Source organism: Oncorhynchus keta, chromosome 17 (assembly GCF_023373465.1).
Source record: "Oncorhynchus keta strain PuntledgeMale-10-30-2019 chromosome 17, Oket_V2, whole genome shotgun sequence".
Classification (NCBI taxonomy): Eukaryota; Metazoa; Chordata; class Actinopteri; order Salmoniformes; family Salmonidae; genus Oncorhynchus; species Oncorhynchus keta.
Window position 1 is genome coordinate 20,043,002 of NC_068437.1, and position 103,293 is coordinate 20,146,294.

General features: G+C 44.3%; 6 protein-coding genes across 13 annotated transcripts; 4 read left to right on the forward strand and 2 right to left on the reverse strand.

Annotated features, from left to right (window-relative positions):
- Positions 1-9,381: 9,381 nt before the first annotated feature.
- si:ch211-194m7.8 (olfactomedin-4) lies at positions 9,382-12,549 on the forward strand. Its single transcript, XM_035790848.2, has 5 exons — positions 9,382-9,569; positions 10,290-10,448; positions 10,609-10,821; positions 11,038-11,170; positions 11,328-12,549. The coding sequence occupies exons 1-5, from the start codon at positions 9,537-9,539 to the stop codon at positions 12,164-12,166; spliced, it is 1,377 nt and encodes a 458-aa protein (XP_035646741.1). The 5' UTR covers positions 9,382-9,536; the 3' UTR covers positions 12,167-12,549.
- On the reverse strand, positions 12,403-25,772 carry si:dkeyp-50b9.1 (uncharacterized). Of its 2 annotated transcripts, XM_035790849.2 has the most exons (14): positions 25,700-25,772; positions 25,429-25,594; positions 24,049-24,184; positions 19,405-19,597; positions 16,178-16,342; positions 14,726-14,813; positions 14,049-14,173; positions 13,906-13,967; positions 13,754-13,820; positions 13,446-13,530; positions 13,127-13,202; positions 12,920-12,991; positions 12,610-12,741; positions 12,403-12,523 (listed from the first exon to the last, which is right to left on the reverse strand). In XM_035790849.2, the coding sequence occupies exons 2-13, from the start codon at positions 25,570-25,572 to the stop codon at positions 12,650-12,652; spliced, it is 1,305 nt and encodes a 434-aa protein (XP_035646742.1). In that variant the 5' UTR covers positions 25,573-25,594; positions 25,700-25,772; the 3' UTR covers positions 12,403-12,523; positions 12,610-12,649. The 2 variants fall into 2 exon arrangements, with proteins under 2 accessions (XP_035646742.1, XP_035646743.1); XM_035790850.2 differs by lacking the exon at positions 12,403-12,523 and having other exon boundaries at positions 12,612-12,741; positions 13,131-13,202.
- Positions 25,773-26,058: 286 nt separating this feature from the next.
- Positions 26,059-60,720, forward strand: smpd3 (sphingomyelin phosphodiesterase 3). 3 transcript variants are annotated; one of them, XM_035790845.2, is made up of 8 exons: positions 26,059-26,225; positions 42,191-43,917; positions 52,783-52,858; positions 56,450-56,608; positions 56,771-56,860; positions 57,855-57,918; positions 59,104-59,263; positions 59,760-60,720. In XM_035790845.2, the coding sequence occupies exons 2-8, from the start codon at positions 42,520-42,522 to the stop codon at positions 59,859-59,861; spliced, it is 2,049 nt and encodes a 682-aa protein (XP_035646738.1). In that variant the 5' UTR covers positions 26,059-26,225; positions 42,191-42,519; the 3' UTR covers positions 59,862-60,720. The 3 variants fall into 3 exon arrangements, with proteins under 3 accessions (XP_035646738.1, XP_035646739.1, XP_035646740.1); XM_035790846.2 differs by lacking the exon at positions 26,059-26,225 and adding an exon at positions 32,158-32,315; XM_035790847.2 differs by lacking the exon at positions 26,059-26,225 and adding an exon at positions 37,802-37,997.
- A 4,633-nt stretch (positions 60,721-65,353) lies between these two features.
- On the forward strand, positions 65,354-67,243 carry LOC118396124 (C-C motif chemokine 4-like). The gene is made up of 3 exons (XM_035790246.2): positions 65,354-65,519; positions 65,763-65,883; positions 66,638-67,243. Exons 1-3 carry the CDS (start codon positions 65,450-65,452, stop codon positions 66,750-66,752), a joined length of 306 nt encoding a protein of 101 aa, XP_035646139.1. The 5' UTR covers positions 65,354-65,449; the 3' UTR covers positions 66,753-67,243.
- A 1,065-nt stretch (positions 67,244-68,308) lies between these two features.
- Positions 68,309-97,347, forward strand: LOC118396568 (septin-7-like). 5 transcript variants are annotated; one of them, XM_052465668.1, is made up of 13 exons: positions 68,309-68,615; positions 78,893-78,992; positions 86,270-86,376; positions 87,690-87,790; positions 87,965-88,099; positions 89,985-90,102; positions 90,177-90,269; positions 90,436-90,532; positions 93,161-93,212; positions 93,332-93,460; positions 93,703-93,838; positions 95,228-95,373; positions 95,510-97,347. In XM_052465668.1, exons 1-13 carry the CDS (start codon positions 68,577-68,579, stop codon positions 95,547-95,549), a joined length of 1,293 nt encoding a protein of 430 aa, XP_052321628.1. In that variant the 5' UTR covers positions 68,309-68,576; the 3' UTR covers positions 95,550-97,347. The 5 variants fall into 5 exon arrangements, with proteins under 5 accessions (XP_052321628.1, XP_052321630.1, XP_052321631.1 ...); XM_052465670.1 differs by having other exon boundaries at positions 78,896-78,992; XM_052465671.1 differs by lacking the exon at positions 68,309-68,615 and adding an exon at positions 68,916-68,951 and having other exon boundaries at positions 78,896-78,992.
- A 1-nt stretch (position 97,348) lies between these two features.
- Positions 97,349-98,650, reverse strand: LOC118396569 (C-C motif chemokine 4 homolog). The gene is made up of 3 exons (XM_035790844.2): positions 98,346-98,650; positions 98,010-98,130; positions 97,349-97,821 (listed from the first exon to the last, which is right to left on the reverse strand). Exons 1-3 carry the CDS (start codon positions 98,407-98,409, stop codon positions 97,740-97,742), a joined length of 267 nt encoding a protein of 88 aa, XP_035646737.1. The 5' UTR covers positions 98,410-98,650; the 3' UTR covers positions 97,349-97,739.
- Positions 98,651-103,293: the final 4,643 nt, after the last annotated feature.

The following is a 103,293-nucleotide window of genomic DNA, read 5'->3' on the forward strand; positions in this document are numbered from 1 at the left end:
ACCCTCTGTAATGCCTTGCGGTGAGATGCCAAGCAGTTGCCATACCAAGCAGTGATGCAACCAGTCAAGATGTGCTCAATGGGGAAGCTGTCAAACTTTTTGAGGATCTGAGGGCCCATGCCAAATCTTTTCAGCCTCCTGAGGTGGAAGAGGCTTTGTCGTGCCCTCTTCACGACTCTGTTGATGTGTGTGGACCATGATAGATCCTTCGGAATGTGGATACCGAGGAACTTGAAACTCTCGACCCGCTCCACTACAGCTCCTTTCTTCGTCGATCTGAATGGGGGTGTGCTCGGACCTCCGTTTCCTGTAGTCCACAATCAGCTCCTTTGTCTTGCTGACATTGAGGAAGAGGTTGTTGTTCCGGGGCCACACTGCCAGGTCTCTGACCTCCTCCCTATAGGCTGTATCATCATCGTTGGTGATCAGGCCTACCAACGTCATGGTGTTGGACAGTGGTAGGTCGGATCACCAATGACGATGAGACCCACAACCGAGGCTACGCAGTTGTGGGTGAACAGAGAGTACAGGACTAAGCACACACCACACAGGGACTACGGTGGTCTGCTTGTAACGTGTAGGTATTACAGATTGGGTCAGGGAGAGGTTGAAAATGTCAGTGAAGACACTTGCCATCTGGTCAGCGCAGACTCTGAGTACACGTCCTGGTAATCCATCTGGCCTTGTGAATTTAACCTGTTTAAAAGGTCTTACATCAGCTACAGAGAACTTGATCACACAGTCATCCGGAACATGCTCTCATTAGGGAAGGGGCGCTCAGGTCACACACACACACAATCATTCAGCGACAACCAGGCCTGCGAAGAACAGTGGGAGAAATGTGCAGAGAAAGCATACAATATTATAATACACACCTGCAGGACCTTTTTTAACATTGAATTGTCAAAGATTCATGTAGACAAAATGTGTTATCAGCTGAGCAGGACAGTGGTGAGGATGGAGACCGTCCCAGTGATCATCAATGTAAACACCAGAGAGGACTTCATGTTTGGCCAGAGTACAGAATGGATGTTAGACCAATTGCTCTAAGACCCATGTAAATATGAGAGGGATATGCGACTCCCTCTTGTGAAAAAAGACATAAGGCATTAATGCTGATAAGAATAACACTAAGAAAGAAAAATGTGAAAGAAAAAAGATGGGAAGTTAATTTTTATAGTTTGTGGGTTTGCAAATGAAATATGACCAAATCTGTGTGGTAGGGAAAAAAATATTAGGAACAGAAACATGTTCTACTTCTGTTCACAAGGCAACACGATAGATGAGAAAAGATATCGGATTGTGCAAGAGCTTATTCTAACTCGCTCTCAGTTCCACTCTTTGTCACGCTTGGTTTGTGCAATTAAATTATATTGAAAAGTTGCCCCCGTAAAAGAATGTCTGTTCTTCGTCAAGCATGTCTGATCTATGGCAATGCCAGACTTTAGCTATACACTTTAGTGAGCAGCTTCAAGTCTACTGTACGTTCAGTAGAGATGTAGGGCCATACAAGCCACACCGAGATGGATCTTCATTTTCTAACATTTTAGAGCTAGTGTGGTGTTTAAAGGAGTTCAAATTTAAACATATCAAGTAGTAGTGGGGTTAGCTTATCTGATTTTAAAGAGGTCCTCTAGAAAACCATCTGGGGCTATAGGCATTTCACATGGCAATGCTTGTGTGCTTGTCTTACTTAAGAATGGTGACTCAAACTATACCTCCAGCTCAGAATGAATGTACAAAACATTAAGAGCATCGGCTCTTTCCATGACATAGACTGACCAAGTGAATCCAGGGGAAAGCTATGATCCTTTATTGATGCGACTTGTTAAATCCACTTCAATCAGTGTAGATGAAGGGGAGGAGACAGGTTAAGGAAGGATTTTGAAGCCTTGAGACAAGCCAACATTGGACAAGACAAAAAATGTAAGTGCCTTTGAACGGGGTACAGTAGTAGGTGCCAGGGGCACCTGTCAAGAACTGCAACCCTGCTGGGTTTTTCACGCAGAACACCTCGTCCAATTCTCCCTTGTAGGGTGGACTGGTGATTCAGCTGCCAGCCTGTATGCTCTTTAAAATAAAATAAAAAACAGTTAGTCTGATACCAAAACTAAATCACAATGTATTTATTATGAGCACACCCCACTATTGGTTAGAATGAGATTTCAGAAATCATGATGCTGTCTGCAATTCAACAGATGGTGAATGCGTTACCATCGCGCCAAACAGCACTTGTGATAAACATCGTTACAGGCAATTTAAGCAATTATTTAACTGGCTGCTGACTGGTTGAGTATCTATTCTTCCCGAAAGTCCTTCATAAGGACAAGTGACATGTCAAAAACATCACCATCCAGACAGACTGAGAGGAACCTCTGACTGGATGTAATATAGCCATCATCCGCTGGGATTTTGTGCTGTATTGCTACCATCTCGCTACAACACACACACTCGTACTCTCTAGCCATTATCTGGCAGCATCCGCACTCACCCAATTGTGGCACAGCTACACCGAACCTCTAGCTGAGGTGTTTCAGGCGGCGTATCTGTGTCACTGCTACGAGAACAAACTCTTTGATCTGGGGCATCGATCAGCTCAAACATGAACGGCTTCAGTAGGTTGATTGGCTCCCCAACTGACTTTATTTCATCCTGTTATTAACTCATTCTCATACTCGGAGCTACTCTTGGTAAATTGTTGGATCCTGTGTTTTACATTATAGCCATTACCATATATATGATTGAATATTATCTGCTGTTGGCTTGTGTGGATGTATGTATGTGTTATGCAACATAGCTGACTTGAAACATTGTTAAAAGTATCAGGGCCATGGGACTTTCTCATGATGGAAAAATACAGAGAAGCATGAAGACGGGAACTGTTCAAATTAGTTGGGAGGGGGGCACATTCAGAGCGGGGTGTTGCGAGAACAAGCAGTCTTTTGTTAGATAACAGGAGCCAGGTGAGAGATAACGGTATTGAGCATGAGAGCCTGGATGTTCTTCACAAGCAACAGTTACATCTATCAACAGAAGCGCCAAGAGGCGGGGACCCGCCTGAGCGCCTGCAATAGGCTGAGCAAGTTTAAACCACGCCGTCTCTACTGTGATAGGCCAACAGACGGGTTGGAACTGTCTATCACAGTATAAAGAATACTGTTGTCAGTTCTCTGTTCTGCCCTGCGTGGTAATTACAGTGAGCCGTATATACGAAAGTTGCCTTTGCCATTTATTACTTAGCTAATATATGACTCATTGTTATTTTTATCCTGATACCAGATTCGAATTTACGCAACTCTAGCAAAATTCAGACATTTTTGTGAGTTCCAACATGTTCTCTCCTGCCAGTGACGCAACAATGCCAATATGGCTACTAACAACTGGCCGGCGTTCTAAATCCTAGTTCCCCTTTAAGGATTGGTCCGAGCGTTCTGACCTCACAACCACAGGCAAGATAACTGGCTAACGTTGGCTACTGTAGTTTACTAGCTACTTCCAAACACAAATGAGAGAACAGCATTGACCATTTAACTCGCCCTAACAGCGCTGGTTAGGCTGTTATGTTATCCAGTGCGTTGGTTACTGCAACTGTGCTGCAGGCAACAATTTACGCTTTTTGCCAACGTTTACTGACACCGGCCAAAATCAACAGGTGTTGGGCGTTCATAAAGTAATCAGTTATTCTGCGCTCTGGCACTCAGACGAGAGTGCTCTGATATCGGAGCAGATAGCCAGAGCGAATTTACCAGCTACGTCTATCAACAGTTGTCGCAGTGACATTCTATTGAAACGGTTACTTGCATAGTGGAGTCTTTTGTTCAGACAAATAGCTAGCTATGTAAACAATGAACCATTATCCCCTCTCATGACGTTCGTGCCCTGCATAAATCTGCAGGTAGCTAACCAACCAGATTCACTGTTAGGTAGCTGAGTCTTTCTACAATTGGAGGACATTTTCTGTCCCACCCTAGAAATGTCTAATAATCCAGGCCCAAAATGGTAAAACATGTACTTGTGTAAATGATACTTGTCATGAGACAAAATGTATATATAGTTGTAGAAAAGTGGTGCCAAAATTATTTAAAATACCAAATAGCTCTCGAGCACCCCCCAAAATGGCATTTCTCACCTTCTTGATGACCAAATTGCACATCAAATATAACAGTTAAAATAAGTTTTAAATCTACTGGTTTTGGTATGATTTTGTTATATGTCTCTTGTAATTGTTTAAAAAATTGTTTAATCATCACATTTTAAATGACATCAATTATGCACTGAAGTTGTGTCCCACAACATGCATGCAGCCCTGTTACCAGAAACCTATTTATGTCACACCCTGATCTGTTCACCTGTCCTCATTATTGTCTCCACCCCCTCCAGATGTCGCTTGTTTTCCCCAGTGTATTTATCTCTGTGTTTCCTGTCTCTCTGTGCCAGTTCATCTTGTATGTTCCAAGTCAACCAGTGGGTTTCCCGTACTCATGCCTTTCCTTTTCTCCTTTTTTCTAGTCCTCATGGTTTTGACCCTTGCCTGTTCTGGACTCTGTACCCACCTTCCTGACCATTCTGCCTGCCTTGACCACGAGCCTTTCTGCTACTCTATACCTCCTGAACTCTGATCTGGTTTGGACCTTTTCCTGTCCACGACTATTCTCTTGCCTCCTCCTTTTGGATTATTAAACATTGTAAGACTCCAACCATCTGCCTCCTGTGTCTGCATCTGGGTCTCGCCCTTGTGTCATGATAATTTAGCCTGGCAGAGGACCTAAAAAAAACACATGAGTCACATGACAGAGGAAATATCATCAAACCATCTGCTAACACCATGGGTAGACCAAAGGTATGTCCTCTCTTTTATATTCCTCCAATCTTTTCAGCCTTGATTGAGTGTCACTCTAACCAACACAACCCTGTTACTCATTATCAGAATAAGACAAATTCATTTCAAAGTTCTGTTTTTATTTATGTAAAACTAAGTTTGTCCTTGACCTTGACAGTAACGCTACATTCCACAGCTAGCATCTATTCCTGAGAAAAAGCTTACATTAGCATAGATTGCACTACAGTATTAGGGTTGAATCTGCTTCAGTTCACTCTGCAGGTGAAATAGTGAGGTGACAATATATTTGTTTCTTTTAGGCTACGTGATCTTCGGATAAGAAAAAGGAGGGCTGCCAAAGAAATTCAACGTGAGCTGCAGAAACTACAAGATCAGTTGAGGAGCGAGCAGAAAAATACAGAAAGCGGCTCCAACAATCGAAATGGGACCACCCGTCTCCAAGATCCAAAGTCAACAAGTTGGTTCCGCAAATCTCGGGCACATCCTTAAGGAGAACCCTGTTGTTTCATACAGCAGTAGCTGAGGAAGTATGTAACAAGTACGCACATTCAAAGAGGGAGCGTGACAGACAAGTCATTGCAGGAATAGTCACCAGCAGAATCCTGAAAAAGTACAGGTTGCAGAGATTGGGCAGAGGAGGTTTTTGGATTTTCAAGGAGGTGGACAAAACTGGCAAATGAAAATGTCTATAGGTACCAGAGGAAGAAGCCCGAGGGTATTGCTGCCACGATGAGATCAAAGGTGATATTATTATTTTTACTTGACGATGTCAGCAGGATCACAACTGGGGGGAAAGCTAATGGTGATAAGAAACTACAGAAAAGATTACTGGTGGATTCAATGAAGAACCTCAATTTGAAGTTCCTGGATGAGCATACCAACCTCCGTCTATCATATTCACCGCTCTGCACACTTCGCCCCTACCCCGTCCAACATTGGCAGATCGTGACACATGCATGTCCAAACAACATGAAAATCTAGGCTTTATTGCCAAAAAGCTTCACCAGATGCACATCATCGACTCATCCGATGTGGAGAGCCTGACACATGACATCACGTGACCCCACAAGCAATGTATGTATGGGGAATGTGAGCAATGCAGCGATTAATATCTATCCCCACAAAAGGCATTACAGAGCATCTCCTACCTTCAGTAGGCCACTGTGGACAAAGAGCACAAAAATGATCCAGACAGAAGGGACCACCTGCCATATAGCAACACCTGGAGCCCATCATGAGGGAAATCCAAGAGAGATGCCCGGATGTGACAACCGTCTATTTAAAAAATATATATATTTTTATCAATGATCCCTGCACACAGTACAAGCCGTGTGGTAATTTGTACCTCTTTTGTACTGACACTTTTCAAGAAGGGGTTTACAAGAGGAACCTGGAACTACTTCGAACCCAATCGTGGCAAAGGTGCCCCAGGTGGTGTGGGTGGCACATTGAAGAGGATATCCCCACAGAGTTGATATCCCCACGGCATTATCCCTGTACCAAGCTCTGAGTGAGGGACAATCAAAGGTGAAATTGTTTTACATCCAGGAGCAAACTGTGGAGGATGCAGTGAAAGAAATGCCAGCTGACCTTCCAGCCGTACCGTCCACAATGAGGCTCCACCAGGTGGTCACTCTTTCACCTGGGAAAATTCTCTACCGCGACGTCCGCTGCCTGTGTTCTGCAACAGGGAATCTGGAGTGTGATTGCCAAAAAACAAAGTGCTTCAGCTTTAATCTCACAGATGACCACACAGAAGACCCCATACACAGCACACCAGAAGAAGTGCAGTGGCACAGTCCAGAGGTTGTGGGGAAATGGTGTGCCACCACACCATCTACCCAGGGATCATCCAAAAGGTGAATAAGACCCACTGCCAGGTGAAATGTATGCAGAGAGTGGGGGTAAACTGTCCCGCAATGGCCATAAAAAAAACTTTGGTATCCCTTTGAGGATGTGCTGGCCCTCATTCCTCCCCCAGAGAACATTACCTCACACCACATGGCCATCGCAAGTGAGGTATGGGATACTCCGGCCAGCCACTAAATTGATCTGAAGAGAACATCAGCTTTCTAAAATATTGATCAGTGCATGACTATTTTTGATATGCTCATTTAATGTCACCCTACTGTAATATGACTATTTTTTATATTTGTCCATTTTAATATTTGATCAGATCCAGTTTGTGGTCTTGTTGACATGTTTATTTTTTATCATTCATACTCATCCTGTTGATCCTCATTTTAAAACATATATTAATTATTATTAAACAACGTTCCTGTGGTCCTGGGTATTTATTTGTCACATTTGTCATGATTTATGTCATGTTACTTTGTGCAACCCTGTAACTCTCATTTCAACCCGGTTACCATATCAGTTTTATTAAAATAATCTTAAATAATTTTCTAAACTCACAAGGGTTTAACCTATTGTCCTTCTAATAGTTTGAATGATTATATGCATAACATATTTGAAAATACTGAAATTAGTTTTAAAAAGTGACTATTGAATGGTTGGGCAAGCTAGATTTCATAAGTCAAGTCTTATCTGAAATTGAATGTGACTTTCTTTACATAATTGTAAAGGATTTATTAGACATTCATTTAAAATATACTTTTTTCAGGTTCCTGAGTATTTGTATCAGGTTTGCGCCAAGCATAGCACACAAAACATCATAAAAAGTGTACTTTTGATGCCTGAGCTGGAGGAATCAAATAATTTGACAGTTTATTACCAGTTTCTTTTTCATAACAGAAAATGATAAAATAAAGGGTTCATTTTTCAAAAGTGACTAATTTGTCCTCCAATTATGGAATGACCCAGCTAACATTTGGACCGGCTCTCTTCTATCTCCTCCTCTGACGAAGAGGTGGAACAAGGATCGGACCAAAATGCAGCGTGATGATGATTCATGATATATTTTAATGAAGGAAAAACTATACACGCAGAAACTACAAAAATAATTAAATGAAATAATGAAAACCGAAACAGCCCTATCTGGTGCAAACACAAAGACAGGAACAATCACCCACGACACACTCAAAGAATATGGCTCTCTAAATATGGTTCCCAATCAGAGACAACGAAATCACCTGCCTCTGATTAAGAACCGCCTCAAGGCAACCATAGACTTTCCTAGACAACCCGACTCAACCACAATCCCAATACCTACTAAAACCCCAATACAAAAACACACCACAAAATAAACCCATGTCACACCCTGGCCTGACCAAATAAAGAAAGAAAACACAAAATACTAAGACCAAGACGTGACAACATTAGGTTATCACTAGCAAAGCAAATGGTTCTGCAATACGAATAATAAGATCATACACATATCGTTAACTAGCTAACAGTACACTTTAACTTAAAGTGAAAACGACTTTGTCAAAATTAGAATTGTGTAACATCTGAAAATGTGGCTAGCTGGACTCTTACCCGTGTTCTGATATCGGAGCAGATAGCCAGAGCGAATTTACCAGCTACGTCTATCAACAGTTGTCGCAGTGACATTCTATTGAAATGGTTACTTGCATAGTGGAGGAGTATTTTGTTAATAAGACATGTAGCTAGCTAGGTACACAATAAACCATAATCCAAACAAATGACATCACTACCCTGCATGAATATGCAGGTAGCTAACCAACCAGGTTCAATGTTAGCAAGCTTACATTAGACGAACTAGCCAAGCAAATGGCTCTGAGATAGGAATAATAAGATCATATACACGTATCGTTAGCTAGTGAGACAGCCAGCTAACATTAGCTCGTATACATCATGTCACGGATGCCATGGTTTCACTTAGTTTGGAGATGTAATCTGGAGACAGGTGTTTTCTCTATCTCTTTAGCAATCATGCTCTAATTCAATTCCACTGATTTCAAAACTGGTCCTCCAGAATGTGGAGAGCAACATGTATACAGTTCTACTACAATGCATTTTTAAAAAGCCACGATAGACAGGATTACCTACACATTCTGACCAGCTCAAATTGACAGAAGCGTGCTATATGGCAGACCAATCCGAACTCATCTCTCGGTGTGTCCAGCCCACTCATTATCTCAGCCAATTATGCCTTAATGGAAGGTTGCTTTCTTTTTATGTGGCTAAACCAGCTAGACTTGTAATTTAACACATATATTTGTATTTACAGATGGCATACAAGTCTGTTATTAAGGCACATGAAAGTTCAAATGTTCCAGAAGGTATTTCTCCCCAAAAATGCATTTAGATTAAAATGGCTCTGCTGTGAAGTAGTGACCCGCAACATACACCTATTTTCCTGAAACAAGTCACTATTAGGAAGGTGTTCTTGTTGTTTTGTACACTCAGCGTAGATATGCAGGTATGTAAATGTGTCCACAGTGCACACGTTTCATAACATATTTTTTAGTGAAATGTGAAGACCTCAGCAAAGTGGGTTGCGCAGTAAGGGAATCATGAGGTAGGAATATGGAACACACTTCCTGTCACTGATTCCGCCACAACCACAGTACATGTCCATATTTTGGTTTAATGGTTTCACATCCTAATGATGAGCTAGATCTTTCTCAACCTCTGCATTTACATAGAAAAACCTGCCTTCTACAGCAAAAGTAGTAACATCTGTGGCTGTGTACATCTGTGTGTCTGTGTGCTTAAAAGCCAAAGTCGTTCCTTTTCGTTTCAGTGTGCTGTGGGTACTCTAACACTGACCATGCTGTTGCTCCTGTTGCTCCTGACATCCACTGTGAGTGCTACTTTTTGTCCACACTGCCTGTGTACTATTTTACATTTACATTTACATTTTAGTCATTTAGCAGACGCTCTTATCCAGAGCGACTTACAAATTGGTGCATTCACCTTATGACATCCAGTGGAACAGCCACTTTACAATAGTGCATCTAAATCTTTTAAGGGGGGGGGGGGTGAGAAGGATTACTTATCCTATCCTAGGCATTCCTTAAAGAGGTGGGGTTTCAGGTGTCTCCGGAAGGTGGTGATTGACTCCGCTGTCCTGGCGTCATGAGGGAGTTTGTTCCACCATTGGGGGGCCAGAGCAGCGAACAGTTTTGACTGGGCTGAGCGGGAACTGTACTTCCTCAGTGGTAGGGAGGCGAGCAGGCCAGAGGTGGATGAACGCAGTGCACTTGTTTGGGTGTAGGGCCTGATCAGAGCCTGGAGGTACTGAGGTGCCGTTCCCCTCACAGCTCCGTAGGCAAGCACCATGGTCTTGTAGCGGATGCGAGCTTCAACTGGAAGCCAGTGGAGAGAGCGGAGGAGCTATACATGACCTATATCATACATCTAATGTCTTTTTTAAACCTCCACAGGTTTATGTTCATTGTAATTACAGCACACCTGAATTTTTTTCAAGGATTGATAGCATATTTCTGTTCAAGTAGATGTTTTTATTTTGGTGTGTGTGAACAATTTAACATGCTTTTCTCTGCATGCTGTGCATACACAGAGTAATGGTGATGCCCAGCGTATTCCTGGCTTGAAGAAGGATGACTCATGTTCATGTCAGGTCAACAGTAGTGTCTGGGCATTCCCTGCCAGGAAGTTTGAGGGGGCGCTGCAGCTGGTGCAGGACTGTGGCGACAACCTGCAAAGCCTCCAGGCACAGGTAAGGCGTGTTACACTGGGCTATGATTATGTTCTGAAATGTTTTCCTGTTCCACAGTCAACATGACCCTGGATATGGGATATTTAAAAAATGATCTCTTAGGGTAATAAGATTTTGTTTTAAGTTGATTGATAGCTGATATTCTCAACTGATTGTTTAGGTGAAGCTGTCCAACGAGAGGCTACCTGAGATCCAGGCCACCATTAAGAATGTGACAGCTCGCCTGGAGCCGTACCAATACCTGAACGACCAGGGTCTGTACACCGCCCTGCACCTGCGTCAGCTAGCTAAGGAACTGAGGGAGCTGGAGGAAGACATCAGTTCCATACACCAAGACAAGCCAAGTGATCAGACTCAGAAACTGACCCAAGAGGTACATACATTATCTTTTTGGACAATCTTACATGCTATCACAACAACAACCCTCTCAACCTATAGATATATAGATGAATTACAACATGCTATACAATCTGGCCAAGGTGGTTATACATGCATCTCAAATAGGGAAGGAATGAGAGCTTGCCAAGGTCTTTTTCTGGGTAGTCTAATGTGTAATATGCTAATTTTGTCACTTCACTGTGTCTCCCAGATAGGTAAGGTACGTAAGGAGGTAGATAAAATGCATTTGTCAAACACCTTTAACATGAAGACGGTGAAGGAAAAACTCCGCTCGCTGAAGAATGGCGTGGAGTCCTGCAGGACAATCCCAGAGGAGTTCATAAGTGAGTGTTGTGTTTATGTATGTTTCTCTGAGCTAAAATATGTTATGGATTTTTTGTTGTTGATTAATTGCCATCATTTGGACTTTTATTGATGTAGAAAATCAATCCTGCCCTGACTGTATGACCATCTGATTGACTCCATTGTCTCTTTTCCCAGGCAAGCAAGGTGTTTGCTCTCAACGCATCATGTCCAACATCAGCACCCCTGTGATCACAAAGATCAGCCCGTATGGCAAAAGCTATACATCTGGGGCCTGGGGTCGCCAGGCCAAGCAGGTCATGGAAGACCAGGAGGGCAGTGGGGTGTTCTACTGGATTCAGCCCCTCGTGAACAGCCACAGACTGGGGAACATCGTTCGACGCTACCGCTCCTACGACGACTTCATGGCCTCCAAGAACCACGAGGATGTGTCCGTGGCACCGTCCTACAGCCATGCTAATGCCATCCAGGGCTCCGGCACGGTGGTGTATGGTGAGGCAGTGTTTTATAACTGCTACTACTCCCCTGAGCTGTGCCGCTATGACCTACAAACCAAGGTCACAACTCGTCTGAAGATCCCAGACATCGGTACCAACAACGAGTTTCCCTACTGCTACTACAACTGTAAAGACTGGACAGACACCGACTTTGCTGCTGATGAGACTGGCCTGTGGGTGATCTACAGCACACGGGGTAACCATGGGAACCTGATGCTGAGCCGGCTAGACAGCGAGGCGTTCAACGTGACACACACTTGGACCACGCGCCTCTTCAAGAAGTCAGTGACTAACGCCTTCATGGTGTGCGGAATACTGTATGCCACCCGTTACATTGACCGGTTCCATGAGGAGGTGTTCTATGCGTTTGACACAGCGACAGGTAAAGACGACAACACCCTGGCTCTTCCCCTGGAGAAGATTGAGAACGGTGTGGCCAGTCTGAGCTACAACCCCATTGACAGGCAGCTCTACATGTACAATGATGGTTACCTTCTGTCTTACCAAGCTATCTTTTAAAGTCAACCTTGTACATGAGGTAGAAACAGTGTATACTGTGTGACAAATCCCACATTTTGCTGTTTTTCTGCTTGTCTTTCTAAACTTGACTTCTTCCTAAAAAATAAAACCACAGCAATGAGCCTCAATTATTTTGATTTTAATAAGAGTGGGTTTTAACTGTGTTGAGGCGCTATAAAACACAATTAACAGACTGAACTGAGCTCTAAATTACTTTATTCAGTCAATCTTTTTTCTCAATGGGGGCATTTCACTTTCCTTTCCCCAAAGCTACTAAGGTAGACATGTAACACACACACACAGATGATATGATCTCTCAGTGTAGTCTTGTTGTATCCATAATAGTGCTCTTGTGCCCTGAAAATAAATACGTAGAAATATGAGTTATGAGCCCTTTTTTTCCAAAATAGAAAGTATTGTTTCTCTTGTCCTGCAAATTGTACCGGAATCTTTTTCAGCTTGATTTCATTTTCAGCCTCTCTCCTACATCTCTGCATCTAGCGACAGGTCCAAAGGACTGGGAGGTGAGCTGATGGGTTCACTGGGAGATTCCGGGTCATTCTGATTGGGATCATCTGAAAAGCAGAACATCCTTAAAGCAAATGAATACTGTTTAATGTTTACATTCAAACATAGATATAAATATAAAAACAAAGCTTCATGGAGATATCAGTAACTTGGTATGGCCAGTGCAGGGTGCTAGAAGGACTAGCAATGCAATCAGAACATGTTGGCAAAGCTAGCCACACTGACCTGAGTCGTAAATCACCTGTCTCTCTAGGAGCTGTCGTGTCTTCCTTAGTTTGTACTCCAAGAACTGCTGCTCTGTACACACAAACAACGCACAACAAGGCTTCATAATCTAAATTCTGTACAGCATTGTGGATATGTCTGATCAAAACGGAGTAGGGCCAATGTCTGAGTATATTATATGAGTATATAAACCCATGTGAAACGGACCTACTCTGTGCCGTCGCTCTCTCTCCTTGTCCAGCTCATTGTTCAGGTTGTCCACATCTCTCCTCTGTAACTCCAGCTGAATGTGTTAAAAATACATGATGTATATTTTATTGTGTACCTATTTTTAATTTGTTAATTTTCTGACTTTTTAACTCTGGCTGGTTGGGAAAGGAACCGTAAGAAAATATTTCACAGTAAAGTCTACACCTGTTGTATTCGGCGCATGTGACAAATACAATTTGATTTGATGTACAGTTATCTATCCAGGCTATATATTCCATAGGATATCCTCAAAGGAGGAGTGGCTGATTAGTCTCACCTGTTCTCTAAGGGTCTTGACCTCTCTGACTAGCCTTGTCACACACACGGCCTGCTGCTGATAGGCTGCCAGGGCCTTTGTCCTCCTGACAGAGTTACAGGAGACAACAGTTACCTTCTGACAGGGCACAACAATCATAGTGTGTGATCTCACTTTCTATGTATTATGTTCCACCATGTAATAACACTGAGACATTGCTGTGCAACCTATGTGCTACTTTATATAGTCTCTGCTCTAATAAACAATGTTAGGGGTGGTCTCTATGGCCACAGCTGGGGAGTGTCACGTTGTGTGCTTAATTAACTCACGCCATCTCCACCTCCAGCTTGAGCTCCGGCAGCATCAAGGAAAACCCAGGGTTACGGCTCTCTGACTCTAGAGGAAGAGAGGATGGTAAAGGCTGGATTTATTGATATGACCAGTATTGAGCTCCCTATGTGGTAAATGTCAGGTGGCTCACCTGTGGTGAAGGGAGGTAGATAACTCATTAGGGTGGTGTTGGTCCACTCATCCCTCACTTCTCTGATGAAAGAAAGACAGAGGCAAGATGTAAACAACATGTTGAACATGCAGACTGCTGCCGGTGACGACGTGTTTCAGTACCTGAACTTGTCGTTGAGCAGGGCGTCGTCAGTGAGGCCACAGCGTGAAAAGAAGTCCACCGCGTCTGTGTCAGCGTGAGCGAGGAATGCATCGTAGGTCCCACACACTGATTGGGTCTTCAGCAGCTGACCACCACAGAGGAATAACGAAAACAAAGCTAAGCTTTTATAATAGTATATCATCATCAAACACAGATGCTGGTAGATTTGGAACTGACAGGTACTGCAGAACCATACAGTAGTAGTTCACTGTAAAGATCTGCAAATCCTCTCATGGCCAGCAGGGGGCCCTCTAACCGCACAGAGACAGAGAGAGGATCAGAGATGCTGTATGACTGCGCAGCAGACAGAGAAGAGCGCTGCCTTGATTTGACTGACACACCCAAACTCCTGACATAATAACAGACTGGTTCATAGTTAAAGAAAATGTACATTCTGTATAGTTAACGCTCTGTGGTTACAGCATTTTGACCTTTCATCATGTACAACTTTTAGTTAGTAATATTAGTTTTAACTGGATTTGCCAGTTACTATTTTTCAAACCAGTATAGCCCAACATTACAGAGGGAATTTCTTCTGATTTCAGGTTCTCACTAAAGCACGGTTCACATAGCTACTGGGAACCTCTACTGTATATTCCCACTGAGCTGACAAACACATGCCCCAGCCCCACCCTACCTCTATAATGTAGCGACCCACTCCACAGTTCCGATACCGCTTCCTGGTAGCCATCAGAGATAACTGTAGCACCTTCTCTCCTGTTGACCTGGTAGGGTGAAAGAGAGGTCAGACCTTTGCGTCTCCCAGTAGTGTTGTTGTTTGCTTTCGCTCAATGTCATGTCCATATTTCCGCCAATAGCCATTACTATAGCGGTAATGCACATGATGGCCACACTACTATCATCCCCATTACCAGTGATGCTCTTATACTCCTGCATTGCATGCATTAGTGATGATCCCACCAGTTATGACGATTAGCTAGCAAGCATCTATGCCTGAGTTGATCCCTCTCCTTATGACCATTACCATCTCTGTTAATACAGCTTGTTATGTCCATAAGTAACCACTAGGGGTAATACTTCCAAATGTGATTAATATTACAGTTCCTATTTTAAGGACCACGTTCAATGGACTGGTGTGCCTCTAAAGCAGAAGATCTGAAACACTGTTGAGCTGCAGACTCTAAGCACAGTTTCTCACTCTGCCACCACCATCCACTTCACTGGACAAACTGTGAAAGCGTGGAGGCTCGGGTTGGCAGAGGGGAGAGGTGGAAGCCATTGGCAGGGAGAGGAGAGGGGAGGGTGGGGGCAGCAGTGGAAAGGGAAGCAGTACGCTGCTGCTGCTCTCTCATTGGGAGGTAATTACACACTACCTCTCTCACAGCTCAGCGCAGTGTTCAGTCCAGCCATCTTCTGGAAATAGAGGCAGGCAAGCCGAGAGGGTGTGGGAGGGATGCAGGCCACAAAGGGTGGGACCCAGACTTGACTTCCAGAAGGGGACTTATAATGACAAGGCCTCTTTCAGCTTGAAGATATACATTTTTTTAAACTCTTTAAAAAACCTGGAAGGGATCCACCCAGTCCAAGAGGAGAGGATGGATGGAAATGGTAATGCCTGCTCGACACTGTACCCAGTCTATTCCCTATACTGACTGGGTCATTGTGTTTAAGGGCACTTCCCGGACGGCCTTGGGGCTAAAACATTCCATTTTAATATGTCCTACCAGATACATAAAAATGTGGGTTCAAATAGAATGTTGAAAACATGGTTCCACACCCTGATGTAAATGCATTTTCTTCTGTGCAAAAACAGAGACAGGTGCTCAGGAATTCCTATGCTGTTGACAGAGGACTGAAAAAGGATAAATAACAGGAAACCGATTTTGGGAGAGAAATGTAGATGAAGACAGACAAGGAAATGATGTTCCTGTGGCAAAACCTGGGCTAGAGCTCAGCAAAAAGTATAGTAACTCTTTCAGGGTGTAACCTGTTCACCGAAAGCCCCATCACCTCACCTAGGATCATTTTCCTGTGTTACATTTTGACTGTAATCTTTGTTCATTTTACCACAGTACCACATATCCCTGTGTACCTGATGTCTTACGCCTGCCCTCATACTGCTACTCACAATGTCTTTAACTCGTACGCTGCAGCCCCTACGATGAGTGACTCAGCTCCCACAGCTGTGGGCAGGAGTGGCTGGTCGTCTCCTGGAGTGTCTCTCTGTGCCCTCCGCTCCCGTGCCCTGGCCAGGAACTCCTCCAGCCCCGTACAGAAGGTCTCCCACACAGACCTGTAAGGGATGGATCCCTGCACAGTTAGACACACAGTGATAGACTGACTGGGCCAAACAGTCCTCCTACTATAAGACGACTAGAGGTATGGCTACGTAATAAGACGCTCTTAGAAGCCAGGCCTAAAGAACGGACACAATGAAGACAACTGTCACTATGAATTACAGACTGCTACACAAGCTAATGAGGCACACCGAGGCACACAAGCTAGTAAACAAACACTACAAGGTTTTTCACTACAAATCACAAGAAGATATTTAGCCATGCCTCTGCTGTCTGATAATCAATCTGCAAAACGGTGTCGGCACACAAGTTACATATCATAATGTTTCCATGCTCTAAAAGCTCTGAGCTCTCTACCACATCGCCTTGTACTTCGGGGTGCTTCAGTGCTCTGTAATAGAGTAACCTCATACTGTTCGGTATAGGTTTGTTTCTTTCCCTGTGATAAAGCTGTACTGCAGGCAGGAACTGAGTAGTGGGTGTTTCCCTTCCAGGAAATGTCATCTTCAGAGCATCAGTGCTAATGTTAGTTGGGCCTGCTCTGCTCTGCTCTGCTGCAGGGAAGCTAAGCTCTAGTTGGACAAGTGAGAGCACTTGGCTGACAGCAGTGTTAGCCTTGGGAGTGGATATATCCTCATAGTCCCGTAATCTCATTATCTTTAATAGAGTCGCTCTTGTTAGCCGGGTCTCGCCTTGGGTTTACTTTGCCCTCATTTGTCATTCATGTCCATTAGCATCACATCAAAATGCAGAGACACAACCTTACAGCTATCAACACACTTACGCTCACACATGCACTCTCACACGCACACCCGCATACGTGTGCACATGAACACACACACCTGGAGGATATTGACACAACAAGCGGACAACTCACAGTCCTGAGACCACGCCACAACATATGTAATACACTCAAACACAGTCGGACACTACTCACTGGGCACAGAAGTCAGTCCAACATTTAGTTTTGATTTACGTTGGATTGATTTGAAATCAAATCAAAATCAAATCAAACGAGCCGACTGTAGACTTTACCGTGAAATGCTGACTTACAAGACCTTAAGCATTATTTGGACAGTATGTACTGCAGGAAGTAGTATATTGCTAGCATAATGGTGAGGGGGAGCAATTAACAAAGGAAGACAGACAGACCACTATAACCCTTAAAAGTGTTGTTCTTTCCTTTAGAGAAATTGCAAAGAAAGCCAAGGTGTCAGTGAGTACAGTTTCCTACACCATCAAAAGGCACTTGGAGACTCTGACGGGAAGAGGTCTGGCAGACCCAAAGCCACAACAGAATCGGGCGTTTCTGAGAGTCAACAGCTTGCGTGACAGGTGGCTCACAGGACAACCGCTTCAAACACAGCTTGACACTGGTCAACGTAAGCAAGTCTGTTCCAACTGTGAAGAGAAGACTTCGAGCTGTAGGTTTGAGTGGTCGAGTGGCAGTAAGAAAGCCATTGCTAAGATGATAAAATAAGAAAGAGGCTTGCCTGGGCCATGAAGCACTGCCAGCGGACAACTGAAGACCTCAAGGAGGTCTTCTGGACCGATAAATGAAAATGTGAACTCTTCGGTTCATCGTGCAGGGTTCATCGTGCAGGGTTCATCGTGCAGGGTTTTTGTACGCCATCAAGTTGGCGGAAGGATGGTTCCTCAGTGTGTGACAGCAACTGTCAAACATGGAGGAGGCAGCGTGATGGTCTGGTGCACTTTGCTGGATCCAGAGTTGGCGACTTGAACAGAGTGAGTGACACCCTGAACCAAAACGGCTATCACAGCCTTTTGCAGAGGTTCATCGTACAGCAAGATAATGACCCAAAACATACCTTCAGGCTATGTCAGAACTACTTTAGAAGAAAAGAACAAGACAGTAGGCTTCAAATCGTGTGAATGGCCTTAAACCCCATGGAGCTGGTTTGAGATGAACTGGGCGGAAAGGGTGAACGCAAAGCAACCTACAAGTGCAACACATTTGTGAGAACTTCTGCAACAACTTGATTTCCATCGTAGAAAGAATGCCACAAGTGTGTTTGGCTGCAAAAGGTTATGTTAACCAACAGTGCCGTTCAAGAAGAAGAAAATATTTACCAAGTAGGCTAAAATAAAAATAAATTGTAAGAATAACGAGGCTATATACAGGGGGCATCGGTACCGAGTCAGTGTGCGGGGGTACAAGCTAGTTGAGGTAATCTGTACATGTAGGTGGGTGCGAAGCGACCATGAATAGATAACAAACAAACAGCAAGTAGCAGTGTGCAGGGGGGGTCAATGTAAATTGTCCGGTGGCGATATTTATGAATTGTTCAGCAGTCTAATGGCTTGGGGGTAGAAGCTGTTAAGGAGCCTTTTGGTACTAGACTTGGCCCTCCGGTATGCTTGCCGTGAGGTAGCAGAGAAAACAGTCTCTAACTTGGCTGACTGGAGTCTCTGACTATTTTCTGGGCTTTCCTCTGACACCGCCTAGTATATAGGTCCTGGATGGCAGGAAGCTTGTCAACTAACGTGAATTCAAAGTAAAATCAACAACAACAAAAACCCAATCTCATTGTATTTAGGGTCAAAGTTGGATCTGCCCTGTTATTCCAGAGCAGTTATTCTGGTAGCCCCTCTTCTGTTCGTGTCTTTCAGCCCATCCTATTTAAGCACCAAACAATCCTATCAGCTTTATGGTTCCCCTGAGGATCTACCTTTATATTCATCTTCAACCCAGTATTCAGGCCAATAAATATCATTTCCATGGCACTCACTACAGCAATGCATTTGGAAATGACTTCAATGTGCATAAATCCCTTATTTCATTCATTCATTCGTTTGTTTGTTCTATCATTTGTTTGTCTTAAATGCTTGAATTGTTTAGGGATTAGTGAGACTGATGTTGGCATTCTAAGTCAGTGCTATATAGATCCATCATGTATTAGTGTGAGCTCATGGATCAACACACCTGCCAATACCAAGAAGAGCTTTTTGAAATCATGAGTGTTACAGTACTATGAGCCAATGTAACAGTGGGTCAGAGGCAGTAAAATGTGATGCATGAGTTACTGTAGCACTGTACCTGGGCTCTGTGCCCTCCTCGCCATCTTCATGCTCATCAGAGCTGTCATCTGAACTGTCTTCTGATTCGCTGAACACTTGGAGGTATCGTCCCTCTGATTCTCTATCCCCATTTACCACTGCAGGTACAGGGGACCTCACCGGTTCCCGTCGAGGAATGGGCAGTGGTCTGCTTCTGTACTCTTCTAAAACATCTGGAGAGAGAAAGGAACGGGGGGAAAGCGAGAGAGGAGCAGTGGGGAAAGAGAGAGAGGAGCAGTGGGGAAAGAGAGAGAGGAGCAGTGGGGAAAGAGAGAGAGGTGCAGAGGGGGAGAAAGAGAGAGAAGAGCAGAGGGGGAGAAAGAGAGAGAAGAGCAGGGGGAAAGAGAGCGAGGCGAAGGGGGAAAGAGAGAGGTGCAGAGGGGGAGAAAGAGAGAGAAGAGCAGGGGGAAAGAGAGCGAGGAGCAGGAGGAAAGAGAGAGAGGTGCAGAGGGGGAGAAAGAGAGAGAAGAGCAGAGGGGGAGAAAGAGAGAGAAGAGCAGGGGGAAAGTGAGAGAGGAGCAGGGGGAAAGAAAGAGAGGTGAGGGGGTGAGAGAAGGGCAGAGGGGGAGAAAGAGAGAGAAGAGCAGGGGGAAAGCGAGAGAGGAGCAGTGGGGAAAGAGAGAGAGGAGCAGAGGGGGAGAAAGAGAGAGAAGAGCAGGGGGAAAGAGAGTGAGGAGCAGGGGGAAAGAGAGAGAGGAGCAGAGGGGGGAGAAAGAGAGAGAAGAGCAGGGGGAAAGCGAGAGAGGAGCAGTGGGGAAAGAGAGAGAGGAGCAGAGGGGGAGAAAGAGGGAGAAGAGCAGGGGGAAAGCGAGAGAGGAGTAGGGGGAAAGAAAGAGAGGTGAGGGGGTGAGAGGAGGAAAGAGAGAGAAGGGCAGGGGGAAAGAGAGATAGGAGGGGGAAAGGTGAGAGAGGAGCAGGGGGAAAGAGAGAGAAAGGAGCAGGGGAAAAGAGAGATAGGATTAGGGAGGATAGAGTAGCAGGGGGAAAGAGAGTGAGGAGCAGGGGGAAAGAGAGAGAGGAGCAGGGGGAAGAGAGAGAGGAGCAGGGGAAGAGAGGGTAGCAGGGGGAGGGAGAGTGGAGCAGGGGGAAAGAGAGAGGAGCGGGGGAGAGAGGAGCAGGGGGAAAGAGAGAGGAGTGGGGGAGATAGGAGCAGGGGGAAAGAGAGAGGGGCATGGAGAAAGAGAGAGAGAGAGGAGCAGAGGAAAGAGAGAGGAGCAGGAAGGAGAGAGGGGAGCAGGGGGGAAGAGAGAGGAGCAGGAGGGGAAGAGAGAGGAGCAGAGAGGAGAGAGAGAGGAGCAGGGGGGAGAAAGAGAAAGAAGAGCAGGGGGAAAGAGAGCGAGGAGCAGCGGGGAGAGAGAAAGGAGCATGGGGAAAGAGAGCGTGGAGCAGTAGTGAGAGAGAAAGGAGCAGTGGAGAGAAAGAGAGAGAAGAACAGGGGGAAAGAGAGCGAGGAGCAGGGGAGAGAGAGTAGTGGGAAGAGAGAAGAGCCGGGGGAAGAGAGAGAGGAGCAGGAGAAGAGAGGGTAGCAGGGGGGGAAGAGAGAAGAGCAGAGAGGAGAGAGATAGGAGCAGGGGGGAGAAAGAGAGAGAAGAGCAGGGGGGAAGAGAGCGAGGAGCAGTGGGGAGAGAGAAAGGAGCAGGGGGAAAGAGAGAGTGGAACTGAGGGAAATAGAGAGAGGAGCGGGGGGTGAGAGGAGGAAAGAGAGAGAAGGGCAGGGAGAAAGAAAGAGAGAGAGGAGCAGGGGGAAAGAGAGAGATAGGAGCAGTGGGGAGAGAGAGGGGAGCAGGGGAAAAGAGAGCAAGGAGCAGGGAGAAAGAGAGAGAGGCGCAGGGGCAAAGAGAGAGAGGAGCAGGGGAAAAGAGAGCAAGGAGCAGGGGGAAAGAGAGAGAGGAGCAGGGGGAAAGAGAGCGAGGAGCAGGGGGAGAGAGAGTGGGGAGAGAGGAGCAGGGGTAAAGAGAGAGAGATGCAGGGGGAGAAAGAGAGAGAGGAGCGGGGGGAGAGGAGCAGGAGGAACGAGAGAGAGAGGGGCATGGAGATAGAAAGAGAGAGAGGAGCAGGGGGGAGAAAGAGAGAGAGGAGCAGGGGGAGAGAAAGAGTAGCAGTGGGGAGAGAGAGGGGAGCAGTGGTAAAGAGAGAGAGGAGCAGCGGGAGAGAGAGGAACAGGAGGGGAAGAGAGTGGAGAAGAGGGAAAGAGAGAGGAGTGGGGGAGAGAGGAGCAGGAGGAAAGAGAGAGAGGAGCGGGGGAGAGAGGAGCAGGAGGAAAGAGAGAGAGGGACAGGGGGGAAAGAGAGGAACAGGGGGGAAGAGAGAGGAGCAGGGGGAAAGAGATAGAAGAGCAGGGGGAAAGAGAGAGAGGAGCAGGGGGAAGAGAGAGAGGAACAGCGGTAAAGAGAGAGATGCAGGGGGAGAAAGAGAGAGAGGAGGAGGGGAGAGAGAGAGGAGCAGGGGGAGAAAGAGAGAGAAGAGCAGGGGAAAGAGAGAGGAGCAGTGGGGAGAGAGAGGAGCAGGGGGAGAGAAACAGGGGGAAGAGAGAGGAGCAGTGGGGAGAAACAGAGAGATGAGTGGGGGGAAAGAGAGAGAGGAGCAGGGGGAGAGAGGTGCAGGGGGAAAGAGAGAGAGGAGCAGGGGGAAAGAGAGAGAGGAGCAGGGAGAAAGAGAGAGAGGCGCAGGGGGAAAGAGAGCCAGGAGCAGGGGAAAAAAGAGAGGAGCAAGGGGGAGAGAGAGTGGAGCAGGGGGAAAGAGAGAGAGGAGCGGGGAGAGAGGAGCAGGGGGAAAGAGAGAGAGAGGAGCAGGGGGGAGAAAGAGAGAGAGGAGCAGGGAGAGAGAGAGAGAGAGGAGCAGGGGGAAAGAGAGAGGAGCAGTGGGGAGAGAGGAGCAGGGGTAAAGAGAGAGAGATGCAGGGGGAGAAAGAGAGAGAGGAGCAGGGGGAGAAAGAGAGAGAGGAGCAGGGAGAAAGAGAGAGAGGCGCAGGGGGAAAGAGAGCCAGGAGCAGGGGGAAAAAGAGAGGAGCAAGGGGGAGAGAGAGTGGAGCAGGGGGAAAGAGAGAGAGGAGCGGGGAGAGAGGAGCAGGGGGAAAGAGAGAGAGAGGAGCAGGGGGGAGAAAGAGAGAGAGGGGCAGGGAGAGAGAGAGAGAGAGGAGCAGGGGGAAAGAGAGAGGAGCAGTGGGGAGAGAGGAGCAGGGGTAAAGAGAGAGAGATGCAGGGGGAGAAAGACAGAGAGGAGCAGGGGGAAAGAGAGAGGTGCAGGGGGAAAGAGAGAGAGATGCAGGTGGAGAGAGAGGAGCAGGGGAAAGAGAGAGAGTAGCAGGGGGAAAGAGAGATGGGCAGTGGGGAGAGAGAGAGGAGCAGGGGTAAAGAGAGAGAGGAGCAGGGGAGAGAGAGGAACAGGAGGGGAAGAGAGATGAGCAGTGGGGAGAAAGAGAGATGAGCATGGGGTAGAGGTAGAGGAGCAGGCGGAAAGAGAGAGAAGAGCAGCGGTAAAGAGAGAGAGATGCAGGGGGAGAAAGAGAGAGAGGAGCAGGGCGAGAAAGAGAGAGAGAGGAGCAGGGGAAAAAGAGAGAGAGGAGCAGGGCGAGAAAGAGAAAGAGGAGCAGGGCGAGAAAGAGAGAGAGAGGAGCAGGGGGAGAAAGAGAGAGAGAGGAGCAGGGGGAAAGAGAGTGAGATGCAGGGGGAGAAAGAGAGAGAGGAGCAGGGGGAGAAAGAGAGAGAGAGGAGCAGGGCGAGAAAGAGAAAGAGGAGCAGGGCGAGAGAGAGGAGCAGGGGGAGAAAGAGAGAGAGAGGAGCAGGGGGAAAGAGAGTGAGATGCAGGGGGAGAAAGAGAGAGAGGAGCAGGGGGAGAAAGACAGAGAGGAGCAGGGGGAAAGAGAGAGAGGAGAAGGGGGAAAGAGAGAGAGGAGCAGGGGGAAAGAGAGAGAGGAGCAGCGGTAAAGAGAGAGATGCAGGTGGAGAAAGAGAGAGGAGCAGGGGAAAGAGAGAGGAGCAGGGGAAAGAGAGAGGAGCAGGGGAAAGAGAGAGGAGCAGTGGGGAGAGAGAGGAGCAGGGGGAGAGAAACAGGGGGAAGAGAGAGGAGCAGTGGGGAGAAAGAGAGAGATGAGCATGGGGTAGTGAGAGAGGAGCAGGGGGAAAGAGATAGAAGAGCGGGGGAAAGAGAGAGAGGAGCAGCGGTAAAGAGATAGAGGAGCAGGGGGAAGAGAGAGAGGAGCGGGGGAAGAGAGAGGAGCAGGGGAAAGAGAGAGAGGAGCGGGGGGGGAGAGGAGCAGGGGGAAAGAGAGAGATGAGCATGGGGTAAAGAGAGAGGAGCAGGGGGAAAGAGAGAGAGGAGCAGGGGGGGGGGAGCAGGGGGAAAGAGAGATATGAACATGGGGTAAAGAGAGAGGAGCAGGGGGAAAGAGAGAGAGGAGCAGGGGGAAAGAAAGAGATGAGCATGGGGTAAAGAGAGAGGAGCAGGGGGAAAGAGAGAGAGGAGCGGGTGGAAAGAGAGAGAGGAGCAGGGGTGGAGAGAGAGAGTTGCTGAGACAAAGATGGAGCAGGACATTACAGAACATGTTTGATGTCTGATGTCTATCTCCAAAAAGGCCCACTCTGACTGTGTGAATAATAACCATACTTTAGAAAGTGAAGTATACCTGAGGGTTGCCTGAGCAGGATAATAGTGTGCGTTCCATGGCTGTGTACCGTGTCATGGACATCTCGAGGGCCAACATCAGGGAGAGACACATCAAACAGAGCAACCACTGAACTCAGGATATCCTTATTTTCTACCTGTGGAAAACACACACACTCATAAACACACACACACAACCCTTCCATATCCTACTCTTCCAAGACACTGGGATTTAGCAGGATTTGAAAGTGTAATCAATTAATAATTAGAGTTATGGGACAATTAAAGGCCTGCGGCAGGAGGAATACTATTGATGATAATATGACCTATATGCATAAAATACGCATCTGTACAGACAGGCTCGTGGGAGGCAGAGAGCCAGGAAATGGGAGGCCGAGAGCCAGGAAATGGGAGGCAGAGAAGTCGAAGGGGTGGAAAGAATATCATAATGAAAGTATGAACGAGAGGAAATGAGATGGGTGACGAGAAAGAGATAATGGGAGAAGGTGTGTGTTTTGTGTGTGTGTACAGTTGTAAGATCTTAATTTGAACACTCTTGTTGCTTAGAATTAAATGCAGACGAGATTCATGATTCACATAAATTTACTGATGACCTGAACTAACACTTGGTTATATTAACAGTATTGCACTTTTCATATATCCTCATTTTGTCCAGCTAATAGCCTAACCACCAGTCAGTCAAGCAACATTATGGACTAAGCATTCAAATCCTGTTGCTTCAGGATTATTTTGCTGCGACAATACTGGTCAAATTAAGATCCAACACCTGTATGTGTGCACTTGCTATTTTTCTCTCCCTTTCTCTCTCTCTCTCTCTACCCTCTCTCTCTCTCTCCTATTCTACTGTAGCTATTGCAATAATTTGTTTAGTCATCTACAGTGGTTTCGCAACAAATGAACTTCACAACCGAAGCTAGGTTCAGTGTGTGTCTATGAATAGGATGAGGGTAAACCGCAATCAGCAACACATGCACACAACCCACACAAATGCGCATGAGAATACAGACTTGGCTGCAATACTATACAGTATCTTCTAATGATCAAACATAAGGGCATTTGTTCTATATGTTGCATCTTGTCTTCACAGCAACACTCCCTAACCCCTTTGGCAGAGCCAGGCATTACTGTCGTTTATTTTTAGTGGTTCCAGAAGAGTGGATGCATTTGGACTGCACCCTATAATTAATCTGATTGCCTGTGAGAGGAATTCATCATAGAGTCGGTGGGTATGAGGACACTTGTGCTGTTTCCAGCGGAAAAGGGGTGCTACGGTAGGGAGGGGATGGACAGATGCACACAAGTTATTAAATGTGAGCGAGGTAGTATGTCTAGATAAGAAGACAAACGGATGCAGGGGGGGAGTGGCAGGAGTTGCGAGTACCTGTGGAACGAGCTCATTGGCATCACTGATTCCCAGCAGCTCGTAGAAGTGAACTTTGATGGGCTGTGCAGTAAAGTCACCTCTGCTGCCATCTATTTTGGGCTTGAATTTCACTGTGTGGAGACGGACCACACAACCATCCATATTCACAGGCGCTTTATTTACCCTGCAGTAATGACAACAACAACACAAATACTTGTCATGTTATCATTCAAGTCGAAGCTAACAGCTAATTAGCTAACTAGTGTCTGATACGAGCTATGCCACTTACTTGCCTGCTGCTGGTAACCTACAAAAACTCCAACGTTTTGTTATGGTAACTATGGAAACACTGTGGCGGACTGTGCATTCTGGGAATTGAAGTCTAAGAAATGTTACAGCGCAGAAGAAGCGAACTGGAACCTCACTGAGAATTGACCAGTGGTTTCAGGACGCGTGTGTGAGTGGGCCATGCAATCTCACGTTTGCATTTCTACTTAATTCAAATAGTGCATTTAATGGAGTTAAAACCAACCCAACTGCCAGAGGCTTCAGGGATTGTCTCTGCCTTTCGATTGGCGGTGGTCGTTATGAAAAGGGAGTGGCATCGTAGCCGGTGAGCTATGACGTCAATGGAGCTGTTCAAAGTGTGGTGGTGCTGGAAGGAATCTCACGCAGTTCATCAGCACAGGCTCCGCGGCCATAAAGTGGACTGGATTTGAGAGCATCAAAAGGCTATTATCACGGTTCAGAGGGGGAGAATACCGAAGAGAAATAGTGCTCCACCTGTTTGAATAAAACAGCGAGATCTGAAAGAAGTGAGTAGCTATTCTGAGTCGCATGATTTGCGAGGGAAAAAGGGTTGGGTTCATGAAGAAATGTGGCTTTTAGAACATCTTGAGCACGTTGCGATAGTATACATTTTTCTTTGCCCTTGTGAATTTTCAACCATACACAAACGGTCCTGATTGGTTACTTCGGGTTACCTCTTGCCTATAATAGCTTTATTGGTGCGTCTTTGTCATCCGCTCCTTTCACCTCAATGGCTATTGCATACACAATGGGATGATTTGACTGGTATTTGCATAAGTCCCAAGGATCGAATGTTCAAGGCACATCGAGTGTGTGTTTGTGTGTAAAAGACGAGGGAGAGCGAGAAAGGGAGACGTTGTTCGTTTCACAGTCTAGTAAATCAAACCCATGGAATTAAAAAAAACATTATGCCCCCACATTTCATGTAGCCTACTCCTCGTAATTAATTGTCTCTCTACATATTATAGTATTCTTCAACGGGCGGCTAGGTGAAGTTACTTGGACATGGTGGCTAGGAGAAGTCACTTGGACATAGTTTGAAAAATATACCCTTTTATGAGAAGTCGTAATAACAGTTTGCATGAAATCAGTAGGCCTAGATATCAACACTGTCTAGAGAGAATTGTAGCCTACAGTCTTTCCAAAAGGGTTCTTTGCGGAGATCGGGTTCTACAAAGAAGCGTTTTTATCTGAAGAGCCCTTTTTGGAAGCCGTGGATTCTTTGAAAGGCAAAGGGTTCTATCGAGAACCATTTTCATCCCAATATCCGTTTTTAGAAGAAAGGGTTATTTTATGATTATTTTGAAGGAAATAAGGATTCTTTGGAAAGTAAGAAAGATTCCACATATATTGAACACTTTGAATATGAATTATTTTTATTTGTATTTTACCTCAGTGTTTAAACATCAGGAGTTTGAGTAATCTTAAAAAGATAGATGTGAGCATGTTTTAAACTGTACCAATAAAGGAATATTTGTAGGCTAAATTTATCTGGTATTCTCTTATTCATTTTATATATACTGTACTGACATAGTTGATATCTTTGCCATGGTTTCTATTGTAGGATAATAGAAGGGAGTATGTGTGGTACACAGTAAATTGGCCAGTTTGACTGACCTCATGTTGATTATTCAGTGTAACATTTCTAATGTTGATTCAGGAGTTAAGTTAACTTAACACTCAGTGGCATGAAATAACCTACAACCAGAGTTGAGTGTAGAGTAAAAGACTCAAAACCACACCCATCATTATGATATTTCCCAGCATGGTCTATTGCAGGTTGATTTTCAGAATTGTTTGTTTCAATATTTGTGTTTTTGCATGTAGATTGATTAGTTCATTAATCTTATGCTATACACAGATAAATAATATACATTTTTCTAAATTAAACCAAACTGTTAGTTGTTGGACTTATTGCACCCATTACTGAGATTGATGTTCCAGTTTAGATCATTTACGTACTCTCATTAATTAATCTTCCCTACCCTGACATGTGTTCTGTATGCATGTTGTGGGTGATTAAAAGTACCAATTGTTGGATATCCTCACTCTGGCTGGATTCCAATAGGAATTACACATCACTTTGCAAGCCAGCATAATGTGACGTGAAGACCTGATGTGGTCTGTAAACCAGGAGTTTCAGAGCACTGTTTTAATGTATAACTAAGCTCTCAACAAAAGGCCTAATGATATATGTAATGTATTGTAATAAATCATTTTTTTAAAGGCTATTACGACTGGTGGAACCGTTCATAGAGGGTTCTAGGAATAACTTTTAGATGATAAATGGGTTCATGGTGGAGCCATTTATAGAGGATTTTATAAGAAGAACCCGTCATAGAGGGTTCTAGGTAGAACAATTTACCCTCTGGAAAGGGTCCTCCCTAGAACCAAAAATTATTCCCCTAGGAGACAAGCTGAAGAACCCTATATGGTTATACTAAGCACCTTTTTTTTCTAAGAGTGTATTGAAATAGGCTAGTGTTATTGACTGAACATGACTATTGATTTAGCCCCCATGTTGCTGTAGATTCAGTGGAAACTAAATCTTTGATTTCGGATGGTGATGATATTCCAATGATAGGTGTGGCACAGCCGGTGTGCACAGGCTGCTCTCTCAGTCGGTGTCCATCTCTGATCCGCTTTTTGGCTGACGTGGTGAGAAAGAGTCAGGTGCTATAAAACTCCTCCCTTCTCGTGGATAGACGCTGAAAGCTGAGGTGACAATGGAGGGAGCATGAGGATGCTGGTAGCTGATAGGCCTAAGTGTGTCCCATTAATTAAAACACAACCTGTAACTCGTGGCCAAGTGTGATAGGCTATCTTCAAAATGTGGGTAAATAAAATATAGGCATTCAATCTTCAAAGTAGCCTATAATTGGATAGAATTGAGTGGGTCTACTTTCACTTCATCACAGACCTGCCCGGTGTATGTCTGGCTTGCCTATCAAACACCCATCTAACCACTGTTCAATAATGAACCAGGTGGTCGGGCCAGATGGGGGTTGATGGGCCTTGCACAGGTGATACAGGATACTTCAGGATTCGGTTTCTTTTATGTGTAACCTACATTACAGTCTCATGAGTAAGTGACAGCCAAATGTAAATAAGAGGCCAGTGACAGTGGTGACAGAAAAACATTCATGTTCAGTGTCACTGTCATTATAGTCTTCAATACATAAGCCTGTGTTTTTGTTCATGCAGTTCCAGCTGGAGTAGGGCCCATAAAGGAAAAATCCACCCAAACAATACATTTTGATATTTTTTTTCATTAGTGTTAGCAATCAAGTTTTCAAGATATAGGACTTATAAGCAAATTGTCACCTCCTACGTCATCATGTATCATGTATCAACAGTGGACAAATGGGCTCCTTTAAGTGTTATCAAGTGAGGCTGAATACACAACTCGGTACATGGAAATGCTCTGTTGTGTATCCTGCAAGCAGGCAATTTTCTCAGCGAGAGGATGCAATCACTAATCAAATGCATTGTTGAATGCTTTTTAGCAAAATAGCTGTGAACATCTACAGTCTTGGTGCCAAAAAGTAGTTCCTGAGCTTCAAGAGGAGATGGGGCCCTCTGCCATTCTAGGCCTACACTGCTTTCACTCTTTTTTATTTTACCTTTATTTAACCAGGCAAGTCAGTTAAGAACACATTCTTATTTTCAATGACGGCCTGGGAACAGTGGGTTCGACAGATTGTGTACCTTGTCAGCTCGGGGGGTTTGAACTCACAATCTTCCGGTTACTAGTCCAACGCTCTAACCACTAGGCTACGCTGCCGCCCCTGAGCAAGTTGACAAGGCTCTCTCTCCATTTAGGCCCATACACTTAGAAAAAAGGCGCTATCTAGGACCAAAAAGGGTTCTTTGGCTGTCTCGAAAGGAGAACACTTTGAAGAACCCTATTTGGTTCCAGGTTGAACCCTTTTTAGTTCCATGTAGAACCCTTTCCACAGAGGGTTTCACGTGGAACCCAAGAGAGTTCTACCTCAAAACAAAAAGGGTTTTACCTGGAGCCAAAAAGTGTTCTCCTATGGGGACAGCTGAAGAACCCTTTTGGAACCCTTTTGGAACCCTTTTTTCTTAAGACTGTGCCTTCTTCCTTCTTTCTGACCATCTGCCTTTTTTTCAACATACATCATATTTCCATCCAAGTCTACTTGTCGTTCACTCTCTCCTCTCTCACACAACCCTGTCCCTCTCTGTCTGTCTCTGCCATCTCCCTTTCCTCTCCATCTGTTTGTTTCCAGCCTGATGTTTCCGCGGATGTATTATTATACAAAGCGGAATGGTCCAAAACTCAGCGAAGCTGGCTCAATTTAGTCTAACCCACGTCACAGTATTGACACAGCAAACTGAATCACATAAATACATCCCGTACGATTGCCGGAAAAGACTTCTCTCAATGCCTCCACTTTTCAGCATAAGACACGTTGGCTCGGGACAACAAACAATCATGCAAAAAATATATTTCAGTAAGATTTATTTTAACACTGATATAATGATTCTTCATACATCCGAATAGTTACACAAACTATGAACTCCACTTTAAACACTCAAGCCTAAGGACAGATGATTTACTGCAGGTTTATTAGCTGCACATGACCCCTCTGATTCTATGGCATTTAGAAAAGATTACCGACATCTCAGACGTCATTCAGAGTGAGCACTCAAAGAACACACAAGGAAGGAACAATATAACAAGGTTCAATTGATGATCCCAAACGGTACAGCAGATTTGATTTGTGTGCTCTAAAATCGGATTTAATTCAGATGAAAGTCACTGTACAGTGTTTACAGATTTCTCTGAAATATGACCTATAATGAATTACAATATGAGTGAAATAGTTGCTAATTAAGTATGTTAAAGTGCAGCTTATCTGTGTTGGAATATATATATATATATATGCCATTTAGCAGACGCTTTTATCCAAAGCGACTTACAGTCATGTGTGCATACATTCTACGTATGGGTGGTCCCGGGAATCGAACCCACTACCCTGGCGTTACAAGCGCCATGCTCTACCAACTGAGCTACAGAAGGACCACGAATGATGTGGGTGTATACCTGTCATTACAAATATTAATGCGAGTACACCGCTGATTGGCCAGCTCATCCTACTCAGGATGACATCATCCTCTGTGATGAAATAGCAAGCATTTTTTTCATGTCTGTTTGAGATACAAGTTTAAGGTGGGGTTTTTGAAGTGTTTTTTTCTCCAATGTATGCTTATGCCACAAATACAAGTATAGGATGAGTAAACAACATTATTTGGGAATGAGCTAATAGAATATGAACTTTTAAAAGTGAGATTTTCATTGGACGGTTTAGGAAAAAAAACATTTGCTGGTGGATTTTCATATGCTAAAAATATCACTCAAAGTATAGGACAGAGCAGCCTACAATTAGTCTAGTAGAGTGCCATGGTGGGATTTACTCAGCAGGGATATGCTAAGTTTTATTTAATGACCTCTCACTGATCATGTGTTTAAGCCAGTTCATAGTATGTGTGTTCATAGAATGTGGTAGGGAAGGAGGGAGGGGGAGACCTGGGGGATATTGGCGGTGTTGTGTGAACAGACTTTGTGAACATGGAGAGATGATGTGTTCTCCGCCGGTAGAGGGGAAAATATGACTGACACAAGAGGGGGAGGATTTGGGTTTTGTTCATTAAGCCAGGGTTTTGTTTTAGCCTATGTATGTGCACATGTGCGTGTTTGTGTGACCACCAGCCCTCAACTTGTCCTGTCTGTCTTTGCCATCCACTCATCAATGCACTCAGCCACCCACACTGCCAGGCTTGACCCATGCCATCTCTCTCCTACAAAGCCAGAGCAGAGCTGTGTCATTAGGTACAGTATGCTGCCGGTTGCTGGTCTGGGTGAGTGTGTAATTATGGTGCTGTATGGGTGCTCAGGGTGGTGCTATAGTCTTGCCCCAGACGGTGGATCATGTGGAGACAGGCGCTTCCAACTCTGGGTCTGGAGAGGTTTCCTCTTCAAGGTCTTGGCTACAGGCTGATCACAGGGAGAGAAGTCAGTGTGGGACTTGGGTCTGGGTGGGGTTCACTCCCCCATACCAACACACCCTGCCTATCCTTCTGGTCTTTCATTACCTAGAGGCCATGTTCTGACCTCAAAAAGTGTGTGTGTGTGTGTGTGTGTGTGTGTGTGTGTGTGTGTGTGTGTGTGTGTGTGTGTGTGTGTGTGTGTGTGTGTGTGTGTGTGTGTGTGTGTGTGTGTGTGTGTGTGTGTGTGTGTGTGTGTGTGTGTGTGTGTGTGTGTGTGTGGTTTTGTGTGTGTGTGTGTTCATTTCTGTTGTGTTGTGCATTTGGTTTGCGTGTCCTGTACATGCGTGTGTGAGCGTGTGGAGCAATGCTTCTGTGTCATTAGCCTACTACACTCTGTTGGCTTGTATACTGTGATTGGAGATGGGATGGACTGGCGCGGTGGAACATTTAGCAGACTGCTTGCTGCCTCAGCTACACACAGACCTGGAGAGCAGCTATAGGAGGGCTGCTGTACAACATGTAGGATGTGGTGCGTTCTTCAGAACCTGTTCACGCAGTGGTGCTTGTTGTGACGGGCAAAGGTACGGACACTCGTTTTCTCTCTCTCTCTCCATCTCTCTCCCTCTTCTCTCCTGTCTCTCTCTCTCCGCTCCTAGATGGCCTTGTACTCACCTGTGTTTGCCGTTGCCTGAACTTTGAGTGGTTTCCGTGGCAACCTTCACCTCACACTTCAGGGAATACCTGTGATCTCTCTCTTTGTCTGTTCATTCTCAATCTGCCTTGTTTTTCACATTTTGTTACTCCTGTTATGAGTAGCTATGTGTGTTGTTACCATTACATCATTTTACGTGCTGATATTGCGTTATCCCACTGCTAAAGGGATTGCCATGTTTATTATGCCAGGCCTTTGCTTTGAAGCTAAGCAGCTTATTCAAAAAGTGGCAGTTCCTTCAAGTGGCAGTTGGTTTAGTTTCTAAAGACCATATAAATGGAAATATGGTCTCTCAGTGTGCAGCTCTTTGTGGAGCTTCTTTAAACTTACTTATATCTACTATTACCTGGTTGAAGAACCCTAGAAAATATCACACTCTCAAGTTCCACACCTAAATGACGAGGGGCATTTTAACTGTATGGCCTTCAACCTTGCAGGAAGGGTGCAACGTAACAGTTCATGCCAGAGATTTTCAGTCCAAGGCTGGTTTCCGTTCCAAGGCTGGCTTTCAATTCAAGGCATGGCTGGCTTTTAGTCCAATGCTGGCTTATACAAGTTTTCTCTATCTGTATTTTGAAAATGAATCTATTTGTTTTCACTGTCTGCAAGTTATCAGACTGAAACGAACAGTTTAGACATTTCAGATCAGTGTTGCCGTAGCCTTTAACATGACAAATGTGGAACAAATCAATGGAACAACCAATCCATATCTGTCTGTAGAAAACCAGGGCAGGGTTCGAGCTAGTGATGGATCACTTACTGTTTGTCTGTGCGTGTATGTACACTACATGACCAAATGTATGTGGACACCTGCTCATCGAACATCTCATTCCAAAATCATGGAGTAGGTTCCGCCTTTGCTGCTATAACAGCCTCCACTCTTTTGGGAAGGCTTTCCACTAGATGTTGGAACATTTCTGCGGGGACTTGCTTCCAGTCAGCCACAAGAGCATTACTGATGTTGGGCAATTAGGCCTGGCTCACAGTCGGTGTTCCAATTCACCACAAAGGTGTTCAATGGGCTTGAGGTCAGGGCTGTGGGGAGGCCAGTCAAGTTCTTCCACACTTACCTCGACAAACCATTTCTGTATGGACCTTGCTGTGTGCACTGGGAAATTGGCATAGGGAAACATGAACGGGCCTTCCCCAAACTATTGCCACAAAGTTGGAAGTATAAAATTCCATTGAATGCTGTTGTGTTAAGATGTCCCTTCACTGGAACTAAGGGGCCTAGCCCGAACCATGAAAAACATCCCCAAACCATTATTCGTCCTCCATGGCACTATGCATCTGGGCAGGTAGCGTTCTCCTGGCGTCCGCCAAACCCAGATTGGTCCGTCAGCTTGCCAGATGGTACAGCGTGATTCATCACTCCAGAGAACGCATTTCCACTGCTCCAGAGTCCAATGGCGGCGAGCTTCACACCACTCCAGCCGACGCTTGGAATTGCGCATGGTGATCTTAGGCTTGTGTGCGCGGCTGCTTGGCCATGGAAACCCATTTCATGAAGCTCCCGACGAACAGTTCTTGTGCTGACGTTCCTCCCAGAGTCAGTTTGGAACTCGGAAGTCACTGAGCTCTTGAGTAAGGCCATTCTACTGCCAATGTGTGTCTATTGGCTGTGTGCTCAATTTTATGCACACAGGTGTGGCTGAAATAGCCAAATCCACTAATTTGAAGGGCTGTCCACATACTTTTATACATATAGTCTATGTGAGCACACATGCATGCAGGATTTGCTATGTTACTGTAACGAATGTGAGAAGGCATGATGTCAGCCCATATGTCTGTCTGTGAATGTTTTTCAAGGGCAGGGGAGTAGGCTCCACGTTTACAGAAAGAGGAAGCTGGAGTATTTTTAGTGGTCATGGGTGTTACAGCACCCATGACCGGGGGTGAGGAGGGAGGTGGGGTCCAGATGTGTGACTGAGGGAAGGTTGGAGTCAGAGTTCATAAGTCGGGGACAGAGAAACAGGGGACAGGCATGGTGCAGAGGTTAGTGTATAGTCGAGGCACGTTGGGGGGAGGGGCACAGTACATTGCATGAATTGTATGATGGCACATCAGCTCATTCTTATTGATCCAGCATGATCTAGATTTGAAAGTATATTTAGTGCAGCTGCCCAATGGCAGTGTGAGCCCATATAGGCCACAGCCCAGAGGCATGCTGGGTAATTCTGAATCATCATCGTAATCCCCCATGTCAGCAGACGCCAAGCCAAGGAGGTCTCTGTATACATAGCCCAGCAGTAATACTCCACAGCACTACTGTATACTATTCCAGTTCTCACTTTCTCTTTCTCTTTCTCTCACACATCTGTTTTCTTCTTGGTACCCCTTTAAAGTACAGTAAACTTCTCTTATACAGGGTCGGGTAGGTTACATTCTAAATGTAATCCTGTCTAAAATTGTAATCAGTAATCTAACTTTTGCTTACCCAAACTCAGTAACGTAATCTGATTACTTTCAGTTAGTTTTGGATGACTTTCCCCTTAAGAGGCATTAGTAGAAGACAAAAATAATCCAGCAAATGCATGGTGTGTCATAATAGTGGTCTCTGTCTCGCTCAGGTGGAGCAAACTTAAACGTGCGCCTTTTTTCATTGAGAAAACAGGAAGGTTTTCACAAAAAGGGTTTTCCAGGCCTAATCAAAAAAGGTTTTCCAGGCCTAATCATCTAGTTTTTCGAAAGTATCTGTAATCTGATTACAATATTTTAGCTGGTAATGTATCTGATTACAGTTATAGTATTTTATAATCAGATTACATGTAATCGGTTACACCCCAAACCTGCTCTTATACCTGTGCACAGTAATAACTCTTTAGTTACTCACCAACAACCTTAATTAACAAGTTGTTACATAATAAATTAGTACATCTGTTTAATCACTAAATAACACAAACATACACAAACAGAGACCAATTTCCCTGTGCAAAAGCCCTTAGAGGGAAGCTTGAGGAATGATTGTTCCTTACTAAGAAGCAGGTGGCAGGAGGGGCTGATTGAGTTATAGTGATGATTGCATTGTGGTAATAGTGATGGCATTATCCATTTCCTCTAACAGTATTACATTCCCAATTACACCCAGCCCAGAGCACAATGTGGCTCCCACATGGGCTTCCGTCTCAGTGCAAGAGGCATCACTGCAGTACCTGGTTCGAATCCAGGCTGCATCACATCCAGCCGTGATTGGGAGTCCCATAGGGCGATGCACAATTGGCTGGGTAGGCTGTCATTGTAAATAAGAAATTATTCTTAACTGACTTGCCTAGTTAAATAAAGGTTTAAAAAAAATAAAAATAAAATGTCCTGTCCGGCAAAGAAAGGGTGAGGAAAAAGAGAGAATCTAATAAAATGATCCAATGAGCTGTTCTAACCCAGTCTTCTACCAGCATACCAAAAACAACCAGTGCTGCTGAGCAAAACCCTTGAGACTGTTTGTCCGGACACAGCCAATCCAACAGCGACAAAACAATAATAGACTGACCCTGATACCATAGAATATTCAGAGCATTTGGCAAAGATGCTAATCTGGCCAATATGCTTTCTGGGTTTGGAAAGGCGTAATGATGATGGATTGATTGTCTAATGAGGCTTTGGGAGGTATTGTTTTCAGCCTGCCTTTCTCATAGGGACTTAGTCAATAGTAGAAGCCAATCTTATGACATTTAAGAATGACAAATGCTTATTTATACCCCACGTGGACAGACTAGACAGGGCCAGGGGTCTGTTACAGACACCTGAGTTAGTGCGTCAGGGTGTCGATCTGCCTGTTGAAGTGTGGATCTGAATTACACCTGAATGCTCTACCTGTGTCTCAGGCTCACTGTTATTAGATTGCTTGTTCAAATTTTAAAAGGTACCTGTATCCTTGACCAGGCGTGTGTGTTTGCCAGAGTGTGTGCATTTGATCCAAAGTGCAGTTGTGTAGAGTGTAGTGTAGAGTTACGGTTAGACACAAACATGTGTGTGGCAGGGGAGTTGGAGGTGGGCAGCATTCACCACCACACACCAACAGGCCTCGCTAGTACCTGAGTGCATGTGACTAGGTCACCATGACAACCAAAATCCCTTAAGCATACTCGGAGTAGCGTCACCGCTGGCTCTGGAAGTGGAGGAAGAGCGGGAGGCAACTTTCAAAGCTTACGGGGAAGAGAAAGAGATCCAGAGAAGGACCATCCTTAGGGGAGGGGGAAACAGCAGTGGGTCTGCTCCAACTCTGTTCTGATCGTTTTGGATCCTACTGGTCTGTTTTAGTGCTATGCCCTGAACACAGACATCTGCCGGTGTCTCTGGTCGTCATCACTCACGATGTAGCAGCATCGTACACTTATAAACGCTCCACAATTCTGCACCATTAATAATGAAACAGAAGGAAACCACCACAGCCGGCTAGATGGGCTACATCGATCTCTGTGGTCACCGGATACTTAGCAGTACATCACTCATTTGCCCACTCTAAAACATATTGACACAAACAGAGCCTCCACACACAAGCACACACACAACATACACACACACACACACACACACACGCACACCCGCACACGCACATGCACACGTATTTACCCAGGATTCAGCAGGAGCTTTCTCCCTTTGCCATTATCAGTATTGATCCAATGGAGGAGGACATTTCGTAAAACAAATCCATGGGGGAGCGGTTGAGGCACCCGGACCCCATTCATTTGTCATGCTCGTCCCCATTGAAGCTTGCTGATGAGTCTCTCTGGGTTGGTTATGCTTCAGTTGAGTGTGAATTTTTCAGGCAAGAAGACCCCTTGGGTAACTTATGAAAGATGCCAAAACATTGCTTGGAGATATACGTCACAATTATTATCCAAGTCATTTTAATTCCAAAACAAACACATGGTTGGCTAGCTAGATGAAACAGACACCACCCCTCTCAGCGGGGATATATTCCTAGATTCCTTCCAGCAAACAGATAACAGTTGTTAGTCATGTAAACACAGTAGCTACTCAGGCAGTCAGACAGCAAGGCTCTCTCAATATCAGTACTAGATGGAGGTCAGGACACTGCTGTGCACTCTGTGTGTGTGTGTGTGTGTGTGTGTGTGTGTGTGTGTGTGTGTGTGTGTGTGTGTGTGTGTGTGTGTGTGTGTGTGTGTGTGTGTGTGTGTGTGTGTGTGTGTGTGTGTGTGTGTGTGTGTGTGTGTGTGTGTGTGTGTGTGTGTGTGTGTGTCTGTGTGTGAATGTGCGCGGGTGTGTGTGGGCGTTTGTGTGTGCGTGTAGTCTTGTGTGGCTACAGACTGCAGAAGCATTAGAAGCTGTCGAGATTTCTATCTCTTCCTGTGCTCAAACCCTGACTACAGCATTATTTCACTTTTTATGTTCTGCCCGAGCACAAGTAGTGTGTTCAGGCAGAGATCGTCACATTCAGGCCTGGTCATCCTGTAGGTTCAGCATCCTGCTGTCTAGCACCACCAGGGGTGGGCTACAGTGATGCACTGGCCTGTCTTCAGCAGGAGTGGACCCAGCAGAGCAAACACTGCAACAAAATAGCAGATTGTTTCTGACAGCAAACACCCTCTCTGTAAGTGTTCCTCTGTGTTTGGTTGTGTCACTGTGCTTCTGTGTCTCTGAGAGAACTGCTGTTTGTGTATGAATGTTTTATATGTGGGTATGTGCAATTATATGTCTATGAAACTGAAAGTAGATAGGATACTATTCATACCATTTTTGCAATGTGGCACTATGGTAGCGTGTCTGTGTGTCCTTTTTATGTGTGGGTTAGAGACAGAGAGAGACAGAAATGATGTGTCGGCTCTTACACAACCCAGTGATATTTTCTCTATCCTCACTGTGGAGAAGTATGGTTAGTTGAGTCTGGATAAGACATATGGTGACTGTTTGATAAAACAACTGGTGTTTTTCTCTCCATTTCCCCATTTGATCCAGCCATCCGTCACCAGGGTTGGGGAATAACGTATTACATGCAATCAGTTACATGTAATCTGATTACAACAAAACTGTAACTAATCGGTTACGTTACCAGCAAAAAATGTTGTTAATCAGATTACAGATACTTTTGAAAAACTAGATGGTTACTTCTTGGATTACTGTGAAATTCAGGAAAGGATGTTTGAGAGAAAAACAACACATTATGACACCTCTATGTGCATTTGATGGATCCTTTTTGTCTTCTTCTAATGCCTCTTAAGGGGAAAGTAATTGTGGTGGAATATTCTAATCAAATGAGAGACTGTCATTTCTTCAAACAATCATCTTTATTCAATATCGATTAATTATTGCTAAAATGAGGCTGGTCGATCCCCCACCCTTGAATGTTGGACCGAATAACCTAACCTTTACACAAATGCAGAGTACTATATATAGCTGACACTAAAAAATGCTTAGTCATGGTTGGTTCCACCCATCCCATGCAGATTGGAGCATCATAAGCCACTCTGGGTTCCTCTGATCGTTTTCTGCACGGGGTTGTTGTCTTAAACCCACCCTGGCTTAGTTTCCCAGATGCAAGGATGATTTTGAGACCATGAGGGATTGTTCTACTCCCAAACTATCCCAAGTAAAACACATTTTTGTCTATGTAATGCCGTCTTTAACTCATTTGTCAGCTCAAGCCATCTCTAATGACCATACGCCCAGATTAGCTGCAGGGAACTAGAGTGGAGACCATACAAACACAGACACTAGTAGGACAGAAATGTCTTACTATAAGTTAAATATTTATTGTTAAACCATTCATATCAAATAAATCAGGTAAATATGTCATTTGTCTCTCACTTTATCCAAAGTAACCAGATTACGTTACAGATCCAAAGTGACATTACAGGTAACAGTTTTGGACAGGTAACTAGTAACTGTAACGGATAACATTTCAAATGTAATCTACTCAACCCTGTCTGTCACCCCTATGATGCAGAAGTGCAAAGGGAGATAGATGATGATGAGGGCAGGAACCGGCTCTGCACCTGCTCTTTCTCTCCTTCCCATCTCTCCTCACTTCTTCTCTCCTCCGCTCTTCTCTTCACTATATCTCTCCATCTCTATCTCTCCTCTGCTTTCTCTCCTTCCCATCTCTCCTCACTTCTTCTCTCCTCCGCTCTTCTCTTCACTATATCTCTCCATCTCTATCTCTCCTCTGCTTTCTCTCCTTCCCATCTCTCCTCACTTCTTCTCTCCTCCGCTCTTCTCTTCACTATATCTCTCCATCTCTATCTCTCCTCTGCTTTCTCTCCTTCCCATCTCTCCTCACTTCTTCTCTCCTCCGCTCTTCTCTTCACTATATCTCTCCATCTCTATCTCTCCTCTGCTTTCTCTCCTTCCCATCTCTCCTCACTTCTTCTCTCCTCCGCTCTTCTCTTCACTATATCTCTCCATCTCTATCTCTCCTCTGCTTTCTCTCCTTCCCATCTCTCCTCACTTCTTCTCTCCTCCGCTCTTCTCTTCACTATATCTCTCCATCTCTATCTCTCCTCTGCTTTCTCTCCATCTCTATCTCTCCTCGACATCTCTGTCTCTCCGCCTCTTTTCTCTCTCCTCCTCCTCTTTTCTCATCTCTCATGCTCCGAAACAGTAGGTGCATAGTGCCTCCGCTCGTGCACGCAGATTTGCTTAGTCTAATTCCATAAAAGGGTCCAGTGTTGTTGTACTCTGTGTTAATCACCATGACACCGCTTTAACCTGGCACCCTGAACAGCGAGATGCATTAAGAATATTGCATATGATTTTTGGAAGCCAAGGAAGCCAAGTCCGAGGCCTCAATATGAATAGTAGTAATTACAGTTGTGATGGTGCATTATATTACAGACATACGGTGTAGCATTGTAGCTGTCTTGCTGTCATCCGGACATCAAGATACCAAGATGATCTATCTAGCCAACAAAACCTGTACAGTTTTACAAAATACAGTATCTTCCGGATAGAAATTGCTCATATTGTTGTATAGCTTTGCATACACATCATTATCTTGTTAAATGAAGTGGCACATACTCTACATTGAAGATAGAATAGAATCCCGCTATTATGGCTTCATTCCAACAAATACTGACAGTTTCACATTGGAAAGGAAATGAGCGTGTCAAGACAGCTAAGAAGAGTTCACATTGAAATGGCTTATCATCGGAGCAAAACCTACTCACAGTTGTCCCCACTGCCATTTCAGCCCAGAGGAGAAGGTCACAAACAGCCCCGGGTGCTGCCTGAACTCCAATTCAACATAGCCATGGTCAGAGGTCCAGAGACAGATGCAGTTAGTGTGCAGCCAGCCTCATCCCAGGGCATACTCCTCATTTAGCATATAGACAGACACAGGGTCTGCATCCCAAATGGCACCCTTTCCCCTATATAGTGCACCACGTCATGCTGTATGTCATCAGGGACAGATAAGGGCCTTGGTCAAAAGTAGTGCACTATATAGGTTGTGATTTGAGACACAGACAGGGCCTGCTCTGGGCACTATCTGTCCCTGATGACATAGAGCATGACGTTCCACAACATGATAGAAGGTTTGACATTAATCATAGTGGTGACAAACAGTGGCGTTACACATGAGGAGACACTATGTAACCAGAGATGGTCTATAATATTGTAACAGGCTTTGATGTACGAGATGGATGATGAGGTGATCTTATTAAGAGAGCTAGTAGCATCAATATATTTCTGATCCATTGAAAGTTTTTTTGGCATCAGTCCTAAAAGGATTCACTAACTGCTTTGTTATTCTAAAAAGTCCATTGACAGGGACTGCAAAGTCCATTGACAGGGACTGCATAGTCCATTGACAGGGACTGCAAAGTCCATTGACAGGGACTGCAAAGTCCATTGACAGGGACTGCATAGTCCATTGACAGGGACTGCATAGTCCATTGACAGGGACTGCAAAGTCCATTGACAGGGACTGCATAGTCCATTGACAGGGACTGCATAGTTCATTGACAGGGACTGCATAGTCCATTGACAGGGACTGCATAGTCCATTGACAGGGACTGCATAGTCCATTGACAGGGACTGCATAGTCCATTGACAGGGACTGCATAGTCCATTGACAGGGACTGCATAGTCCATTGACAGGGACTGCATAATTCATTGACAGCAGCTGCACTATTCGTTCTGTTTCGTAAAACAATGACATTTTCATAGGATCCTGATCGATTCAGAGCAGCATACATAATGGTCGTTTATACAGTGTTTGTGACACGGTCCTGCCCCAGGGTCGCGGTGGCACACTGTCCAGAGTCATATTGCTGTTGCTGTGCTGAATATGGTTTGGTGGCTCTGGGGTTAGGGTAAGGCCAGTGGCCCTTCAGTGTTTCAATTCATGAATTAACAATTCATGATTTATTTATATTGTGTGGATTGCTTCACTTTCCAGTCAACCCTATATTTATATAAGGTTACCCCACTGAGTGCGTCCTATGTCTGATCATCGTTTACAGCAGTGTTATTTGCTAGGAATTCTGCCAATTTATAAACCATGCTTGGGCACTAAAACCCTTTGGTGTTTTGTTGTGTTATGTTAAAAACAAGTCTGATTTTGACTGTTTAAACACACGGAGAAACGAACAGGAACTGTGTATCACCTGTGATGCAGTATTTCTAACCATTGGGGGACATTAGGGAAATGAACAAGGCCCATTTAGCTGACCACACATTTTCATCACAGTGAGTCATTGCACAGCTGATGCCCCTTCCCTTTTTTCTCCCTGTCTCCCTTCCACTCTCTCTCCCTCTATCCTTCTGTCCTCCCTCTCCTCTCGGCAGGTTCTGAAGCTGAGATGGTACTGAGATTCACTTCTTCATAGATCCGCCTTCCTGGTGTCCATGGGTTCCTTCTGACTACAGCAGCTAGTTCTACATCATCAAGATGACCTCCACCCAGAGACTCTAGTTCCTCATTCCTCCATTGGAGGACCACTGTGGTGAGGGGAGGGTGAAGGAGCCTCCTGCCATCAGGCAAATAGCTGCAGAGCCCGCTGGTGAAAGCGAAGGGAACCATGTAGTGTTCATTTCTCCACCCAGGGGGAGGGTAGATTTGAGTCAAGTTTGTTTTCCATTGATTTTAGTGTGAGAGTGTTTTATGTGAGCCAGAGATGGTCCTCCACACCTCTCCCTACTCCAGTGCCTTCCTGCGGTGCCTCACTAGCCTGTCATGGGGCTTTATCTTCCCCTGCTACTGGCTGCTGGACCGCCTGCTAGCCTCCTGTGTGGCCACCTCTCTGGAGAAGCGCCGGCGCTCCCAGGACCCCTGCTCCTTTGTGACGCTGTATGTGCTGGTGTCCACTCCGCTCTACCTGCTGCTCCTCCTAGCCTCGCTGCCCTTCGCTCTAATGGGCTTCCTGCTGTGGGCTCCCCTGCAGGCGGCTCGCCATCCCTATCTCTACACCCACCGCAGCCCGAACAAGCACCAGGCTGAGCAGGGGGGCGCGGCATCATTGGCCGACTGGAGGCCGCAAGGCCGCAGCTTCTGCTTCGGCAGTGCCAACGTGTGCCTACTGCCAGACTCCCTGGCACGCTTCAACAACCTGTCTGAGACCCAGCGCCGTGCCCGCGAGGTGGGAAAGCGCATCCGTAACGGGGCCAGCCGGCCGCAGATCAAGATATACATCGACTCCCCCACCAACACCTCCATCAGCGCCGTCTCCTTCAGCAGCCTGGTCACGGGGTTCCCACGCACCTCCTCACTGGACCAGCGGCCTGACAACACAGCCGAGGCCGAACCCCTCACTGGGTGCCCAGTACACAATTCTAGTGCAGACTGCCCAATACACACTGCCGGTGCAGACTGCCCCATACCCACCACTGGTGATGACTGCCCCATACCCACCACTGGTGATGACTGCCCCATACACCCAACAGGGAACCAGAGCTCCTCAGATTGTCCCGTCCATGTAGCTGGTGGAGGGAACACACCAGAGTGCCCGCTTCACACTGCTGGTGCCCATAACAGCTCTGACTGCCCTGTTCACACCACAGGGGCCCAGAACTCCGCAGACTGCCCCATGCACGCCTCTGGGGTCCAGATCAGTATCAGTGCCCCAGAGCCAGACCCCCCAGAGGCCGAGACAGGAAACCACCAAGGCGAGGGTGACGCGGAGAGCCTGACAGGGGGGGTGCCTTCTAACAACACCCTGTCCCACCGCACCTCCATGTTCAAGAAGCACAGCGCCCGCAAGCGGCGCCAAGGCGACGACGGCATCGACCACGAGATCTCTGCCTTCTTCCCTGCCAACCTGGACTTCCTGTGTCTGCAGGAAGTGTTTGACCACCGGGCCACGTCCAGGCTGAGGCGGCAGCTGCAACACTACTTCCCCTACATCCTGAGTGATGTGGGCCGCTACGCCTGGAAGGGCTGCTGCTCCCGCTTCAAGTTCCTCAACAGTGGCGTTATGCTGGTCAGCCGCTACCCCATCCTGGACGCCCACTATGAGTGCTACCCTAACGGGCGAGGGGAAGATGCCCTAGCAGCCAAAGGAGCTCTCTTTGTCAAGGTTAGGTGTTTTTTCTCTCTCTCCTAATGATAGCATAGGCAAGTGCTGTAAATGTGTAAAAGGCTGAAGGAATCATAATTAGGGTAACACTTTGAGTGTTAAGAATAAGTTACTGCCTCTTGTTAACCAGAACTTTGGTAAAGGAGCTAAATTTCCTCCAGGCTGCATCCTCACATCTGGCTGCTTTTTGGGGTTGGATGTGTTTCCACTGTTGTTAGACAGATATATTCAATCTTACTGTTGCAGAAACTTTGTGAACACAACAAAGTTGAATTATTTAGGCATAGTTCCCTGTACCCTTGGCTTGGGGGTAAATGAAAGTTGAAAATCTCTCTAGCAATTTTTTTGCAGAGACCAGGAAAAAATAAATGCCCTTTTTTATTCAGTCTCAAATTAAATAATACATAACTGTAGACCTTATTTTTCATTTGAGGGTTGCAAATACAACACCAGTCAAAAGTTTGGACACACCCACTCAAAGGGTTTTTCTTTATTCTTACTATTTTCTACATTGTAGAATAATAGTGAAGACATCAAAACTAGGAAATAACACATATGGAATCATGTAGTAACCAAAAGTGTTAAACAAATCAAAATATATTTTATATTTGAGATTCTTCAAAGTAGCCACCCTTTGCCTTGATGACAGCTTTGCACACTCTTGGCATTCTCTCAACCAGCTTCATGGGGTAGCCACCTGGAATGCATTTCGATTAACAGTTGTACCTTGTTAAAAGTTAATTTGTGGAATATCTTTCCTTCTTAATGCGTTTAAGCCAATCCGTTGTGTTGTGACAAGGTAGGGGTGGTATACAGAAGATTTGGCATATTATGGCAAGAACAGTTAAAATGAGCAAAGAGAAACGACAGTCCATCATTACTTTAAGACATGAAGGTCAGTCAATGCGGGACAATTTAAAGAACTTTGAAAGTTTCTTCAAGTGCAGTTGCAAAATCCATCAAGCCCTCTGAGGAAACTGGCTCTGATGAGGACCGCCACAGGAAAGGAAGACCCAGAGTTACCTCTGCTGCAGAGGATAAGTTCATTAGAGTTACCAGCCTCAGAAATTGCAGACCATATAAATGCTTCACAGAGTTAAAGTAACAGACACATCTCAACACCAACTCACCAGAGAAGACTGAGTGAATAATTGCCTTCATGGTCAAATTGCTGCAAAGAAACCAGTGCGAAAGGACACCAATAAGAAGAAGAGACTTGCTTGGGCCAACCGCTGTGTCTTTGTGAGACGCAGAGTAGGTGAACGGATTATCTCTGCATGTGTTGTTCCCACCGTGAGGCATGGAGGAGGAGGGGTGATGGTGTGGGGGTGCTTTACTGGTGACACTGTCAGTGATTTATTTAGAATTCAAGGCACACTTAACCAGCATGGCTACCACAGCATTCTGCAGCGATACGCCATCCCATCTGGTTTGGGCTTAGTGGGACTACAGTATCATTTGTTTTTCAACAGGACAATGACCCAAAACACACCTCCAGGCTGTGTAATTGCTATTTGACCAAGAAGGAGAGTGATGGAGTGCTGCATCAGATGACCTGGCCTCCACAATCACCCGATCTCAACCAAATTGAGATGGTTTGGATTGAGTTGGCCTGCAGAGTGAAGGAAAAGCAGCCAGCAAGTGCTTAGCATATGTGGGAACTCCTTCAAGACTGTTGAAAAAACATTCCAGGTGAAGCTAGTTTAGAGAATGCCAAAAGTGTGCAAAGCTGTCATCAAGGCAAAGGGTGGCTACTTTGAAGAATCTCAAATATAAAATATATATATTTTGGTTACTACATAATTCCATGTGTTATTTCATAGTTTTGATGTCTTCACTATTATTCTACAATGCTATTCCCATATCTAGCCTACAGCATGTCTTTGATTATAATTTTGTGGGCTATTTATACTGTGACCGTATTTATTAAGTACTAAAACAAGGGGTTCAAATGTGAATTAGCACAGGGCAACAGGAACAAATTGTAGAATATTTCATATTTTTAAGGATAATCTTCTGTTATAGCTGTTTTCGGGCTTTCGAGTTGCTCCAGAACTACAGACCTCTGCTATTTCAGAACATGAATTAAGTCATATTTAGCTAGTCTAACCCATTTTCATCAGTGAGCTTCAGTCGTTTTCTAGTGTGGCAGCGCCATGCCGTGAGCTGCAGGTGACTGACGAGGCTCCATTGGGGAGACTGATGACAAGCAGAGCAAAGCAGAGTTTGGGTTCATTGATCACTAACCTGCGAGGTTAGGGCTACAAGGCTGGGGCTAGGGCTGTGTGGCTGGAGCTAGGGCTGGGGCTGGGGCTAGGGCTATGTGGCTGGGGATAGGGCTGGGGCTGTGGCTGGGGCTGGGGCTAGGGCTGGGACTAGGACTAGGGCTGGGACTAGGTCTGTGTGGCTGGGGATGTGGCTGGGGCTGGGGCTGGGGCTAGGGCTAGGGCTATGTGGCTGGGGATGTGGTTGGGGCTGGGGCTAGGGCTGGGGCTGTGTGGCTGGGGCTAGGGCTGTGTGGCTGGGGCTAGGGCTGTATGGCTGGGGCTAAGGTTGTGTGGCTGGGGCTGTGTGGCTGGGGCTAGGGATGTGTAGCTGGGGCTAGGGCTGTGTGGCTGGGGCTAGGGCTGTGTGGCTGGGGCTAGGGCTAGGGCTGTGTGGCTGGGGCTAGGGCCGTATGGCTGGGGCTAGGGCTGTGTGAATGGGGCTAGGGCTGTGTGGCTGGGGATAGGGCTGTGTGGCTGGAGCTAGGGCTAGGGGTGTGTGGCTGGGGCTAGGGCTGTGTGGCTTGGGCTAGGGCTGTGTGGCTGGGGATAGGGCTAGGGCTGTGTGGCTGGGGCTAGGGTTAGGGCTATGTGGCTAGGGCTAGGGCTGTGTGGCTGGGGCTAGGGCTGTGTGGCTGGGACTAGGGCTGTGTGACTGGGGCTAGGGCTTTGTGGCTGTAGTTGTGTAACTGGGGCTGTCTGGCTGGGGCTGTGTCTGGGGTTGTGTCCCAAATGGCAGCCGATTCACTTGGTGCCATATGGGATGCATCCCTGGTTCTGGCTGGGCTCCAGGTCCTGCTGGGGCAGCTCAGCAGTTCTCAGCCTGAAGGTGATGATGGGTCTTGGAGATGCTGGTTGACAACAACCCTGCTAAGTTCTGTATGCACATTTTAGTTCCACCACTCTGACAACCATACCTCCCCCTGCTGCTTATTGATTCAGATAACAAGCTCCAATGGCTTTGCCTCTATGTGCCTCCCTCCTCCATAGGGTCATTCTGGGTCATCATCTCACTCTCTCCAGAGCTCTCGTAGGACTGACCCTTAGCTTCAGGGTCCTCGTGCAGCTTGACCCCACAGACTAGTAGTAGTCTTTAGAAATAATTATGTATCCAAGGGGTCTTTCTCTGCAAGATTGGGAGTCTTGTGACCAAACAAACATTAACAAACCAAATGGTCATTTTTCTTTCTTAGCAGACCTACATGAAGTGTAAGTGGCAGATTTCATTTGCAATACAAAGTGACAAACTCAGACATGACAATGACATGAGCTCCGGAGGAAAATGGAAGAAGGGTGAAAGGGAGGAAGAGATACAGGGAGGGAGGGAGGGAGGGAGGGAGGGAGGGAGGGAGGGAGGGAGGGAGGGAGGGAGGGAGGGAGGAGGGAGGGAGGGAGGGAGGGAGGGGGAGGGAGGGTGGTGGGTGTGTAGAGATACACAATTAATTAAAAATGTCTCCCTGAAGAGCAACCCAGTAATTAAAGCCTTTCGGTCTCAACATTTATCCCTCTTATTATTATTTAAAACCACAAAGTGCAAGGTTGAAGGAGGAGTGTGTGAGTGAGTGTGTGTGCATGCGTGCGAGAGAGCGTGCATCTTTGTGCATGCTTGTGCCTGTTTGTGTGGAGTTTGAATACATTACAGAGAGAACCTTAAAGCAGGCCCACTCAAAGTACACATTGAATGGAAATCAATGAAAGAAATAAACCTTAGCTTCTCCCTTTGCTTTTAATGACCAAGAACTCCTTTCAGTGCTGAGGTCGACTCCATTTGTTGATATAAATTACCTTCCTTCCTGGGGATAAAGGGACTTGCTTTTACTCTGGCTGTGTTGACGTGAAAGTCTATTTAAGCATTGGACACAGTAATGGGGTACAGTAGAGGTCTTGGCTCCTCTCTCTAGCCTCCATGCTGAGAGAGAAAAAGGTCTGGTTGCAGGAGAATTTAAAGTGGGTCACATAAACTACATGACCAAAGGTATCTGGACACCTGCTCGTCGAACATCTCATTCCAAAATCATGGGCAGTAATATGGAGTTTGCTGCTATAACAGCCTCTGCTCTCGTTTGCTGCTATAACAGCCTCTGCTCTTCTGGGAAGGCTTTCCACTAGAGGTTGGAACTTTGCTGTGGGGACTTTCTTCGATTCAGCCACAAGAGCATTAGTGAGATCGAGCACTAATGTTAGGCAATTAAGCCTGACTCACAGTCGGCGTTCCAATTCATCCCAAAGGTGTTCGATGGGGTTGAGGTCAGGGCTTTGAGCAGGCCAGTCAAGTTCTTCCACACTGTTCTCAACAAACCATTTCTGTATGGAACTCGTTTTGTGCACAGGGTCATTGCTATGCTGAAACCGGAAAGGGCCTTCACCAAACTGTTGCCACAAAGTTCGAATCACAGAATTGTCTAGAATGTCATTGTATACTGTAGCGTTAAGATTTCCCTTTACTGGAACTAAGGGGCCTGAACCATGAAAAACAGCCCCAGACCATTATTCTTCCTCCACCAAACATTACAGTTGCCACTATGTATTGATGCAGGTAGAGTTCTCCTGGCATCCGCCAAACCCAGATTAGACCTTCGGACTTCCAGATAGGGAAGCCTGATTCATCACTCCAGAGAATTCCTTTCCACTGCTTGCATGGTGATCTTAGGCTGGTGTGCGTCTGCTCGGCCATTGAAACCCATTTATGAAGCTCCCGACAAACAGTTCTTGTGCTGACGTTGCTTCCAGAGGTAGTTTGGAACTCGGTAGTGAGTGTTGCAACCGAGGACAGACTAATTTTACATGCTACGTGCTTCAGCACACAACACTCCTGTTCTGTGAGCTTGTGTGGCTTCGTGGCTGAGCCGTTGCTGCTCCAAGACATTCCCACTTCACAATAAGAGCGCTTATAGTTTCCCGGGGCAGCTCTAGCAGGGCAGAAATGTGACAAACTGGCGTGTTGGAAAGGTGGCATCCTACGATGGTGCCACGTTGAAAGTCACTGAGCTCTTCGGTAAGGCAATTCTACGGTTATGTTTGTCTATGGAGATTGCATGGCTGTGTGCTCGATTTTATACACCTGTAAGCAACGGGTGTGGCTGACATAGCCGAATCCAATAACTTGAAGGGCTGTCTACATACTTTTGTATATACAGTTGAAGTCAGAAATGTACATACACCTTAGCCAAATAAAATACATTTGGTGAATTTTACCCCCTTTTCTCCCCAATTTTGTTGTATCCAATTGTTAGTAGTGACGATCTTGTCTCATCGCTACAACTCCCGTACAGGCTCGGGAGAGACGAAGGTCGAAAGCCTTGCGTCCTCCGAAACACAACCCAACCAAGCCGCACTGCTTCTTAACACAGCGCGCATCCAACCCGGAAGCCAGCCGCACCAATGTGTCGGAGGAAACACCGTGCACTTGGCGACCTGGTTAGCATGCACTGCGCCTGGCCCGCCACGGGAGTCACTAGTACACGATGAGACAAGGATATCCCTACCAGCCAAACCCTCCCTAACTCAGACGACGCTAGGCCAATTGTGCGTCGCCCCATGGACCTCCTGGTCGCGGCCGGCTGCGACAGAGCCTGGACTCGAACCCAAGCCAAATACATTTCAACTCAGTTTTTCACAATTCCTGACATTTAATCCTAGTAACAATTCCCTGTCTTAGATCAGTTAGGATAACCACTTTATTTTAAGAATGTGAAATGTCAGAGTAATAGTAGAGAGAATTATTTATTTCATCACATTCCCAGTGAGTCAGAAGTTTACATACACTCAATTAGTATTTGGTAGCATTGCCTTCAAATTGTTGAACTTGGGTCAAACGTTTCGGGTAGCCTTCCACAAGGTGAAATTTGGCTCATTCCTCCTGACAGAGCTGGTGTAACTGAGTCAGGTTTGGAGGCCTCCTTGCTCGCACAGGCTTTTTCAGTTCTGCCCACAAATTTTTGTTAGGATTGAGGTCAGGGCTTTGTGATGGCCACTCCAATACCTTGACTTTGTTGTCCTTAACAAGCCATTTTGCCACAACTTTGGAAGTGTGCTTGGGATCATTGTCAACTTGGAAGACCCATTTGCGACCAAGCTTTAACTTCCTGACTGAGGTCTTGAAATGCTGCTTTATTATATCCACAGAATATCCCCCCCTTATGATGCCATCTATTTTGTGAAGTGCACCAGACCTTCCTGCAGCAAAGCACCTCCACAACACCCACACAACATTATGTTGCCACCCCCGTGCTTCACGGTTGGGATGGTGTTCTTCGGCTTGCAAGCCTCCCCCTTTTTCCTCCAAACATAACGATGGTCATTAAGGCCAAACAGTTATATTTTTGTTTCATCAGACCAGAGGACATTTCTCCAAAAAGTACTATCTTTGTCTCCATGTGCAGTTGTAAACCGTAGTCTGGCTTTTTTATGCCGGTTTTGGAGCAGTTGCTTCTTTCTTGCTGAGCGGCCTTTCAGGTTATGTCGAAATAGGACCCGTTTTACTGTGGATATTGATACTTTCGTACACGTTTCCTCCAGCATCTTCACAAGGTCCTTTGCTGTTGTTCTGGGATCGATTTGCACTTTTTGCACCAAAGTACGTTTATCTCTAGGAGACAGAATGTGTCTCCTTTGTGAGCGGTATGACGGCTGCGTGGTCCCATGGTGTTTATACTTTCTATACATACTATTGTTTGTACAGTTAAACGTGGTACCTTCAGGCATTTGGAAATTGGTCCCAAGGATGAACCAGACTTGTGAAGGTCTACCATTTTTTTAATGAGGTCTTGTCTGATTTCTTTTTATTTTCCCATGATGTCAAGCAAAGAGGCACTGAGTCTGAAGATAGACCTTGAAATACATCCACAGGTACACCTCCAATTAACTCAACTGATGTCAATTAGCCTATAAGAAGCTTCTAAAGCCATGACATCATTCTCTGGAATTTTCCAAGCTGTTTTAGTGCATGTAAACTTCTGACCCACTGGAATTGTGATACAGTGAATTATAAGTGAAATAATCTGTCTGTAAAAAATTGTTGGAAAAACTACTTGTGTCATGCACAAATGTCCTAACCGACTTGCCAAAGCTATAGTTTGTAAACAAGAAATTTGTGGAGTGGTTGAAAAATTAGTTTTAATAACTCCAACCTAACTGTATGTTAACTTCCGACTTCAACTGTATAGTGTATCTTGTCTTTTGGGTTCACATTGAACTTTTACCCTGCTACTAGTTTACTCAAGATGCAAGGAATTCTGATTTTCATAATCATCATTATGATTAATGTATTTTCTAACATGTAGCCTATGTAAAGCACAAACACAAACAGCGCGCACACACCCGCACATGCACCCACACACAAGCGGACCTAGACACATGACCATGATTCCCTTCAGGCCTGTTGTCAGTTTTAGAGCACACGACTACCCATGCATGGATAAGCCTCTGAAATATTCATACACAGGGACACAGGCAGAGAAAGAGAGAGAAGTGAAAGGAGAGAGAGAGAGAGAATGGGGAACAGGAACAGAGGGTAAGAGAGTTGGAAAGGGAGCTGCTCTACAGACTGGGTCAGGGAATGTACAGTGCATGTGTCAGGCCAAGTGGGCAGAGGATGGCTCCAAATCTCTGTGGAGGGAAAAAATGTCACAGAATGTATTATGTTGTTGTCTAAAACGTAACCCTTGCATTTCATTTTAAAGTCTCGCTAATTTGGCTAAGGCTTTATTGTGGTCCTATGTGTTTTCTATGAGGCCCTTGTCGGTGAGACCCAAGCCAAGACTGCGATACAGTGACTGGATGACTGCACAGTGACTGAACAGAGAGCTTGAACACACTGTAATCAAATCTAATCAAACCTGCAATCGCCCTAATGACAGAGGAGATATATTGAACAAGTCCTGAAAGGTCTTTAGATGCATCTTTTCTGACACTAGGTAACACTTCAAAACACTGCACATTTCCAACCCACTCAATCGAATATTGTAGTCCATCCCTATTACCTGCACCCAACTGTGTGGTCCACCTGCCCCTGACACTCAAAAGCACCAGTCAATCCATTCAGTATAACATTTTTTGGCCCGGGCTCACAGGCCCAGTGTAATCTGCAGTAAAAGCCTCTCCATTCATTCCAGGATCATCAGTGTTTCTATGGTCAATTCAGGCCTGTAAATCGAAACAGTGACGAACAGACTATCTCCACTGAGGGGATTTCAAACAGGGACAATGTCAGAGTAACGAGTGTTGGAGGGAGGGAGGGAGGGAGGGAGGGAGGGAGGGAGGGAGGGAGGGAGGGAGGGAGGGAGGGAGGGAGGGAGGGAGGGAGGGAGGGAGGGAGGGAGGGAGGGAGGGAGGGTGATCGTTTTGGATTGGGCCAATGAAATGAAAGTGAGGAGCAGAAAGGAGGCTAGAACTGCCTTGTTCTGGGGCAGAACAACAGATTTTTACATTGTCAGCTCAGGGATTTGATCCAACAAGCATCGAGACAGAAGTAGGTCTGCAGATGTACAGGTTACATTAATATATGATATTATGTGGTATTAAATATTTTATAATTCACTGTCCAATCTGCTTGTTGTCAGAGATATTTAACTTCCTATTTTTCTCTCCCTATTCTCTACAGGTGCAGGTGGGAACCTCCCATCAGGAGCAGAGAGTTGTGGGATACCTCACCTGCACTCATCTACATGCCATTGAAGGTATTTTTATGTTTACAGTATACAGTACAGTACATGCTCACACACAATACATTTTTGAGCTTCTTTGCTAATTGGATTTTAGATTCTCCTCCCTACTGTCTGAATAGGTCTATGCTGGCACTGTAGTCTTATATGAATATCAGAGGTAAATGGAACAAATGTTTGGAAATATAAAAGGGTTTGAGAGTCAAATCAAATCAAAGTTTATTGGTCACGTACACAGATTTGCAGATACAATAATACAGTAATATACACACAGCAATAAAACAACAATACACATATTATCCAAAAAGTTTTAAAACATCTGAAATATCAAAACCAGCAATGTCAGAGTCCTGAATATACATACAGTTGAAGTGAGAAGTTTACATCCACTTAGGTTTGAGTCATTAAAACTTGTTTTTCAACCACTCCACAAATGTCTAGTTTTGGAAAGTAGGTTAGGACATCTACTTTGTGCATGACAAGTAATTTTTCCAACAATTGTTTACAGATTATTTCACTTATAACTCACTGTATCACAATTCCAGTGGGTCAGAAGTTTACATACACTAAATTGACTGTGCCTTTAAACAGCTTGGAAAATTCCAGAAAATGATGTCATGGCTTTAGAAGCTTTTGATAGGCTAATTGACATCATTTGAGTCAATTGGAGGTGTACCTGTGGATGTATTTCAAGGCCTACCTTAAACTCAGCACCTCTTTGCTTGACATCATGGGAAAATCAAAATAAATCAGCCAAGACCTCATAAAGAAAATTGTATACCTCCACAAGTCTGGTTCATCCTTGGGAGCAATTTCCAAATGCCTGAAGGTACCACCGTCATCTGTACAAACAATAGTACACAAGTATAAACACCATTGGACCACACAGCCGTCATACCGCTCAGGAAGGAGACACATTCTGTCTCCTAGAGATTAATGTACTTTGGTGCGAAAAGTGCAAATCAATCCCAGAACAACAGTAAAGGACCTTGTGAAAATGCTGGAGGAAACAGGCACAAGTGATTTTTATCCACAGTAAAAACTAGTCCTATATCGACATAACCTGAAAGGCCTCTCAGAAAGGAAGAAGCCACTGCTCCAAAACCCGGCATATAAAAGCCAGACTACGGTTTGCAACTGCACATGGAGACAAAGATCATACTTTTTGGAAAAATGTCCTCTGGTCTGATGAAACAAAAAAATAACTGACCATCGTTATGTTCGGAGGAAATAGAGGGAGGCTTGCAAGCCAAAGAACACCATCCCAAACGTGAAGCATGGGGGTGGCAGCATCATGTTGTGGGGGTGCTTTGCTGCAGGAGGGACTGGTGCACTTCACAAAATAGATGGAATCATGGGGGGGGATTATGTGGACATATTGAAGCAACATCTCAAGACATCAGTCAGGAAGTTAAAGCTTGGTCGCAAATGGGTCTTCCAAGTGGACAATGACCCCAAGCATACAACAAAGTTGTGGCAAAATGGCTTAAGACCAACAAAGTCAAGGTATTGGAGTGGCCATCACAAAGCCCTGACCTCAATCCTAATGAAAATTTGTGGGCAGAACAGAAAAAGCCTGTGCGAGCAAGGAGGCCTACAAACCTGATGAAAGAAATAAAAGCTGAAATAAATAATTCTCTCTACTATTATTCTGACATTTCACATTCTTAAAATAAATTGGTGATCCTAACTGACCTAAGACTAGGGAATTTTTAGTCTGATTAAATGCCAGGAATTATGAAAAATTTAGTTTAAACTTCTGACTTCACCTGTATAATTATAATGGTGTGTGTAGACGGTATGGACAGGATATGAATATAAAAGGTGTGTATATAATGTTGTGTATTGGCGTGACTTGACTTTAACATTAATCTGAAGACTGTTATTTATCTAATCAACTAACTATATTAAATTGTTACCTGATTAAATTAATCATGTAACAATGAACTCATATGGGGCACCACGAGAGCGCTTCTTTAAAGAGTTACCATCTCCCGAATTAAACTCTACTTATCACATCTATAAACAGTCAACTTATTCATCATTAACTTTGTTAAAAGTAAATAATAAAATAAGTATAATTATTTTGTTGTTATTTGTAAACTCAGGTTCCCTTGATCTAATATTAGGTTTTGGTTGAAGATCGGATAACATTCAGTAATCAGAAAAGGGTCAAATACTTTTTAATAATAATAATAATATATGCCATTTAGCAGACGTTTTTATCCAAAGCGACTTACAGTCAGTCATGTGTGCATACATTCTACGTATGGGTGGTCCCGGGAATCGAACCCACTACCCTGGCGTTACCCTGGCGTTACAAGCGCCATGCTCTACCAACTGAGCTACAGATTTGTTTTTTACTTTATTTGGTCAATATTTTCTTAACTCTTTCTTGAACTGCACTGTTGGTTAAGAGCTTGTAAGTAAGCATTTCACGGTAAGGTCTACACTTGTTGTATTCGGTGCATGTGACAAATAAAGTTTGATTTGATGTTGAAGCAAGTGAGACGACAGACTGAGATAGGGAGAGATCTGGGTGATTGTACACGAGTCTGTGAACACAATAGTAGTAGACAGATGGTGTAAGATGGATAGTGTGTTTGTAGTAGCCTACTCTGCTTTCTACCTTAGAGCAGATAAATGGATGCATCAAACCCACACACTTGCTCTGCACACATGCTCTGTTCCCATGGCGATGGGCTCAAACTGTTTTAAGAGTCAGGCCTATTTAAAGCCTCTGGTCTCTGGGTCTCGTTTTTTTTAAGACATATCTCCCTGCTATTTTTGGAGCATCCTACACCTCTGAGAGTCTGCTCACTGGGCTAACTATAGAACAAGGGCTATTTCTAAAGACAAATGAAATATAGGGAAGAGAGAACAAGAGAGGCCTTATTATGTTCTAGGTGATGCTTTACACAGTACAAAACTGATCTTTACAGCGAGGCACATTCCTATTGCTGCTTGTTTTTCATGTCCCATTTTCCCCTTCCTCTTACTGCTTGTTCCCTGTGTGTGTGTGTGTGTGTGTGTGTGTGTGTGTGTGTGTGTGTGTGTGTGTGTGTGTGTGTGTGTGTGTGTGTGTGTGTGTGTGTGTGTGTGTGTGTGTGTGTGTGTGTGTGTGTGTGTGTGTGTGTGTGTGTGTGTGTGTGTGTGTGTGTGTGTGTGTGATTTCTGCTTCTACTTCTGTTTATTTTGGCCTTTGCTGCTTATAACCCATGTTTTCATTGTCTTGTTGACTCATAAATGATCAGCATTGAATAGATGTTGTCAAGGGTTCCAGACCACCCCTGCTCTCCCCACACACAGATCTGTTTAGTAGCTTGGTCGTTCTTGCTGGCCACAGGGAGACTCCCCATTCCCCAGCCAGCAGCCCATAGTGACCAGTATGCAGTCTGCTGTAAATACTGTTTAAGTACAATCTATGTATTTTTTCTCCCTCTTTCTTTGTGCTTCAGCCAAAATCCCATCCAAAGCTAAGCCACTCACATTTTGTATGTCCATCCTCCTAACCACCCTCTCTCTCTCTCTCTCTGTCTCTCTCTCTCTGTCTCTCTCTCTCTGTCTCTCTCTGTCTCTCTCTGTCTCTCTCTCTACGTCCTTTAGGAGATGCAGCTGTGCGTTGTGAGCAGTTGGATCTACTCTTGGAGTGGGGGACGGATTTCCGCAAGGCAACGTCCCGCCCCTCAGAGGAGAAGGGTCTGGAGGACCAGGTGGCCTTTGATGTTGTCCTCGGCGACCTGAATTTCGACAATTGCTCTTCAGGTAGCTAGTTCTTTGACTGTGTGAAAAGCTTCTATTCTCTGACATCCTGCAGAAATTGTATGTTTGGGTGTTGTACCTATCATTCCATGTATCTGGACTAATGACTGGGGGATCTGGACAGACAAGCCCCTCTTTGTTTCTCATCTTATCCCTCCATTTCAGAGGATAAACTGGAGCAGCAGCATTCCCTCTTCACGCAGTACAAGGACCCGTGTCGCCTGGGGCCAGGGGAGGACAAGCCATGGGCTCTGGGTGAGTGGACAGGAGTTTGGGCTGGTACTGGTGGGAATGGGTGTGGGTGTGCTTGTGTCAGGGAACTAGGCTTTGTCTCTTTGGCAGCAAATCTGGGAACACATTGTGCAGATCAAAATAAGTACAATAGATTATGAGACATCAGCAATGCTGGCATAAACCTGGAGAATGATGGCCTGGAACTGAATCTAAAGGAGAAGGAACATTAGCAAATCAAATCAAATTGTATTTGTCACATACACATATTTAGCAGATGTTTTGCGGGTGTAGCGAAATGCTTCTCTAGGACACACAGTGATGTTTGGAAAGTGATATGTGCTGTGATGGCAGGGAGATAGATAGGATAGATAGGATGGATGTTGGCGTATATTCAACCAAGTCAAGTTTATTGTGCACTAGAGTCAATGTGTAGATACTGTATATGGGAGTTATGTTAATCACTGTGAGTCACCATGTTCTCCTTCCCATCTACTGCTCATTTAAATGTTGTCTCGCCCTCCTCCTTGCGGGAGACATCATTAGCCTAAGCCTAGGTCCTCAGAGGTCCTCATTACTGTTACTACACATGTGTTTGCTGATCACAATTCTCTAAATTAACATTTTCGAGGTTCGGTGAGAGATCTGTTATGTCACAGAGGAGGCAGATACTGGAGTGTTCTTTTTTTTTTGCCCAACTACAGTTCATCCATTTGTGTTATTGTTGAGTTTTTGAGAAATTATAGAGAAGACAGGCTTCAGAAGTACAGGTTTCTATGAGCTGCCATCCATTGTCAGATTACGAAGTTGGTCAGGTGAACTCAAATTCCTCCCTGTCAGCTGTTCTCTAACCCAGGTGTGTGTGTGTGTGTGTGTGTGTGTGTGTGTGTGTGTGTGTGTGTGTGTGTGTGTGTGTGTGTGTGTGTGTGTGTGTGTGTGTGTGTGTGTGTGTGTGTGTGTGTGTGTGTGTGTGTGTGTGTGTGTGTGTCTGTGTGTGTGTGTGTGTGTACGTTAACAGGAACACTACTGGACACCAGTAGGCTTTATGACGAGGAGGTCAGTTCACCAGAGAGTTTACAAAAGTAAGTAAAACAACTGGTATCAACTCACACAAAGACATAATAATAATAACATGTAGTACATAGAATACATAGCACCCAGCTCGCACCTTTGGTTCCTTGGAAATTGTGGGAACATGTGTTTTTGGTTTCACATTGGTTATCGGAACGAAGCCATATGTTTCCTGACTGGTAAAAAAAAAAGAAATTTAAACGTTCTGAGAACATTCTCTAAATGTTGTCAAAGTTTCGTTATGGTTATATACTACCCATCAAAAGTTTTAGAACACCTACTCATTCAAGGGTTTTTCTTTATTTGACTTTTTTCTACATTGTAGAATATTAGTGAAGACATCAAAACTATGAAATAACACATATGGAATCATGTAGTAACCAAACAAGTGTAGTAACCAAATAGCCACCCTTTGCCTTGATGACAGCTTTGCACACTCTTGGCATTCTGTCGGCTTCCCCGAGAATGCAGTCTTGAAGGAGTTCCCACACATGCTGAGTACTTGTTGGCTGCTTTCCTTTCATTCTATGGTCCAACTCGTTCCAAACCATCTCAATTTGGTTGAGTTCGAGGGATTGTGGAGGCCAGGTTATCTGATGCAGCTCTACGTCACACTCCTTCTTGGTCATATAGCTCTTACACAGCCTGAAGGTGTGTTAGGTCATTGTCATGTTGAAAAACAAAAAGATACTGTAGTCCCACTAAGCCCAAACCAGATGGGATGGCGTATCGCTGCAGAATGCTATGGTAGCCATGCTGGTTAAGTGTGCCTTGAATTTAAAAAAAATCACTGACATTGTCACAAGCAAAGCATCCTCACCTCACCACACCTCCCCCTCCATGCTTTATGGTGGAAAATACACATGCGGAGATCATCAGTTCACCCACACCACATCTCACAAAGACAAGGCGGTTGGAACCAAAAATCTCCAATTTGGACTCCAGACCAAACAACCAATTTCCACCGGTCTAATGTCCATTGCTCATGTTTCTTGGCCCAAGCAAGTCTCTTATTATTGGTGTCCTTCAGTAGTGGTTTCTTTGCAACAATTTGACCATCAAGGCCTGATTCACACAGCCTCCCCTGAACAGTTGATGTTGAGATGTGTGTGTGTTACTTGAACTCTGTGAAGCATTTATTTGGGCTGCAATTTTAAGGTGTTTTTAAGTAAGTGGTTGATTGTTTCCATTGACAGAGTGATGGAGAATGAGGAGGGGAGGAAGGAATACCTGGTGTTCCCCACCAATAAAAACCACTGTCCTAATCAGAAGGGCAGAAAGATCCCCCTGAAAGGCAACGGGAGGAGGATCGACTACATCCTTTACAGTGAGGCAGTGCAGCAGGACTGGAAAATGGTACGTTCATTGACCAAATACCCTCAAGATCCCAAGGAGGTCGAGATGTAGAAACACACAAAAGAAGGAGACTGAGCATAACAGAACCACAGCTGATCAAGACCAGATCAAATCAATCGGGAAAGAAGGGTTAGGACAATGTTTTCATCACATTTTGTTTATGGGTCAAAGAGGATTAGAAAACCAAATTACTTTATTTGCATAGATTGCAAATCTGTGCTCAACAACATCTCGCTTTTCTCATTATGAATCATGGCACTGAACTGCCACCTTGTGATTAAATGTAGCTATGGCAAGAATTCTGAGTGACATACATTTTCAGATAAACCAAATTGTCAAGGACATTATGCACAATGGCTCAGAGGATTATGATTTAAAATATGCCGCGTTGTAATCTAGTATTATGATAACGTGATATAATTAATCTGTAATCCCATAATGTTGTATTATGAAATTATAATGATGTCATGTACCTACTCTCTGTTGCCACCTGCAGGACATTGAAGAGTTTAGCTTCATCACCCAGCTGGCCGGCCTCACTGACCACCTGTCTGTGGCCATGCGTCTGGCTGTGTCCACAGGAGAGGAGGAGCCTTAGGCCTACACCCTTTATACTGCCACAGAGGAAGAACGGGGACCGAAGAGGCAGAGGGAAGGCAAGGAACTCAGGCCTGAGAAAGACAGAGCTTGAAAAAGGAGAAGAAACGGGTGGACATAACGAAGAAGAAATAAAGGAGTAGATGCAGAGGAGTCATGTGATCCAGAGAGAACCTAGTGGAGAGAGATAAAAGAGTGGTTGTTGTGTGTGCCAGAGGTCTGGACCTGAGGGACTGAGCCAAAGACTCACACAAACACACACAGTCTGAGGTTGACTCACACACCTACAGGTCTCCACCGTACCATGTATCACCTCTGGTCCTCGGGGTCTATCAGCTCCCTGATGATGGAGTCCCAATGATTGACTTACTATGACTCATTTCCTGTATTTAGATACTTTTATGTTTTTAGGCCTCATTTATGTCTGACCTTTTTCTGTTTTTACTTTTTGGGCTCGGAAGCGTCTAAACTTTGTTCTTTATTTGATTTAAAACGGTGACATGAGACTTCTCTTGACTCATGGAATTTAGAGTGTAGCCTGGCTTACTGTGTCTCTGTGTTGGTGTGTTTGTTCCTCTCTTACCTTAACCCCAATTCATGGAACCTCGGCATTATGTCTTTTTTTCTAACTCTTTCTAATGGTTTCTATGGTCAACGTACCATCTTTGTAGGGAGTTGAAACACCCACATTTAATACTTTAAATTTATAATGAAGTATTGTATGAAAAATAACATCTGAAAGGGATCTTTTGGGGCCAATCTGACTGGCATCTCATGTTTTAGTGGTTGTTTGGTTGTTATGCAGAGCTGAGCAGTGAGGAACACGTGATATGATTAGATAAGAGTAACTTAGTTAGGAGGGCCTGGGTGGGGGAGCGGGGGGGGGTCTGCATGGGGAGGATAGTGAGGATATCAGATGCAATCCCTCAATAAGAATTTTAATCACAGACTGTTTGGGTTGAAAGCCTGGTCTCCAGGGCGATAAGCATGTTCCCCTGACAATGCAATCTCAAATGCTGCCAATGCAATGAGTCTGCATGAAATGCCACCCTGCCAAAACCCACAAACACACACACCTGCACACTCATTACATACACAGACACCATTGGCACTGATGCCTGCCTCATTTGTGACAACACCTTTTTATTCTCTCACCTGTTCTTATTGACACTGTTGCTATTGCTGGCTGTATCACAGGATGATAAGGGATGTGCATATGTGTGCAGAGCTGGCTTTGGGATATGTGACGACCCCATGTCCCACTTTAGCATGGTGCAGTATTTATAGATCTTATTCCTGGTTGTGGCCACAGCAGAGGTGAACGTTTACACACCTGCTTACTTGTTTCAGGTCATGGAGGGATCCTGGTCGGTCAGAATATCTCTGTACTTTAATATGTATGTACTGTATGTATGTATGTACTGTATGTATGTACTGTATGTATGTACTGTATGTATGTACTGTATGTATGCCCACCTGGCATTTCTACTCATCTACTATCACCTGGCTGCTTTTATACGCTCTAAAGCCTCTTTATTATTATTAGTAGTAGTAGTATTAGTAGTAGTAATATTGGTAGGGTTTATATTTGTGCTTTTTTAATACAGTACATGGCCCATCTTGCATTGATCTGTTCCATATTTAGGATGCTGCAGTTCCCTCGTTTAGTTCACAAACTCTTGGAAATAACATCTCCCTTGTGCTGGTCTGACTCTCCAGTCCCTCAGCCTCTCTGCGGTTGGGTCTGTTTTTGAGTCAGGGACTGGGGGTCAGGGGCAGGCAGGGGGACTGCTGTAGCTGCTTGCAAAGTGTTATGATGATGCTCCATGGCTTCTAGTCTCTCCACAGGTAATGCATCACATTGCTATTCTTTTGATTTTGTTCTCTATAATAACTGATGGTTTTGTAAAATCATTTTGTGGGGAATGCTGCTTTGGGGTAGCCTCGTTATCTGAGTGATGTGGCAGGGAATTGGCTCTCTCTTTTTTAAGCTTATTCAACAGCTTCTTTTCTTCTGCTTTAAAAAAAAATATATTTTCCCTCTTTGAATCACTGGCTCTCTGTGTCTTTAATTTGAGTGTGGAGTATATGTCTGAAGGAGTCTCATTCACCAACAGTCATTCTTTGCCAAGCCTCCAGTGGAAAACACCACAGAAGCCTTCTGTCTCACTGGGACTTAGGGACTGTGTGTGTGTGCATGCGTGACCCAAACTGACCCATAACTGTGTGTTGTGTAGGTCTTTGTATAGCAAGCGGTGGAAAATAAATGTTGCTTTACCTTTGCTGAGCATCAGATACCCAGAGGAAGAGTGGTGGGTCACACAAAGACCAGCCAGAGGTGCGCGCGTACCTGTGTGTGAATTTGTTTTCACTACCTCAAGTTGTGTAAGTCATGCCCATGAACATACCACAGCTCACAGCCATTTTCTGAGCTTCACTGTCTATGAAAGCTTAGAGTTACACAGGGTAATTGTGCTTAGTGTCACATTGTATAGGACATAGAAAGGAAATGAACAACTTGTGCATAGAAAGAGAGAAAAGTGACAAGGAAGTAAAACCTTGTGTGTACTTTCCTCGTATGACGTGGACTTCTGCTTTTTAATATCAGGGGAGAGGGGAGTTCTATGTTACACTTGACAAACAACAAAGCACTCTTCGCTGTGACAGCATGCCCTTGAATTAGCTTTTTTGAAAACCCCAAGGAGGGGAGTCCCTGTGAACATAAACCAAAAACAAACAGAGACACAAGACCAAATGTGAGATAAACATTTGGCCATTTTGGCATCTTTTGCCAACCAGAAGGGTCCATAATAATTGCATTCTTCCAAACCAATAACACATGCCTTATAATTTGTATCTAATTTCGAGGTTATTATTGTTTATTTGAGCTTGATGATATGCCCTATATGCTAATGAGTTCTGCAGATTGCGTGTCCAGTCAACCAAACACATTTGTTTCTAATAAAAAGCAACTCTCATTTATAATGACAACATTCAACAGCAATTCTATACTAAAGCCTTCTACATGCATGACTAGAAACACATGCAAAAACACTGTAATAGGAGGACTTTTAATAAAGAGGGGAAATCACCTGCTTGTGTAAAACTTTTTTGAAAGGGGGTGCAGGTTTTGTTTTTGCCTGATGTTTCTGCTTATAATTTCCAACATTTTGGTAGGCTGTTTGTTAGTCTATTTATCTATAATTAAATTAATGTAGCTTCTCTTCTGTCATTAAATGTTGCCCTAGAATACTAAATAAATCCTCGCTCAACAGAATCATGTCATAGATCAATATATGTCACGGTCGTCATATGGAGGAGACAAAGGCACAGCGTGGTAAGTGTACATACTCTTTTAATCAAAGAACGAACACTGAACAACACTATACAAACCGTGAAGCTATATGACTAGTGCAAACAGGTAACTAAACATAGAATAACAACCCACAAAATACCCAAGGAATATGGCTACCTAAATATGGTCCCCAATCAGAGACAACGATAAACAGCTGTCTCTGATTGAGAACCAATCTCGGCAACCATAGACATATAAACACCTAGACTAGAAAAACAAAAACCCCTAGACAATACAAAAACTAAACAACCCGCCCTTGTCACACCCTGACCATACCAAAACATTAAAGAAAACAAATATAACTAAGGTCAGGGCGTGACAATATAATTAATCCTTCAATCTGGTTGACATCAGTAAAGTTGTCTCTGTCATCTTTCAAGGAGAAAAAAATGTTTAGGGACTTAGGAGGAAATACAATAATGCAATAAGAAAAACAGGAAAGATTTTCTGTGCAAAATGTCCAAATGACATCAGTTTGAACGGTTGTAAGGAAAAAGAAAGCTGTAAAAACGACCCAAGCTGTTTCTGATCAGATTTCAGTTCAGCTTCGAGGTATATTTTATGTAGTTGAAATACAATCAGCTTTTACCATGCTTTTATTAGGAAGACAGCACCTCTACAGATGGTATCTAACTGTGCATTGTATTCTCTCAAGCTGCAGAAAGAAATCATATTTCTCCACTCCTGTTCCCATAAAAATGTTGCCTACATTTGGTGTATAATTTTCCTGCAAGAAAGGCTACATTCTGCAGGAGTTATTAATAAGGCTATGTGAGAGGTTATAGACCTACAGTCAGTGTCCAGATTTCAATTTCAATTTAACCCATCTAAACAGTATAATAGGCTACAGTACCTGTAACAGTCAAATTGTATACCGCCTCACAATCATCACACATAACAGCCACCAGCACTGCTATCATCCTCTTTTACAACTTAAATATTTCCCAAACATTGCTTTTCTGGCCCTCACTTCTCTTTATTTTCAACTCTCCATTCACAGCTTTTGTCTTATTGAATTCACCTTCGACAACGTATTTTTTGCCTCCGTGGATTGACATTCAATTTTCTGCCCGTTCCCCGAATAATTATTTGGCGATTGGCTGTGTAGGCTATTTGGCACGTGTACAGTTAAGCCCTAAAGTTTAGGTTTATGCACTTATACCAGATAGCCTAAATATAACCTGGCACAGAATATGTATTCATTTATTTGAGCATTACAGTACATGAGATCTGACAAAAAGAATGTTCTTAATGGTTCTTCCACAGCTCTTAAGATAAAGAACCTTTGAGTGAAGTGTGGGTTTCTTGACATAGCATCTACGGTTCTTCAGAATTCTAAAAGGTTCTTGAAATGTATGGTAACCTGCAGAAGTATCCCTTTCATACCACACAGCATATTGGTCAGATTTAACCTCTAAAAGTCTAAGCCTTTGGTGGCTAAAAGTCTAAGCCTTTAGCTATTTGACTTCTAGTTTTAGGACTTCTATAGGTATATAAAAAAAATGTTTTTGCCATTGTGTTCGTGAAGTCTCATCTTTCCATAGAGTGGTCTCATGACTTCGTAGAGCTCGGGCAGGTTCCACTACAAATGCGGAAGGCCAACATAGGTGGATGTGGTAGATTGAGACCAGCCCATGCAAAAAAACATATCTCTAGTTTAAACTGACAGATTTTGATGGGGATTTTGATGGCACACAGGTGCGTCAACAGTAACTAGTGTTGTTTTTCAGTGTAGCATTTCTAGTGTTGATTCAATAGTGAATAAAGAGAAACAATACCTTAAAAAGTCCATAAATGTATATACTTCTTGTGCAATTTATATAGGCTACTTTGAGGTTTTTCTTTCATTATCTAACTCTAAGAATAGTTTTGCTGATCAACAGATCAACAGGCTATAGAAATAAAAGTCCCACAAATGATGTACTTCTCGTGTAAAAACCAATGGCGAAAAAGGGAAGTGAAATACAGGCATGTCATAATGGGAGACGGCAACACACTGATGCATGGGATGAAACCCACCCACATGTACACATACTAAATGTCAATAAGATGTAAAAAAAATAAAAAAATAAAAGGTGACTGAGACTATCACTTTCTGGATATTCCCCTAACACTCTCACCAGACTATAAATATTGGTCCTCTGTTCCCTCCACCACACAGCAGACAAGATAGCTTGAGTCCAGTATTCACAGCAGACTTCTCCTCATCTAATCTCCACCCCACCTGAGCCAGCATGTTCACCCCTCGTCTTGCTATGCTGTCTGTGCTTGTTCTTGTACTGAGTGCCATCACATTTAGCGAAGGTAAGTGACAATTGGAATGTTTGTATTTTTGAGTGTGGAAGTGTTTAACTATATTTGTGGGGGCCAGATGTGTGTGTGTGTGTGTGTGTGTGTGTGTGTGTGTGTGTGTGTGTGTGTGTGTGTGTGTGTGTGTGTGTGTGTGTGTGTGTGTGTGTGTGTGTGTGTGTGTGTGTGTGTGTGTGTGTGTGTGTGTGTGTGTGTGTGTGAGAGACCCAAACTGACCCATAAGTGTGTGTTGTGTAGGTCTTCGAATGTCAAGCGGGCCGGAGAAGTGCTGCTTTACCTTTGCTGAGCGTCAGATACCCAGAGGAAGAGTGGTGGGTTACACAAAGACCAGCCAGCAGTGCTCTAACCCGGCAGTTATGTGAGTAAACCCTATTGTACTTATACTATTGATGTGCGTGTAAGTGGATATGTGTGTGGCGATGAGAGTTAGGCTTATTACAATTTGATTCAAACACTCAAGATGCCGTACCGTATGTAGGAATTCAAATGAATGAAATGTCAAAGAAACGGTGATATGTTGTAAAAGTAGTGTGAAACAGGTGTCAGACAGACATAGTCATTGATTCAATCATGCTGTGACTGGGACAGTTACAGGGGGTTAGGGTTACCCATTAGTGGCCGAATCCTCAAAGCAATCTGTGTTAGAGATCAATCCACAAGGAGAGACACAACAACCTCTCATCATCCAGGGGTCAAATTCAATGTTTAGACTTTTTTGTGAGTTTACCCCTGTTGTAAAATGCAAAATGTGCTATATTCCTCCGTCATGTGATTGATTTTCACTACTTCACTTTCACATTGGGCATTTTCATCTCAAATAAGATCATTTGATTTGATTTATTTAACTATGCAAGTCAGTTAAGAACAAATTCTTATTTACAATGACGGCCAAACCTGGATGACACTGGGCCAACTGTGCCCAGCGTGGAATTGAACCATGGTCTGTAGTGACACCTCAAGCACTGAGCTGTAGTGCCTTAGACCGCTGCGCCACAAGTCACATCATAATCTAAAAAAGGATGGTGTCAGTATCAACGGTATCTTGTATGTGCATTTCCCTATGGGGTTCATACTGTTATGCTGTGCTGATAACAGTGCATTTCTATGTTCAGGTTTAAGACCCAGAAGGGGAGACGGGTGTGTGCCAGGCCCTCAGACAGATGGGTGAAGGACTACATCAACATCCTGGACGGCAAGAACTTTGGGAAGCAGACGCCACTCCTGTAACCATGGTGATGTGAACCTCATCTATGTCAACGTCAAAGCAAATCCTTCAAAACCTATTTTATTACTCGGTTACACAAGAAGGACATGGCCAGAACTCTGCCTCAGAGAGAGCAGTCAAGGTCCTGAGCCAAAACACCACCTGGGTCTATCTGGGCAAATAGATAAGCTAAATGATCTCCATATAACTGTAATGCTGTGTATACCTCTCTCTTTACCATTTGATGCCTGTGATCGATAGTCAATATTTATTTTTTGAATCCGTAAAACACATATTTGTGCTGAATGAGTTGTGCATAGGATGGTTAGATTAAATTAGAATGTAGTTCCATAGAATGTCCCATGGAACAACATTCTATAGGCCCATTCTGTTTGATTGCCTTCAATGAATTAAAATGCATGTGGATAAACCATTTGTTGGTTTTAATGCATCTCTCTATGTTTTAATGCTTACCTGATGAAACAGGACTGTAAAAATATATATCTAAACCACATTCAGTTGTAGGCTACTTAATTGTGTCTGTGTCTAAACCTCTCAGCATGAAACACATGTTATATGCCATTTAGCAAACACTTTTATCCAAAGCAACAGTCATGCATGCATACATTTTACATATGGGTGGGCCCAGGAATCAAAACCACTACCCTGGAGTTACAATTGTCATGCTCTACCAACTGAGCTACAAAGAACCACAAAGTGGCCAGCTAATTCTGGTGCTCATCTGCTATCTGCAACTGACCTCTAGTGGTGGATTTCTAACTTGTGTGTGTGTGTGTGTGTGTGTGTGTGTGTGTGTGTGTGTGTGTGTGTGTGTGTGTGTGTGTGTGTGTGTGTGTGTGTGTGTGTGTGTGTGTGTGTGTGTGTGTGTGTGTGTGTGTGTGTGTGTGTGTGTGTGACCCAAACTGACCCATAAGTGTGTGTTGTGTAGGTCTTCGAATGTCAAGCGGCAGGAGAAGTGCTGCTTTATCTTTGCTGAGCGTCAGATACCCAGAGGAAGTGTGTGTGTGTGTGTGTGTGTGTGTGTGTGTGTGTGTGTGTGTGTGTGTGTGTGTGTGTGTGTGTGTGTGTGTGTGTGTGTGTGTGTGTCACGTTCCAAAAAATGTGCGTTGGCCAAAAAAAAACAATTTTACACTCAACAAACGTGCATTCTAACAGAACATAACTAATAGGCCTAATTCAGCTACTTCAACTGCACAACCACAAGAGAGCGCAACTAGACCGTATACGGCAGATGTCAAAAGACAATGTGGGATGAATTAATTTACGTTTTTGTTTCTTGATCATCCTGTTGAGAATCCTAAGAAGAAGCACGCATGTATGCGATACTTGACCTGTGAAATATACAAATCAAACTGCGCATTTTTGGTATTTACGTCCAAGGCATTCGTAAAAGATTCGAGGTAAAAGGCTCGGCTGGCCACAATGCAGACAGTTCACCTTTAGAACCAATAGAATTCGGTAGGCTGTCGGATCTTGTCTGACATCACAATTTTAGATGTCTTTAGCCAATAGGCATGCAGTTCCAAAGGAGGACACAATCGCCTTTTGAGATTTGTAGCTTGGGAAAAAAAATCCCTTCTGCTGTTCATGATGCTTCACTAGTGGTATGTCGATACCACCTACCCAATTTCATTATTTTGGGCCCGTTTAGAGGCATTAGGGTTCTGTTGCTACATTAAAAAAAATAAAAAATAAACGTTAAATTGCCTGAATAGGACGTGTCTTTTGAAAGCAGCGTCTCTAACGCTTTTGTTTCGTAGTTTTCTTATTTTTTGTATGCCTGATTTCTTCGGCTCCTGGGTGGGTGGTGTCACACTAGTACTACAATGATCGAACGACCAGAATCTACAGTTGCCAGCATTGCAGTAAGTGTTATTCTGATCACATTAAATCAATGTTGATATTCTGTCTCGCGTGAACTGGATTTAAACATTTCCATGAATGAATTGAAACCAATGACTTTATGCAACCGACGTTGTCTCCAACGTTAGAACTCCATTATGGTCCATGGCAATACCATAAGAGGAATGTGACCGAAAATGCTGATTTCATATAGACAATTCCTATTCCATATAGCTCTCGGCCAGAGTACGGGTTTATTCGACTCCATTCTCGCTTATAATTGACAAGAAGAGAAGGGTTCCGCGCCCGGTCGTGGAGAGGAATGGACATGTATACTTATGCAATCCACAAGGGAATTTGTAAGATGATGTTTCCATTCCTTTTTTTGTTTCCATACCTAGCCTATTTTTTTAAATGTGCGTCCGTGATGAAGCCTATTATGTAGTCTTTGATGATGTCATTATAGGCCTAGGCTATAAAAAGTGGTCTTAGTCAAATATTGATTGAACATGTTCAGTTCATTATTGTATTAGAATGCAGAAAAACGTGATCATTTGACACATTTGCATTGGCTAACAGAGAATCCGAATGCAGTTGCTGTCATCCAGCTAACCCTGGTGTGCTTTTCATTCTGCACCACACACATCTTTATTCACAGTCCTCGGATCTCGCTCTCTTCTCATTCTCTCTCTTTCTGTCTCATACTCATGTATTTTATACCTATGTCAGTCCCTCTTCAAAAGGTCCCCAATAATTCTAGTTTCTACCGTCTGTTAGTGTTAACTCCAGGTGATGAGAGAGCTGAGATTACATCACAGCAAAGTTATATAACCCAGCATGAGGGAGTATGGAAATTGCTTTGGGGCCATTTAAAATCACTATGTGCCTGTACACATAGTGAACTGTAAACAACAGCAAGATAACTAACTGTAAACAACAGCAAGATATCAATATTGGATTGACGGTCATGAACCCTTTATGTATGTGACCTTTTGCTTGGACCTGTTATTTTCCACCAATAATGTACATGTGTAAATTGAAAAACTCTTAATTGCCACTAGGGTTGCAAAGGGTCAGAAACTTTCCGGTAAATTTCAGACATTTTTCCAGAAATTTTCCATGAGAAGTTAAGCCTGGGAATTTTGCTTAAATTCATTTAAAAAAAGTTAGCTTACAACAGTGAACCTTTTTTGTGGGATACACAAGTTCTATGTTCATTCTAGGTATTGTAGCATATTGCAGCATATTTTGGTTAAACTATCCCCAATTCAATGGAATTGCAATCCTCTACATGCACAGTGCACTCTCCCATCACATGTACAGCTGATTCTCAAGATCTTGCACACTAATGAGATGCTATTGAGCCCACACTACTACACTGTCTGACCAAGGACTACAAGCTTTCTGGTAAGTTTTAATTACAATACTGGGTGGGGTGAATGTATTTTATATTACATACATTATGTTTTGTTAACTAGTAAATAGTAGCCTACAGCAAAATGTGTTTAAATCATTTCTAACTTGTTAACCATTTCTGCTCGTTAGTTTTTGCTACCATGTGGGTTTTCCATACATGTTTAATTTTAAAACATTTATCTAACAAAGGAGTTGATTAATGTAACTGCTTAACTATTTATCTGTAAATGGAATTGTTTTAGTTTTTTTACTTCTTTTTTTTACAGGAAAATGCCATGGGCACTATCTGATGTGTGAAGACATTTTACTACAGCTAATGTAGAAGGAAAAGCTGTGGACATTTGCAAATACTGTGCCAAAGTATATGTGAAGAATGCAACAAAGATGCAGAATCATCTGACCAAGTGCATAAAGTCTCCTCAGCCCTCACAACAAACAACTCTGACAAAAGTCCCTCTACTTCTATTCGAGGTGAAAAGGATGAATCAGACACCTTATCGATAGCAACAGCTCATGAACTTCCTGGAATAAAACTTTTTTTTTTGACTCAATGGAGGAACTTAGTCAGAGAAATGCTGAGGGATACTTGCTCGAGCTGTGTATGTGACTGGTTCACCTCTGATGCACACAGGCAATGTGTATTGGAAGAGATTTTTGAATGTTCTTCGCCTAGCCACCCCTCCAACCAGACATGCTTTATCTACTCATTTATCTACTCATTTGCTTATCTACTCATTTATCTACTCAACCAGTATTATACAAGAGCACAGACACAAGGGACAACAGACACACCGGTCTCTACATTGCAGATGAGCTGAAGGCAGTCATCAATGACCTTGGACCACAGAAGGTATTTGCACTGGTGACAGACAATACTGCAAACATGAAGGCTACTTGGTCTAAAGTGGAGGTGCCCTACCCTCACATCACACCCATTGGCTGTGCTGCTCATGCATTGAATCTGCTCCTCACAGACATCATGACACTGAAAACAATGGATACACTCTACAAGAGAGCTAAGGAAATGGTTAGGTATGTGAAGGGCCATCAAGTTATAGCAACAATCTACCTCACCAAGCAAAGTGAGAAGAATAAGAGCACCACATTGAAGCTGCCCGGCAACACCCATTGAGGTGGTGTTGTCATCATGTTTGACAGTCTCTTGTAGGGGAAGGAGTCTCTCCAAGAAATGGCCATATCACAGTCTGCCGATATAGACAGCCCTACCAAGAGGATCCTCCTGGATGATGTATTTGGGAGAGAGGGTAAGCAGCCTGAAACCCCTGAAACCTATAGCAGTAGCCATTGCACGGATTGAGGGAGTCCATGCCATCCTGTCTGATGTTCAGACTGCTTGCAGATGTAAGAGAATAAATCCGTACTGTCCTGCCCACTTCACTGTTGATCAAAGCGGAGGAAACTGCAGTTCTGAAATACATCAAAAAGTGTGAAGACTTCTGCCTGAAGCCCATACAAATGTCGCAGAACTACATGTCGACCCCAAGTATGCTGGCAAGAGCATCCTGTCTGGTGTGGAGATCAACAAGGCCTATGGTGTCATCACTACCGTGTCTCACCACGTTGGCCTGGAGGAGGGCAAGGTTCTTGGCAGTCTGGCAAAATATACTTCCAAGCAAGGGCTTTGGGATGGAGATGTACCGGTTATATGGCAGTCGTGCCAACATATCTCATCAGCCACCTGATGGAAGGGAATTTGAGGATCTGAGGCTCTTTCCCCTGTTGCCTCCATCCTCCAAATCCCACCAACATCAGCCTCCTCTGAGCGCAACTGGCCCTTGTTTGGGAACACACACTCCAAAGCACGAAACAAGCTGACCAATACAAGGGTCGAAAATTGTCCGGGCAAATTTGAGGCTTTTTGAGCCTGACAACGAGCCATCCTCAATAAGGTTGGAAAGTGACAGTGAAGATGAGGCCTCAGTCTGATGTTCAAGACATGAACGCCTGAGAGGAAGACAACCAATGCTTTAGTTTCTAGACTATCATTTTACAGATGAATGTTGAAAACGTTTTTGGGATATGCGATGGGTCATTCAATATTCCCTTTTGTTGTTCAATGAAATTTCCCATATGAAGAATCGACTCATTTAATTAAAGTTCAATTTGCAACAATTACAGTTGAAGTCGGAAGTTTACATAAACCTTAGCCAAATACAGTGCCTTGCAAAAGTATTCGGCCCCCTTGAACTTTGCGACCTTTTGCCACATTTCAGGCTTTTAACATAAAGATATAAAACTGTATTTTTTTTTGTGAAGAATCAAGAACAAGTGGGACACAATCATGAAGTGGAACGACTGAAAAATTGGGCGTGCAACATTATTCAACACCCTTTACTTTCAGTGCAGCAAACTCTCTCCAGAAGTTCAGTGAGGATCTCTGAATGATCCAATGTTGACCTAAATGACTAATGATGATAAATACAATCCACCCGTGTGTAATCAAGTCTCTGTATAAATGAACCTGCACTGTGATAGCCTCAGAGGTCCGTTAAAAGCGCAGAGAGCATCATGAAGAACAAGGAACACACCAGGCAGGTCCGAGATACTGTTAGAAGTTTAATGCCGGATTTGGATACAAAAAGATTTCCCAAGCTTTAAACATCCCAAGGAGCACTGTGCAAGCGATAATATTGAAATGGAAGGAGTATCAGACCACTGCAAATCTACCAAGACCTGGCCGTTCCTCTAAACTTTCAGCTCATACAAGGAGAAGACTGATCAGAGATGCAGCCAAGAGGCCCATGATCACTCTGGATGAACTGCAGAGATCTACAGCTGAGGTGGGAGACTCTGTCCATAGGACAACAATCGACTGTATATTGCACAAATCTGGCCTTTATGGAAGAGTGGCAAGAAGAAAGCCATTTCTTAAAGATATCCATAAAAAGTGTTGTTTAAAGTTTGCCACAAGCCACCTGGGAGACACACCAAACATGCGGAAGAAGGTGCTCTGGTCAGATGAAACCAAAATTTAACTTTTTGGCAACAATGCAAAACGTTATGTTTGGTGTAAAAGCAACACAGCTCATCACCCTGAACACACACCATCCCCACTGTCAAGCATGGTGGTGGCAGCATCATGGTTTGGGCCTGCTTTTCTTCAGCAGGGACAGGGAAGATGGTTAAAATTGATGGGAAGATGGATGGAGCCAAATACAGGACCATTCTGGAAGAAACCTGGGGTCTGCAAAAGACCTGAGACTGGGACGGAGATTTGTCTTCCAACAAGACAATGATCCAAAACATAAAGCAAAATCTACAATGGAATGGTTCAAAAATAAACATATCCAGGTGTTAGAATGGCCAAGTCAAAGTCCAGACCTGAATCCAATCGAGAATCTGTGGAAAGAACTGAAAACTGCTGTTCACAAATGCTCTCCATCCAACCTCACTGAGCTCAAGCTGTTTTGAAAACATTTCAGTCTCTCAATGTGCAAAACTGATAGAGACATACCCCAAGCGACTTACAGCTGGAATCGCAGCAAAAGGTGGCGCTACAAAGTATTAACTTAAGGGGGCTGAATAATTTTGCACGCCCAATTTTTCAGTTTTTGATTTGTTAAAAAAGTTTGAAATATCCAATAAATTTCGTTCCACTTCATGATTGTGTCCCACTTGTTGTTGATTCTTCACAAAAAAATACAGGTTTATATCTTTGTTTGAAGCCTGAAATGTGGCAAAAGGTCGCAGAGTTCAAGGGGGCCGAATACTTTCGCAAGGCACTGTACATTTAAACTCTGTTTTTCACAATTCCTGACATTTTAATCCTAGTAAAAATTCACTGTCTTAGGTCAGTTAGAATCACCACTTTTTATTTTAAGAATGTGAAATGTCAGAATAAAAGAAGAGTGATTTATTTCAGCGTTTATTTCTTTCATCACATTTTGCCGCAACTTTGGAAGTATGCTTGTGGTCATTGTCCATTTGGAAGACCCATTTGTGACTAAATTTTAACTTCCTTCCTTGAGATGTTGCTTCAATATATCCACATAATTTTCTTTCCTCATGATGCCATCTATTTTGTGAAATACACCATCCCTCCTGCAGCAAAGCACCCCCCACAACATGATGCTGCCACCCCCGTGCTTCACGGTTGGGGTGGTGTTCTTCGGCTTGCAAGCCTCCCCCTTTTTCCTCCAAACATAACGATGGTCATTATGGCCGAACAGTTCTATTTTTGTTTCATCAGACCAGAGGACATTTCTCCAAAAAGTACTATCTTTGTCCCCATGTGCAGTTGCAAACCGTAGTCTGGCTTTTTTTATGGCGGTTTTGGAGCTGTGGCTTCTTCCTTGCTGAGTGGCCTTTCAGGTTATGTCGATATAGGACTCGTTTTACTGTGGATATAGATACCTTTGTACCTGTTTCCTCCAGCATCTTCACAAGGTCCTTTGCTGTTGTTCTGGGATTGATTTGTACTTTTGGCACCAAAGTACATTCATCTCTAGGAGACAGAACGCATCTCCTTCCTGAGCGCAATGAAGGCTGCATGGTCCCATGGTGTTTATACTTACGTACTATTGTTTGTACAGATGAACGTGGTACCTTCAGGCATTTGGAAATTGGTCCCAAGGATGAACCAGACTTGTGGAGGTCTACAAATTATTTTTGAGGTCTTGGCTGATTTCTTTTGATTTTCCCATCATGTCAAGCAAAGAGGCACTGAGTTTGGAGGTAGGCCTTGAAGTACATCCACAGGTACACCTACAATTGACTCAAATGATGTCAATTAGCCTATCAAGCTTCTAAAGCCATGACATAATTTTCTGTATAAAGGCACAGTCAACTTAGTGTATGTAAACTTATGACCCACTGGAATTGTGATACAGTGAAATAATCTGTCTGTTAACAATTGTTGGAAAAATGACTTGTGTCATGCACAAAGTAGATGTCCTAACCGTCAAAACTATAGTTTGTTAACAATACATTTGTGGAGTGGTTGAAAAACGAGTTTTAATGACTCCAACCTAAGTGTATGTAAACTTCTGACTTACACTATACAGTTTATCTTGTCCTTTGGGTTCACATTGAACCGTTACCCTGCTACTAGTTAAAATTGTATTTGTCACATACACATGGTTAGCAGATGTTAATGCGTGTGTAGAGAAATGTTTGTGCTTCTAGTTCCAACAATGCAGTAATAACCAACGAGTAATCTAACAATTCCACAACTACTACCTTATAGACACACAAGTGTAAAGGGATAAAGAATATGTACATAAAGATATATGAATGAGTGATGGTACAGAACGGCATAGGCAAGATGCAGTAGATGGTATAGAGTACAGTATATACATATGAGATGAGTAATGTAGGGTATGTAAACATAAAGTGTCAGTTTAAAGTGGCTAGTGATACATGTATTACATAAAGATGGCAAGATGCAGTAGATGATATAGAGTACAGTATATACATATGAGATGAGTAATGTAGGGTATGTAATCATTATATTAAATGGCATTGCCACACAATGCCACTTAATATAATGATTACATACCCTACATTACATACCCGACATAGCATTGAGTGGCAAGTGATGCATTTTTTCCATCAATTTCCATTATTAAAGTGGCTTGAGTTGAGTCCATATTTTGGCAGCAGCCACTCAATGTTAGTGGTGGCTGTTTAACAGTCTGATGGCCTTGAGAGAGAAGCTGTTTTTCAGTCTCTCGGTCCCTGCTTTGATGCACCTGTACTGACCTCGCCTTCTGAATGATAGCGGGGTGAACAGGCGTTGGCTTGGGTGGTTGTTGTCCTTGATGATCTTTATGACCTTCCTGTGACATCGGTTGGTGTAGGTGTCCTGGAGGGCAGGTAGTTTGCCCCCCATGATGCGTTGTGCAGACCTCTACCCTCTGGAGAGCCTTACGGTTGTGGGCGGAGCAGTTGCCGTACCAGGCGGTGATACAGCCCGACAGGATGCTCTCGATTGTGCATCTGCAGAAGTTTGTGAGTGCTTTTGGTGACAAGCCAAATTTCTTCAGCCTCCTGAGGTTGAAGAGGCACTGCTGTGCCTTCTTCACAACGCTGTCTGTGTGGGTGGACCAATTCAGTTTGTCCGTGATGTGTACGCCGAGGAACTTAACTTACTACTCTCTCCACTACTGTCCCGTCGATGTGGATAGGGGGGTGTTCCCTCTGCTGTTTCCTGAAGTCCACAATCATCTCCTTAGTTTTGTTGACGTTGAGTGTGAGGTTATTTTCCTGACACCACACTCCAAGGGCCCTCACCTCCTCCCTGTAGGCCATCTCGTCGTTGTTGGTAATCAAGCCTACCACTGTAGTGTCATCCGCAAACTTGATGATTGAGTTGGAGGCGTGCATGGCCACGCAGTCGTGGGTGAACAGGGAGTACAGGAGAGGGCTAATGCGGTCGACATTTGATTGTGAGGAATCCTAAGTCAGGTGAAGAGAAGGACTTGAGTTCCTGTATGTTGTTATGATCACACCACTTCTCGTTAATCATAAGGCATACCCCCCCGCCCCTCTTCTTACCAGAAAGATGCTTGTTTCAGTCGGCGCGATGCGTGAAGAAACCAGCTGGCTGCACCGACTCCGTTAGGGTCTCTCGAGTGAGCCATGTTTCCGTAAAGCAAATAACGTTCTCTGATGTCTCTCTGGAATGCTACCCTTGCTCGGATTTAATTTGCAGAAATCATTTTGTTATCAGACCTGCGCAACGTTCAGTAGGAATTGTGGACCATTCCTCTTTACAAAACTGTTGGGATGAGATTTTACAGTTGGGATGAGTATTTGATGTTGGTGTGCTGTGCCTTTTTTTCTCCACACATAGTGTTGTGTGTTCCTTCCAAACAACTCAACTGTAGTTTCATCTGTCCACAGAATATTTTGCCAGTAGCGCTGTGGAACATCCAGGTGCTCTTTTGCCAAATTCAGACATGCAGCAATGGTTTTTTTTGGACAGCAGTGCCTTCTTCCGTGGTGTCCTCCCATGAACACCATTCTTGTTCAGTGTTTTACGTATCGTAGACTCGTAAACAGACGTTGGCATTCCAGAGATTTCTGTAAGTCTTTAGCTGACACTCTAGGATTCTTCTTAACCTCATTGAGCATTCTGCACTGTGCTCTTGCAGTCATCTTTGCAGGACGACCACTCCTAGGGAGAGTAGCAACAGTGCTAAACTTTTTCCATTTATAGACAATTTGTCTTCCTGTGGACTGATGAACATCAAGGATTTTAGAGATACTTTTGTAACCCTTTCCAGCTTTATGCAAGTCAGCGATTCTTAATCTTAGGTCTTCTGATATCTCTTTTTGTTTGAGGTATGGTTCCCATCAGGCAATGATTCTTGTGAATAGCAGACTCAAATTTGGCGAGTATTTTATAGGGCAAGGCAGCTCTAACCAACATATCTCATCTCATTGATTGGACTCCAGGTTAGCTGACTCCTGACTCCAATTAGCTTTAAGAGAAGTCATTAGCCTAGGGGTTCACATACTTTTCCCAACCGGCACTGTGAATGTTTAAATGATCTATTCAATATAGACAAGAAAAATACAATAATTTGTGTGTTATTAGTCTAAGCACACGGTTTGTCTGTTGTGACTTAGTTGAAGATCAGATCAAATTTGATGACTAATGTATGCAGAAATCCAGTTAATTCCAAAGGGTTCACATACTTTGTTTTGCCACTGTAGGTAGGCAGAGATGGATCTGGGCTTTGCTATAGGGCCTATTTGATGGTCAAAATAGCCTAGGTGTTTTTGTCCCTGCTACTACGGATTATCTGGTTTTATAAGCCACTTCTCTTTGACAGGATGTGCCCTGATTTTCTCCATTGACTTGTTTATAATTTTTTTTTTAGCACAGTGATTTTACTGTTACACTGAATCTGTTAAAATACGGAATGGGATGGTGAGGAAGGTTTCCCATCTGCCCCTTGGTCTATTTCGGGGCAGGGAGTCTTAGGACACATTTGTTATCACAGCCTATAACAATAACACAACTGTTATTACATCTTCAATCAGGGTTAAGGCTTAAATCCCCTCAAATCGACCAGCTTCTGATCGCTGTGGTGTTAATGAAGCTTGAGATGTGGAAAAGGATACACACGAAGATTGTCGTAGAGCTTTTTGGCTTAATACTCCACTAACTCCTTTTCTCAAACGGAAGCATTTAGGGCAATTGCCTACACACCTCCGACATACCACAACAATGCGTTTGCTCCCAAAGCAGCCCTGTTGTGTGTCTCCTGACTCTCCTTGTTACTATAGGAGTGAGAGGACACGTTTTCAAGGTGGTAGTGTCTGACTGGGCTGTTGTGTGGGTGTGACTAGTGTGGCCCCTCTCCCTTTTCTACCCCTGTGTTGTCCATTGGGACACGCATGAGAGGTCCTGTGAACAGGGGCGAGCAGTGATCAATTGTGTTTGCCTTGTGTAGCATGAGTGACAACGCGCTGGGAGAGAGAGAGGATGAGATTAGAGCAGGCAGAGGGAGGAATGGAGAAATACGGTACTCAAGAGAAGGAGAACACACAACTTGGGAACGCGTTGGCTGTCATCTGGTGTGAGATCCACTGCCTCCATGACGACGTCTCTCAGATGATGGATATGATGGATATGATACGACTTGTAAATAAACACAGGAGGATCAGTTAGAGTACCTTACCTCCTTCCTCTCCTTTTGTACCTATTTTTTTTGTAGTATTTTTACTCACCTAAAACCCATAACCCTGTTTCCGTTTCACCCCACTCTTTCAAAGGTGCTTTGTCACTCTGGGCCAGAGAGATACTAATCATGGCCTCTAAAACCAGCTCTTTGTCTCTCTGTGTGTCTGTGTACGCAGAAGTGCTTTTCTCACCCCAGGATATTCCAGAGTAACTCTGTGTGTTTTCTTCCAGCAGAGGAATCTGGAGGGGTATGTGGGGTTCGCCAACCTCCCCAACCAAGTGTACAGGAAGTCAGTGAAGAGGGGCTTTGAGTTCACACTAATGGTTGTTGGTGAGTCATTTTGTCTGCTTCTCTTTTTATGTGTGGGTCTCCCTGGTCGGGTTAATTTTTGTCTGTCTATATGTGTCTTCTCGTGAGTCTGTCTGTTTGTGAAAAAGGAACATGACGCATGTCATTTGAGGTCCCATATTTGTTTTGAATGAATTGTATAGATCAATGTGTGTTTCCTATCTCTCTGCATGGAATTGAAGTAAAAATGTCACCGAAAACTTTTAACTCTAGCTCTGTGAATTGGTAAACTGAGTGCATTTAAGAATTATTGAACCACAGAATTCCAATGAACTTGGAATGGAATCTGGTGGCTGAGGAGATTAGATGAGAGTGGAGGAGTGATTGGTTATACCAGCCAGGTCGCTCAAGATCCACTGTGAAAGTAGACATCCATCCAGGTAAACAGGACGTCAGGAGATTACTTCAAAACCGACCACTAGGGGCAACGGTGAATGCTATTAGAATCATGTTGGCCTGGATTTTGCTTTGTGGACTGTTCTGAGGGTCGTGTGTTCTATCCCAGTGCTAAGCACTTGTTTTTGATGTATATAACTTAACCTGCCTCAACGTAACCTTCGAAATATGACGTTCATGGACAAACTTCTGATTCTTCAGTGTGACTGTGAGAGCTGGTTGGTTATACATGCACACACACATTCACAGACCACAATCACATGTTTATTGAATTGTTACTCTGCATGAGGCGATTGATGTGAGGAAATATAGTATTGATCATACTTCACTGATGTAAGGGCTGCCTTCCATGGGAATCAAGACTGGATATATATATTTTTTGTCTTATGTATGCCAGCTGTGCACTCTTGCGCTTCCTTGCGACACACACACACACACACACACTCTTTCATTCTCTCACAGCCAACCAGCATGACATGTCCCACATACAGAATATCTCCCTCTGGTTTGGGTTTCCTGTTTGGTAAAGTAACACTGTGAAAGGGCTGCATGTGCCAGAGGGAGAGTGGCAGAATTCAATGTCAACAGGATTGGATTTCAGCCTTGTTACATATGGGCCTTTCCTTCCTTTTATCTCCAACCACTGCATACCCCAGCTGAGCCAAACATTACACATAACTAATGTGAAGTGTGGCAGAGAGAACAAACACAACAGTGCCCCGAACACAAAGATGAGACACTCACACTGACACACGGTATAACTTTCGCATTATAACTTTTACACTTTAAGACACTACTGTTGTGAAACTCTACCAGTTAAGACTTCTGGAACAAACTCCTCCATTCCAGCTCTGACAGACAGACAGGCACCCTCTCTCTGTGAGAGTTCTAGAGAGTGTTAGAGAACGCACACCCAGGCTCAGGGCCAGTAGAGCGAGCTGTAGCTGTAGTCGTGAGAAGATTGGCCTGTAATGGAAGCCAGCTGGGTTCACTGTTTTGACAGACTGAGGCTCTTTTTGGGAATCCGCTCGCCTGTTAGAGCCCACTTGGAAGTGTCTCCACTGTTCCAATGTCACTCTGTGAGACTGACGCCACAGGACTTTGGCTTGGGGCTATTTCTTTCCCTCCAAAATTCTGGAATGGAAAAAACCTGTTTCCTGGCCTTTGGGCCAGCTGGCAGAATTTCTGTACTGAACCTGGGAAAGATTGGAGAGAGCCGGGCTGCTCTACAAAGCAGGTTGTCCAAATCCATGATATACTATAGGAACAAAGTTGAGGCTAAATAGACTACTGTTACAGTTCACCTCACAAGACTTAAGAATTTACAACACTTGGAGCTTGAGCTTTTCTTTACTCACAGTCAGTGCCAATAGTAGATCCCAGTCTCTGTTTACAATGACGGCCTATACCGGCCGAACTTGGATGACGCTGAGCCAATTGAGCACCACCCTATGGTACTCCCAATCATGATGTGATATGAGCTGGATTTGAACCAGGGACTGTAGTGACACCTCTTGCACTGAGATTTCTATGATTCAGTTCACCCAAGTTTTTTGATCGACACGGAGTGTACAAAACATTAAGAACACCTTCCTAATATTGATTTGCACCCCCTTTTGCCCTCAGAACAGCCTCAATTTGTCAAGGCATGGACTCTCTACAAGGTGTCAAGTGTTCAACAGGGATGCTGGCCTTTGTTGACTCCAATGCTTCCCACAGTTGTTTCAAGTTGGCTGGATGTTCTTTGGGTGGTGACACATTCTTTATACACACAGGAAACTGTTGCGCCTTCTACCATACCCCGTTCAAAGGCACTTCAGTCTTTTGTCTTGCCCATTCACCCTCTGAATGGCACACATACACAATCCATGTCTTAATTGTCTCACGGCTTAAAAATCATTATTTAAAAGGGGGGGATACCGAGTCAGTTGTACAACTGAATGCCTTCAACTGAAATGTGTCTTCTGCATTTAACCCAACCCCTCTGAATCAGGGGATAATAGCTTTCACCTGTTCAGTTTGTCATGTTCCTAATGTTTTGTACGCTCAGTTTAAAGTGCAAGTACAATTGCAATATTTGGTCAAAAAAATGTGCAATTACATTTATTGCCCATATCTTGCAGCCCTACCTACTACCCATTCATACTCCCCTCCCACTATCCCATCCCTATTCCAGCCCTACCTACTACCCATTCATACTCTCCTCCCACTATCCCATCCCTATTCCAGCCCTACCTACTACCCATTCATACTCCCCTCCCACTATCCCATCCCTATTCCAGCCCTACCTACTACCCATTCATACTCCCCTCCCACTATCCCATCCCTATTCCAGCCCTACCTACTACCCATTCATACTCTCCTCCCACTATCCCATCCCTATTCCAGCCCTACCTACTACCCATTCATACTCCCCTCCCACTATCCCATCCCTATTCCAGCCCTACCTACTACCCATTCATACTCTCCTCCCACTATCCCATCCCTATTCCAGCCCTACCTACTACCCATTCATACTCCCCTCCCACTATCCCATCCCTATTCCAGCCCTACCTACTACCCATTCATACTCCCCTCCCACTATCCCATCCCTATTCCAGGATTTCCCAACTGGGTGTCTGTATTTGGCCCCTCAAGATTTTTGAGTACATTTTGGTTTTATTGTTAGACATTAAAGACTGTAAAAACACCAGGAAATCAGCTCCGGGTCATTTTAGATTTGAGAATCTGTTCTTGAGTATTCCAGCGCAAAAGAGAGATGTGATTGTATATAAGCAAGGTTTAAATTTATTCTGTTTTAGTCAAATATTATATCCGTTTGTGCTTTTTGCGGTAAATTTGTAGTCTACAAATTGTTCTGGCCCCCCAACCTTCCACTCAAGAAAAAGTCGTCCGGCGGCTGAATCTAGTTGATGATCCCTGCCCTGTTCGATGGCAGTTTATTTCCACCTATTGGTTTCCTCTGGTTCGTCTTCTTACTGTCATCTACTGACTCTTGTTCACTGACTAAAAAGATGGCACTACCTCAAAAGCGTAGAACCACGAAAAGAAAGGATGTTTTCAGACACAGATTTTCCAGGTGAAAGACATGTCATCACATTGCAACAAGATGAGCCACTAAGAAAAGGAAATGTATTTCACAATGACTTACTATGGCCCTTGTGCATGAAACACAGCAGGAGTGCCTTTGTTTGTGTGAGATCAGTTGGACTGCTTCAGGGTGTGTGAGTGACTCTGTGTGTGTGTGTGGGTGGGGGGGGCTGCTGCTGCTGCTGCTGCTGCTGTATAATGCAGTATGCACATGTCCTGTATGACCTCACTCGTGCTGATTGTGTCAGTTTCTGTTTAGACTCCGGGGTTCAAAGTGAATCTTATAGATTACCCGCTCTCTCACAAAAATCTTGGGAAACTGACTCCCATTGACTACACAGACCCGATCTTTTAATAGACAGTGGAGTAGCTAGTCCATCTGTTAGCCTACCAGAGCATCTCATATAGACTGCCTTATCGCATAGTATTTCTGGTATATCATCCTCTTTATCTTCCGCTGTATAGTAGTTGAGGTGTGTGTGTGTTGCAGATCTTGATCAGATTACCTTTTGACCCTACTGCAACCATCCCATCTCCTGATTGATAGAGCTTATCTGACCTACTTAAACATCCCTTCTCACATTTCCTCTCTCCTCACACACACACACATACTCTCTCTCTTTCTCCTCCCTTCTTCCCTTCCTTCCCCCCCCTCTCTTTCTCTCTCCTCATGTAGACATTAGTACATGTGGACCAGATGTCTCATTTTACACTCTGTGATTCAGGCCCACATGTCTGTTAGTTAGGGGAGGAGAGCTCTGTGTTTGTCAGTGGAAAAGAGCTACAGGCGTACAGACCAGAAGCACCAGGAGCCCCTTTATGTGGGGTGATGAGGAGCAAGGGGTCTGGTCTGGCTGGGCTAAGCAGGGGAGTGTAAAAGGGGCCTGTCAGGATGCCTGGAGCCAGCTGCTACCCCAGGGGTCATTTTTGGTTGGGCATTAGTATGTTGACTTGACAGGAAGAGGGAGGAGAGAAATCCGGAATGTTAGGAATCTCCTGGGAAACGTGTCCTGTATGTCTGTCCCCATACCCTTGTCAATCTGTCTCGCTCTCTAACTGCAGGTACTGTACTTCAGTACTGTACTTCCATTCCCTCCTTGTCAGTTGTTTTCTCTTCACCTGCCTCTTGGTCTCTCCCTCTCTGTCCCCCTCACAATGTTCCCATTATGAAAGAGGGGAAGTAAGGGGCGGGTCACCCAGCCAGCCATCCATGCAGCTTTTGGTCGTCAGGGACAGGGTCTATTTATGGAGAGTGCGTTTTCAGAGATCATGCGGACCAATATTTAATTAAAACTGAGAGGAAGGCTAATTGGGTTGGACTTGCCCTCCGGGGGTGGGGTAACTACTACAGAGAGACGATCATTGGCAAAACTGTCGGCTAGTTTGCACCACAGAACTGCCACTGATACTAAATAACTGTATGTGGTATGTCGACTGTTGCTGTCCTGTGATTTTGACCACGATGAGTTAACATTAACTCCAAGGTCAGTGGTTGTTATAAGTGGAGTACACTGCGCAGGACATTAGCTGTAATTTGGCTTGCGTCCTCTTTGGAGCAGCTCTATGGTATTTGGTTAGTTCCCTGTGTTCTGGCTGTTTTGCAGCTGAGGTGATGTGTTTGGTGAGAAAGAGGGGCGAGGGGGTGTAATTGATCCAGGTCCACAGCAGGAGGGGGATGAAGAGGAGATGAGCTGGGGGTTGGATTTTAGATAGTAGGTACGGTGACCTTGAGTCACCTAAAATGGGTCTGGTTCTTTGTGGTAATAATGGGCCTAATGTATAAAGGATAATAGATATATGGACTGTTATCACGTTGTGATTGATGTCCTTTCTCATCCACATGTTTAGTTATTCATTTCCCTTCATTTGTTTTTCTAGCCAACATCAGCAGACGCCCTCAAGCTAACAAAGGACGAGGAGGCTCTAGTCTAGGGACCAGAGATAAAGCTCTTCGGCTATATTTTATACCAGGATTACAATAGAGTTCATACTGCATTTCTGCAAGATAGTTATTTATCCAGTGAACTCCGATCCTAATTCTGTCATCCCCAGTGTCTCGTTCAACCCAAAACGCAAATTGTGTCTCAGGAGCCAGACTCAGAACAGGGCCTCTCTCTATCTGGGACTTGTAGATCCATTTTGCATGCATGAGAGGCAGAGCGAAACAGGAGATCCCAGTGCCAGGTTTCAGGGCCACAGAGAGGGGCGGGAGGATGATGGGTATGACTGGCTTCCATTAAAATGCCTTCATAACTGCTATCAAGCTCCAGAGTAATATAATCTGCAGGCACTCTGTCTGCTCTGCTTTAGATACATGCCCCTGACCCTCTGTTGCCCTCTACCTATTCCCCCAGAGTAGCGTAGGAGGTGCCTGCCTGCCCCTCTATCCTCTCCCTCCTCCTGCATAGGCCGGGTGCTGACAGGTGTACCCAGCAGACAGCGGGGGGTTGGTGTGTCTTATCTCCTGCTTAAACAGTGTGTTTTGAAGGGGGCAGGGGGGAACCTGTGACCTAGTGCTGTTTGTCAGCCAGATGTGAACTGCCCAGAGTCTACACCTCAAAGAGAGGGTCTGTGTGAGGGGTGACGGTTGAGACACACTATCTGAGGATTTCACAACTGGCCACGGAGTCATCATAATGACTGGTTTGGTTGCATTGCAGTATTATATGCAGAGCAGAGCACATGCAACCACACAAATCAACTGTCAGTCATTATCAGGAAATGTGTGTTTCCATCAGGAGTGTAACACTAAAGACTTGGGGCAAATGGAATCAACAACCTCTGCACCATCAAGACAGTTGCTTTGTGAGGTGTTTTTATGGAACCTTTATTTAACTGGGCAAGTCAGTTAAGAACACTGTTATTTACAATGACGGCCAAGCCCGCGCGATGCTGGGCCAATTGTGCGCTGTCCTCTGGGACTCACAATCACTGCAGGTTGTGCTACAGCCTGGAAATGAACCAGGCTCTGTAGTGACGCCTCTAACATGCAGTGCCTTAGACCGCTGTGCCACTTGGGAGCCCGAGTTTAACGTTCATAGTTAGCCATTGTTATGTAAATGCCAGCTGAAAAGTACCAGTGGCCTGGTATTGGCCCCAAGTCAAAACAATATGAGCCTTTTGGGTGAATCTGATGGAAATTTGACATGAGTATGGGTTGATGTGGGAGTGTTGGGAATGGTGGAAAGCAAGGCGGTCGGGGTGCCCCCTGCTGGGACAGTGGGGGTAATGCTGCTGTTGCTCTGCTGCTGGTGTGGTGGTCCTGCTGGAGCAGCCAGGCAACCCGCCCTTGACCCTCCCAGAGCACTAGAGCAGTCACTCCCATGCACAGCTCTGAAGATGCTCACTCATTAATCACAGTAAGATGGAAGCTGTGTGTGTGTTTGTGTTTTATCCTCTGTAAACTAATAAGATCATATAGTCAAACTAACAACATACTGAATGATTCTAATGTCAGGGTGGGAAGAGAGGGTAAGAACGATTAGTGAGAGAGCGAAGGGGAGAGAAGAAATGTTTTATTCACTCGGACTTAAAGCTTACTTTCTGGCAGATAGGCTTTTGGCCTTTCCCAATGAGACAAGGAATCAGCTTTTATTTCCTGTGCTGCAGTTATCCGGGACAGAAATTACCTTCAAACCCTTGACTGTGATTATGCCACTGCAGGGTATGTGTATGTATGAGTTATTTTGGTGTATGCATACTGCATAGCCAGATAAAAGCTATATGCTGAATTCCTCACAATGATGTAACTGACGTCAGATCTCCTCCCATAGGTGAGTCTGGATTGGGGAAATCCACGCTCATCAACTCCCTCTTCCTGACTGACCTGTACTCCAAGGATTACCCTGGCCCATCCCTACGGATCAAGAAGACTGTGCAGGTAGCCTACACCCCCACCCCCCTTTCCACATGTGGAAGTGCAACACGAGCAAAGAGCACAAAGCTCTCAGGCCAATACAAACAAACCCAATAGCCACTGGATGGTCACAGCGGCCGGACCAGAGGCAGTGCACCCAGAGCACCAGCAGCCAGAGATAGAGCCCACAGTGTTTGTCCTTATATGTCCTTGATAAACAGAAGAGGGACAGATGACGAGACTGGGGGGGGGGTTCCTCTTGGGGCCTGAAGGGGTCAGTAGGAGGTTAGGAATGTTCCCATGAAACAACACCCAGTGGTGACTTTCCCACCAAACACAAGACTCTCATCTCGGAGGCATCCTGGGCATCGGCTTTCTGTCTTTGTGATGTATATGCAAAGGCACACACACTAGGGCGGTGTTTGGCTGCTATATTTGGGTTTTATCTCCATCACACGGCGAGCACTGAGGTGGGAGTTAGTAACCTTTGAGTCATCATTTCCTGAATTAGAACCACACTTTTGCAAAGCTGTTTTCAAGATATTACCGTGTGACTTAATTTTGAATGTAGACCGTAAGTTGTTTTTCAGATTTGTTGAGGCCTAAGATTCCTGGTTGTGTCTCTGGGGTCCCCGTGGTTCCTGCTGATGTATTTGATCCTCCATTGAAGAGTGCGTCCAATGTTTAGAAATGGAGCTGTTGGGGTAGACCAAAGCCACCATGTAAATGTAGAGGGGTAGACTTGGGCCCAGTGTGCTGTGTGCGGCTGTCTGCTGCGGCTGCCATGGGCTGAGGGGGAGAGATGGGGGGGGGGTATTTATATTCCAGAACAATCTCTTATGTCTGTCAAATGGTCACATTCTGTCTACTCAGATTTCACTCAATTGATGGGTGCACATTTTTGGGGTATTTTGTTTCTCTTTCACTGAAATGGATTTAAAAGCAGATATGCAGGCGCGCGCACACACACACTCTTACGAAAGTATTTTGAGTGCTTGATATATGCCCTGCTAGAAAAGAATGTGCATCTAAACTAAAGTGTTTTGCAAAGGCAAAGAATGTGTTTTTGCGTGTTTAGAAAGACTGAAAGAGGTCGCCCCAAAATAACTACCCTTGTGAAAGTATGCAGCAACTGAAACAGACCGGCGCGGGAAGCTAATTATGCATTTGTCTCCTAAACCGTGAAAAATCTACCAGCACCATATCACTGTCACAGCTGCCATCCCCCAGGACTAACATGATTAAGCTATAGATGAGCCGTAGTGTATGGGGGAGCTGAGAGATGAAATGGGAGCTATGGACTTATGTCTTAGAGCCACTGTGTTACTGTTTTGCAGGTGGAGCAGTCCAAGGTTCTGGTGAAGGAAGGGGGTGTCCAGCTCACTCTCACTATCGTCGATACGCCAGGGTTTGGAGATGCAGTGGACAATAGTAACTGGTGAGTATTGGGAGTGAATGTGAGCATGTATGAAAGATATGGTGGAGTTTGTTTGTTGTGTAAGAGTGTGACTATATGCAATATTCTCTCTGCGTCAATGAGTGCCTAAATGTAGAGGTGAACAACATTTTCCTATTTTACTCTTTCTCACCTCTCTTTCATCCCCCCTCTCAGCTGGCAGCCTGTCATTAACTTCATTGACAGTAAGTGTGAGGACTTCCTGAATGCAGAGTCCAGGGTGAACCGACGACTGATGCCAGACAACAGAGTTCACTGCTGCCTGTACTTCATCGCCCCCTCTGGCCACGGGTGAGTACTGATGACAGACCTTGGGAGAACAGTCCTTTTGTGATCATGTACCAGTACTACATTGATGTCATAGGATGTATAGTATATACTCTTTGATGGCTAAATATATGAAGCCTATGCTACCCACCTTTCCTTGTCTGATAAAGAGACTCGTATGAGCTGAAACACGTTTAAAATTATAACAAATGTTATACCGCATGTGTACTGTAATTATAAAGTGTTCTCTATGCTGCTTCTGAGTTAAGTGGCTATGTATTTCCATGTGCATTAACTCTGTGTTGTAGAAGGCATGACATTATGCTTTTGATTGCATGTATGTGTGCCTTTATCGATTATCTCTGCTTGCCTGTGTATGTGAGCCCTAATGTGAACAGGAATGTATGAGTGGAGAGTAGGCACATGCGTGAGTTCACATATGTGAGTGGGAAGCAAGACCGAGAGAGATGTAGGCTGCCAATGTTGTGACCTACAAGATTGCATAACACCCACTAGACTGAGGATGAGATGGAAGCGCTCTCACCATCACTGAGCCAGCCAATCAGGAGGAGGCAGCTCACTGAGGAGCCCCTGAGCTCAGAATCCCTGGGAATGGGACGCTTTATTTTCAGCTTAGAAAAACGCCTCCGTAGATAGCCTCCGTAGCAAATCAGCTAGGCCCACTTTTTGTGTTAGGATCTATCCAATCCTACATATTTTAACCAGTCAAATGGTTGCTGTAATTATATGTAGCCATATAAGGAGGACTATGGACACTGACGTGGTTGTGACATTATATAAGATCATGAAAATGTCCGTTGTTAGACCAACACAAGGTAATGCATTAAGAGATCAGAAATCATGTCAGTCCTTGCCTCTGCTAATGTGGAGACAAATTCAGAATGTGACCTTCCTCCTCTGCCAGGTCTGTCCCTGTCGCTCTCCCCACACTTCATATGCCCCCTTTAGTCCTGTGACCTGTAACAGCGGGTCTGTTGCTCTGTGTCTGTATATTCCTGGAATCCACAGCCCTCCCCACCGCCCCCCCATCACCCTTACTGCTTTGCCCCCTCCAGCTCTCCCCTCCAGTCCCTGGACAGAACTCACTCTCTCAGGCCACAGAGAAGAAGAGCCCCTTTGTCCACCTACTCCCTCATCAGCCAGAGTGAGAACATCACAGAGAGAATAACAAAGAGAATCCCTCATGATCCCACCATGACATAATTATTAGTGGTCACTGACTGGGAAAAAAGAAAATACACTATACAGTATATACAAAAGTATTTGGACACCCCTTCAAATTAGGGGATTCGGCTATTTCAGCCACACCCGTTGCTGACAGGATAATAAAATCGAGCACACAGACATGCAATCTCCATAGACAAACATTGGCCATATTGAAAAGCTCAGACTTTCAATGTGGCACCACCATAAGATGCCACCTTTCCAACAAGTCAGTTCGTCAAATTTGTACCCTGCTGAGCTGCTCCGGTCAACTTTAAGTGATGTTATTGTGAAGTGGAAAGTCTTAGTGTTAGGCCACACAAGCTCATAGAACAGGACCGATCAAGTGCTTATCGTGTGAAAATCATCTGCCCTCGTTTGCAACACTCACTACCGAGTTCCAAACTGCCTCTGGAAGCAACGTCAGCAAAATAACTGTTCGTCTGGAGCTTCATGAAATGGGTTTTCATGGCCGAGTGGCCACACACAAGCCTAAGATCACCATGATCACAAGCCCAAGATCACCACTACAGAGAATTATTCAGGACTGTGTCACATCAACGCATAAGTCAGCCTTCCCTGCCTGCCTGCCTGTGTTTGTCTGACTGACTGTGTATCTGTTTTGACTGTGCAACAACAGAGCCTCAGAACATATATTTTTTTAACTGTGTAAAATGCATTGAAGGCTGAAGCCCCTGGACATTGAGTTCATGAAGCGTCTCCATGACAAGGTCAACGTGATCCCTCTAATCGCCAAGGCAGACACTCTGACACCTGAAGAATGCCAGCTGTTCAAGAAACAGGTGTGTTCATTATTCGTGTTTGCACAAACACATGTGTATGGCAATTACTCATGTCATTTTTACCTTCAACTCAGATCATGAAGGAAATCCAAGAACACAAGATCAGAATCTATGAGTTTCCTGACACCGAGGACGATGAGGACAGCAAGCTCATCCGGAAGATCAAGGTAGTGTCCAATGAGAGAGACTGATACGGTCATTGGTATCAGTCCACACTAGTCCCCATCTGCCATTTTGTTTTGTCCCTGTCAGTTTGGTTATCTAATAGGTTGTCGATACTGTACAGGCTCACTGATTAACTGTCACTTCTCCCTCTGTCCCCCTGTGCGGCAGGAGCGGATGCCTCTGGCAGTGGTTGGCAGCAACGTGGTGATTGAAGTGAACGGCAAGAAGGTCAGAGGTCGTCAGTACCCCTGGGGCGTGGCAGAAGGTAGGTTCAGTATGGGCCTGGCTGGGTTCTCTGTTCTGTCTGAGATGAGACAGTGGCATGGTATTGTCTGTGGGTTGTTGTTCTGGAGAATGTTCTTTATTAATGTCACTCACTGTGCCATGCAAGTGGATGAAGCACGGAAGTGTGGAGACCTAGTGTAGGGAAACTGCATGGCCTCCCAGGAAATCCCCCCCTCCCCCCAGAGTGTTTCTGACAGGGATTCTGGAAAAGGGGGACAGGGTTCTTCTACTAGAGTATCATGGTCTCTCTGGCAGTGAACACTGTACTGTACCGCCCCAGGGACTTCAGAGAGAGAGAGAGACCTTGTCACCCCTTTTTTCACCATTGGCCACAATGAATCGTTGTTGTTATCCACTTGATTTTCTTTTGTTTTAAGTTCCCTGAAATACATTTTCTTTCATTTTCAAGTGTTGCTCTGTGGTTGACCGTTGACCGTATCAGTGGTTGACCGTATCAGTCTTTCACTTTTTCATTCTTTCTTTTCTCTTTTTTCTTTCTGTCTATTCTTTTCCATGACTGACAGAGGGCATTTTTGGTAAACAAAACCATCTCTCACATTTGATACCCCTCTCCCTCAGGCCTTCCTCCCCTCTTCACTTTTTGTTGCTGCGACATTAGGTTGATGGTCAAAGTGGAGCTCTTACTAATTGAGAAATCTATAGGCTGTTCAGCGCTAACGCTTCTCCTAGAATAGAGCAACATCACCCTCTAACTCATGTTAATAGGTACCTGATTATCTTCGAGGGATACTTTTGGATGTGGGCAATGAGGCCCTTTATCTACTTCCCCAGAGTCAGATGACCTTGTGGATTCCATTTTTTATGCGTCTGTGTCCAGTATGAAGGAATTTAGAGGTAGTTTTGTGAGCCAATGCTAACTAGCGTTAGCACAATGGCTGGAAGTCTATGGGTATCGACTAACACGCTAGATGAAGGGCCTCATTGCCAAAATCCTGAAGTATACCTTTTTATATTAAGTCATACCTTTTCCAGAACTGCATGATCTACCTTTATTCGTTTTAGTCATCATTTGGCCACTCGTCAACACTCAATTGTAGCACTGTTAAGAGTTGGAAATGCACAAACGTATTGTATACATAGTATGTGAATGTATACATATTTTGCATGCATTATCTAAGAACAGTCACTTATCTATATACACTCTGTTGGGCTAAATCCTTGCACTGTGATCCTGTTTGCTGACACTCCCTGTAGTTCCCACAGGGGGTCCATCACACATACTCCGTTGCATATTGATTCATAGAACATTTTACAATAACTTCTTTGTGATGGGATAAGACATTTTTCCCTGTTCTTGGCTCATTCAATGGAAACCTCCATGCAGGTATCATAATCTAACGACCATTAGTAGCTAAAGCACTCGGGCTTAAAACTCCTGATGGGCAGCTGACCCCATGCGATAGCAGTGATCTTGCTCTCAGTGTTGCTCTGTTTTAACAGCACGTCACTGAAAACAACAGTGAGGAGGCAGTCCAGGAGTACATCAGGAGTTTTCAGCCAATCGGCCGAGGGTGTGTCTTTCCATTAGAGCTACAACCATGCTTTGTTATGACCCTGTGACCCCACCTCAACCAAACCCTCCTCTCCCATCCCATCACTGAGGCTGGCCTGCCCTGCCAGCCCTCATCTCCCCTCATGTAACCCCTCGTTCAGTAGACAGTCAGGGTGGACAGACACGGGTTACAGGGGTCACCTGGGCAGGACCTGGGTTCCTGTGTGTCCTCTCCTCCCTCCCGTCAGAAGTCACTCAGGTAGGTGACAGCAGGGGCTCTATGCATGCACCTCACGGGTAAGGTGTCCTCCTCCTCTTCCTGAGATCCACAGCTGACAGCGTGATGCACATTAGGCTTAGCCCCAGATAAGGTGGGGCCTGGGGAGAGGAGCTATGTAGTAAAGGAGACATGTTTTGATCAGGAAAGAGGAGAAATCCACATCCTCAGCAGCAGTGTCTCTGCGGTCCTTTTCCAGAATCCCATGTGATCTTTTAACCATGTGTGTGTTTAATCAGCTGAAATGTATGCCTTAGAGCAGTGGTCTATCTGGTCTGTGACATGTCTGTCTGTTGACTACTCTATGTACTGTATACTACTGAATGTGTGTGTTTAATCAGCTGAAATGTATGCCTTAGAGCAGTGGTCTGTCTGGTCTGTGACATGTCTGTCTGTTGACTACTCTATGTACTGTATACTACTGAATGTGTGTGTTTGAGCAGTGGTCCAGTGAAATGTGTCTCTGTCCTTAGTGATAGTTTTAACCATGTCTGTGTGTTCACTGAGCAGACACATTCTTGTTTACAGTCTGAGCACGGGTCCTTTTGGCCAATGACTTTGTTGCGTTGTCTGTGTGTTTGACTACCTAACAGTCTCATCGGGTAATTACCTGTAATAAGAATGTAGACTAGCTGAGCGACCCAGTGATTTTTGGCTCCGAGAGTAGAAATTGTCCCTTTTGATCCAAGAGCCTTTGTAATGTTACCGGGAATTCTGGGAACTGGTGTGTATTCTACCAGTACCCAATAATGATTGATGGCGATGTGAAGAGAACAGTCTCTGTGGGTCTCTGACATCTCTCTCTCTTCCTGTTTTAGTGGAGAACGGCGAGCACTGTGACTTCACTGTGTTACGGAACATGCTGATCAGGTGAGAGACAGAGGATGCATGTCAACCCTTTTATTCATCCATTATTGTCAGTGATTATAACACGGTATTTACAGTGATATAATTATTTGAGACCCAACTTCCCCAATTCTCTCCTGTAGGACCCATATGCAAGATCTGAAGGATGTGACCAACAACGTCCACTATGAGAACTATCGCAGCAGGAAGCTTGCTGCCGTAACCTGCAATGGAGGAGTGGACACCAGCAAGACCAAGAACCAAATGACCAGGTAGGAGAGAGACCTTAATCATCAGAGGAAATACCATAGATCTGATATGTTCAATAGTAATCAGACAGGCTGAGAAAGAATCTAAAATATGCTGTAAAGCTTATTTCATAGATGAACCTGACGTTTGAGTCATAATGTCATTAAGTGACGGTGACCAGACAGTATTGGTTGGGATGTGCTTCGTTAATCACTGGTCACTGTTAGTGATTCTTGATGTTTGGTCCCTCACCTTTGACCTGTAGGAGCCCCCTGGCCCAGATGGAGGAGGAGCGGAGGGAACATGTCATGAAGATGAAGAAGATGGAAACCGAGATGGAGCAGGTGTTTGAGATGAAGGTCAAGGAGAAGAAACAGAAACTGAAGGACTCTGAGGCTGAGGTGTGTGTGTGTACACCAATTGGGAGACATAAGGACTAGAAGTCGACCGAGTAATCGGAATGGCCGATTTAATTAGGGCCGATTTCAAGTTTTCATAACAATCAGAAATCGGTATTTTTGGACACCGATTTTGCTGTTTTTTTGTGTGTTTTTTTACACATTTAATCTTTATTTAACTAGGCAAGTCAGTTAAGAACACATTCTTATTTTCAATGACAGCCTAGGAACGGTGGGTTAACTGCCTCGTTCAGGGACATGCAATCTTACAACCTTACAGTTAACTAGTCCAACACAATAACGACCTGTCTCTCGTTGCACTCCACAAGGAGACTGCCTGTTACGCGAATGCAGTAAGCCAAGGTAAATTGCTAGCTAGCATTAAACTTATCTTGTAAAAATCAATCAATCATAATAACTAGTTACCTACACATGGTTGATGATATTACTAGATATTATCTAGCATGTCCTGCGTTGCATATAAACTGACTGAGCATACAAGTATCTAAGCATCTGACTGACCGGTGGTAGGCAGAAGCAGGCGCGTAAACATTCATTCAAACAGCACTTTTGTCGTTTTGCCAGCAGCTCTTTGTTGTGCGTCAAGCATTGCGCTGTTTATGACTTCAAGCATATCAAGTCCGAGATGAGGCTGGTGTAACCGAAGTGAAATGGCTAGCTAGTTAGCACGCGCTAATAGCGTTTCAAACCTCACTCGCTCTGAGCCTTCTAGTAGTTGTTCCCCTTGCTCTGCATGGGTAACGCTGCTTCGAGGGTGGCTGTTGTCGTTGTGTTCCTGGTTCGAGCCCAAGGAGGAGCGAGGAGAGGGACGGAAGCTATACTGTTACACTGGCAATACTAAAGTGCCTATCAGAACATCCAATAGTCAAAGGTTAATGAAATGCAAAGGGTATAGAGAAATAGTCCAATAATTCCTATAATAACTACAACCTAAAACTTCTTACCTGGGAATATTGAAGACTCATTAAAAGGAACCACCAGCTTTCATATGTTCTGAGCAAGGAACTTAAACGTTAGCTTTCTTACATGGCAAATATTGCACTTTTACTTTGTTTTTGCATTATTTAAACCAAATTGAACATGTTTCATTATTCATTTGAGGCTAAATTGATTTTATTGATGTATTATATTAAGTTCAAATAAGTGTTCATTCAGTATAGTTGTAATTGTCATTATTACAAATAAAACATTTAAAAATCGTCCGATTAATCGGTATTGCTTTTTTTTGGTCCTCCAATAATCGGTATCGGCGTTGAAAAATCATAGTCGGTCGACCTCTAATAAGGACAGGCGAGGTAGAGCCTCAAGTCAATTTGGATGTGTGTATCTGTCTGTTTTATTCACAAGTAACACATTTGCCTCCCTTCTCAGCTGGAGCGACGCCACGAGCAGATGAAAAAGAACTTGGAGGTTCAGTATAAGGAACTGGAGGAGAAACGGCGTCACCATGAGGAAGAGAAGTCAAACTGGGAGGCACAGCAACGTATACTGGAGCAGCAGAAACTTGACGCTTCTAAGTGAGTGGCTGACATATTTAATCGTCCTTCCTCTTATTCTCTCAGACAAGCATATAGTATGTTTTGTCTATTTTTCTCAATTAAATGCAATTTTGAGATATTAAATAATTCCCTTTTTCTCTCTTTTTTTTGACAGGACCATGGAAAAGAACAAAAAGAAGGGAAAAATATTTTAAGTTGAACCTATTCCTCCAATTAAATATTGCAAACTTGTTTTTACATCCTTTTTGATGTTCACACAATCTATGACCCTCAAACCATATATATACACACACACACACACGCACGCAAATAAGCCGCGTTCACACTGCACTTAGCTCAGGGCTACGAGGGTGTTTACACTTGCACATTCTAAAGTGGGCTAGCTGACCCTATTATACTATTTAGGTCATACATGGACCTCACACATGCATCTCATTCAGTACATACAACAACACGCCCCAATGTCACACTCATACACCACTATACACACACACACAGCCACATCCCTCTTTTGGGGGTCTGCCAAAACCTTTTATTTCTATTCCTGACAAGGAGGAAATTATGTCCCTCTGATCTTTGGACTTTTACACATGGCAGGCATCATGCATAGCCATCCTTTATACTAGTGTACTACAATCTGTTCTCTAGCAAGCTCACCTGTTTCTTCCAGCAGAGGAAGCTCAAGACCATTCACAAGCACACTCCATTACGTACGCTCGGACATTCCCTGAACTCCTGGGACATGTGCATGTTAAACACACACTTGTAGGTGGTTATTAAGGGTTCGAGTCAGGTGCGAGTGTACAAGAAACAGGAAAATAATTGTTTTGAATTATGACAGTCAAAAGCCAAGTCGAAATGAAAAAGCCAGGTTCAGGAAAGGGGGTGACCTATCTTAAATGTGTGTGTACTTGTGTGTGGGTGCCTGTGTGTGTGCACGTGCCTGTAAACCATGTGTTTGTGTCTTCTATTTTACTAATAGAAGACACACTTAACGGTATAAACAGTAACATTGTCAGTGTCATAACATTCTCTGGATACTGAAGCAGATAATTATGTCCCTATTATATAGATAATGTTACACAAATCATATGGGTGTCTAAAACAATGATAACCGTGATTATGGCAATGTCTTATATTGTGAAGTGATGGATTTTGTCAAAGCCCTAAACCTAAAGCCCTATCTATCCCTTGTCCCCTGTTCTGAGGACTGTACCGAGAGCTCTCAATGCATGGGTTTGTCCCAAACGCATGGTGAGACTCTGACACTGAGACACATTGTGTGACACCTCTAAACCCTTACCTCTCTGAGGTCCGTCAAGTTTTATTTGAATATATTATGTATGTATGGTTGGACAACAATCCCTTGAATCCAGTAGGATCATTTAAGTGGTTAAACAATTATTATTTTAGTGTAGTCTTGATTTGACAAACCTCTAGAAATCTTAAGATGCACTTGAAGACATGCAAAAGGGACACAGAAAATGCATAGATAAATACAACACACATAAAACCCCTGTAATTTTCTTCTGGTTCACATACATAATGGAATTGACTGTAAATCGTTATATACTTCACAACTAAACACAAGCCCCAAATCCCAGAAGACCAGAAGACAACCTCTGACCCAACCTACACTGCCTTCACAAGCCACACTCACACACACAATAATACTCTATGCCAACTGTATGCTTTCTCAGGACCAGTCACTTGTTGCAGGTCTCTGAGTTGTAATAGTCAGAAGTTAGTCCGTGGTCTGAGAAGTCTTAAAGGCTCATTTGAGCTAAGGTCTGAGACAAACTTTTCCTAAATCATTCTTTAACCACTCCCCTATCTAATAATGTTGAAGGTAGCCATAACTTTAGGAATTGTTGTTTTTATATATTTTTTTTATATATATCTACACTCTTCAGCTTTATTCTGTTCATCATTTTATTATCATCTGTTCTCTAACTGTACATTATTAATATTAAAGATGAAGGTTATGCTTAAGTGAAATGTTTCCTCTCCTTTTATTAAAGCAGTGGATTCTCACATACAGTACATTAAAACACAATAACGTGCATGTGCATCTTAACTCATATCAATTCCATATATTGCAAAATAGTTATTGCTGCATTTCAACATGTCACTTTCTTACTGTTAAGTGTTGTAGGAAATAGTTCTGAAAGTTTTTATAGTAAAGTGAACATATACAGTAAAACATGGGGTAAGATGATAACCAACGGTTTGGTGCCATCCAGTGAGCTACATTAAAACTGTCTCTACTTGTATGTCGAGGATAGAGTAGTCTTCATGGAGCTGGTGAGGCTTGAGTCATGATGAGGAGGTTGTCAAGGATGACTGGAACTCTCAATGCCTCTACATGTGGCCACAGCTGCTGGCTATTTGAGCCGGTTGAAGGCTTTCTGTACCCACCGCTCACTCGACTGGAAACAAATCAATTTCCCCTTGACAGTTTTGACCCTGTAGTAGAAAAATAATGGTACAAAGAAAAGGGTACTATTCAGATGGGTACTATTCCTTAAATGACTGTTGCAAGTCAGTGAAAGTCACTAGTTCTTTAGTCTTCCATAATTGAGACAATGCAATGGCCTCAAACTAAGTGTTTGCTGTTGAACTCTGGCATCACTGGAAGAGGAACAAACACTTACACAAATGCTGGTAGGGGGCAGCCACTGTGAGTCTTCTGGATTGAGACAATCTTTTTGTGGGGGACACTCACTTTGAGGAAGTGGAAACAGCAGCTTTCTGGTGATGTCTGCAGTCCAAGAGCTGTGGGGGGATAGGATGGGTCAATTAGAACATCCTTGTGAGTATTGACTACGAGGCAATCAGCCCAAGATAAGCATGACAATCTTACAGGTATATAATCAAGATCATAAAAGGATAACTTATCTAAGTGCCCCTATCAAGAGGGCACATAAGCACCCACTTGGGTTACATCCTTCTGTTAATGCACAATCCTTATGAAAATATAATGAACTTACGGGTAGCATAGGAGTGGAACACTGTCAGCAGCAATAACCCAAGAGCCAAGCAGGTAGTCTTCATGATGGTTTAAGATATGTCGAAGGTCTGGCTTTTGCCCTGTTGTTGTCTTGGTTCCTCTTTAGTCTGAGTCCGTAAGAGTTACATCTCCCCATATAAATACTGTCCAGATGCATAATGGAACTTCCAGAGTTGTATTAATATTTCGTTGAAGAGTAGGTGCCATTACACACTACCATTATAATCTCAAAATGTCCCTACGCCCCCATAGCTTGCCAAGTTAACCACTACTGATCAATGGCTGTAGTCTTTATATTCACTTCCTTTTTGAGATGTAGGGGACTCTGTAAACATGATGGTGTGAAGATAAGATTCAATGCTGTGCCACCACAGTGCTTACAACTTCTCTCCAGCAACCCTCTGTCAGTGGAAAGCTGGTGACAAATCTTCACAAGAAGTGGATCAAGCAGGAAGGGGTCAGAGTGTATGACAACATTTTGCTAAAAATATTTTTTCCTCTTACTGTATTTCATCAGCTATTTGTAAACATGACATCATCAAACAACATCAGCAGTCCTGGAAGAAGCTGAATCTTCAGATGTGTGACTTTGTATGTTGTCCTCCTGCATTATTTAGTTGTAATAGATAAAATATGGGTATTACAATTACTGCAAGCCTTTAAAGCGGCAATCAGCAGTTAAAGCAATAACATGGATAGGGTTGGAGAAATGTAACCACTCTCAAATTCATAGAGCTATGTAAAACATTGGAGTAAAACACACTTATATTTTGAGTTCTGATGGTGAAAGACAGTAGAACTAAGCTACATACATAAGTCCAAAAATGGATGTAGTAACTACAGATTGCCCCTTTAACTGAATTAATATAAACAAAGTATTCACACCCTTTGACTTTTTCCACATTTTGTTGTGTTACAGCATTTAAAATGAATTAAATGTCGTTTTTTTGTCACTGGCCTACACACAATACCCCATAATGTCAAAGTGGGATTGTGTTTTTAGAAATTTTTACAAATTAATACAAAATTAAAAGCTGAAATGTCTTGTAACAATAAGTCAACACATACAATTAGCTGTAAGGGCCCTCAGTTGAGCAGTGAATTTCAAACACAGATTCAACCACAAAGACCAGGGAGGTTTTCCAATTCCTCACAAAAAAAGGCACCTATTGGTAGATGGGTAAAACAAACGCAATTGAACATCCCTTTGAGCATGGTGAAGTTATGAATTACACTTTGGATGGTGTATCAATACAGCCAGTCACTACAAAGATACTGGTGTCCTTCCTAAGTTGCCAGAGAGGAAGGAAACCGCTTAGGGATTTCACCATGAGGCCAATGGGGATTTTAAAACAGTTACGGCTGTGATAGGAGAAAACTGAGTATCAGGGGTGTAGGTAATGCTTCAGGAGCACTCCCCCACCTTTTTTAATTTGAGAATACATGGAGCTGGTAAAACTATTTCTGGAAAATGTATTCTGATTAATTATATTAAATTACCATGAAAAAACATTTAATGACAGACCAAATAAATATGTAGGCTATAGCAGCCTAGAGGTAGGGAAATGATGGTTTCATCTTTGAAAATACACTTTATGAATTGATAGTTCACCTCTCTATTTTATTTTATTCTTTAATAGGGTATATTTTAGCCATGTGTTAAAGCTAATTAAATGAAAGTGTATTTATGATACAGTGTAGTGCAGTGTGCAGTAGTGGTGCGTGGGTAAAATCACTGGGGCAGCCAAGCCTCCCCCTCCCTTAATTCATATGCCTTGCTACCATGATATACTGTATTTGCTTAAAGGCTGAGACAATAAAAAGACACAGTGGCAGAATAAATTCAACCAAGCCTTTGTTTTTATCACAAAACCAGATAGCAACCTCTGTCTAGTAAAGTATATTGCATGTACAGTAACATGACCTACAGCATAGTCAAGCAAGTTCATGTTTCCAACAGTTTCAGACCACAAGACAACTGTTGATTTAGAACCGCAGTGTTACATTTACATTTGAGTCAAGTGCCTTGCTCAAGGGCACATCGACAAATTTCACCTAGTCAGCTCAGAGATTAGAATCAGCAACCTTCAGTTACTAGCCCAACCTCTAAACCGCTAGGCTACTGCCCAGTCCACTATAAGTCACAAAGAAAACAAGAGCTGCCTCCACTATTCCAGCACCATTTCCACTTAAACATCATCAAATCACCTCTGCTTAGTCTAACACATTGACAACTTAAAGATACCAAAAACAATTTAGTCCAATCAATGTAAGATACATATGATGTGGCTGTCCATGGTTTTCATACAGTAAAAACATTTATATTTTGTTGTCCTAGTCTAAAATGCTTGCTCGCCAAACTTCCATTCATGGGAAACGTTAGCTACTTAATATTAGCGTTCTACATCAGACCAGGGGCACAATGTATGAATTAATGATTGGATCAGAATCGTCGTCATAAACATTGGCCAGTATGGAGAATTAAGTAAAACCACAAGTCCAAATCCCTATCTCTATCCATGGCTAATTTAGGAAAGGAACAATTTTAGCGAGCTGGCTAGCTAGCTACCAGAGGACAGCAACAAGATGCAACAATTCAAGTTTTTCTGTCAATGGTGTATGCTCTCAATGGGATTTGATAGGAGTGATGCCAAATTCAAGCTGGCTTCCCTTTATACTTTCAGGACCATTCACAGTTGAGCTCGCTCAGTTTAGCTCAACGCTGATTGGATTTTTAAAAATACTTTTTTGTCAAGGGAAGCAAAGATCGTACTTTTTGGAGAAATGTCTTCTGGTCTGATGAAACAAAAATAGATCTGTTTGGCCATAATGACCATCGTTATGTTTGGAGGAAAAAGGGGGAGGCTTGCAAGTCGAAGAACACCACCCCAACCATGAAGCACGGGGGTGGCAGCATCATGCACTTCACAAAATAGATGGCATCATGAGGGGGGAAATTATACATTTACATTTACATTTAAGTCATTTAGCAGACGCTCTTATCCAGAGCGACTTACAAATTGGTGCATTCACCTTATGACATCCAGTGGAACATCCACTTTACAATAGTGCATCTAAATCTTTTAAGGGGGTGAGAAGGATTACTTATCCTATCCTAGGTATTCCTTAAAGAGGTGGGGTTTCAGGTGTCTCCGGAAAGTGGTGATTGACTCCGCTGTCCTGGCGTCGTGAGGGAGTGTGTTCCACCATTGGGGAGCCAGAGCAGCGAACAGTTTTGACTGGGCTAAGCGGGAACTGTACTTCCTCAGTGGTAGGGAGGCGAGCAGGCCAGAGGTGGATGAACGCAGTGCCCTTGTTTGGGTGTAGGGCCTGATCAGAGCCTGGAGGTACTGAGGTGCCGTTCCCCTCACAGCTCCGTAGGCAAGCACCATGGTCTTGTAGCGGATGCGAGCTTCAACTGGAAGCCAGTGGAGAGAGCGGAGGAGCGGGGTGACGTGAGAGAACTTGGGAAGGTTGAACACCAGACGGGCTGCGGCGTTCTGGATGAGTTGTAGGGGTTTAATGGCACAGGCAGGGAGCCCAGCCAACAGCGAGTTGCAGTAATCCAGACGGGAGATGACAAGTGCCTGGATTAGGACCTGCACCGCTTCCTGTGTGAGGCAGGGTCGTACTCTGCGGATGTTGTAGAGCATGAACCTACAGGAACGGGCCACCGCCTTGATGTTAGTTGAGAACGACAGGGTGTTGTCCAGGATCACGCCAAGGTTCTTAGCGCTCTGGGAAGAGGACACAATGGAGTTGTCAACCGTGATGGCGAGATCATGGAACGGGCAGTCCTTCCCGGGAGGAAGAGCAGCTCCGTCTTGCCGAGGTTCAGCTTGAGGTGGTGATCCGTCATCCACGCTGATATGTCTGCCAGACATGCAGAGATGCGATTCACCACCTGGTCATCAGAAGGAGGAAAGGAGAAGATTAATTGTGTGTCGTCTGCATAGCAATGATAGGAGAGACCATGTGAGGTTATGACAGAGCCAAGTGACTTGGTGTATAGCGAGAATAGGAGAGGGCCTAGAACAGAGCCCTGGGGGACACCAGTGGTGAGAGCGCGTGGTGAGGAGACAGATTCTCGCCACGCCACCTGGTAGGAGCGACCTGTCAGGTAGGACGCAATCCAAGCGTGGGCCGTGCCGGAGATGCCCAACTCGGAGAGGGTGGAGAGGAGGATCTGATGGTTCACAGTATCGAAGGCAGCCGATAGGTCTAGAAGGATGAGAGCAGAGGAGAGAGAGTTAGCTTTAGCGGTGCGGAGCGCCTCCGTGATACAGAGAAGAGCAGTCTCAGTTGAATGACTAGTCTTGAAACCTGACTGATTTGGATCAAGAAGGTCATTCTGAGAGAGATAGCGGGAGAGCTGGCCAAGGACGGCACGTTCAAGAGTTTTGGAGAGAAAAGAAAGAAGGGATACTGGTCTGTAGTTGTTGACATCGGAGGGATCGAGTGTAGGTTTTTTCAGAAGGGGTGCAACTCTCGCTCTCTTGAAGACGGAAGGGACGTAGCCAGCGGTCAGGGATGAGTTGATGAGCGAGGTGAGGTAAGGGAGAAGGTCTCCGGAAATGGTCTGGAGAAGAGAGGAGGGGATAGGGTCGAGCGGGATTATGTGGATATATTGAAGCAACATATCAAGACATCAGTCAGAAAGTTAAAGCTTGGTTGCAAATGGGTCTTCCAAATGGACAATGACCCCAAGCACACTTCCAAAGTTGTGGCTAAATGGCTTAAGGACAACAAAGTCAAGGTATTGGAGTGGCCATCACAAAGCCCTCAATCCTATAGAAAATGTGTGGGCAGAACTGAAAAAGTGTGTGCGAGCAAGGAGGCCTACAAACCTGACCCAGTTACACCAGCTCTGTCAGGAGGAATGAGCCAAAAGTCACCAAACATATTGTGGGAAGATTGTTAAAGGCTAC

Excerpts from the sequence above, each read along its gene's own strand:
- si:dkeyp-50b9.1 (XM_035790849.2), bottom strand. The coding sequence starts at position 25,572 with ATGGATGGTTGTGTGGTCCGTCTCCACACAGTGAAATTCAAGCCCAAA. Across the intron at positions 14,814-16,177 it reads GCGTACGAGTTAAAGACATT|GTCAACAGGAGAGAAGGTGC; the intron begins GTGAGTAGCAGT and ends TCACCCTACCAG. Across the intron at positions 13,203-13,445 it reads TCAAGACCCTTAGAGAACAG|CTGGAGTTACAGAGGAGAGA; the intron begins GTGAGACTAATC and ends TAACACATTCAG.
- LOC118396568 (XM_035790841.2), top strand. The coding sequence starts at position 78,464 with ATGAGATTAGAGCAGGCAGAGGGAGGAATGGAGAAATACGGTACTCAA. Across the intron at positions 86,377-87,689 it reads GGATCAAGAAGACTGTGCAG|GTGGAGCAGTCCAAGGTTCT; the intron begins GTAGCCTACACC and ends ACTGTTTTGCAG. Across the intron at positions 88,100-89,984 it reads ATCGCCCCCTCTGGCCACGG|GCTGAAGCCCCTGGACATTG; the intron begins GTGAGTACTGAT and ends AATGCATTGAAG.
- smpd3 (XM_035790845.2), top strand. The coding sequence starts at position 42,520 with ATGGTCCTCCACACCTCTCCCTACTCCAGTGCCTTCCTGCGGTGCCTC. Across the intron at positions 43,918-52,782 it reads AAGGAGCTCTCTTTGTCAAG|GTGCAGGTGGGAACCTCCCA; the intron begins GTTAGGTGTTTT and ends TATTCTCTACAG. Across the intron at positions 52,859-56,449 it reads TCATCTACATGCCATTGAAG|GAGATGCAGCTGTGCGTTGT; the intron begins GTATTTTTATGT and ends TACGTCCTTTAG.
- si:ch211-194m7.8 (XM_035790848.2), top strand. The coding sequence starts at position 9,537 with ATGCTGTTGCTCCTGTTGCTCCTGACATCCACT. Across the intron at positions 9,570-10,289 it reads TGTTGCTCCTGACATCCACT|AGTAATGGTGATGCCCAGCG; the intron begins GTGAGTGCTACT and ends GTGCATACACAG. Across the intron at positions 10,822-11,037 it reads CTCAGAAACTGACCCAAGAG|ATAGGTAAGGTACGTAAGGA; the intron begins GTACATACATTA and ends TGTGTCTCCCAG.
- LOC118396124 (XM_035790246.2), top strand. The coding sequence starts at position 65,450 with ATGTTCACCCCTCGTCTTGCTATGCTGTCTGTGCTTGTTCTTGTACTG. Across the intron at positions 65,520-65,762 it reads TGCCATCACATTTAGCGAAG|GTCTTCGAATGTCAAGCGGG; the intron begins GTAAGTGACAAT and ends TGTGTTGTGTAG. Across the intron at positions 65,884-66,637 it reads TGCTCTAACCCGGCAGTTAT|GTTTAAGACCCAGAAGGGGA; the intron begins GTGAGTAAACCC and ends TTCTATGTTCAG.
- LOC118396569 (XM_035790844.2), bottom strand. The coding sequence starts at position 98,409 with ATGAAGACTACCTGCTTGGCTCTTGGGTTATTGCTGCTGACAGTGTTC. Across the intron at positions 98,131-98,345 it reads GTTCCACTCCTATGCTACCC|CTCTTGGACTGCAGACATCA; the intron begins GTAAGTTCATTA and ends ATCCCCCCACAG. Across the intron at positions 97,822-98,009 it reads TGCCCCCTACCAGCATTTGT|GGTCAAAACTGTCAAGGGGA; the intron begins GTAAGTGTTTGT and ends TTTCTACTACAG.